The sequence below is a fragment of the Ovis aries genome, chromosome 12 (genome assembly GCF_016772045.2).
Source record: "Ovis aries strain OAR_USU_Benz2616 breed Rambouillet chromosome 12, ARS-UI_Ramb_v3.0, whole genome shotgun sequence".
In the NCBI taxonomy this organism is placed as follows: Eukaryota; Metazoa; Chordata; class Mammalia; order Artiodactyla; family Bovidae; genus Ovis; species Ovis aries.
The window spans coordinates 2,670,474-2,773,003 of NC_056065.1; the positions used below are offsets into that span (position 1 = coordinate 2,670,474).

The 102,530-nt window shown below is 48.6% G+C and overlaps 3 protein-coding genes across 12 annotated transcripts; 1 reads left to right on the forward strand and 2 right to left on the reverse strand.

The window, feature by feature from the left end:
• The first annotated feature begins 2,805 nt into the window (after positions 1-2,805).
• On the forward strand, positions 2,806-37,046 carry CNTN2 (contactin 2). The gene is made up of 23 exons (XM_042256963.2): positions 2,806-2,960; positions 11,636-11,786; positions 17,162-17,306; positions 17,387-17,562; positions 17,718-17,813; positions 18,189-18,398; positions 18,677-18,776; positions 20,274-20,449; positions 20,722-20,858; positions 21,314-21,443; positions 22,817-22,967; positions 23,093-23,220; positions 23,683-23,858; positions 24,365-24,485; positions 26,404-26,562; positions 27,248-27,397; positions 29,506-29,576; positions 29,830-30,064; positions 30,414-30,526; positions 31,501-31,687; positions 31,964-32,076; positions 32,536-32,704; positions 33,056-37,046. The coding sequence occupies exons 2-23, from the start codon at positions 11,717-11,719 to the stop codon at positions 33,163-33,165; spliced, it is 3,123 nt and encodes a 1,040-aa protein (XP_042112897.1). The 5' UTR covers positions 2,806-2,960; positions 11,636-11,716; the 3' UTR covers positions 33,166-37,046.
• Positions 37,047-40,616: 3,570 nt separating this feature from the next.
• TMEM81 (transmembrane protein 81) lies at positions 40,617-41,823 on the reverse strand. Its single transcript, XM_004003964.6, has one exon. It carries the CDS (start codon positions 41,821-41,823, stop codon positions 40,993-40,995), a length of 831 nt encoding a protein of 276 aa, XP_004004013.3. The 3' UTR covers positions 40,617-40,992.
• Positions 41,824-43,305: 1,482 nt separating this feature from the next.
• Positions 43,306-85,453, reverse strand: RBBP5 (RB binding protein 5, histone lysine methyltransferase complex subunit). 10 transcript variants are annotated; one of them, XM_042256964.1, is made up of 15 exons: positions 85,307-85,453; positions 84,850-84,913; positions 67,685-67,710; positions 66,696-66,868; positions 60,746-60,886; positions 59,484-59,646; positions 58,237-58,346; positions 57,027-57,146; positions 56,786-56,939; positions 56,617-56,688; positions 55,566-55,683; positions 54,307-54,376; positions 53,707-53,936; positions 52,092-52,283; positions 43,306-45,357 (listed from the first exon to the last, which is right to left on the reverse strand). In XM_042256964.1, exons 4-15 carry the CDS (start codon positions 66,836-66,838, stop codon positions 45,329-45,331), a joined length of 1,542 nt encoding a protein of 513 aa, XP_042112898.1. In that variant the 5' UTR covers positions 66,839-66,868; positions 67,685-67,710; positions 84,850-84,913; positions 85,307-85,453; the 3' UTR covers positions 43,306-45,328. The 10 variants fall into 10 exon arrangements, with proteins under 10 accessions (XP_042112898.1, XP_060252255.1, XP_027832006.1 ...); XM_060396272.1 differs by lacking the exon at positions 84,850-84,913 and having other exon boundaries at positions 85,328-85,453; XM_027976205.2 differs by lacking the exon at positions 84,850-84,913 and having other exon boundaries at positions 43,306-45,354; positions 52,206-52,283.
• Between the last annotated feature and the right edge of the window lie 17,077 nt (positions 85,454-102,530).

Consider the following 102,530-nt stretch of genomic DNA (forward strand, 5'->3'; position numbering starts at 1 on the left):
GGGAGGAGAGCCACACCATCAGAGGCCTGTGTCCTGGCAGAGAGCTCCTCCCCACTGGTCCCCTGGGGCTGACCCGAGGCCCCTCCTTGACCACAGGAGATCCCCTGGTGGGCCTCCGGAGTGGGGAGCAGGTGGCCAGAGCAGGGTTGAGTGGCCCTCAAGATGCCTCCTGGAAGCCCCCACTCGGGGTCACCACATTGCCAGGCAAACAGTGGCCATTTGATTAGCTGCCTGATCGTCTTCAGGTGACCTTCTCTGCCCGTCTGGAAGTCTGTGGACCCAACTTGGGGATGAGGTGTCCAGCTCTAGACAACAGGAAGACACACTGATTAGCCCCGGAAAGAAGAGGTGCCCCTTGTAATCAACTATGCTGAGGATTCTGGGATCTGACAGGCACTAAAAAAAAGTATACCGCCCTGTCCCCTGTTCTGCCCACCGCAGAGGGGCCTGCAATGAGGGCTGGAGTACATGGATACTGCAGTCAGACCAGCATTCTCCACTTCTCCTCTTGTTTACTCTGAGCAGGTTCTTCAGTCTCTCTGAGCCTCATCTGTAGAGGGAGCATAATAATAATAACACACACCCCCTTGGGTGGACAATTCAGATAAAGCACTTAGTACAGTTCCTGGCTCGTTGGAGACACTCAAGTTGTTGTTAATAATTTATACAATAATTAATAATAATATTATAAAATGCTGTTGCCATTATCAATCTAATGGACCCACAAGCAAAACTCAGCCTAGACCCCCAAAGGCTCAGCCCACTCTTTTGTCAGAAACAGAAGCACCTGAGAGGCAGTGAGGAGCCCCTAAGCCCGCTAAATCCACCTGAGATGAAACTTTGGGAGATATTGCCCTGAATCCAGTCCTGGGCTCAGTTAGCACTCTTGTTTGCACTTACTGTGGCTTCTGGAGCCCACGGGCAGGGCAGGCAGGTTGCAGAGGGGTCTGAGAACATCTTAGAGACCCCAGTCACCTGTATCATTGGGATGGGAACCGTGGCCTCCCCAAGGAACCACCCCCCGCCACAAGGGCGGCAGCTGTCCTAAACCAGTCATAAAGACAGCAGTGTCAATCTACAGCAATCCTCCCTGCAAACATTTCCAGACTATTGGCCCCTGAGTCAGCCAATACCTGTTCCGCCTCTCCCAGGGCAGCAGCTGAGCCAACCCCTCTTGGCAGCCGTTTCTGTTTGGAGAGAACTCAGGGCACTCTCCTTGGAGCCTTGGTTGACGTGAGTGGGGTCAGAGGGCAGAGCTCACCTCAGAAGCTTGAGGCCAACTGCCAGCCTCAGGAAGACAGAGAGACAAGGACAACGTGGGCAGAGGCAGAAGAAGGAAGGACATCCCGGAAGGGACTTGCTCAGCAGCAGTCCAAGGAGGACTCACAGAGCCTCCATCAGGAGCGAGGAAGACTGTCCCTGAGCTGGGAAAGCTCCATGCAGGGGCAGGCCCGGGCCGGGGGGAAGTGGATGGGACCCGGGCAGGCATTCCAGCCTTGGAGGCTGAGCTACAGACCCTCCCTCCGTCCACACCTCCTTCTCCCTTTCCAGGCCCCTTCTCTGTCGACCCAGCCCCGTCCCAAGCCTCTGTGTCCCTCTCCACTCAAAGATACATGGAGCCACACTCCAGGCTTGACAGCTATGTCCCCTGAAAGCTCTGATGGCCACGCTCCAGGCTTGACAGGTATGCCCCCTGAAAGCTCTGACGTTGGCGTGGCCCCACCAGCTGCTTCAGCATCTGGACCGCTCACTGGTCTCATCTGTGTGAGCTAGACAGCAGGTGGACCGGGATGGGGACACAGTGACAGCCTGCCGGGCCGCGGCTGCCACAGACGGCTCGTCCCTCCTCCTCCAGGCCCCAGCCTCCCGGGGCACGCCTGCCACACGACAGGAGCAGAGAGCGGGAGACGCGCTGCTCACCAGTGAGCACCTAGAGTCTCAGAGCCGGCAGGGACCCTGGCCACCGTTAGCCCCTTCAGGTTATCAGTGAGGCTCAGGAAGATGACACACTCAGCCTAGAACACTCAGTTGAGCTAGTCGCAGGGCCCAGACTGCCTTGCAGAGACCCAGACTCAACCTAGTGGTCTTTTCATGACAACACACTGCGGGCTGGTTGAAAGTGTGAAAAGCGGCTCAAGGTCTACTATATAATTTTAAAATATTTTGTCAATCAATGATATATGAGGTGATCCATCTGCATAAAATAATACTAATAATCCATGTAATTATTTACAGGAAAATAATAAACCCGGAGGCATGTAATTTAAATCTGTTAAGGTACATTCACTATCTATGTTAAAATTTCCTCTACTGTTCGGTTATCTTGACCAAGAGCCCACCTTACTCTCATAAACGGGAAACAATAAAGACGATCGGAGGCAGCCCTCCACCCCACTCGGCCCGCACCTCATTTCTAATTTGCAGCCCTTCCTCTAAGAGTCGATTCCATGGAGTTTGCTGCCATGGATCTCGGGTTTGAGGACTAAGCTGCTCTCTAGTACTTCCTCAGCGCACCCTCTGCAGCCCTTCAGCTCGGCGCTGGGCAGGGAGGGCGGGGGCAGAGGCCAGGCGGCGCGGGGGCTGAGCCGCCCGAGCCCCACGGAAGACGCGCCCGGCCCTTAAACACGGGAAGCAAATGAGGTGAAGCAGGGCGGCTGGGGAAGGGAGGGGCCGGGGCGCGTCTCCAGGCTGAGCCCGCGCCAGCCAGTGAGCGGCGCCGGCGAGAGGGAGGAGCGCATCTCGGTGCAGAGATGCTGCAGTGAACCGGCGGCACACAGGCGCACACAGGCGCACACGCGCACACGCGCGCCCTCGCCCGCCGCTGCACCAGGTCGGCAGCGAGCGCTGGGGCTGAGGGAGCGGAGCGGAGGAGGGCGGCTCGGGCCGGCAGCCCGGCTGGCTCGGCTCCCCGGCGTGAGCGGCGTCCCCCTTCCCCGGCCAACACCCTCCTTGCATCCCAGGTAGGTGCCAGCCGCTTTTGTCTCCTCCAGCCCAGGGGCTTCCCGGGGCACCGCTGTGGGCAGGGGCTGGGCGCTCAGTTCCTTTGCGGGGAGCAGGGCACAGGGCCAGAGCAGAAACCCCAGCTGGCTGGCAGGGGCTGTCTGACTTCTCACCCCAGCCCCCCAGGGGCCGCGGAGACCGAGACCCCCTCCGCCCTGTCGACGTAGGTGGCACCCTGCAGGGCCCTGGCAGGCCAGGCCTGGCCGGCAAGCTGAACCCCAAGAGTGTGTCCAGGAGCTCAAGCCACAGGCTGGCAGCAGTGACTGCCCCCAGAGTGGGCAGAGGCCACAGCCCTGCCCTGTGCCCCTAGCCCAGGGCTTGACTGTCTGTGAGTGAGGCCAGGCCCCCGTGCCCTGGCCTGCCCTGTCCCTGGATGGGAGCAAACCTGACTGGCCGGACGTGAGGCCGCGCTGGCCTGCCTGTGCAGGGTGACCTCTTTATAAAGTCCTGCTTCTGTTAGACTGAGGGGGAGGCTGCAGGAGGTGAGGGGAGACTGGAGCGCAAGTTTAGGCAAAGGCCTGTCCAGGAGCCCGGACTTAGGGAGGAGAACCTGGGTCAAGTCACATCCCTTCTGCCCTGCCCACCCTCCTCGTCTCCTCGGGCCACCCCATCCTCGCCGGTGGCGGTGAAGGAGGTGCAGAAGTTTGACTTCCCAGCAGGGGAGGGGATGGGCCGGAAGGGAGAGAGCTGCCAAGTCGGGGGTCTTGAAAGAGAAGGCAGTCCTATGGGCCAGAGGCAGAGGGGGTTGCGCAGCCATCTCCTCCTCCAGGAGGGGTCCCCACGTCTGGGGAGTGGAAGGGGGTGAGCTGAGACAGCGCCTGTGGAAGGAGAGTGTTCGCGCCGCGCAGGGACAAAGCCACAGACGGGTGGGGGCTGAGCCTGAGTCCTAGGGGAGAAGCTGTCGGTCCAGGCTGTTTAGAGGTTGGGGAGCTGTGAGTGCCCATGACCCCTGCCCCGGAGAATCTGGGCTTGCTTGCCCCCAGGTTTCCTGCTCCTAACTTCCCCCTGCTTCACATCCAGCCTGCAGTGGGTCAGACTCCTCTCACCCTTGCCTTCCGGCCTGACCCCCAAAGCCCCAGCCTCCCTCCCCAGCCCAGCTGGCATCCTGTCCTTCTGCCTGGAGGGAGGCGAGAGGAGGAAGACTCCACGTTAGCCAGGGTGTCGCTGGTCTGATCACATTCCCGGCGGCCGTCTGGGACTCCTCTCCCAGCCTCCCGGCCAGAGAGCCCACCCGATGGGACCGAGGGCAGAGGGGGTGGGCCGGAGGTGGGGCAGAGACGTGCCCGACCCTGGCCTTGGGAGCAGGGAGGTCCATGCCCCACCCGGGGCCCACCACCTAACCCTCTCCAGCCAGGCTGCAGGTCCCCTCGAGGATGGCTTTCACCTGAGGTCAGAGTTCTCTCTCCTTCCTCATGAGATCTACCAGGAGCTCCCAGCCATCAGGAGGGGGCTGAGGTGAGACAGACATGGAGGGGCCGCTGTGCCCACGGCAGCAAAGTCCCCGATGCCCCCTCTCCTTCTGGGGCCCCCCTGAGTGGCGGGGGACGCAGAAGCACACTGCCCGAGCAGAGGGGCCCTGCTTATTCCCCTCTTACTCCCCACCCAGTGTCTACACCGGCAAGCTCTCTCCGCACGGTCCCTGCCGGTCAAATGCACGCCCCCACCCCACACCATCCCCCCCAGCCCCGGATTTCACTCCCTTATGCAACTCCGTTCCAACACCTTCTCTGCCAGAGCAGTTTAAATAGACGCGTGTGGGAAGGGCCTCTGAGGCAGTGCGCTCAGCAGGGTGGTCTCTGACTGGCTGACCAGACTCGCTCCTCAGGAGCAGTACTAAGAAGGAGGTGCCCGCAAAGTGTCTTCTTTGACTTGAAGACCATTGGGGAAGCCACGCCCTTTGAGAAGGCACAGTGCCCCCACCCTCAGAGATGTCCTCGGCCAAATGTTTGTGAGAAAGCTTGTCTCAGAAGCCTAAGGTCAGAACCACAGGGTTGATTCACAGGAAAAGAACTAGAGCAACAGATACGCCAATGAAGCAAGAGAGACTGAAGCTAGACTGCAGGAGCGACTTCCTCACCAGGACGATGAGCCATGAAGAGTTGGGGCAGCCTTCTTTCCCATGACTGTGTGAGGGGCGGGGACGTGGGGTCCGGGCCAAGCTGAGAGGCACTTCTGCCTGGAGTAGAAGTTGGGCTGGATGACCCTGTAAATTTCTCCCAGCCTCAGGTCATCCTGCAATAAATACAGGCAGGAGTGACTCAGGAATCCATGGGCAGACAGGCATCCTTTTCTCTCCCTCTTCCATGCTGCCCACCTCTCACCCTTCTGGACCTCCCCAGTCTAGACCAAACCCCCTGGGGCTTTGCTAACTTGGAATATTCATGGAAATTTTTGTGGGTTCTGTGCCCTGATGGTAACCATCCTGGAGTGAAGAAGTCCTTCCATGGGTTTAATGAGTTATCTTGCTATAAACTGAGCCCATGTTTCCTTGTTTACCCAAAGAGGGTGCAAATCACAGCTAAGGTGTGTGATGGTCTCACCCAAAACCGAGCACACTCCATCGCAGGACTTGGGCCGACCCAACGGCACTCCGCTTCTTTATCTGATGACTCCCACCCCACACTCAGGGCACCCCCCGGATGACACCAGCTGGTCTCCTCCAGCCTGCATCCTCTCCATGTCTGCCCGCCTGATAGACCAAAGGCTTCTCCACCCTGGGTCTGGCGGAAGGGTGGCCCTCCTGCAGCATAGCCCCACAGGTGCCATTAACCGGGGCCCTGGCGTGGACACTGGCCGAAGGGGAGGAGCAAGTTCAAACCCAGCCCGACCAGGTTTGGTTCCGAACCAGCCTGTCCAGAAACGGGGGAATCTCTCAGCAGAGAAGAGGGGACATGCAAAATTGCTCTACTGATTTATTCCTGATTTGGATTTTCCAAACCAAGTTGGAACAATTGCTCCCGCTCCTGATATCGCAGAAAGGGACTCTCCTCCAAAGCCCTCTCTCCTTCTGCCCCCAGACCCCTCGCTTAGCAGGCAGGCAGGCAGACAGGAACCCTGGAGTCTGGGTGCTGCGAGCCCCACCTCCAGGTCACCTCAGAAGCCCGCAGAGCTCGCCCCTTCTGTCCACTCCCAACTTTGCGGGGTCTCTTCGGTGGAGAGAATGGGCACAGGAGGGAAAGACTCCAGGCCGCAGATCAAGGGCTGACCCTCCCAGACCAGGGCCCAACGCTTAGGCAGATCCGCAAGCCTGGGAGTCCCAGCTCTCCCCGGAGGGCACGATCATGCCGGGGCAGGGCCTCAGGGTGTCAGCTGCAAATACAAAGAGGCTGCAGAGACCAGCAGGGCCCAGGAGGGAGGCAGCATAAGGAGCAGGCAGGGGCGGGACCGCGGCCAGGCTGCCCTGTCCCCAAGCAGTCCCTGTTCCCACGCGGACTGAGGGGTTCCCCTCCCGCCCAACACACCCGGGGACCTGCTCCAGCTCAGGACACCAGCCGCCCGCCACCGAGGCCTCAAAGGCACCGTCCTCTTCCCACCAGCTCCTGCCCCACCGGGCACGGAGCCCCACGAGGCCTGTGCAGACCCCGTCCTCCCAGGGGCATGGAGATGGTTTAGACCTTTCTGGAAGACAGTGGTCATGTCCCAGGACCCTTTCACAGGCAATTCCTTTTGTAGCCAGAGTCCCCCTCCCATCTTAGACCCCACAGGCAGGAGGTGGGGCGGCTGATGAGAAGTACCTGCTCAGGGGAGCCCACATGTGTGTCTGAGCCAGGCGCCCTCCTGCACGCACAGAGCCTGGGTGTGACAGTGTGCCCCTGTGTCCTCGTCTGCAACGGCATGCCTGTGGGTGCTTGCCCAGGCCCCCCACACCCGTGGGGGTGAAGGGGGAAGGCGCCCGTCCAGGGAGACAGGAGAGGGGAGTGTTCTCCGTGCATGTAAGTGTGGCCCAGATGTTGTGGCCGTGTGGAACCTCGGCTCACAGCCAGGCGCGGTGTCTGTGGGCCCACTTGTGTGTCCCTCGGTGTGCCGGTGCCTGCGCTTGAGACTGGTGAGGGTTCTCAGTGACAAGCTCTGATGTTCCTCAAGCACTTGCTGTGGGCCAGGAATGGTGCTGACCTCACAGGAGTCCCGGGAGGTGGGTACTTCCCTTCTCATTCCCATTCTGCAGACCGAGACTGAGGCTCAGAGTTCAGGAACATACAGTCACTGGGGTTATACCGGTTAGTTATCCTAAGGTTACACTGGCTAGTAAGCATGAGGCCTGTCAACACCGGACCCCACCCCCGCCTTTAAGCAGCATGCCGGGGGCGGGGAACCCAGGGTGCCCCTGTAAGCCCTGGTGGCTTATAAGAAGTCACTGAGTCTCTGGCCTCAACTGGGCTCCTAACTCCTTTTCCTACCCCCATTCATCCCAGACCTGCTCAGATCTCCGTTGTCAGGGGAAAGGAGAGACGGGTTCCAGGGCCGGGAACTCAGTACCCTAGTAGAGGGCGTCTTTCATTTGCTGACTGGCCCTGAGCAGGGGTCCTCAGCCCGCAGACCCTGGTGGAGTCCAGCTCCCAGCCTCCCAATCCCCAGTTGTCTTCCAGATCCTTTGTCTCCAGGGCCCAGCAACTCAGCCAGCTCCCCTGAACCTCGAGCAGCTATGAACTCCCGCGTTCTCTCAGGACGGGTCCCAAATAGTGGCAGCCTGTGCCCGCCTGTGCCAGCCTGCGCCTGCCCCCCTGCACCAGGGCAGCTGCCTGGGGCCAGCTCTGGCCTGGCATAGCTCCACTCCAGCCCGAGCTCCATCCTGGGCATTCTAGAGTGTGTCACAGGGCTGGTGTGGAAGACGACTGGCCCCTGAGGCTCTCGAGCACATCCCCCGGTTGCATTCAGCTGGGCAGGGGCTCTGCAAGGGTGGTGGTGTTGTTCCTGCCCACCCCTCACGCTTAGCACAGTGCCTGGCACACAGCGTTAAATATACAACGGAGACAGACGCAGGACGAGGCCGGATGCCAGTGCCTCGTATCAGGGAGGCAGTGAGGTCCCATCTCTGCCCCAGGCTCTGTGGTGGGAGTGTGAGGCGGTGGGGGGTTGGGGGGGGTGTTCACACAGGCCTTGGCTCAGTGCACATCTGGTGGAGTTGATCAGTCTCCAGTGCTCCCAGAGGACAGCCCTAGGCGCGCCCAGTCCCAGCCCCTCTGCATCCACGTCTCCTCTGGGGCCACAGGTCTCAGTCCCCAGGGACGCCCAGGGCGCTTGAACCCAGAGGTGACTGATTGAAGCCTGGATTAAACTGAAGGATGAGTAGAGGAATCGTGTTATTCATGATGAGTTATAATTACTTATAGTAAGAGAGAGAACCTGGTGACTCAACGATAAAGAATCCGCCTGCCAATGCAAGAGATGCAGGTTCAGTCCCTGGGTGGGGAGGATCTCCTGGAGAAGCAAATGGCAACCCACTGCAGTATTCTTGCCTGGAAAGTCCCATGGACAGAGGAGTTTGGCGGGCTACAATCCTTGGGGTCTCAAAGAGTCAGACATGACTTAGCAACAAAAGCAAACAAAAGAGATGGCAGCTGCTTCTGAGCACTGCCGTGCGGGGGCGAATGATCCAGCGTGTAGGTCTCAGAGAAGCAAGGCAGGGCTGGGTCCTCGCACCCTGTGCCGGGTGGAGACGCAAGACACACACGCACTCACACACACACAGAGGCATATGCACAAAGAACAGATACTGCCCCCACACACAGACACAGGTACATGCATACACACAGAGACAGAAGGCCAGACCACACACATACAGAGGGACGCACAGACATCACACACGTGTGGACACACGCACACCCACCCACTCTCTCCAGCACTGCTGCTGGGCACAGCAGACCCCTGCCCAAGTCTGCAGGCCAGCCTCCGGTCCCTGTCCGTCCGTCTCTGCGCCGCTCGGGCAGCTCAGGATAAGGGCACGTCTCCCCCAGCCTGCACCCTCCCCATGTGAGCTCGCAGGACTGGCAGACAGACAAAGGGCAGGCAGCGAAGGATGACTGAGCACCTTCTCTGGGCCAGACTCTAGACGGGGCACACTGCCAAAGAGACGTTTTCAAACCATTCGGAACCGCGGATCCCTTTGTGTAGAGGGAACCTGGGAGGGAAGCCCAGCGGATACAGCAAGTGTGAGGGGAGCTGCTCTGGCTGGAGCGGGGAGGGGTCTGTAGTGGATCCAGCAAGGGTGAGGGGAGCTGCTCTGGCTGAAGTGGGGAGGGTCCGCTGCCCCATCCTCTGTCCATGCCCCCGGCCCCACCGTCAGCCAGGGCAAGTCCAAACAGCCCGAGGACTGCCCCTGCGGGGTGCTCCACACCTCACTGACCGCTCAGAACCACTCTGGGAAGGAAGTGTTATGGTCTCCACTTGGCAGATGAGAACACTGAGGTCCACCAGGGGAGAAGACTCGTCCAAGTTCACAACACTGTTAGGAGACAAAGCCAAGGTCACCGACTCCTGTTGTGATTCCAAAGCCTGCGGTGGTTTCCAGTGCCCAGTGGCTCCCTGTCATGAGGACAGCTTTCTGCATTTGTGACCCTCCAGGGTCCTGCTTCTAGATTCTTCCATGACTGAGCACCCTGCTGACCCTGTGTGAGAGTGTGTGTGTGTGAGGGAGTGTGTGTGAGAGTAGGAGGGTGCGCGTGTATGTCTGTCTGCCCTGGGTTAACCCTTAAGCAGGACTGAAGCCTGGTCAACCCACCATGTGAGTGTGAGTGTGAGTGTGAGCGTCTGACACGACAGCTGTTCTCAGGCAGGTGAGCATGACACACACGTGGTGCCCGTTCTGCACCGAGCGCCCTGGGGGAGTGTCCGGCTGGCTGAAAGTGCTGAAACCTTGCGTCGAGGTCTGGAGCGGAAAGGGACAAGGATGGGGATGGGCAAGTCCGGGCCGCCTGACATGGGGAGGGGCACGATGCTGGAGCTGGGGCAGGGGAGGGGGTGCAACAGTTTAAGCTCACCCCCCACAGAACACCCAGCTCCTCAGCCCACATCTTGCCTGAGCCCTGCGGCCGCTTCTCCCCACAACCTTCCCAGCTGAGGCTGCTGGGGAGGCAGGAAAAGGGCGGTGCCAGCCCATGCTGAGGCTGAAAGAGGTTTGGGAGCCCTTCTTTGTGGGGAGTGGAGCCCACAGTGAGGCAGAGAGATCCTGAGCTTGCCTGGTCTGCAGGCCCTGCACGGGCCCCAGGCCTCCACTGCCCACCCCCATCCAGGCCAGCCTTCCCAGGCCCTCGGTAGCACTGCTGTCTCACAGCTGCAGGAGACACTGGAGCACCCGCCTGCCACAGGAGGACGCTGAAGCACAGGAGCACGTGGGTTTCGGAGCAAGCTAGCAGCGGAGTCCCCAGCCAGGCTGTCTCCCTCAACCTTAGACCTTCTGCTCTTAGCTTCCTGCAAAGCAGGTGGTGGGGCTGAGAGGTGGGCCCTGCAGTGGTGTGACCTCTCCTTGCAGCCTGGGGGCCCCGCAACCCAGGCTCACTCTGACGACCGGAAGGAGGCCCCTGGACTCCACACTCCCCCAAACTGTGCGGGTTTGCCTGGAGATGGGGGTAGGTGGCCCCACTCCTGCTCCAGGATGAGGCCCCCACCTCTCAGACTGATGGAGAGAGGCTCTGATTGCTATTGGTGCCCCCAGGGAGCATGTTTTCCAGGTCTTCAGGATTTAACCACACCTCTGCCCATCCTGACTTCCCTGGTAGCTCAGGCGGTAAAGAATCTGCCTGTAAGGCAGGAGAACCATGTTCGATCCCTGGGCTGATCAAACCCGGTTCAACTGATCCCAGGTTGGATACCTGGATCTATCAATCCCTGGGCTGATCGAACCCGGTTCAACTGATCCCAGATTGGATCCCGGGGTCAATCCCTGGTTGATCCCTGGGTTAATCGAACCTGGTTTGATTGATCCCAGGTTGGGTCCCTGGGTCAAGAGGATCCCCTGGAGAAGGGCAGCTCGTCTCAGCAGGCAGGAGGTTCGTCTAGGAGCTGCGTTATCTCTTGCCCAGAGGTCTGTCGGGACCACTAGTCCACCTGGAGGGGAGCCTTGCTAAGGGGGCCACAGTTACGGCTCCATCATGCACTGCACATAAGGGCGAAAGGGGCGGGATGCATCAGTGAAACTCCTTCCCACTGCTAGAAAATAAGGCTGGTTCCTAGAGGCTAGAGGCAGCTCACAGAGACCCTCATTACCCTCCAACCCAGCCACTGTGGGAGCGCGACCAGGGAGAGTGGGCCTGAGAAGATGGAGCCAGTTCCCCACACCCGGGCTCAGGCCCCGGCCTGAGCTCTCCAGCCCTCCAGGAGAGCTGTTCCCGGTGAACAGGCAGCGGCTTCTTGCCTCCCGATTAGTCACTGCCTTCACTTCCCGAGCAGCACCACTCAGTGGGCGGCAGGAGGAGGGGAGGGGCCCAGGGCAGAGCCAGACCCCCAGGGGGCCAGCAGGAGGCACTCAGCCCGGGAAGAGCTACTGGGCAATAGCCAGGCCCTTCCCCAGGGCCCTGAAGAGGGTGGGAGCGACTCCAGCCTTTCCTCGGGCTGAGGCAGAAGCGTTGCCGGCCCGTGCGCCCAGAGCCGGGAGTGCACTGCTCAGCTCCGAGGCCTCCCCATCCCTCTGCCCCACCAGGTCCCTCTCGGCCTCCAGCCGGACACTCCCTGTGCTGGGCTGAGGCTCATCTCCGCTGCCGGCCCCAGCCTGGAGCCCACCATGGGGACGCCCCTCGAGAGGAGAGCATGCCTGCTGATGCTGGTAGCCGCGGCCCTAGTCTCCACGCCAGGTAAGAGGGCTTGTCGGGAGCCAGCAGCGATGGGTCGGGTGTTCTGTCATTGTTAGGGATGACTACAGAGATAACTGACTCTGCACTTCAGCGTGAGGCCATGTCCTCGTGGAATTTTCATGTCTGCGGATTTTACTTTTCCTGAGATTAGGAGAAGAGGGGACGAGTCTTTGTCTCATTGTAGATGAACGAAACATGATCCAGAGAGGGTGAGTGGCTTGCCCTGGGTCACACAGCAAGACTACGGCCCAGCCAGAGCTCCACATTAGCGCAGAGTTGTAGCCCTTAAGTCTGCCAAGATGAAATTTAAAATTAGCTGCTTAATTGTCCTAGCCGCACTTCAAGGCCTCATGGCCGCATGGGACGGCACAGATTATAGAATATTACCATCCTCACATACTGCTCTGTTGGATAGGACCGCTCTAAGGTCCCCTGACCACAAAACCCTGGGAGGGCGGGCTCCTCAGGGCAACACTGAGGCCTGGCAAGTAGACGAGATATGGAACAGGGTCTGCGCAGAGATGAGGCAGAGCAGAGGGTGCCCAGGAAGCAGGCAGGAGAGGCCCAAGGAAAGGTTCTCGAGCCAGGGATCCCGGGGTGGGGGGCTGGCAGGAGGGGAGGGGGCAGGGCGGAGCAAGCTGCAGGCCCCCAGGCTGGGCTGGCAGAGCCGGAGCGTCTCCAGCAGCCTCTGCAGCTCAAGCACCTGCTGGGACCGCTGCTCCGTCTCTCCACCCTGACCCCCAGCCTAGACCCACAGACGTGTCCTTTCCCCTTCAAGATCGCCACGGGAGAAAGTGTGCCCATCGTCTGATGGCCTTCTGGAGCCCTAACCGCTTCAGACTCCACCTCCCCACCCCGCGGTCCCCTGCAGGGCTGCATATCTTAAATTCTTCGTCATGGCTGGGAGGGACCCCACTGGTATACTGTCAAATGTCCTCATTATGTTCTGACCACCTCCCAGCCCTGCACCCAGATCATTGAGGCTGCTAGGAAGTAAGGGAGCCTCCTGGGCGCCCAGCCCAGGCCTAGCTCCTGGTGCCAGGGCTTCTAGGCCTGGAGGTGCTGCTGGGGTAGGGAGCCCAGGCTTCAGGAGCAGGAGACATCTAGCCCAGAGAAAGCAGAGGAGGGGGGTGCCTGGGCTCCGCCACATTCCTGACCCTCAGGGGCAGCTCAGTCCTGGGGCTCCAGCCCCCAAGGCAGACAGCGGAGTCCTCAGACCCTGAGAGGCAGGAAGACCCAGGGAGGTGGGACCTGGCCGGCCCCCTGGAGAGCGGCAGAGGGAGGAGTGGAGTGTCCTACAGCTGTTCGTCCTGGGAGGGGCCTCGGCTCTTAGCTGTCTCTGTGCACCCACCCTGAGGACACAGCTTTGGACTCCTACGCCCCAGTGCAAAGCAGCGCTGTGCGGCTTCCCCCGCAGGCTCCCAGCTCCCTCTCTGCTTCCTCTGCGAGGCCCCGATGCCTGTGCACTGAGGAGCAGGGTTGTCTGGACAGGGAATCAGGAGAAAATCAGAGAGGCTGTCAAACAAGGAGAGCATGGAGGGGGTGGGTTTGCCTGGGAGTCTGTGTGTGTGTGTGTGCGTGTGGATGTGGGTGGATGTGTGTGTAGCTTCACAGGGAGGCCTGGGGTGAGTGAGTGTGTGCCTGTGGAGGTCTGGGAGGGTAGAGATGTGAGCGAGTTATTGCATGGAGGACCTGCTGCATTTTGGGGGAGACAAACGTGAACAGACGTCCTTACACGCGGTGCAGTGGCTCGCAGCTCTAACTGCCCTTCAGAACGTCCACGCAGCCCCTTTAAAATCTAGATTCTTTGGCCTCCCTCCTAGAGATGCTGATTCGGTACCTTCAGGATGGACCAGCACCTCTGACGCTTCTGCTGGGAGCCCTGAGCCCGGTGGCTGAGGACGTGGCTCTCGGGGAGGCTGGCCAGGGTCCACACCCCAGATCTGCTCCTTCTCACTGTGTGATTTGGGGCCAGTTTTTTAACCTCTAAGTCTCAGTTTTCAGATTAGCCAAACAATAAAATGGCGGTACCTATCTTGTAAAGAGGTTACAAAAAAGAAATGTAGAACATGATATTGATAAAGAGTAAGCCCTCAAGAGATAGAATCTATGTTGTGGTTATTAACGCCTGGATGTCATGAACGCCCGTTTTGTATATGTATACACATAGGCAAGTATATGTGGACATTTGTAGCCGTCTGTGCCTGGAAACCGATGTGTGTATCAACGTATGTATCTGACTCCTGGAGTAGCTTAGAGAGTCATGTATGTATATATGTGTGATGTCTGTGTGCACGTGAGGAAGTGGGCGTACATGGCAGGCGTGGAAAGTGTGCCTGTGTGGATGTCGGGGTGAGGGTGTGTATATGGCCAAGTGCAGGGGGTCAAGCTTGGGATCAAGTGCAGAAGGAAGCCAGTCTTAAAGCATCAGCGTGCCCCAGGCCCACTCAGCCCCCCACCCCCACCATGAAGACAGACTTCCTGGAAGCTGCGATTATGCAGGGCTGTTCCCAGCAGCCTGGCTGCCTCCCCCGCCCCTCCGCACAGTCCCAGCTGGGGCAGGGGTCCCTCCCCTCCACCACCGTCATTAACTCAGGATTAAGCTGGGCCATCTCTGAGGCCCGGGGCAGCCATGAGGGAGAGAGACGGCTGAGGGGGCAGGAGGCAGGGTGCCGTTTCAGGAAGCCCTGCCTCCTCCTCCATTCTGAGAGCTGCTTAGCAGCTGCCGTCATTCCCAGGGGTCTGGAACCAAGCCTCAGCTGTGGCATGGGGTCCATCCCCGCCCCTGGACTAAGGCTGACAGCTGGATGAACCAGGAGAGTAGGCAGTAGTTAATGGGACCCCACCCCACGACCGACCAAGGAAGCTAAAATCAGCTTCACTAAGGGACAGGAGCCAGCTAGGGGTGGCTGGCTCCCGCCTGACGCCACGAAGGCAAGGCATGCCCAGCTGCCTGGCCAGCACATTGAGGCGGGTGTGGGACCCTGCCCTTTGCCTCGCATCCCCTGCCCAGGGAGCCTGGACCCGCGCCGGGAAGAGCAAGGCATCTGCTCTGGGAGGGGCCAGGCAGAGAAACGCCGCCGTTTGCATGCGGGATGCCCATCCGCTCAGCAAACCCAGGAGCCCAGGGTCCAGACCTCTGTGTGCCCCAGGCTTGCCCTGTGACGATGGGCAAGTTGTTCCCCTTTCTGGGCCTCTCTTTCTTGAACTGACACATGGAAATTTTATACAATGCCCTAAAGCCACCTGCACAGCATCCACCCGCCCCTGAGCCTGCCTGCCCCTGGTCCCCGCCCCACGCCTCACCTGGGTCCAGGAGCAGCACTGAGCACACCACCTGTGCCAGGCTGGCCCTGCTCTGGGCCTCGAGGGGCGGTCACCTTTCCACCTCCCAGGTGAGGAAGCTGAGGCCGAGGGTCCTGTGACAGCCCACAGAGGCCCAAGCCCCAGCACATTCCCTGGGGACGCCCCCCAGAAGGAGCACAGGCCCAGGGCCACGCGTCCTCTCCCTGCCGCTTGGCCTGTGGCTTCCAGGAGTCTCTCCAGGCCCCTCTCACACCCCACAGGCCAGGTTTCCCGTGAGTCCTCTGGCCTCTTCCACTCCAAGGGTCCCTGCGCGTGAGCCTAAGCCACTGTCACGGTCCTTGCCTCCTTGCACTGTCAGCTTTCTGCCTTCCTTCCTGGGCCTCCGGCTCCATGTGATGGAAGGAGTCGCTAAGTGCTAAGTATACAGCAGGTGCTCAGTACCTGCGAGGGAGGGGTGGCTGACTGAACTAACTTGACGAGACGGAATCTGCCTTGTTGTTTTGTCATTAAGTCATGTCCAGCTCTTTGCAACTCCATGAACTGCGGCTCACCAGGCTTCCCTGTCCTCACCATCTCCTGGCGTTTGCTCAAACTCATGTCCATTGAGTTGGTGATGCCATCTCACCATCTCAGCCTCTACTGCCTCCTTCTCTTGCCTTCAATCTTTCCCAGCATCAGGCTCTTTTCCAAAAAGTTGGCTCTTTGCATCAGATGGTCAAGTATTGGAGCTTCCAATGAATGTTCAGGGGTGATTTCCTTTAGGATAGACTGGTTTGATCTTGCCGTCCAAAGGACTCTCAAGAGTCTTCTCCAGCTTCACAGTTTGAAAGCATCAATTCTTCAGCACTCAGCCATCTTTACAGTCCAACTCTCATATCTGTACTTGACTACTGGAAAAACCATAGCTTTGACTACATGGACCTTTGCCAGCAAAGTGATGCCTCTGCTTTTTAATACGCTGTCTAGGTTTGTCATGACTTGTCTTCCAAGGAGCAAGCATCTTTTAATTTCATGGCTGCAGTCCCTGTCCACAGTGGTTTTGGAGCCAAAGAAAATAAAGTCTGTCACTGTTTCCATTGTTTTCCCATCCATTTGCCATGAAGTGATGGGACCGGATGCCATGATCTTAGTTTTTTGAAAGTTGAGTTTTTTAAGCCAGCTTTTTCACTCTCCTCTTTCACTCTCATCAAGAGGCTCTTTAGTTTCTCTTCACTTTCTGCCCTAAGGGTGGTATCATCTGAATATCTGAAGTTGTTGATATTTGTTTCTCCCGCCAGTCTTTATCTCAGCTTGTGACTCATCCAGCCTGGCGTTTCGCATGATGTACTCTGCATATGAGTTAAATAAGCAGGGTGACGATATACAGCCTTGACGTGCTCCTTTCCCGATTTTGAACCAGCCCATTGTTCCATGTCCTGTTCTAACCGTTGCTTCTTGACCTGTATACACGTTTCTCAGGAGGCAGGAAAGGTGATCTGATATTCCCATCTCTTTAAGAATTTTCCAGTTTATTGTGATTCACGCAGTCAAAGGCTTTCTCATAGTCAATGAGGGAGATGTTTTTGGAATTCTCTTGCTTTTTCTGTGATTCAACAGATGTTGGCAATTTGATCTCTGGTTCCTCTGCCTTTTCTAAATCCAGCTTTTACATTTGGAAGTTCTCAGTTCATGTACTGTTGAAGCCTAGCTTGAAGAATTTTGAGCATTATCTTGCTAGCATGTGAAATGAGTGTAACTGTATAGTAAGCTGAACATTCTTTGGCACTGTCTTTCTTTGGGATGTGAATGAAAAGTGACCTTTTCCAGTCTTGTGGCCACTGCTGAGTTTTCCAAATGTGTGGTCTGCCTAACCTATTGAAATTGAATTTTTAATTAATTATAATCAAACAAAAATAAAAATCTGGTTACTCGGCTGCACCAGCCATATTTCAGAGGTACAGTGGCCAGTGGCTACTGTACTGGACAGTTCAGAAAATGGAAGCTTCCCATCACTGCAGGAAGTTCTATTGGAGATCAGGCTCCAGCTGGCCCCAAGGCCCTGAGACGTCTGGTGATGTCCCCCATTGCAGCTTGGAGCTCGGCCTGGGGATCCCCAGCTACCTTTGGGCCTGTCTTTGAAGAGCAGCCCCTTGGCCTGCTATTCCCAGAGGAGTCCACAGAGGAGAAGGTGACGCTGGCCTGCCGTGCGCGGGCCAGCCCTCCAGCCACCTATAGGTGAGGCCCCGCGGCGGTGAAGGGAGGCCCTGGGCGGCGGCAGGCTGTCCTCACATCAGCCCCTGCCACCCCCACTGCAGGTGGAAGATGAATGGCACCGACATGAAGCTGGAGCCAGGCTCCCGCCAGCAGCTGGTTGGGGGCAACCTGGTCATCATGAACCCCAGCAAGGCCCAGGATGCTGGTGTCTACCAGTGCCTGGCCTCCAACCCTGTGGGCACTGTCGTCAGCAGAGAGGCTGTCCTCCGCTTCGGCTGTGAGCCCCACGGGGGGCTGAGATGCTGTGGGGGTGGCAAAGAGGGTGCTGGGAGGTGTCCAGAAAGGGCGAGTGACTGCTGCCCCATGGAGGCTGATGGGGCAGGGACCGCAGGCTTGAAGGCCAGCGCCTGAGGGCCTGGTTTCCACCTCCAGTTCTGCAGGAATTCTCCAAGGAGGAGCGAGACCCAGTGAAGACCCACGAAGGCTGGGGGGTGATGCTACCCTGCAACCCACCCGCCCACTACCCAGGTGAGCCAGGCCCTGGGTGATGCCGATGCGAGAGGGTACAGGAGGCGTCCGGCCACTTATGGAAGAGGGATAGAGTAAGCGGTGGTGAGGGGCCCTGGAATGCTGATCCCTGGGTCCCCAGCTCCAGATGATTCTGTGCCCCCCAGCACGCCAGACTGGGAGTGTCCCCCAACCACTGCGAGCTGTCTCCCCAGCAGACCGCACTCCCTGAGAGTGGGGCTAAAGACGCGACTTCCCTCTGGGTCTCCCCCCAGCCCCAGTTCAGGGCCCCACGCCTCTCAGGACCAGGTCTACGGGTCCCCAGTGTACTGTGGGGTCCCAGCAGAGCTGCTCCACTGACCAGCGGCCCAGGCCCCTCACACGCCCCCTTCGCAGGCTTGTCCTACCGCTGGCTCCTCAATGAGTTCCCCAACTTCATCCCAACGGACGGGCGGCACTTCGTGTCCCAGACCACAGGGAACCTGTACATCGCCCGGACCAATGCCTCGGACCTGGGCAACTACTCCTGCCTGGCCACCAGCCACATGGACTTCTCCACCAAGAGCGTCTTCAGCAAGTTTGCTCAGCTCAACCTGGCCGCAGAAGGTCAGGGTCGGTGTGCAGGGCCGGGGGCAGGGGGCTGAAGGCTCAAGGGCGTTGGGAACGCGGGTTTTCCGTCTGAAGCTGTAAAGAGCAGCTCGGAGGGCACAGGGTCTGTGCCTGGACCCCGGGGCCCTCCTGCGGCCCAGTCTCAGGGCCTTGCTCCAGCCACCAACGGGAAAGGAAATCAAGAAACGCAGGCTCTGAGCCGCGCTGAGGTCACAGGCACAGGAGCCCTGACCTGGAGTGTTTGTGTCTGATGCGCACACTCCCCCTCTCCGCAGACACCAGGCTCTTTGCTCCCAGCATCAAGGCCCGGTTCCCAGCAGAGACCTACGCACTGGTGGGACAGCAGGTCACCCTGGAGTGCTTCGCCTTTGGGAAGTGAGTGGTGGGAAGGGAGGGCCAGCCCCTCCGAGCCCCCAGGGAGAGGGCAGGGCCAGCTCTCAGTCATCTTGGTGTCCCTGCGCAGGGTCTAGCAGAATGCTGGGCCCTCAGTGGACACTGAGTCTGTAGGTGAGGCATCGCACACTCCAGGGCCCTGACACATGTCGGCTCACTTGGTCTTCCCAGCCCATGACCGGTTCAGGCAGCTTATGTAGCACCACAGGCTGGAGGCAGGTAACGTGGTGCGTGGACCCAAGCTGGCCTGCCTTATTCAAACCCCAGCTCTGTCACTTGCTGACATGGAGACCTTGGGTAAACCACTTAACCTCTCTAAGCCTCAGTTTCCCTATTTGCTCAGTTCAGTTGCTCAGTCATGTCCGACTCTTTGCGTCCCCATGAACCGCAGCACACCAGTCCTCCTTGTCCATCACGAACTCCTGGAGTCTACCCACACCCATGTCCATTGAGTCAGTGATGCCATCCAGCCATCTCATCCTCTGTCGTCCCCTTCTCCTCCTGCCCTCAATCTTTCCCAGCATCAGAGTCATCCCTTCGCATCAGGTGGCCAAAGTATTGGAATTTCAGCTTTACCATCAGTCCTTCCAATGAACACCCAGGACTGATCTGCTTTAGGATGGACTGGTTGGATCTCCTTGCAGTCCAAGGGACTCTCAAGAGTCTTCTCCAGCATCACAGTTCAAAAGCATCAATTCTTCAGCACTCCGCTTTCTTTATAGTCCAGCTCTCACATTCCCTACTTGTACCTAGCGTTAATAATAGTACCTACCTCCTGGGGCTATTATGAGGTTTGCATGAACTAATATACATACAGTGCTTAGAACAGTATCTGGCATTGAGTAAGTGTTCTATGGATGCTAACAGTTACCTTTTAAGATAGAAAGTTTGTAACAGAAATCTTCCCCGCTTGGGAGAAGAACTCACTGGACCAGTGCTAAGCTGCTAGCAGGTGCTGGATAAATGTCCCTATAATGAATGAAAGAATGTAACTTGACCATTGGTCCTCTCCTCCCTCCTATATCTCCTGGGTTACCCAGGATGCCCCCTGCTTTGTAGAGACTGATTGGGCTTCCAGAAAGCCCATCTTGAAAGCACATAAGAGTCATTGAGTCTTCAGTCAATTTAGTACACAGATTACTAACAGCTAAATCCCCTTTGAAAAGTAGAGGCCAGGCCCCGCTGAGGAGAAAGGAGAGGGACCCGTAGAGACCTCGGTCTCAGGCCGCTGCTGGGAAGGCAGGGCCCAGGAGAGGCCACTGAGGGGCTGGGGGGAGGGCAAGCCAGCTTCGGGGTGCAGGCCCCGGGCGCGCTGAGCCCCCGGGAGCAGCTTCTCCCTGCCCCCCTCCCCGTCTTTCCTGGACCCCTCTCCCTTCCCCACCTGCCCAGCGTCCCAGGAGGGCCTGGTGGGCGTGAGGGGCGGGAGGCACGGGGCGCCTGCCCAGCCCCGCCCAGCCCCCTGGCTCTGTCTCCCCGCAGCCCCGTGCCCAGGATCAAATGGCGCAAAGTGGACGGCTCCCTGTCCCCGCAGTGGGCCACGGCCGAGCCCACCCTGCAGATCCCCAGCGTGGGCTTCGAGGACGAGGGCACCTACGAGTGTGAGGCGGAGAACGCCAAGGGCCGCGACACCGTCCAGGGCCGCATCATCGTGCAGGGTAGGCCGGCCGGCGCCCGCGGCCCCGCCGTCCCGGTCCCGAGAGGCGGCCCCTGAGCTGCAGAGCGCACGGGACGCGCTACAGAGGTTTAAGTCGCTCAAAGCTACTGGCAGAGGCGCCAAATGCCGGTTTTCGTGAACCTGCTTCTCCCCACCGCCCACCACCCCCGCCCCGGTCCCGGACCCTCCGCCCTCTGCTGTCCGACTGTCCCGGAGACTTAGCCCCGAGGCCCTGCCCGGCTCCGCGGCAGACGCTCCCTTTGGTCTCCACAGCTCAGCCCGAGTGGCTCCGGGTCATCTCAGATAGGGAGGCTGACATCGGTTCCGATCTCCACTGGGCCTGCGCCGCCGCCGGCAAGCCCCGGCCGGCAGTGCGCTGGCTGCGGAACGGGGAGCCTCTGACCTCCCAGGTAGGAGACCTGGGGCGTCCGCCCCCCCCCCACCCCCAGCTCAGTGCGCTCTGCTCCCTGGTCCCCTCCCCCCCACACCCCCGGGGGCCCTCTGGGCCAGTAAGGGTGCCGGAGGGTAGTTCTAGGTGCTTCTGTACATCCGAGTCACGTTCTCCCGGTCAGCTGGAGAGAATCCTGACTGGAGGGTCCTGGGACTTGAGTCCAGGCACACCTCAGCCACAAACGCACCGGTGGTCCTGAGTGGGTCGGTCCCTCAGCCCCCTGGCTTCCACGTGCCGACATGGAAGGGCTGGGGAACCTCTGAAGCCTGGGATCCAGGCGGCCCTGGAGAGGACCGCACAGGGGGGCTTTCTCCAGGCAGCCCGGTCTCCACTGCGCGCCTCTGTGAGCGCCCACGCGGGCGCTCCAGGGGTCCTGATGCCCCTGCCCTGCCTGGGGCGGGCGTTTCTGCACAGGCCCGGGTAGAAGTGCTGGCTGGGGACTTGCGGTTCTCCAAGCTGAGCCTGGAGGACTCGGGCATGTACCAGTGCGTGGCGGAGAACAAGCACGGTACCATCTACGCCAGCGCGGAGCTGGCGGTGCAAGGTAAAGGGCCCAGGGAGAGAGGATGTCCCCAGGGACACGCTGGGGGGGGGGGGGCGGGGGGGGGGGGTCAGGAATTCTGAGCAGCGGCATGTCTACATTCGCACACTCACCTGGCAGTTTTCCAACAGCTTCTAAGTAGCACTCAGGGATTGAAGACAGGAGCTGAGGCACTAGACAGAGCGCTCCCAGAGGACAGGGTCTCCGGCTTGACCCACATCTGAAAGTAAATGCCTACTGCTGTAAAAAAAAAAAAGTGGCAAAAGTCACTGGAAACCAAATCAGCTAGATTTGGGTTTAATGCAGCCCCTTTGCTTATGTGGCCTTTGGCAAGTTATTAACCTCTTTGTGGCTCAGTTTCTTGATTAATAAAATCAAGAAATCATCGTCCAGCCCTCACACAGGCTGTGAGGTTACAGGAGATGATAGAGCTAAAGCATAGAGAACCTGCCCATCACGTAACAGGTGCCTACAAGCGTCAGCTGGCCCAGCAGCCTTAGCTGTGTGACTTGAGCTTGCAGCCTGTGTCCTGATCTGGAAAATGGACAGAATGGTGCCTATCTCATCGAGTTGCAGTGAGGCTTACCTAAGACTCACTCATGCATTCAACTAGCATTTCTTCAGCACCTCCTAAGAAGTCAGGATGAAAGATAAGGTCTCTGCCTTCAAGTATCTTACAATTCAGTGGAGAGGGGCAAACAAACAGAAAATCAAATAATTTAAAAGGATGATTTCAGATAGTCATAAAAAATACAGTATAAAGAAAATCCCTCAGAGTGGTGGGGGTAAGGTGGGTCAGTTAGAGCGAAGGGTCAAGGAAGACCTCTCTGGGGAAAGTCACATTTGGGACGTGAATCAATCATGTGAGATCTGGGCATTCGGAAGCAAAATCGATGGTAAGCGCAAAGGTCCTGAGGCAGGAAAACCCATGGCATCTTCACGGGACAGAAGAGAAAAAGGAAAAATGGCCCAGGTGATTGGAGCACAGTGGGTGCGGGAAGCAGCGAACTGCAGTCAGAGCGGAGACGGCTGTGTGAGCCCTTGGGAGGTGTTGGCTTCATTCTGAGTGTCTGACTTGCGTGACTTTAAAAAGATGTTCCTGGCGGCTGTGTGGAGAAGACTGTAGAAAGAAAATGCAAAAACAGGAAGACCAAATAAGGGGCTCTCAGTAGTTCAGCGGAGATTTGGTGGTAGTTGAGGTTGCGGGGGGTGAGGAGAAGGGGCTGCAGCCTGGCTGTTTTACAAGTGGTGCTGCTGGGAGTCACCCATAGAGAGCCCATCAGATGTTTAGCGTGTAGCCAGGTGGCGTCTTAATCAAGCAAAAGGGGCACTCTTTGGATTCCCTGGGTGACTGCAGGGCTCTCCCCTTCTTCCAGCGCTTGCCCCCGACTTCAGGCTGAACCCCGTAAGGCGTCTCATCCCTGCAGCCCGAGGAGGAGAGGTTGTGATCCCCTGTCAGCCCCGGGCCGCTCCCAAGGCCGTGGTGCTCTGGAGCAAAGGCACTGAGATTTTGGTCAACAGCAGCAGGTACGAGCCCAGCCCCCTCTGCCCCCAGCGATTCCAGCTCCACTCCCTCTCCTTGGCTTCCCACCCCCGTCGCAGGACCACAGGGTGTTCCTGGGTCAGCCAGGTGCGCTCCGTCCTTGCTGCAGAGTGACCGTGACTCCGGATGGCACCTTGATCATCAGAAACATCAGTCGGTCCGATGAAGGCAAATACACCTGCTTTGCTGAGAACTTCATGGGGAAAGCCAACAGCACAGGCACCCTGTCCGTGCGAGGTGAGGGCTGCGGTTCGGCTGTGGTCAGCCGCTCGGGCTCTGCAGGGCGCCCTCCCTCCCCACCACCCGGCTCTTGTGTTCCTCTGTTCCTCTCAGTTCCGTGGTTTTTTTAAATTAACTTATTTTAATTGGAGGCTAATTACTTTACAATATTATAGTAGCTTTCGAATCAGCCTCGGGTGATGGAATGGGGAGGGAGGTGGGAGGAGTTCAGGATGGGGGACACGTGTTCACCAGTTCCGTTTCGAGGCTACCCTGGGGTTTGGTCTCAATGGGGACCACCATCCAGGATATGCGCCTCCATCCCTCCCACACATTCAGGGGGCTGCTGGCAGGTCAGGGTACTGTTGCCACGCAGCCTGTTCTCTTCTTCCTGGGGTTCAAGGCAAACCCACTCACCCTGGCCTGCTGCCCCGCCGTGGCCTGCCTCCTGCTCCACTCAGGGGCCCGTTGTCTTGGCAGATGCAACCAAAATCACGCTAGCCCCCTCGAGCGCCGACATCAACCTAGGTGACAACCTGACCCTGCAATGCCACGCCTCCCACGACCCCACCATGGACCTCACCTTCGTCTGGACCCTGGACGACTTCCCCATCGACTCTGACAAGCCTGGGGGTCATTACCAAAGGGCCAGCATGGTAAGGCCTGAGGCCAGAGAGCTCAGGGCTCCTCCTTCCTTGGTGACAGGGGACCCAAGATGTCCTTAATCATCACCACCCCAAAGCCTTTCCCCTTCCCGCAGGAATGCTGGCAAGCCCATCCCTGGGTCCATAAACACCCTCCCTTAGACAGGCAGCTCCCTGGTTCCACTCAAAGTTTGTGCACGCAGGAGAAGGTTAGGGGCAAGCCTGGATTCCCAGCATCCAGCAAGATTAATTCCCCACTATCCTGCTGCCCCGCCCCACAAGGCAGATGATATTATTAACCGGAACCAACATTGACTGTCCTCTCTGAAAACAACAACAAAACTGCTGTTTAACCCCCGGTGGTACCAAGTGGAAAGTAGCTGACTCCTCCCACGAAGCGAGGTGAAGAGGTCTGAGGGCATATCGGAGCGGGGGACAGTGAGCCGCACCTCCTGTCCCCTGACTCACTGCAGGGGAGGGTCCTCTGACCTACCCCGCGCCCTGTCCCCCGTGTGCAGAAGGAGACGGTCGGGGATCTGACCATCCTGAGTGCCCAGCTGCGCCACGGCGGGAAGTACACGTGCACAGCCCAGACAGTGGTGGACAGCGCGTCTAGGGAGGCCACCGTCCTGGTCCGAGGTAAGGCCAGGCGGTGGTGGACGGTGCGTCTAGGGAGGCCACGGCGGGAAGTACACGTGCACAGCCCAGACAGTGGTGGACAGCGCGTCTAGGAGGCCACCGTCCTGGTCCGAGGTAAGGCCAGGCGGTGGTGGACGGTGCGTCTAGGGAGGCCACGGCGGGAAGTACACGTGCACAGCCCAGACAGTGGTGGACAGCGCGTCTAGGGAGGCCACCGTCCTGGTCCGAGGTAAGGCCAGGCGGTGGTGGACGGTGCGTCTAGGGAGGCCACGGCGGGAAGTACACGTGCACAGCCCAGACAGTGGTGGACAGCGCGTCTAGGGAGGCCACCGTCCTGGTCCGAGGTAAGGCCAGGCGGTGGTGGACGGTGCGTCTAGGGAGGCCACCGTCCTGGTCCGAGGTAAGGCCAGGCGGTGGTGGACGGTGCGTCTAGGGAGGCCACGGCGGGAAGTACACGTGCACAGCCCAGACAGTGGTGGACAGCGCGTCTAGGGAGGCCACCGTCCTGGTCCGAGGTAAGGCCAGGCGGTGGTGGACGGTGCGTCTAGGGAGGCCACCGTCCTGGTCCGAGGTAAGGCCAGGCGGTGGTGGACGGTGCGTCTAGGGAGGCCACCGTCCTGGTCCGAGGTAAGGCCAGGCGGTGGTGGACGGTGCGTCTAGGGAGGCCACGGCGGGAAGTACACGTGCACAGCCCAGACAGTGGTGGACAGCGCGTCTAGGGAGGCCACGGTCCTGGTCCGAGGTAAGGCCAGGCGGTGGTGGACGGTGCGTCTAGGGAGGCCACGGCGGGAAGTACACGTGCACAGCCCAGACAGTGGTGGACAGCGCGTCTAGGAGGCCACCGTCCTGGTCCGAGGTAAGGCCAGGCGGTGGTGGACGGTGCGTCTAGGGAGGCCACGGTGGGAAGTACACGTGCACAGCCCAGACAGTGGTGGACAGCGCGTCTAGGGAGGCCACCGTCCTGGTCCGAGGTAAGGCCAGGCGGTGGTGGACGGTGCGTCTAGGGAGGCCACCGTCCTGGTCCGAGGTAAGGCCAGGCGGTGGTGGACGGTGCGTCTAGGGAGGCCACGGTGGGAAGTACACGTGCACAGCCCAGACAGTGGTGGACAGCGCGTCTAGGGAGGCCACCGTCCTGGTCCGAGGTAAGGCCAGGCGGTGGTGGACGGTGCGTCTAAGGAGGCCACGGTCCTGGTCCGGGGTAAGGCCAGGCGGTGGTGGACGGTGCGTCTAGGGAGGCCACGGTCCTGGTCCGGGGTAAGGCCAGGCAGTGGTGGACGGTGCGTCTAGGGAGGCCACGGTCCTGGTCCGAGGTAAGGCCAGGCGGTGGTGGACGGTGCGTCTAGGGAGGCCACGGTCCTGGTCCGAGGTACAGGGTTCCCACCCCACCCCCACTGTGATGGACGTCTTAACAAGTCTGTTGAGCTGAACTCATGCCGAGGGCCTTTGCAGGTACTGAATGAATAGAATACCCTTTCTCCAAAGCCAAAATTATAAAAATCTACTTCTAAACACATTCCAAGCCTGGAGAAATTTCTTGAGGCTGGAGAAGGGGATGGCAATCCATTCCAGTATCCTTACCTGGGAAATTCCCTGGACAGAGGAGCCTGGCGGGCGCATAAAGAGGCCATAAGTTCGCAGAGTCGGACACGACTGAGTGACTAACACTTTCACTGGAGTATCAGAGGCTCATGCTGCGAAGTCCGTTCAGGCCTCTGTGACTCCTCCAGCCCGGGACACGTCCTTCCTCCGGGCAAGCAGCTCACTCCGCCCGATCCTTGCCCTCCCACCGAGCGTGTGTTTGCTGCGCCCTCTGCTGCTCCCCCTTGGTACTGCAGCGGCCCACGCAGGCCTGAAGGAGATTGGCTCCCATTGGAAGCTTTGCAATTCTGACCCACTTTCCTCTGACGTCTTGGCGTAGGTCCGCCAGGTGCCCCAGGAGGCGTGGTGGTGAGAGACATCAGCGACACCTCTGTCCAGCTCAGCTGGAGCCGTGGCTTTGACAACCACAGCCCCATTGCCAAGTACACCCTGCAAGCTCGCACTCTGCCTTCAGGGAAATGGAAGCAGGTTCGGACTAGTAAGTGTGAGGTCCTACCTAGGTCGGCACTGGTTAGCCTGGTGGCTCAGATGGTGAAGAATCCACCTGCAATGCGGGACACCTGGGTTCGATCCTGGGTTGGGAAGATCCCCTGGAGGAAGACATGACAACCCACCCACTCCGGTACTCTTGCCTAGAGAATCTCACGGACAGAGTAGCCTGCTGGGCTGTGGTCCACGGGGTCGCAAAGAGTTGAACATGACTGAGCAACCAGCACGTATGCAGGAGTGCTGGAGGGGGTGGGGTTTGGGGGCCAAGGCTGAGCCTGGAGCTTCCAAGGGGGACAGGTGTAGGCCTCTCTGCCTGGAGGAGCTCCCAGGCCATTAGGGAAAAGGGCCACACAGGGAGCAGGAGAACGGGGCAAGAGTTGGAGGAGGAGGCTCAGTCTGCACCCTTAAAGCCCTGGCAGGACCGTTGCTGGTGCGATGAAAGCATTCCTGGGGTACAGAGTGCTCACAACATCTTACAGGGTGCTCACAACATCTTACAAAGGCTCCAAGGTGGGGAGGTCTGCCTCCTAGTTCCCCGTCACTGATAGAAGAGGCACTGACTTTTAGTAAATAGCAGGCACCAGTGTGAGAGCTGGATATAAGCACGTGATGCGCACCCAGTCCCTGCCCTTTGCATCCAGACCGGTGAGACACTGACTCCCTGTGCCTTGCAGATCCCGCCAACATCGAGGGAAACGCTGAAACTGCCCAGGTGCTTGGCCTTACGCCCTGGATGGACTACGAGTTCCGGGTCTTAGCCAGCAACATCCTAGGCACTGGGGAGCCCAGTGGACCCTCCAGCAAAATCCAGACCAAGGAAGCAGGTCAGAGCCCTGGGTGAGAAGTAGTGTCAGGGCACAGACACCAGCTCTCCTTAAAGGATGCTCCAAGCCAACAGCAGTTACATGGAGCTCCAACCCTGCTCACCAGACTTCGGACTCTAACAGAACAAATGCGGAAGGAACCTATGTCAGGGCAAGGCGGCTACACTGCACGACGCACTGTGCCTTGGTCCCCAGGCGGTCAGGGCTGGAAGCCCTCCAGTCCAAACTGTTCACCCAAAGAAACAGGCCTGCCTTACCATTGCATGTGAATCTACAATTATCTAAAAGTTTAAATTTTATTTTTTAAAAATATTTATTTGGCTGCACAGGGTCTTGGTTGTGGGATATGGGATCTACTTTCCCAACCAGGGATCAAACCCAGGACCCCAGCATTGAGAGATCAAGAGTCACAGCCACTGGACCACCAAGGGAGCCCCTAAAAGTTTAATTTTTTTTAAAAAATGGAAAAACCAGAGCTTGAAGGAAGGAAGGGTCACACTGTCAGAGCAGGGACTCGACCCGAGGAGCATGGGGTAAGGGGCAGCTCTCTTCCTTGGACAGACACGAGCTGCAGGAATCAGGTAGTGATGTGTGTTGTGCAGGGCACTAGGTGAGCTGCCAGCTTCTCTAAGTCCTTCTTTAGATGGTTTCTTTGGCAGCAGAAGGGATGGACAACCTGCCCACACCCCTCCCTTAAAGGCAGGTGGGGAAGGAAGAGGTGAAGGTGAAGCCCAGGACCATAGCCCTGGGCTCCCACGGCCAGCAGCGTGGAGTCAGGACCTGCCTCCCCTTCCCCACCCACCCAGGCCCGCCCCACCAGCTGTGGGACAAGGGTCTGCCTTTTTGTGTCCCTGAAACAGCTTCCTATGTGCCCCAGGCCGACTCTCCAGGCTCCCTATGGAATCAGTCAACATTTTTAACTGGTACCTCTCCTGAGTAAGAATTCCAGAAGGAGCATTTTCTTTGACTGAACTTGGAGAGTCAAAGGTTGAGAAGTGGTCTCCTCCACCGTAGTATTCAGGAGTTGAGTACAAAGCCATGATGCAGAAGAAAGATGGTGAGCTTTTCAATCAGAAGACCTGAGTTCAAATTCAAACTGTGACATTTATTAGCTGTGTGACTTTAAGCAAGTCACTTAACTGCTCTGGGCCTCAACCTTTCCACTCTGAAAAGGGTAATAGGTGTTTAAGTACCCTTTGCAAATGAGAAGGCCCTCAACTCTCATCAGAACCAAGTGATAAGTCTCCATTCGCTGTGTCAGCTGCAGAAATATTTTGACCTTCAGCCAAGTTACTCCCTGCCAAGCTTCACAGTCTAATTAAATACATTGTTTTAATAGCAGCCTTTTTGACTACTAGAGACAATTAGGAAATTAAATCTGCCACACACACCAAAAAACACCATGTAACCCAAAAGAAATGTTTTTTGGATTAACTGCGCTTCTGGATTATTTATTCCCCTTAAAGAAAAGTGGAGTTGGTCTGTTGTTATTGCATTTACACCAACTAGAGGGATGAGGCTAGCGCTCATTTCTAGAGTGTGCGTTCTATGTATAAGCCAGCCACTGTCTCGTTTAATTCTGTTTGTCTTACAGCCTTTGAGAGAAACATTATTATCCTTATCTTATGGAGAAGGGAATCAGAGGCTCGGAGAGGTTAAATAACTTGTCCAGAGAAACACAGCTAGTAAGTGGCAGGGGTGTAATTTGATCTCAGATCCACCTGACTCTTGAGCCCACATCCAAAGGGACCCAGTGGACAAAAGCAGGGCTCATTGGAATCGTTTCAGAAGAACAGATGTAAACTCTAATTGTTTGGTAGAATTTACCTGGGAAGCCATCTGATCCTGGACGTCTGTTTCTTGGGAGTTTCAAATTACTGATTCCATGTCAGTACTGGTAATTGGTCTGTTCCTATTTCCCATGTCTTCCTGGTTCTGCTTTGGTCTCGGGAGACTGCACATTTCTAAGAGTTTGTCCATTCCTTCCAGGTGGTCCATTCTGTGGGCGTGTAGCCAGGGCCCACTGGAAGGGAGTCCTGACCCTGCGGTGCTTCTCAGAGCAGCCGCAGGCCCGTCTCCACTAACTGTCTGTCCCTTGGCCCCGACAGCGCCCTCGGTAGCCCCGTCGGGTCTCAGCGGAGGCGGTGGAGCGCCGGGAGAGCTCACTGTGACCTGGACGGTAAGCAGCGAGGACAGAGGCAGGAACAGGCCTGCGGTGCTCTGGGAGGGCGGTTCTCCCCACCTGCGGCCCGCCCCGCCCCTGGGACTCACATCCGGAGGGGCGCGGCGTGCAGAGAGGGCCCTGACTCCGGCGCGAACCTGGGCCCCGTGCCCCCGCTGCAGGCGGCAGCCGCAGTCCCGGGACGCCGGGGGCGGGGGCCGGGCGGGGCAGGCGGCCGCCGCCCCTCGCCCACGCGCTCTCTCGCCCCCAGCCCATGTCCCGGGAGTACCAGCACGGAGGCGGCTTCGGCTACCTGGTGTCCTTCCGCAGGCAGGGCAGCACCAGCTGGCAGACCGCGAGGGTGCCCGGCGCCGACGCCCAGTACTTCGTCTACAGCAACGACAGCGTCCGGCCCTACACGCCCTTTGAGGTCAAGATCCGCAGCTACAACCGCCGCGGGGAGGGGCCCGAGAGCCTCGTGGCCGTCGTGTACTCGGCCGAGGAAGGTGGGCCACCGGGGCCACCAGGCGCCGCCACCCCTGCGGCCTGTCTGCCGGGTGTAGGGTGGGGGAAGGACCCCTCACCCCGACTGGGCTCCACAGGCGGGGCAGGGGAGACCCCTGGCTGCCTTCCCAGCCCTGGCAGCCTCCGCCCGGCTCAGGCCTGAAGGGGGAAGGCCGTCTGCGAGAGAAGTGGGCCCCCGGGGGTGGGGGGTGCTCTGGGAACCCCTACCAGGCCCCTACCCTGCACCTCGGGCATTTTAAAATCCTGCGCAAGAGCAGTTCCAGTTGGCGGCCGCTCTGCAGGACACAGGGAGGCCCCGGGAATCCACACCCATTCCGTGTTGGTCTCTAGAGCCCAGGGTGGCCCCTCCCAAGGTCTGGGCCAAAGGGGTCTCATCCTCGGAGATGAACGTGAGCTGGGAGCCCGTGCAGCAGGACATGAACGGTATCCTCCTGGGGTACGAGGTGAGCGCTGGCAGGGACTGGGAGGGGAGGAGGGCTTGGGGTCGGGCGCAGGGCCGCCTCGCAGCTCCGCGGCCTTCCTCCCAGAAGCTCCGCTGCACTCAATGGGCACGCCACATGCAGCCTCTGCAGCTCAGCCCTGTGGCCGGTGCCTGTGGACAGCCTTGACGTTACTGCCTGGTGGGAGCCTGGAGGAGGAGATCCAGGAGGGGCATGGCCCGCCCCTTTCGTGCCAGAGCCCAGCTCTCCTGGCATGCTCAGGGCGGCAGAGAACAGCACAGCCCCCTCATCATCCTGTCCCCGAGGAACTCTGGCCTAGCGGTTTCTGACCCGAGCCTTGAGCCCACTAGGGTGCATGTGGGGGTACATGGAGAGTGAGACGGAGCAAGAGGAAGGGAAAGAAGGACCAGCAGAAAATGTCGTTGTCTGAGGGGGAACCCTAGTGATGCTGTACATCCTAGCCCCGTAGTCAGCTCTGGGCTTCAGCAAATACGCCAGGTGAGCCCGCTGGAGAGAGAGCGTCAAACCCTGCCCTGACTCAGAAGAGTATCTAGAAGGCCTTGGTGCCACGAGGACTGTGCCAGTGGGCTTGCATTTACTGGGCAGCCATCATGAGCTTGCTGGCAGCGGGGCTGGGGCACTGCTTTCAACTATGCATTCCGTGGCCTTGGAGAGTCCCCACAGGACTCCTGAGTTCATTGAGTGGGGCTGGGTTTCGGCAGGCCACCTCTCGGTGGAGTCTGTACCCAGCCACCTGCTCCTGCATCCAGCACAGGTACTAGCTCTCTCCTTGGACTGGGCCCTCCACTGGGCATCAAGAAGGGAGCAGCAAATCACACTGGCTTGTCTCTTTCATGGGCCTCATGGTCAAGTGTCTAGGCTCCGAGCCCGAGACAGGGGCCAGGCAGGGCCGGGACAGTGCAGCGCCGAGACCCTGGGCGTGACCGCTGACCCCTGGCGACGCCTGCTCCCTTCAGATCCGCTACTGGAAGGCCGGCGCCAAAGCGGCAGCCGCTGAACGAGTGAGGACTGCAGGGCTGGACACCAGCGCCCTGGTCACGGGCCTGCACGCCAGCACCAAGTACCACGTGACCGTGCGGGCCTACAACCGGGCCGGCACCGGGCCCGCCAGCCCCTCTGCCAACGCCACAACCATGAAGCCGCGTGAGTCTGGCAGCTTGGGTGCAGGAGGGGTGGGGGGCTCTCGGATCACTTTCCAAGGCCGCTCAGCTAATGGTGAGAAGGGAGTGGGGCTCACGGCCTCTGGGGCACCTCTCTTCTGCAGCCTCTGTTGGAGTCTGTTTCTCAGGCAGTGGTAACAACGTTCCGGGCACAGCTGTGATGGGCAGATTGTCTAGAAAGTGGCCGGCTGAAAGCAGGGGGGCGCGTGGTGGGGAAACACTGGGAAGACTCCTCCTGACTCTCTCCCCACTCTGGCAGCTCCACGGCGACCCCCTGGCAACATCTCCTGGACTTTCTCGAGCTCCAGCCTGAGTATCAAGTGGGACCCTGTAGTCCCGCTGGGTAATGAGTCTGCAGTCACCGGCTACAAGGTAAGGGGCGAGCAGGCACTGAACGCTGAGGGACAGCACGTTTGTGTGCCCCGTAAACAAAAGGAGCTTCAGCTAGCAGCTTGTGTCTGAGTCAGATGTAAGCAGAGAGTCTGGGACCGTGAGAGGCGACTGTGTGAGTGAGTCTCTGGGGAGCATGCAGTGGAGACTGCACGGAGGAAAGAGGGGTGACTGCGGAAAAGCAGGGTTCACGAGGGCGGTGACAGACTGGTGACGTTTGGGGCCCTTCTGGTCTGAGGAGCCTACAAAATCAGTTCAGCTGCTGGGAACAGGAAACTGGCTCCAGGGAAGAGCATATTCAAGAGCCTGGTCCTGGTCAACGGGCAACAGGAGGGGGCAGGACCTCAAGGTCAGAGAGCCACGTGGGCTCCTCCCGTTCTGGGGCCAGGGAAGGATCAGCCCCGCTGTCAGGAAACCTGGCTGGCTAACCCCTTCCCACAGATGCTGTACCAGAACGACCTACACCCGACTCCCACGCTTCACCTCACCAGCAAGAACTGGATAGAAATCACAGTTCCCGAGGACATCGGCCACGCACTGGTGCAGATTCGGACCACAGGGCCAGGAGGCGACGGGGTCCCGGCAGAGGTTCACATCGTGCGCAACGGAGGTGCTGTATCGCCCATCTCCCCCAGAAAGATCAGGGTCCATCCAGATACAGGGATCATCCCAGCCCAAGCCAGTCCCCAGGGAGACAAAAGGCGGTGTCAGGGACCTCCTGCAGAGTAGCCCTGTACCCGCCCTTGCCGCCTCCCTCCTCCCCAGACATCCCTGAGGGCTGGGTGCGCTCCTTGCTCGGGAATAAGAGCAAAAGTCCTACAAAGCCCTGCCCAAGAAGGGCTGAGAGCACCTCCCAGTCCTGAAAGCAGACTCTGTGAGTCTCCCTAGGGAAGGTCTGGACTCTGTCCTGGGGGCGGGGCAGGGATGAGCCCCTTCAGCCCATCCCGCCTGTTGGTTTCAGGCACCAGCATGATGGTGGAGAACTCCGCGGTCTGTCCAGCCCCACATCCAGACACCGCCCTCACCCACTCCGTGGCAGCTCTGGTCCTCTTACGCTACCTGCAGCTCTGATCTCGGCGCCCTGCCTCCCCACCACAGCTGGGCACCCGCCCCAGCCCCTTCCCGATGCCAAGGTGGCCCAGCGCTGTGCCTGAGAACTGCTGGTTTCAAACACTGACTGTATTTACAGAGCCCTTTTTGTAGGAGGTAGGATATGTCATATTCTGCCACAGGATAGAACCCATGCAAGGATTTTTTGTTTTAATCGAGAGGCACCAGGCAGTAACTTCCATGATGATACTGAACCCTAGGCCTGGGCCCTCTAGGGTGCCTGCATGGAAGGCAGGAAGAAGGGAGTTAGATGTGTATCTGTGTATCAGCGGAGATGGCACTCTGGGACCGCATGTGGACTCTGGCCCAGACGGCAGAGTCCCAAGCCCGGGAACACTGGACAGGAACGGGCTGAAGTGGGACAGAGCAGCAGCAGCAGCGTCGCTCAGTCTAAGGAGCGGGCCCGACCTGAAGACCGGGACTCTTCTTTCCCCTCTGACAGGGCAGCACGGCTGGACCCTGACACTGTCCCCGAGGACTCCCTGGAGGCCCCCCTACCTGCCCAGACGGCTGAGAACCAGTGTCCTGGTGTCAGGCCGGCAGCCCGAGCCCCGCAGCTCTGGGTGGCCGTGCTCCCACTGCTGAGTGGGAGCTCCGAAGGGCTGAGAGGCTGGGCCTCCTGCTGGAAAGCTGCACCAGACCTGGCCTGAGGCGCAGTCACCCTCTTAGCCAACACTGCCAACCCGACCCTGTCACCCCGAGTGACGGAAGCCACGACAGGGGGCTGGTGACTAAAGGGCTCGTCTTGGGGAGGCCCCCTACCACACCAAGACCCATCTGCGCGGTCCCTCCAGGGTCTGGGCAGGAGGTGGGACAGCTGTCATGACCCACCGGCTTCGTCCCACAGAACGTGAGCAGTCGTTCTGAGTCTGCAGTCAGGCACCTTCCAAGAAGCCCAGAGGATAAACGCAGCCCTGCCCGCTCCCAGGAACACCCCGGGCCGTTGGGCGAGCCGACCCCCATGCGGCCTCGGGTGCTGTTCTGCATTTCCCCTGAAGACGAGGGGGAGAGTAAATGGGGCCCCCTGGCCTGCTCTTGGGGTGTGATGCCAGTCCTGGCACATCAGAGCTGGAAGAGGCTTAGACCTCAGTGTGCCCAGGCCCCTGCTCTACCGGGAGGAAGCGGAGGTTGGGAGGAGCAGGGCCTGCCTCCGGTCACACAGCCCACCAGGGATGGGGCGGAAATGGCCCTCTTCTCCCACCAGTCCCAGGCCCATTGTCTGCCGAGGAAGGGGGCCATGCTGAATAGCCATGACCTGGTTAAGAAGGTGGTCAAGAAGGGCAGAGGGGGCTGTGAAGACCCTGCTCAGGAGGCTCCGGTGGGTGACGGTGGGGTATTCGGCAGGGCTGGCTTCAGCCCACACGTGTGCAGAGCGCTAGAGGTCCCGTCTTCCTTTGCCTCCTGAGCTGGCTTCTGCTGGGCCCTCAGCATGCAGTGCTGGCTTGGAACCCGCTGTGCCTCTTACCCTTGCTTCAAGAGAGGCCGAGGCAAGGACAGGGACCCCAAATCCAGGCAGCAGCGGAGGCTTAACCAGGAGGTTCCAAAGTCTACGTTGTGACAGGTGACCCTTCGCGCACGGGAGCAGCAGGACAGGCATCTTGCAGGGGACAGGCCCCCTGAGCCTGGTTTCTGTAGTTTACAGTCAGAGCTCTATTTTGTTATGGTTTTTAAAATTTTTAAGTCCTGCTCTATTTTACTGGGCAGGTTTATGTTGATGTTTACCCACTACAGTTTTTTAACAATGTAAGCTCACCATGCCTTCTCTGTGCCACCACAGTACTCACCGCCCTGCCCCTGGCCCACGGGATTGCCCCCCTGGGCCATCCGATCAAACCCTCCTCACCTGACCCCGTCCTTCACCCCCATGCGGTGCTGGGGGCTCAGCTCCGTGACTGCTCTGCCACTGCAGAGACCCAAACCCGCCCAGCGCCCAGCCTGGTCCTGCAAGGCTGTGAGGTGGCCTGTACCCCGCTCTTGGAAAGGGGAATCTGAAAGGAGGAAGCCTCCTTCCAAGGTCGCGTTGATTCTTTCTTCGTTGCCTTAGCTGCGGCAGAAGCAGGACAGGTGTCCAGATGCCGGCCGAGAGGGCTGAGCTGCTTTGGCGCAGAACTTGTGTGGCTGCAGCTGCGGCCCTAGGCTTGCTTGAAGCCAGAGACACAACCAAGAGTCTTAGTTCTGGGGGGGCAGACCGACCCTCTTGGAAACCCAGGAAGAATTTTTTATTAGTAACTAGGAAAACTCACCCTCAGCCACACCTGAGGCCTGTGTAGGGAGGACTTGTTTGGAGGGACTCAGAACTAGACAAAAACAGATGCTCCTGCAGGCCGAGACTTCAGGCTGCGAGCTGATTCAGACCGAATGAGACAGGTGACCTCTTGGGGTGGTGGCTGCACAGGAGCTTGCGTGGAGGCAGAAGGTGAGATGAGGCAACTTCTGAGTCCCTCCCTGCCCGAGGCCGGCCTGCCACCACCTCTGCTTGGATGGGCTGCGGCTCCCTCCTACCGCGGTCATGCCGAGCCCCGGCATCGGGCTGGCAGCCAAGGGGAACAGCCACAAGCGAGTGCCTCCCTCTGCAGCTCGGTGGCCAGTGAGTGCCTGAGGACTGGGGGCAGAGCGTGCCTCAGGGACTGGGAGAACCTCTGCGCCGCACACGCCGGGCTCGGCCTGCCCCGGTCTGGGCTCCACCGTGCTGTTTGCCCCACAGCCCCGATGTGTGCCTCAGCCCGGAGCTCTCTCCAGACGCAGCCTCAGGGCCCAGCGGTGTCAGTGCCCCCGCTGGGCCTCAGATGGCACAGGCGGTGCCAGAGAACAGGAGGGCTGTTGACCAGGGGATAAAGCAACAGCAGAGACGCCAGAGAGATGTCTGCGAGACCTTTCCTAGGGGGCTCTGAGGAATTCTGACGGCTGTGTCTTGGAGTCTAGGTCAGGTGATGACGGGAGAGGATGCTCCAAGTGTCCCTCGGGACTGACATTCTTGGAATCAAAATGTGCTCAGCGCGGGAAGTCTTGGCGCTCCTCCCTGTGGGGGGCCCCCGCACTGCTAGGGAGTGACTGCAGTCTCCGTCATTTGCGGGGGGTGGGGGGTGGGGGTGGTTGCAGGTGCGGTGCACCCCAGGCATTCTCTGCCCAGCACACGCTACTGCCCCTTGGCCGTCCCGGGAGTGGTCTGGTCTCCTCTGGGCAAGAGCCTGCGCTGACTCCAGAGTGCCTCACGCCCTGGTGTCTTCCCCGCTGGAGGACTGTGCTAGTCCTAGTCTCAGAGTGTGACGCCTGCTGGCTCCTCTCTATGGAGAGGCAGCAGGGTGCTCACGCCTGGGTCTGCAGCACAGGGGTGGCGCCCTCTTTCCCTGGCTCAGGTCAGACCAGGCTTCATCCTGGAGACGAGCGAGGCGGCCGGAGAGGCCCCTGGAGCAGCACAGGGGGTCAGGTGGGCACTTAAGGAGCTTCACGGAGAGCTCCACGGAAAGAGGTTCCTGGGAGCCAGCTGTATGTATAGGCTTTGGGAAGGCAGGACAATAAAAGGAAAATGAAGAGGGAAAAAGATGGGTCAGATAGCTTCCCCCAGTCCTAGGAAGCCTCATGCCCTCCGATGGGGTCCACCCTGCTCTGACTCCCCAGACTCCAACCGACACACCCCCTCCAGGGTCTGCACAGCTTAGAAAAGCTTGCAAGGGCAAGGGTTGGGGCTTCATCGGACCACTGTCAACTCGGCTTTTGTTAAAATGGACCCGCTCCCACTGATCTGTTATTACCTGCCTCTCTCACACTTCTTGTAATGGTAGTTATTTATTGACTCTGGTAGCGGGCAGTTCTTAAATAAAGATGATTTCTCAACCTGGCGAGGCAGCTGCCACCAGCCGTGGGTGTTTTTATCCTCAGACTGAAGAGTGTCTCCTTGTTGTGTTCTCTAGGCCTCTATCCAATACCTCCAAGCTTCCGCACAGCCAGCTCCAAGGAAGTCACAGCACGTGGGGCGTACGCTGCACCCAGTGCTGCGAGGGGAGAAAAGTTAGGCTGAGCGGCCTTAAGGCAGGCTCTGCAGAGCAGGGCAGAGCTCCCTGCCTGGCTGGCTCTCCCTGACAGGCGGGCAGTAAACCGCGTTCGTGTGATGATGCTGTTCTCCGCTCCCCTGCTTTTTAAGGCATTTGAGGTACAGGTTCTCTTGCAGCTCAAACGTCAAGTGTTCCTATGAACTCTTAAGCTGAAATGGTGTAAAGCAAAGAAGCAGTTACTCTTTTTTTTTTAAAGGGAAAATCCTCTTCAGATGTCTTTCAGTTAGTGAGAACAGGTACTAATGTAGGATTCTCATAACTCCAAAGTGGTGGAAAGTGACCTTTCAAAAAGCAGGAGATACCTGTATTGACTCAACAGTACCAAAGGGCAGTCGTCTCCCTGCAGAGACAGAGTGACCCCCTTCTGGGAAGTGGGTGCCTCCAGCCTTGGCTCACAGCAGCCTAGTTTTTGAATTTCTAGTCAACATTTTCCAACTACAACACTATTCTGCATTCAACATTTACCACAGCATCTATTACACCCGAGATGCAGGACACACATAGGCAGCTGTTAAGTGTTCAGTTCTCTCAACGTGAAGCAGGTAGGGCCCTGTGCTGGTTGCGCGGGAGACAAGGTGAGCAGTGGCCTGCCCCCGGCCTGCCAGGCACAGGGAAGCCGAGGCTGACAGTGAGCCCTGAGAGGGCACGCAGCTTCATTCCCGCTACCTTGCACCCAGAGGGATGCTGGAAGCATTGGCCATTCTGGAGCCCAAATTGAGGCAGCATCTCCTTGACGCTTTAGAGACAGGCCCCACGCATAGAAACAAAGAACTAAGTTGGGTTTGAGGCTGCATTTAATTGGGTTTTGTTCTCTTCCCAATTCAGTACCCTCACATCCTCAAACTAATGCAGAATGCTCTAAACCTAGAGCTGTAAGATATCCCATCTGATGTTTGACTACTGGCTTACAATAGAATGCTGGAGAAGTTATTTAGCTCTTCTTAGGTCTTTCCATCTGTATAATGGGAACACACTGCACCCCTCAACCATCCTCATCAATGTAGTATTAATGTTTTTCGGTCCTCTTTCAAAGCAGAGCAAGCTCTCTCCTGAATGCTTCAGCCAAGTGTCCAGGTCTGAAGTGACAGTCCCCAGCTCTGTACATGTCTGAACTGCACAGCTTAGAGCAGTCTGACTCACAGGCTATCATCTGATCCTCACAGTCATGCGCTTCAAAGGTGAGGACTGCGAAGGGTCAGTTAGCTTGCTCCGTTACACAGAAAGAGGACCAACCCAGGTCTTCTGAGTAACATCCCATCTGAGGTAGAGATTGGGAGAAAGGGTGTGTGGAGATTTTAAGGTCTTTTCAAAATAAGAGCAATAGTTAAAGACTCCCTATGCATGACTGTAGGCCAGTGGTTGAGAACAACCTTTGCTATATACCAGAATTATCTAGAAAACTTCCGAAAAACAAAGATGCTTTTGAACACATGATTTATATGGACATAGGACACACAAATGGCCTAGAAGCAGTGACCTTCCAGTGGCAATAAGCACATCCAGCACCGACGCCGTGGTTTCTAAATACTACTTCCCACACTAAAAGGAACCAGAGCCCCTTGGAGATTCCGGTTTGGAGTGCATCTGATGCATCCTGCTGTCAACGTTTGACTTTGACATGCTCAAAGGGAACCACACCGAAAGGACAAAAGAGCTGGCTTGAAGGGACTCCTGGCCCAAAGTGGGAATAACTTGAACATCAAAAATATGACAACAGTAATGGGTTGTATGCAATACACTGAATAAAAAGGAGAACCCATTGAAATCTCAAAAGAATAAAAACAACAGCGCTGAAGAGAAAAACGCAGTGCGATACAAAAATGAATTTAAAACTCCATCATTTTGCAATCCCTAACGTGTAATAAGGCAAAGATCATGGATTCCAAAACACCTGTGAGTATTTTTTAGAAACCAGATAATCACAAGGCACCACCCCACAGACTACAAAGGAACACGTATACAGGTACACCACTGCAGAGATCCGGCAATCACCACCTTAACCGAATGATCGCACTCAGCCAACGGCGGGTCACCCTGACACTGGGCCTCCCGAGGTCATGCAGTAAGTACATGCCATTTGTGTTGGGCTCGTCAGAAATGTTTGAGATTCATTCCTCAGGAATCAAATCACGAGGAAATAATTGTGGGACATGTATGCAAGAGGTTCAAAATACCTCTTCAATATGAATGTCATGGAAAAAAATGTAGGGATCTGTTGTAAAATAAGACTTCAGAGAAATAATCAAATATAATACCTGAACCTTCACTTGACCCTGGATCAAACTTTAAAAGTTCCAAGATTTTAGAAGTTGGGAGGAATGATGTATCCACTATACATAAGATTAGGGAATTGTTAAGTGTGATAGTCACTGTAGTTACGCAGATGAATGTCCTTACTGAGAGATACATAAATGATTAAAGGGTAAAAGGTCACTCTGTCCATGACTCACTTTCGAGTCTTTCATGTAAAATCAGTATGTATTTAGAGAGGAAGAGAATTGGAGCAAAATGTTTGCAGTCGGTGAATCCAGTTAAAGGGTCTATGGGTGCCATCAAAACTTTCAACTTTTTTATGGGCTTGAGTTTTTTACTTAAAATAGAAGAAATAACAGAGATCCATTGGTCATAATTTAAACTGAGTTAGCATCCTCAGAATGGGACTCAGGAATCTTATTTTTCAAAAGCTTATCTGAGTGACTCAGACGTATGGCCAGAGACGATAACCACTGGTCCCAGTCTTACTGCGGCTACTTCATCTGTACTGACAGCAAAATGAAGAGAAGAAATGCTAATTCTCTCAAACAGAATCAGCTCAGCTGGTGACCCAAGAGCCATTTCCCTGAGGGTTCCACAAGCCAAGCCAACTATCTCAGACACAGTCTGACTGACCTCTTAAGACTGGATGTCCTGTTGAGGGAGGGAGGTACTAGCCCTCCCTCAGGGTCCCTGATTGCTCTAAGAAACCAACCTGACCTCTCCAGCAACATAAACTTCAGGGCACTGAAGTTGCTAGAAGGATAGGATCAGGAAGCAAGCCAAGAAACCGTTCAGGGGAAATCTACCAGCAGAAAAATCCAACATTCCGCCAGGAATTCAATTTAGCCCTGAGCACGGAGGCTTCACCTGGGAGGTGTAAGGGCGTCAAATTAACATTCAGCGACTGTCTCTTACACACTCGAGGCTGCAGTCGTCATCACCCTCAGCTCTGCCACAAATGGGCATATGCTGCGAACAAAGCAGTTTGTTCAATGTCTGTTCTAAAAACTCTGGTGTGAGTTTAACCCAAAACCAGACTGACTATGGTCGGACAACAACTGACAAGAAATTTTACACTAAAGAGCAGAAAAGGTTAGGTCTCCGTATAGTTATTGTGAATTATTTTATTGAAGAGGAAAAAGCTGCTTTCACTAGACAAGCTCTCATACCCTTCTATACATGATTATACTGCTCAGAAGGGGGATCACGGTAGGAGGCACCCAAGCTGTAAAGGGCAGAAAATTAACGCACATGTGGAAGACACCACTCGTCCCAGGAGCAGGGAGATGCCTGCAGGCAGGCTTACCGGCTACCTGGTGGGCAGGGCAGGGCTGGAAGAGGTCCACCCAGGACACAGTTAGAGACTGGCCCACAGCCACCTTCATGTTGCCTGTCCCACACGCTCCGCTCAGCTCTTTGATAACGGAAGCTCCCTCTTAGCCAGCCCATAGGCTGGCAGCCAGAACACGGCCCTGAAAGCCTACTCTGGCTTCCTGAGCACCCCGCCCTTTGGCAGCAAGGCTTGTAACGTCTCGAGGCTGGCACTGCCGTGGATCACCCTCAGCCTGCCGCACAGCGCGATGCTCACCAACACACCGCCAGTCACGCCACTGGCAACTCCTATTCCCACAGCTATGGCCACCTTCTTTTTCCACGGTGGGTGCTGAGGCCTGGAGTAGTTGCCCAGACTCACTTCCAGGCCCTCGTCCACTAACTTCTGATCCTCAGTAAGGGACTGATAGAAATCCAGGTTCACCAGATTAGGAGGAAGGACCCTCAGCCCAAAATAGAGCCTCTTGACAAGTCTCAAGTTTTTTAACAGCTGCACATCGCAGCGGTAGGTCCCAGAGTCATACTCTTGAATGGACTGAAACTTTATGAAGTAGGAACTGGCTCGGAAGGGTCTGAAGACTTCATCATCAGTTGAGATGATTCCCCGAGCAAGTCTCCAGGTGAATCGGAAAGCTTCCTGCCCGATCTCCAGGATGTCTGGACTCAGACAGCTCAGCTTAAATTCCTTCCCTATGAGAAGGGTGAAATGGAGCATTCCACAGAGCCAGTTGGTCAGACATTCCAGGCGCTGAGACTTACACTTCCTTCTCACTCCATCAGGGCCCACCTCACAGACAGTCTCTTCCTTAAAGCCGAGGCCACAGGTGACAGTACAGGTCGTGGCATTGACAATAACTTTCCCCACAGCTTCTTGCAGTTTCTCAGGGATGGCCAGCGTTTTAGGTGAAGTCACCAGCAAAGGTAGACAGAAGGCCAACACCAGGCTCCCAAGGATGAAACTAGTGGCCAAAGTCTTCATGTCTTAGCAGGCATTTCACTACCCTCAGCCAACACCTGAGGTTTCCAGCTAAATCCACCACCACGTCATAACTCAATTCCTTTGACATAACATAGCCTTCAAAGTCAAAAGATATGACGCATGCATTGTCAATAAAAACATTACAATTAAAGTCCAGTCCTTATTAACAGGTGAGGTCACGGGCAGACAAAAGGCACAATACTGCTGCTTTACTGTTTGCACCTTCCCAAAGTCTTCACTCTTTCCACATCTTTTTAATGAATTTAAATCCCCCTCTTGGGAAGACAGATGAAAAGGCTTCAGAGGCTGAAGTGAATTTCCAAATAACCTCAATGCCCACTGAGGCTATACTGTTCCTCACCCTTCCCAAATTGTGGGATCTGAATTCAAATGTTCCAAAATCCCCGTTAAATCTGACCAAATAAGAAATCAAATACTAACTCTAAAAAAGAGAGGATTAATTTGAATTAAGCTATCATCACTTTTAAATGCTCCTAAACCTTCTATTTAAAGGATTAAGGACTCTGGACTAAGATGCAAGTGACTTCCTCTTCCTGAATTTGTTTCCTCCTTTGTAAATTAAGAACTCCTTGCCTATTTCAGGAAGGTCACTTTGAGCATCATATGATAAACTGTACCTGAAAACACTCTGTAAAGTGTGAAACACTCATGTGTAAGGAATTTTAAAGAGAAATGAAAATTCATGAAGGCAAGGGCCACGAGGTCTTCTAGAATCAATGCTTAGCAAGATAGGCAATATTAAATGCAGTTTCTCACTTGTAGGTACTCTTCCTTCCCAAGGTAACGAAAGATATATTTTGGGGGAGAGGATATCTAAATCTCCCTGCCTCTCAGTCTAGTCCGTCCACCTCACAAAACACGGAAGGAGTTCATAATTCACTTGGGTCAAGGTTGCTAGGAAACAGCTGTGATGTCAAAAAGATTCTCAGTCACCTAACAAGGAAGATTCGTAAATAGACACTCAGATTTAGAGACGATTAAAATCAAAGACTTAAATATTCTTATTCTTTAGGAGACAGTTAAGTATTCAGTGGATTTCAAAGCTATTTAATTTAGGCAGAAAAAGTGCTCATGAAGAGGAATTTATCTGTAGTTACACTTTAAGAAGATCCCTGGGAGGCAGGAGGCACCTCACAAGTGTTCCTGTAAGCTCTGGGACGCCTCCCAGCACTGCAGCCTCTGCAGTGTAGTCACACGCTCACTGAGCAAAAGAATCTGAAGAGAGGTCACTCCTAAATAATCTAACACTAATTTGCTTTGTTTATTTAATATAATATTGTCCAGAGGCAGATATCTAGACTACCAGGCCACCTCTCAGCCCTTCCAGCTCTGTATTTCCATACAGAAAAGATCAATTAATAACATTAACCAAGTAAGCTGTATTTTCTGTTGCACAGAGTGAAGAGGCTGGTGTCTTTCAGAAGTGATTGGTTGTCTACAAGCAAACACCTACACCTGTTCTTTAATAAACATCCAATTTTATTTACAAAGCATTAAAGCTTCAGCAAGAAGTACCCGAGGCTAAGTCTCCTCTCATACAAAACTACAGGACATTAAAAAACACTGAGAAGATGGGCGTGGGGGTGGGGGTGACAGAAGGGAAAAAAGAATATGGATATATTGTACAAACCTAGAGAATCAAACTGAAATGGACACAAGGTTTCAGGAGCTGAAAACAATTCCAGAGGCATAAATAATTATTAGGAGTTGCTACCAGACACTCTGGCAGGGCTGACGTTGATTTCCTCAGGAGCCAGTTTAGGAGGCGGACAGAGCCTGAACATCCAAACGCTCAGGCAGAGGACACCCAGCTACTTTGCAGAAATAAGGCAAAGGGCGCCTGTATCACACAGTTTGCATACTACTACAGTGTACAGTAGAGACAGAAATGAAATGGAAATAATGTCCGCAAAACAAACGCATGCCTAGCGACCCCCCTGCCAGTCTCAACCACTGGTCTGATATGAAGTAGGAAATGGAATTCACAAAAGGAGCATCTGAGGAAAAGGCAGTGGCATCTAAAAATATAGACATCTGGCCACTGGTTCAGGGAGAGCTCTTCAACTACTAACATTTTGGTTCTAGAGACGGAATGGAAGAGACTCTTGCTGATGTGTTCTACTTTGATTTCTATGCTAAAATCCAAAAAGCAATCAACTTGTTTGGCTACCTATTGAAGCAACCACCAACCGACAGAGATTTCCCAATAAGCACAGAGTTTAACTCTCCTTTGAAAATACCGTGAAAATGATGATCCAAACTGAGCACTTCCACTCAGCTCAAGCTCTGCTCAGAGGGGCTAGAGCGCCTTCTGCACACCTGCTTTCTTCACTCTGGATTTTCGGAGAATTTCAAACACCTGGGGGACACAGCCATTCAATCTGCTACTTTTTATACAAAGAACAGCAAAAGCAAAAATTAAAAAATTTTAAAAACTGAGCAACCTTTCACAGAAAGGAAATGACTGGAAACACATAGGAAGGAAAAGGAGCATGGATATAAAGAGGGGAAATGCAATGACTGATGGGAAGGGCAGATGTCCACAAGCAATGATAAAAAAAAAGATTCCTTGATTTTTTTATTTGAATTGTGCTGTTGCTGCCTTGATTATGGACGGTTTTATTTTAGTCCTTGCATAGATTCCCCCACCCCAGTATAAAATAAGCTTGTTTAGAGACACCCCAGTTTGTTTTTGTCTCTGGAAGCCAATACAGGTAAAGCAATATAAACTACTAATGATTCTTTGCTGGAGACAAATGAAACTAGCTATCTTCATAAACCATGATTGAATGAACCAATACTGGAGAGAAACATGCAATGAAAAGAAAACCAAGAAAAATCCTGACCCTCTTACAGCCCAGCTTCTTGAGCAAAATGTTACAGAATGTTCAAAAGAGGGGGCCTTTCTTATCTCTCTCTCAGAAAATCTGAACTCTTTCAAGCACTTTCTTTTCTGCCCATCCTTTGTAACAGATCATGGAAACATAGGAGGCATCTGGTGAGTAGGTAACTTTAAAAATGGAGGGAAGAATGTGCAAACCAAAGTTTTTTCTAGGATACAGGCAGCAAAATTTCAGGTAAAAATAAGTCCCTCAAGGACATGCACTGAGGAGTGAAGGCCAGTAGGAGATAGGAAGTGAGGAGCCGAAACGGTGCTGGGCACAGGGGAGGCAGGCGAGCAGACCAGCAGTCTCCTCCAGCAACACAACGAGCATTTAAATGCAAAGAGTCAAAACTCCTGTTTGATGTCTTCACAAATCCTCATTCCTGAGAGTCTATTTGGACTTATGCTTGAAAGGGAAGGGACATATACTCTTCTTCCATAATTCACTTCTTCATTCAAACATAAAATTCACTCCTTCCACCTCCTGGGTGGAAGACAGAGGCCTTTGTTTTAAATTAAAGCCAATCTCAGATGACTGACCACAGTGTCCAGAGGCCACATGATGGCAAAGTAGGGAAGAATGAAGAACTTCAAGGGTCTTCATAACAGTTCTGAGATTGCTCCTCCTGCTAAAGAGATTAGAAATAAAAAGATTTCTTTAGTATCAACTTAGACCAGTTACTTTCAAGAACAGAAATACTGATGGATGCTAAAAGATGCATTCCAAGCAAACATAAGCTAAGAACATCCCACCCCTCCACTTTACCTTGAAACCAACTCCAACTCCCAATTACCCCTTACCGAAGCAACAAATGATTCAAATCCCAAACCATGCCCCTAGGACTTTTCTCAGTGTTGACCCCAAAGGGAGAAAAAGGGCAAAATGATCAGACTTCTACACATTTCAAGCTGCTAACCATTCTCCAAGGTGTTAATAATGCTTCATATTTCAAAAAGAGAAGTAAGCAAAGGATAGGAAATTCTAGGCTAATGCATCTTTTAATCTTTCATACATTAGACTAATTCACCACTAAATGATTAACGATGAGCAAAACACCCTTTTTCAAACACCCCTGTTCCTTAAGTGATACCCTCAACTCCTCAGAATGCAGAATGTGGTGAAATGTTAATGAAAACCACTGCTGGCATTGCTGTGCACCAACAACGGATTAATGAATAAAACCCTGAATAGTGAAATGAACACTTCCCTGGCCACTCCACAGAAGCTGTTCGATCTCTGAAGGACATCCTGAAATGGGCTGCTGTGAAACACTAACCAAGAGGTGGAAAGAGAGAACAAGGTGAAGCAAAGTCCTCCCAGTGCTGTCTGGAGTGGGTAAGAACGTGCTACTTGAAGGGAAAATGGTTTAAAATAATTGCCCAAGCTGTTAAAAAAAAAAAAAAAAGAGTACCCACTTATAATTTGCTTTTAACCTGATTTTTAAAGTGCAGCACAGATGAAAACTGGCAATAAAAATAAATTCCCATTTGCCTGAGAACAGACTGAAGCTCTCCTGAGTACTACATGTTAAGAATATTTCCAGGCAGGAATACTGGAGTAGGTCGCCATTTCCTTCTCCAAGGGGTCTTTCCACATCTGGGACTGAACCCATGTCTTCTGCAGTGGCAAGCTGATGGTTAGCACTGAGCCACCTGGGAAGCCCTAGAGGTATATTTAAGCTTTTCAGATCTTTCAACATAAAATGTAATGATTAACCTCTTGATTTTTAAGATAATCTGAGCTAAAAGAGTCCACTCCACAGGACTTTGAATACTTTAAGGCTGCTTTTATGATCATCCCCACAGGTACTCTGACCAATCTAATTTCAAGTTTAAAAACAAGACACAACATTGACATTTTAAGCCTGAATCATAAGAGGAGAAAGTGGTGTGTATTTTATAATGGGCACTCAAGACGATCAATAAGCTACATTATACTGCTTATCTGAGGTCAGTTAGTGTTTTTTTCTTATTGCCCTCTTTCCTGTGAACAGACCAAAAACAAAGTTTGTTGAGGCGTCAGGCAACAAACCAAAACCAGAGCAGCACATGTCAGAGGAAGACAAGACACACAGAACAGCAACAAAGCAGGTCTCCAGGTGAATTAAAATTCGCTCCATGTTATTTAGCTACAACATAACAGAAACCTCCAGTGATAAAAAATTAAGAAAAATTCAGCTCATAGTGAACAACTGCTATTGTTACCTCCCCAAAACAGCTAAGCCAGAAAACACCGGATATTAATTTTCAAGCGTTACCTTAGTCAGATAATAAGACCACAAAGAATAACAATACCCAACTAGCCATCTAAAAATCTGATCTTAGCAGGAATTCATAGACTAGTCTTTGAGAGAATGATCATGTTTTTAAAGGAAAGCGGCTGGAGGAAAGACCCTACCAATCACTTAAAATCATCAGACTCACTAAATGAACAGGATATGGTTCAGAGGCCCAGGGCGTGGGGCCAGAACCAGGAGCGCGGCAGCGCACCACAAGCAGGGGAGTCTGAGGGGGCCTGTGGGCCTCAGAGGTGACAGCGCCACTCAGCCTGGCCTCTGCCGCCCTCGAGAGAGAGCACCATCCCGCGCCCTTCAGGCCCGCGGTCCCACAAGGCCTTTAGACCCCATACGTGACAAACCACAGCTTCGTCACCCTTACTACTGATGGTGCTCACTGCCAAGGAGCCCTACTTCTCGGGCAACCCTTGAGTGGTCACGGGCAACAGGGACTCTGGTGGTTCTGCTCTCACCTCAAGTTTTGATCCTGAAGACTGTCCTCTGGAGAGTGTAAGGTAACTAGGGGGAATCTGGCAGATGGAGCAGTGCTGATACAGACTTTCTGAGAAGTCCCCAGTTCAGTTTCCCTCAGGCTTCACTGACAGGCCCTACCACAAAAAGTGTGTCGTCATGGATGTGGGTCCACTGGCCGCATCCAATACTGATGAGCTGTTTGACAGGGAACAGTTTTCGAGCCCCAGATTCCAGACGGCTAAAGTGCTTCTATTGGTGCTCTATTAGTCTTCCGAGTGTCCCCTGAAATGCAGTCTCCTGCTGCAACATGGAACAGACTACAGCAGCTTTGTCAGGACTAATCGGCGCTCACTGAACAGTTTCTTCAGTTAACTGATCAATTATTCATAGTAATAAACAGCTGGCATTTATCCAACTTGAGCAGTAGCCTATACCTATAATCCTGCCTTCAAACAATTTGGCTCTAATGCAAAACTAGGACATTTGTGGGGAAGCAAAGTCCACAAAGCACTGAATATACAAATACTGTACACCCATCAGACTGAACTGATCTTTGAGGATGGTTCAGCCTCAGCCACTATTCATTTCTTAATATCTGGTGGAAAATCCACAATGACAGCATGCTGCTGCTTCACTGAAAACCTCCACGATGTGGAAGAATGTGAGACGTGAGTTTTTATTACCTCAAAGGCCCTGGGGAGCCACGCGAAAATCAGCAGCATGTGTTAGCCAGCCTCTGGGCCCTCCAAAATGGTACGGGATGAAGCCCCACCCAAAGAAATCCACACAAAAGATGATAGGTTGTCTTGAAACGGACACCTCTGACGGCCCACTATGATACTCAGTGTCAGCACTCTCCCCCAGAGTCACAGTTTTCACAAAGACCCACACGGCAGCTAGTGGCTAAGGCCCTCTAAGGAAGGGCTGGCAATAAACCACAAAGCCCCTATGGGGCTTTTTAACGATCCTGCTCAGCATACTCTGGGGTTTCATCTGGCCATTTCGGAGATTTCCATGTAGGAAAAGGCCAAGGAACCAAGGCAAGAGAAGATGGGAAGAAGGAAGTGCAGACCACACAGGCAAGCATGCAATGCACACAATCCTGCCGTCCTCCGGTTGCGCAGTCCTGTGCGACTCTTTACCCCCCATGGGCTGCAGCACGCCACGCTTCCTTGTCCTTCTCTATCTCCCAGAGTTTGTTCTTGTCCATTGAGTCAATGATGCCATCCGACCATCGCATCCTGTCGTCCCCTTTTTCTCTCGCCCTCAATTGTTCCCACATCAGGTTCTTTTCGAATGAGTCGGCTCTTCACACCAGGTGGCAAAAGTATTGGAGCTTCAGCATCAGTCCTTCCAAAGAATATTCAGGACTGATTTCCTTTAGCACTGACTGGTTTGATCTCCTTGCCATCCAAGGGACTCTCAAGAGTCTTCTCCAGCACCACAGTTTGAAAGCATCGATTCTTTGGCGCTCAGCCTTCTTCATGGTTCAAATCTATAGATGCCTACTGGAAAAACCATAGCTTTGACTAGACAGACCTTTGTCTGCAAAGTGATGTCTCTGCTTTTTAATACACTGCCTAGGTTTGTCACAGTTTTTCTTCCAAGGACCAAGTGTCTTTTAATTTCATGGCTGCAGTCACTGTCTGCAGTGATTCTGGAGCCCAAAAAATAGTCTGTCACTGTTCCCATTGTTTTCCATCTGTTTGCCATGAAGTGATGGCACCAGATGCCATGCTCTCAGTTTTTTGAATGTTGAGCTTTAAAAGCCAGTTTTTTCACTCTCAAGTGCCCACCAGAGCAAGAAGCAGCTTCCCCCCAAGTCAGTCCCTCCCATCAGGAATCCTGCACAAGTCTCTTATCCTCATTCATCAGAGGGCAGACAGAAGAAATAAGAACTTTAACACATGGCCCACAGAATGAGAACCACCATCACAGGAAACTAGCCGAAATGATCACATGGACCACAGCCTTGTGTAACTCAGTGAAGCTGTGTGCCACGCCGTGCAGGGCCACCCAAGACAGGTGGGTCAGGGTGCAGAGCTCTGACCAAAACTGGCCCACTGGAGAAGGGAATGGCAAACCACTTCGGCATTCTTCCCGTGAGAACCCCAGACAGTATGATCATGAAAAGCTGGTAAAATGCTTGCAGTAATTTGGGCAGTTCTTCTGTCTGTGTTCTAGGAAAGCACATCCTCACTCTGGCCTTGTTATGTACAAGTCTCCCCTAGCCCTTTTAAAGGATGAAGTCATTAAAATAGCTGCCTCTATTTAAGGTTGACCAACTGAAGTGCCTAACAACAATAATGTAGAAAAGAAAAATCCAGTCTGAAGCACCCTGCTATTTCAAGACACAAGTTTTAGCCTTTAAGGAGGTTTTAACCCTCTTTTAACCTTGTCAGCTAAATGAGTGGGAATAAACTCCTATAGGCCCTTGATGATGATAACCACTCTTGCTAAAAGGAGCTCTGAAATGCTGACATGTACAAACACTATGTATTTTACACCTACCTCAAAATTTCAATGCAGTATTTTGAGAACTTACGGGAATAAAAGAACCCGTTCATTTAGGGCTAACTTAACTTTGCAACATTCTGATTTTTAGTGTTATTTAGATGTTTTTGAAGCATAGTTGAAAAACACCACTGCTCTTATACGCTGAGCCATAAAACACAGAGTACTTCATTGGACCTCTGACAAAAGCCCAATGTGGAAAATGCCAAAAATATTTAGTTACTATTAATGGCCATAAGAAAAATCTGGTTTTTAAAAACTTTAAATGGTTTATTTACCATATACTTAGTATTAAAAGAGCAATGGTTAATTACATACAGATTCTGAAGATGCTGGGAAACTATGTCAGAGTATTTAAATTAATTCAACATGTTTGCCAATATTTTAAATCATCCTGAAGCAATTTAGCTTTTGGGGCCAGGGAAATTGATTTAAACTTTAAACAGTTTCTTCTGTAGTAGCATCAGCTTATGCAAGAAATGGGTTATGGAAGGATCACTTTTATTTACATTAGTCAATTACTGACCTGAAGTCTTTGTTAGCAATACCCATATAACTTGTTCTAGGGTATTTTTTAAAATATATAGACAAGGCCCTAAATGAACTGAATGGGGAGGTGATAAATCAGCGGAGTACCATAAATACTGTTACTGGGGAAAAAATGCTAGTGCTCTAGGGGTACGGTGTAGGACTGTGAAACTCTAGTGAATTTGAGGGGGAATACTCAAAATGATGAGTCACTGAGTCTGTTCCAGCTTCTCTGTAGAAGAGAATTCATGTTCACAATGATAAACTGGCTTAAGGAATTCTGGTTTGCATTCTAGCGCATATCATCACATTTGGATTAACCCAATTAAAATTTTTAATATGGTGGGAAAACCCCCTCAAATACAACCACTGACACAGTTAGTCCTGCCTCTGAACTTATAGTCGTAGCCACAGAAAACTGAGACTGCCGTGTTAACTAAAGCAGCGCCTAAAAAAGTTTCCAAACCCACGTTTGAGCAGAATTAAATCCTAGATTGATCACTACTTTCCAAACAAAAGACCCTTCAGCCTAGATTCACAAGTATTTGATAGGAAACTGAAACTGTTCTCCCTCCTCCAATAAAAATCCCTCAAACCTAGAAAAGTGAGAAAAACTCCGTAAGTATCAAGAAGCTTAGGTATTAAGAAGCTACAAAGTTTGTCTTTTGGATAATCTCGTTTTGTTTTTGTTTTTTTTTTTTTTAGATAAAACCTCATCTTCTTCCTTAATATGACAGTACTACTAACAATTCCATCATTCTTTCTAGAATACTGAAAGAGAGAAAAACACCACCTCTGGGATTTGAACAATTTGAAGAGAGAGAAAAAAGATGGTACAGTTAAACAGTCAGGGGCTGTATAAAGAAGCTCATATTTCTGGTTACCTGCCTGGATCTTTGAGACAAAACAAAACAAAAAACATAGGAGCAAATACAGATGAAAATATTAAATAAATGAGGGGTTCTTACCCTTTTTGGGGTCATGGATTCCTAAAGGAATCCTGTGAAATGTATAAGCATCTTCCCCACAAAAATATTCACACAATATTTTGCACATAAGATAAAGGGAATGGAGAGCCCCTGAAATACAGTTGCAGACCCAAGGTTAAGAGCCACTGATTTAAGCCAAATCTGATTTAGCCTGCCCTTGGCACCAGCTTAAAAGTCAAAGATCTTCTGCCACTGGGGAAAAGGAGGGAAGATGTTTGGGAAGTAAGTTAGGCACAGTAGGACTTTGGAATATTAAGAGAGAGCTAGACCAGGCATCAACATTTAGAAACTATTCAAGTGTAGCAGGTAGTTAATGCTGTTAAAAAGAATTTTTGAGGGATTAAAAAAAAGATCAAGGGAATGCAGATCCCTGAAACCAAGTTATGGACCCAAGGTTAACAGCCACTGAATGAAGCCAAATCTGGTTGAGCTGCCCTTGGCAGCAGCTTAAAACTTGGAGAATTATCTGCCACTGGGGAAAAGGAGGGAAAGAAGGAAAAAATGTTGCAGTTAAACGGAGTCAGAGGCTGTACAAAGCAAGGCCACGAAGAAAGCCAGACAGTGCTCCCAATGTGTCCTTACCTGTCAAGGGCTGGCTGAGCTCCGCCTGCACTTTACCCTTCGCTGATCCTTCCAGAGGTAAACCTCTGTCCCCTTTGTAGAGTTTCGGTTTAAATGGAGAATCTTTCTCTTTACCTTTTGATCCTTTAGGCCGGCCTGCTTGCTTCTTCTTGGATTTGCCATCCCCCTTCACACCCAGTAGTGGATGGACTTCTGTAAAAGGACACATAGGCATGGAAAGGAATCCACACGTCACCTCAACCAAGCACAGGCATGCTGCCTACCCATGAGCAAAGAGTTTTGCTCTTGTGTCCCAAGTCCACTAACACAAGAAGAAAAGTTTGTTTTGTTTTTTAATTATAATACTACAAAACAGCCATAACATGAGAAACAGTTGCTTGGCCAAAAGGCACACATAGCCTATATGGTTCACACCAAACTACAGCAGCTCTCTTAAAGCTCAACATGCAGAAAACTAAGATCATGGCATCTGGTCCCATCACTTCATGGGAAATAGATGGGGAAACAGTGGAAACAGGGTCAGACTTTATTTTGGGGGGCTCCAAAATCACTGCAGATGGTGATTGCAGCCATGAAATTAAAAGACGCTTACTCCTTGGAAGAAAAGTTATGACCAACCTAGGTGGCATATTAAAAAGCAGAGATATTCCTTTGCCAACAAAGGTCCGTCTAGTCAAGGCTACGTTTTTTCCACTGGTCATGGGGATGTGAGAGTTGGACTGTGAAGAAAGCTGAGTGCCGAAGAATTGATGCTTTTGAACTATGGTGTTAGAGAAGACTCTTGAGAGTCCCCTGGACTGCAAGGAGATCCCACCAGTCCATCGTAAAGGAGACCAGTTCTGGGGGTTCATTGGAAGGACTGATGCTGAGGCTGAAACTCCAATACTTTGGCCACCTGACTCGAAGAGCTGACTCACTGGAAAAGACCCTGATGCTGGGGGGGATTGGGGGCAGGAGAAGGGGACGACACAGAATGAGATGGCTGGATGGCATCACCGACTCGATGCACATAAGTCTGGGTGAACTCTGGGAGTTGGTGATGGACAGGGAGGCCTGGCATGCTGCGATTCACAGGGTCGCAAAGAGTCGGACACGACTGAGCGACTGAACTGACTGGCAGCAGCTCTAAATAGCAAAGGGAGATCAAAGACCCCCTGATACTTTATCACACAAGTCAGAACAGGAATGCACATGTACACGCTGGCACATGAAAGCAGAAAGTGAACAGGCTTTGGAACTCAGGAGACCAGGGCAAGAATCCACACTCTACTATGTGATGAAATAGGCTTCTAGAATTAAGACTGTCCAGGTCTGACCAGTATTGATACTTTACCACTTAATGAGTATTTGGAAGGAGAGGCAGAGGAAGCCTGATATTTAAACAAACCGATCCAGATGTCAGAAGACTTAAAGCGTGTTATCTTAGTAAAAGTACTGAGGGCAGAATCTCCCCATTTTAAAAGAGAAGTGAAAGCAGATAAAATTGTAACAAAGCTGTAAAACACTACAAAAAAGGCTCACGGAAAAATTCCTTTACGGGAGTATCACCCAGAAAGGAAATTACAGGTTGTGCTGGAGAGTGGGTCTATCGTATGAGAGGAAGTGAGGCCCTTACCATCATTTGGTACTCCTTGCAGTTCAATATTGGTTGTTTTGGGTTTCTTCTTGGGTGGCTGGGACCCATCTGCTGAAGACTGCCTCTTCTTCTCTGAACTAGCCCCTTCGTCCATCAAGGAGGTTTGGACTGCATCCGGTGGGGGGCCGTAAGGATTTTCTTCTGGGTCTTCTACCTCAGGGGCAATGGGTAAATATAATAGAGCCTTTGAATCTTCCAGTTCTTCATCACTATTTGGAACAGGATCAGAAAAGGGATAGGGAAAAAGAGGAGAAAGTTGCTTAAACCATGAACCCTTCCTCTAGGGCAGAATCATCTAACCATAAGCAACAGGTACGGACCTAAAATTTCACGAAAGCCAAGGTGGATAAAAGAAAATCAGACACTATGATAAAATCAGTAGTAAAAATAAATGGCATAAAATTAATCACTTCACTTCCTTAAGACTTTCTATCAAGGGAGAATGGAAGGGACCTCCTGCACATCACAGGAGTTAACTCTTTGAGCCTGAAGGCAGACGGGACTGAGGAACAGGGGGACTGAGCAGCACCCCCAGAGACTGAAGAGGTGGCGCACCCTGAGGCCTGGCCTCCGGCTCACCTGCTGCAGAAGGCTGCGATAGGGTCCACGCTGGTGACGTCCACTTCCTCGTCCTCTGCAGCGTCAGCCCCTGCAGGGCAGGAACACAGTAGAGCTGGGAGAAGAAGTGCAAGACTGCTGCCTACGTGCAGCTTACGATTTTCATAAACTGAAGTCCAGGAGAAACAGGAGGAAAATCAGGCATTCCATCTAACTTTGCCGCCTGGCAAATACGTGCTGAACTTCCGCCATATGCTAGGCCCTGGGAATACAGCACTGCTCCAGAAAGCTGGGAACAGTTTTTTTGTGAAAGCCCCAGCAGTCTAACTGGGGAGACAGAGAGAAACGGATAATTTCAGTTCCACAACATGAGTGCTACAATAAAGGCATGTGCAATGTGCTAAGGAGATGGGAAGAAGAAACAACTTATGCAGAAGTTTGCGAAGCTTTCCATGCAACACAATCCGATAACACCAATACAATCCAAAATATCCTATAGTCCTGACAGTCTTCCTAAGACTCCTGAGGCATACAAGTTAAGTGAGGACCGGCACCTTCAGGCTGGAGAGAACTAACTTCAACGCCAATTCCTTGATTCCTGACACCATCAAGAAGCCCAGCAGTCAGTGACAGTGCCAACAGGGCCCATTACGCATCCATACACACAAAGCCCGCCAGATGCAAAGCCCTGTGCTGTACACTGCTGCTGCTGCTGCTAAGTGAGATATTTATTCTCAAGGTGTTTCCTATTTAGAAGCTCAGAAGCCAAGAGATGAAAATAACAACAATCACGATCCATTCGAAGAGAACATCTGAATGCTCACTATGATCCAGCTCACTATCGTGAGCCCTCTACACAAACTGTTTATTTCCCACAACCGTAAAAGGCAGTTTTTACAGATAAGGAAGCTCAAGTTTAAAGAATAAGTACTCTGCCCAAGGCAGTCTGACTCAAGTCCATGCTCTTTACCTTTGTGCTACTGACAAAGGAATGGCAATACCCAACAGCAGCTCAGCACCTAGCCTGTGTGGGTGGCTTTGCTAGGTGCTGTATGCAAATCCTCATTCGAGAGCTGCTCAAGCCCTAGTAATGCCCATATAAGCTCTGAGTCAATGCCTTACAAATAAAGATTCTAAAAGCACTATTAAAAGCGCAAGCTTAGAAAAAAAAATTAGACTTAAGTGCTGAAATGAATTTTCAGCACAAATTAAGAATGAGTACTGAGTTAAAACAATCATTTTTCCTTTGGGAAATACTATCTGCAATTGAGAAATATTACCTGTCTGTTCAGGCTCACTCTTATCTTCATCTTCAATATCAAACTCTGATTCCCTTTCTTCATATTCTACATTTTCATCCAATTCTTTGAAGTCTGGCGCAAATGCACTCCAGTTTTCCTATGCCACAAACAAAATACACTACTTAACCATAGGAGAAAGCAAGTCTGTAATCTAGACATTAATGACATAAATGAAAGGCTTGGGCATAAGAGACTCAAAATTCTGAGATCAAATTTGGCAGGTAATAAAAATTAGGTATCTATAGGTTTTACTGTCATAAGGCATTTCCTATCTTAAACATGCCATATTATTAACTGCAATTCTTTCATGAACAACTGTCTCCTTTAACACATTTTTAAGGATTTTAAAGATGATTTCACTTCTTCATCTGGCTGTGCGGACCCTCACTGCGGCACCTGGGCTTTCTCTAGTTGTGGCAAGTGGGGGCCCCTCTTCACTGCTGTGCGTGGCCTCCGCAGCGTGCTGGCTTCCCCTGCTGCGGAGCACTGGCTCTAGAGCTCGGGCTCAGCGTTGTGGCACAGCGGCTTAGCTGTCCCACAGCATGGGGGATCTTCCCGGACCAGGGATCGAATCGGTGGCCCCTGCATTAGCAGGCGGATTCTTAATCACTGGACCACCAGGGACGTCCTTAATCTTTCAAAGATGGAATTCTGAGGTAAAATGTTAAGTTTTCTTATGACTACACGGATTAAAAATATAATTAAAGTTTTCAAAATAAAACCAAATGCAAAACAGAATCTAACTGAGCTGAAAATAGAAGGCACAAGAAAGCTCTATCTCAGATAAGCAACAGAAAAATATACCAGGAAGTACCCTAGACTTTCTCCCTGAAAACAGAGCTAGTAAACTGGCTTTGGACCGAGACCCTCCTAGCAAAGTAAAACTAGATGCACAGAACCATTTAATCAGGTTAGAAGAATCATGTGGAAAAGAAAGTCCATTAAGTAACTTTTGTCTTACTATTTGCAAGGGTCATTGATAAAGAACGAGTATCTAGTTTCAAAGCAGTTAAACCAGAAACATACTTACTACTTGATTTTGTGCCCAGATAGATACCACTCCACTAGAAATGGACGCTATGATGGGTCGAACAGGATGCCACTAAATTTTAATGAAGCAAAGAAAAGTCAGTTCTGAGGATGAATCCAAGATTTTCCGTGCTCTGTAAGTAACAGCAGCAGCCTCTCGCCCTACTTACAGCTACATCCAGGAGGAGCTCGCCTCTGGTCCCATGGAGGATCTTCACCAGGTTGCCAATGCTCTTCTCCCAGATGTACAGGGCATGCTGCCGGGCTGACCCTGCCACTATGTACTCCCCATCCCCAGAGAAACAACATTTCTTCCATGGGGTCCTACAGACAAAGAAAGTGCCCAAGGAGAACCAGAACCGGATGCCAGGTAATGAATGAGCTCATATGCATCCAGGTTATGGCACGTACCTATTCACCAAGTCCTGCAATTTCTGCATGGGTTCAGGCTCTCCATCTCTTCCACAGGTTAAGATTTCTCTACCGTCATAAACTCTGATTATTCGATCTGCTGTGTTAATTAAAAAGCAACTACAGAAACGATAAAAATATCAACACCGGAGGTCAGAAATCCGTTCCCGTTAACATTTTCCATGACTACCAGTTACTAAGAAGAATACCACAAGACAGCTAACAAATAAGGAAGAGAATGAGTGAAAATCTAAGTAATGGACTAGCCTACTTATGTATCTACTTGTCACCTTTCAAGCTAAAATATAATCTGAAGTGAGAAAATGCTTTATATCAGTACTTCCTGTGTAATCACTGAACTCTATATGTACCAGTATTTGACTAAAATCCAAAACCTATACATTGAAACCAGTTTCCCAAATTTACAAGCTTACAGTTAAATATATATAAATACTTCATTTCTCTGGCTTGTTTTAGTTAAGGTACAATATATTCTTCTTAATGAGTTAATAAATATATCATTTGGATTGCCCAAATTGTTAACATTAGAAGTGTTGGAAATCTGTCTAAAATACAACTTATTTTACCACTTTCTTCCAGACCTCACGAACTTTTTATGAATTCAAGAGAAATTGAACATGAATGTCTTCTAAGTGTGAACAGTGATTTCTATACAAACTAAAGTGACCATCACTTCTCTTACTGACAAATTCTCTTATTGACAACCTATTTTCTTCTTGTTTCTGTTGATATCTACTTCTAGTTAGGTAACCAAACTTATTAGAAAAACATCTGAAAGTAAGAGGATAAATAAGTTTCACGTAAGTAAACTGCATATGCAATTATTATGTGAATTCTGTGGTATCAATTCTGATTACAACATAATAAATAGTTCATCTCTGCCCAGTGCTTACCATGCGCCAGGCATTTTGGTTCTATGCACAGACCACTCAGACGTCTTTTCTGTAAAGGATGTGAACCTTTTCTGTAAAGGATGTTTACCTGTGAACCTCCGGTAAGATGTGACTGTTGGCTCAATGCAGTAAATTTTATAAACTTAAGAACCAGACAATAACAGTTTCTATAAATATTTTTTTAAATAAACTCTAAAAAAATTTAAGTATAATATACACAAAAACTATGACTCTCAACGTATTTTTGCGCTTTGCGCACTTTTGACACTGTCTCTAAAGAGGCAGGCCCCACTCACCTCCCCTTCCGGGCAAACTCTATTGACTTAATGGCTGTGGTATTGCTTGTTCCAGTTGTTACTCTGAAGGAAGCAACAAGATCCTGAGAATCGGTTTTTAGGACCAAAATCTAAAGTTTAACGGAGAAAAAAGGTAAGTAAGTATTCTGATAATTTACAGTAATTAGATATGGCTTCTGTTTTTACAACTGGGCAAAAGACTGGGTGAAAACCTATGTATCTCTATTCAACTTGCCTTTACCCCTTCAATTGAAGACAATGTCTTAACCTATGTTTAAAAGATGGTGTTTAACATTATCCACAAGAGACAGAAAGTGGAAGCAACCCAAGCATCCATCAACAGATAAACAGAACGTGACATATACATACAACGGAACATTACTTGGATTTGAAAAGGAAAGAAATTTTGACGACATGTGCTACGACACGAACGAATCTTCAAGGACACTATGCCAAGTGAAATAAGCAGTCACACACAAAAGATACTGGATGAGTTCCAAATTCACAGAAGTAGAGAGCAGAAAGACGGTTTCCAGGGGCTGAAAGGGAGTAAGGAGTAGCAAGCCATTTAATGAGCACAAGGTGAGTGCGAGGCGAGAGGAGCTCTGGAGCTAAATGATGGTGGTGGCTGCACAATGTCCATGCCCTTTATACTCCTGAGCTGCACGCTGAAGAGCGGTGAAGACAGTCAACTCTAAGTGCGTTTTACCACAAAAATACCCAAAACACTGCCACTCTCTTAAGCAGCCATACTAACCCATACGACCCAGTCAAAAAGGAAAAAAAAATAAAAATAAAAATGCAGTGGAACTCAAACTCCAAAAAGTTTGAAAAGGATCCCAAAACTTACTTAACCTTTTTTTTAACCCAACTTCTTACTACACAAAACAGATTAAAGTGGCCTAAATTATACAGTATTTTCAGACCAAGACATCAGACATCTTGTTAGCAATGTTCCAGTGATGATTTTTAAATTTTGTAATTTAGTAATGGCCCTTTATTACTAGCACCCACAAAAGGCCCTCCATCCTCTTCTAGATCAAATACTCTCTGACCACTCTAATTCCAAAGAACAGAAATTATTAAGGCATGTGAGAACAGGCTGTATTTGCCACAGGCAGGAAGCACACTCAGTCCAGGGAAAAAAGAAATTTCAAAGAAAAGAGAACAAGTAAACACGAAACGAGCCAACACACAGGATGACGGATGCTTACTTATTTCACCAGCTCCTAAGCTTCCAGGCTTACCTTGCCTTTTGCATTTCCTGTATAGATATATTCTCCTCGCCTATCAAAAGATGCAACCACGTTCAGATCGGAGTCATCGTCTACAGGCAGAACGACATGTTTGGAATCTGAAAGGGTCAACATGACAGGAGCAGATTTCATGGGACACACGAGAACCTTGTTCCTGTTTAAAAACATGAATAGCACATTGGCAGTTGCTATGGTATCAGAAAGCTGACTCTCTGCCCTTTTCCCCTAATTCCTATCCACTACCCTCATCAACCTATCCAGCCCAAGGATATTTAAAATAGTTGAAGAAGACTAAACTCTTAAATTTCTAATAATAGGGAAATGACTGAGTAAAGTTATGGGATCCTACCTTGACAAAACAAAATGTAATCATTAAAAATAAATATGAAGATGTACCAAACTGGTAAAATACGTATGAAAGTGAAAAAGCAAAACATCAATTAAAACTATGCAAAAATACATATCTGTGTACACCTAACATAGACAAATGCTTTGTGAGCTAGTAAGTGCTTTGTGAACTATGAAGCACTTATAATAAGCTTTAAACTTAATGAGAACTTAACTAAAAGAGAACCTAGAGAAATGAAAAATAGCTGTATCTCAGTAACTGAATGGTGGGTAACTACATAAACAGGAGAAGGCAATGGCAACCCACTCCAGTACTCTTGCCTGGAAAATCCCATGGACGGAGGGCCCTGGTAGGCTGCAGTCCATGGGGTCGCGAAGAGTCGGACACGACTGAAGCGACTTAGCAGCAGCAGCAGCAGCTAAATAAATATAGTTTTTAAAAATATTTTATTTATTTGGCTGTGCTGGGTCTTAGCTGCTGCATATGGGATCCAGCTCCCCAAACCCAGGACCCCTGGCATTGGGAGGGCACAGTACTCGCCACTGGATTTCCAGGGAAGTTTCTTAAATGTAGCTTTCATAATGAACTGTTTCTGGTACTAAAGAAACTCAAATAATTGGGAGAAAACCCTAGGTCAAGAACAGTTATTATTATACTTAGTTCTGTCTTTGCCCATTTCAAAGCTTTAATTACTACAGGCCAGGTTTTAATTGTAAACTACTACAACAGTATCTTTAAAATCTATTCAGAACCAACCGAGACAGAAAAATTCATTCGTGTAGAAGAGGTTTGGAGACGCATGCTTTTGCCTCCTGAAACCTTAAACTGAAATCACCATGAGCTTGGAGATAATTTAGACAGAATCAGACCCACCCCAGGAAAGAATAGCTCAGATTAAACATACTGATCTCGTGGATGATACTGGACTTTTAAGATGGGTGAAGGGAATCGGAACCTCTGGTCGCAGTCGCCTGAAAGGACATCCCACTGTGACACTATGTTATCAGTGGAAGCACTCACGAGCTTATGACCATCTCGACTCCAGCTGAGAAGGGAAAAAGGGTAACTTAGCACATATTCTAACTTAAAAATACCATATCACCCTTACAGATAAAAATGCACGAGTCACACTTATTGCCCTAACTGTATGGGTCACCAATGTTTCTTCTTCATATTTTAAACATATACTCAAATCTGTTTAAGCTTTCCTAACACTAAGCAATAAATAAGAATGTTTTCATGACATCTTCGTATCTAGCAACAGAAGCTCTCAAGATAGCAATTCAAGTGGCTCAGTGAAAAAACAGACTCAAACATTTTAGAAGAGTGTAAAAATCAGCAGGCCCTGAAGTGTTGATTTAACAAAAACAGGTTTTCTTCCCCTTGAAGGCAGAAGAAGGAGCAGTTGAATTTTCTGAATTTGGCCCTGCAGTAGCACCATCACAGTATAAACTAAACCATACAGATAGGTATCTGTTATTTATAAGAATTAAGAAAGAAATCAATTCCTCCTAAGTATAGTTAAACATCCTGGACATTATACAGAAAGCTAAAAGGTAAAGAAGCGCCAGACTGGCTAGGTACTGTAGGATCTGAGGAACAACACAGCAGTGAGATCCTCAGGTTTTCTTTTTGCCTCATATATCCTGGACCAGGTGATGGAGATGTCAACAACCAAGCAGCGTCAATGGGCACCCACAGTGGGCATACACCCTCCCAGAGAGTCAAAGGACAAGCAACAGACACTACCATAGCGCTAACACAGGTATTAGAGCCTAACAAACATTTCAACGCAGCCATCATTAAAATGCTTCATCAAGCAATTACAAACATGCTTGGGACAAATGGGGGAAAGAGAAATCTCAGCAAAGAAACAGAAGATGACCAAATGGGAATCTCAGAACTGAAAAATATAAAAACTGAAATTAAAAAAAAAAAGAAACCTCAAAAGATGGGTTCAGCAGCCAGTGGAAAAGAGGAAAGAATCAGTAAACTGGAAGACAGAATATATTGGGGAATCTGAACAAAACGGGAAAAAAATGCCATGAAAAAAATGAACAGAGCCTCTGGGACCTGTGGGACCATAACAAAAGATCTAATATCTAATATCCATGGCGTCAGAGTTCTGGAGGGAGAAAATAGAGTAAGGCTTAAAAGTATCTGAAGAAATAATGACTGAAACTTTTTCAAATTTGACAAAAGATATAAAATATACAGATTCAAGAAGCTAAGCAAACCTCAAAGAAGATGAATTCAAAGAAATCCAGAAATATTTCTGGATCAAGAAATATTTCTTGAGAAAAGAAATATCTTTTCTCAAGGTCTGATGTTTGAAACAAAAATCCTAACAGTATCTTAGGTAGGTATCAATATACATAGAGGAAATGTTTAAGACAATTATATCATAAACAAGGAAGGGAAAGAGAGGTAAAGGGAAAGTTTCCATATTTCAACTAGTGAAACATCAACGTGAGTAGAAGGCGATTAGTTATGTATATATATAGCAATATCTAGCAACCATTAAAAAGCTATACAAGCTATACAAAGAAATAAACTCAGAAATAATACAGATAAGTCAAGATGAAATTCTAAAAATAGTTCAGTAACCTACAGAAAGCCAAAAAAAAAGAAAGAAAGAAAACAGAGAAACAAAAAACAGAACAAACAAACAGAAAAAGAAACCCTAAATGAGTCTTTATTCAAATTTTGCAATGAATAGGATTTGCTACTTATAGGAGGCAACACAGTTCCATGGTTAAGAACATAGGCTCAAGTCAGATTTATACTCAAGCCTAGACATTATGACCTTCTAGCTGGGCAAGTTATATAATCTTTCTGACTTTCTCATTTATAACATGGAAATAATAACAGTATCTGCAGATGAGAGAATTAAAATTAATGCACATAAAACTGTGAGTCCAGAACAGTAAGTGCTCAAAAACCACTACTTACATCAGAGACAAGATAAATGTATTCCCAGACTTGATGCTCAATGCAGAGAAAGGCAGGAGGAAGCTGAGGAAGTGCGCGTGGCGGGACTGAGCTCAAGTCTGCACACAAAGGACTCAGGCGCCTCTCCCACCACCTCTACAACACTCCCAGTCAACGCGAGGACCTTTCTGGGGAACGCGAACCTAAAAAGGAAGGTGCCTACAAACGCTATAACTTGAGGGTTGATAACAAAAAGGCCGGGTGAAGAGAGGGTAAGAGGGTGAGCCAAGACTCACATACACTGTAGTAAGAAGTCATGAGTAAGTTCTCGAAATTAAACCAAGAATATGCATAAGTACTTTAGAAATATTAAGACAAATATCAAGAGAAACAAACCGGAAGAATGGAAGTACACGGGGAATAGGAGAAAGCTGGAAAACTGGGAAAGGGAAGAAACAAGGACCCGCCTCTGCAGCGCTTCCAGCACCTCACCACACAACAGACAATCTCACCACACAACAGAATGCTAGGATGACTCCACTTTGCCTTTAGACCCTCCGCAGTGTAGTAACTTTCTGTTTTACAGCAGGCTTGTATTTCTGTTATAATAGAGGGAATTAACAATACATTCTTCAGTTCCAAATTCCGTAAGTTCAAGAACGAGGGATTCTCATACATTCTCACATCTGACAATACTGTTTCTTTCCAAAAGACAGATAGGTCTTAGACTCTTAAATATCATTTTTTCTACCTATCCAGTGCTTGAAAGTCTTCTGCAGCGACTGTACGAAGAGACAGCAAGCCCAAGGAGGGCCAGTCCCACTGGTAAGTTCTTCCCTGGGCAGCCCACCCCATCCACAGGCACTCTGCTTTGGAGCTCTTCTCTATTCTAAGCTAACATTTGTTTCCCCATAAATTCCATTCGCTATCTACAAGTCCTGCTGCTTGCTCTTAGGTCAATTTTTCTGTGTTGCATACGTCAGTTCTTTAATAGTTGAAGACAGCTATTATACCTATCCAAAACTCCTCTTGGTGAAATTTCCTTAGTCCTTAATATGTTCAAATATTATACAACAATTAATACATAAAGCATATTCTAAATGAGACTGGATCAAAGAAAAATGCAAAATATGTACAATTACTGACCTTAACTCTCATCTATCAATATATTTAACAAAAACCAGGGAACAGTTACGATGCACACATACCAAGTAACACTATACATATGTACACACGCACACATATATATCAGCACAGAAAATCATCTACCATACAGTAAGCGGAAGAGGAAGCTATAAAACAATGTTTCCATTAAAAAATACACATTTACTTGTGTGTGTATATTTTTATATATGTGAGAGATACAGACAGATCTTACAGCTAAAAGATACATTTCTTTCTCTAATTTGGGCTTCCCTGGGGGCTCAGATGGTAAAGAATCTGCCTGCAGTGCGGGACACCTGGGTTCGATTCCTGGGCTGGAACAACGCCCTGGAGGACAGCGTGGCAACCCACTCCAGTATTCTTGCCTGTGGAAACCTCAAGGAGTAGACAAGGGGCTTTCATTTTTCACTCTATATACTCATATATTGTTTGAATGGTTTAAAGTTCTTAATAATCAAGTTTTGTGACAAAGAATCTTCACTAAGATATCCCACTCACCAAACAAGTACCCATGCGTCTACTGTATGCCAGGCATAAAGCTAGAAGCTGGGAATACAGCAGGACATGGCAGACAAGGAGCACGTATCCACACCCCTTACCACATTCCAGGGCAGACACTCATGAAATAACCATGTGCAGTACAGTGCAACAGGAGACACAGAACTCTGGCTCACTGCGTCTGCCTCAAATCCTACACTAACGCCTCCATCCCAGCAGCAAACCTAAGGGTCATCAGCTTACCTTCTCTCCTTCACTCACACCCCTCCTCTCATCAACGCCTATGCCCTCTAATTTCTACCATCTCTCACATCTGTGCCGTTCAGCTGTATTCCTGGTGCATCCATCCTCGTCCTCTCTAACCTAGACCACGGCACTCCTCTTTTCGTTTGCCATCCTCTTTGCCACATGCTGCTCTAGAGATCCTTCTAAAATGAAAAGCTCTTCGTGTCACCTTTCCTCCTACAGAGCTTTAATGGCTGCACAGTACCACCAGGATAAGACCTACGTGCTCCTCGGAGCGCAGCTCACCTTGGCAGCTGCCCTACCACATCGTCCGCAGCACAATCCAGCGATCTGAGCCACTGCGGTTCCTCCTGTTACCATGCTCGTACCGAGTGACGTGCTTTTGTCTGTGCAGAGCTGTCTGCCTGGAATACAACTGGGAAACACCCACTCATCTGACAAGTCTGAGGTTGGACATCACCTTATCTTTGAAGCCTTTTCTGACCACTATTCTTCCCCAATACAACTGATTATTTCCTCCTTTGCACTTTTGCCTCCACTAAATTTCAAACGTAGTTCTTATGTAGGACCTACAAACCTTTAGTACTTGTTTTTGTCTCCCCCAAACCCTAACTTTTACCCTAAATGCTTAAAACAATATCTGGCACATAATTCACGTTCAATGTTTGCGGAAGAAATGATTGTATGAGAGAAAAACTTCTATGTGCAAAGACACTGACTAAATACTACATAGCAGAGAAACAAAAAATGATTAAGCAAATCATGGTTTATCTACCAGAAGATACATAGCCATTAAAAAAAGTTTTTAAAGGCTACACAAGCAGGAAAACGTCTGGTGTTAACGAGGAAAAAAGCAAAATGTAAAACATGGTACACAAACTTTGCTTTTAAAAAATATATAGTAACAAATCAAAATATTTATAGTAGTTATATCTGGGTGGTAAGACTATGGAAGATAAGTCTTTCTCCTTTGTACTGCATTTGTATTTTCTTTAATTTTCTAATTATTATTTTATAATAAAAATATGAATAATTTAAGTGGCAGCACTTTTAAAATTAGATTGTGATGATAGCTGCACAACTCTGAAAATATGAAAAAATGAAATGTACATTTTAGTTGGATGGATGTTACAGCATGTGAATTATACATATCTTAATAAAGCTGGTAAAAATGTGCGTATCTACTTAAATCTTTATTGCAAAAACACAATAATAAAAAAGAAATAAAATGCAAAAGAACTAGAAAGGGCTTAAGAAATTATACAGGCCAGTTCTCTCATTCTACATTTTAGAGAAAAGTTCTGGCCAAAGCTGCTAGTTCATTAGTGGCCAATCCTAGACTGGGATTCATGTCTCCTCCCAAACCAGCGCTTTACAATACCACTGCTGCTTATATTTAGGCCAAAGGAAGTATGTTAGCTTCATAACTCTAGACCAGATAAGGTGTTTTTGATCCCAAGCTCATTTAAAAGAAGTGCTGCCCCAAAATAAAATTTTCGGAAAGAAACAGTCCCTGAGAATAAGAATAAAATCAAAGGGAATTTATTTAATACCAGATTTCAGCTCAATATTTTTGATAGAAAGCCTTAATAACTACAATTCAATGAAGGAACAGGCATGTTTGTGATCACTACAACTGCTGTAATTCAAGGACAGGACAAGCTGGACACCTGAACTTTCAAGCTTCCCTCCTAACCAAGATTTTCCTATTCTAAATGAAAAGGTCCGTATCACAAATAAGACCACAGCTGCAATCTGCAAATGTCTCACTTCAGTGCTGCAGTATTCTCAGACAGAGCCTGGCGCTGATCCACATTGCAATGGATTTCTCCCCACAGAAGTGCTCAACATCAGCATGAGTTCAACCTTTCTACAAGCTATGAGAAATTATGTTACTAATGGCCAAATACTCGGAACTTTAAATATTAAAATTCATCTAATGAGACTGGCAATTACACAGTTACAATTCACCCCAATTCAATCCATATTTAATACTCAAACTTTAAACTCCTTACCATAAAGAGCAGACTGGGTGAATGTGTGCGCTGATTATCTTAGCAATGCCTCTCGTCAGGAAATCCCAGATGACGATTCGACCGTCATTACAGCCAACTGCGAGCAGGGTGCCCCACCTGTTAAAGGTGCAAGTCAGGGCCATGCTGATACAATCCAAAGTCCCATCAGCCTCCTAAAAATTAAAGCGAAGGCAAGAAACAGACAGTGATTCCCAGATATCCAAACCATTTCTTAAAAGCTTCTCCAACATCTATAATACTTCTTTTGAATTTAAACCAAAAATTTGATATATACCAAAATAATCTATGTGTGTTCTTTTATTTATTAAACTAACCAAAATGGAGAAATACTTATAAAAACTAAAAGAGAACTGTTAGAAACAGATGTGACCAATCCTTTATATTACTACTATGACTTTATACAAATTCTCCAGGAGGCAATTAGGCAAAATAAACCAGGATTCACTAAGAGTCATCTTACTGATCAAGCAATCAGAGTTCTTGAAATTTATCCCAAGAAAGATAATCTATTAATAAAACAAAACCCCTAGGAAAATCAAATAAATTTATAGTATCAAGCCATTTAAAAAATCCAAGTATTACAAAATATTTTTACATTTTAAAAAGTAAAGCACACTTACAGTATACATATTAATATGTAAAAACACTGATCAAAACTATAAAAACACACAAAAAACACATTTTCATACAGGTGACAGGTTTGTGAAAAATGCTTTAATCAAAGTCTTTTTGAAATTTAAAGGGAAATGAACTATAAGATTTACAACATTGAGATTTCCAACCAATATGGACTGTCCACTTTCCACCCTATTCAAAATTAAACTTTAGTTATTTTTTTAGCAAAAGATCATCACACTTAATGCTTCTATTATCAAAGAAAAAGAAGATGAAAATGTAGTCTTCACTCTACTTAAACATAAAAGCTAGCAAGTTACCATGTTTCTAAAATCACAAGATTATGCTCTTACCTCTGGATAATTCTGCCCAAAGGACTCTGCAACAAAAGAAAGAAAGAGCTGATGGAACATGTGCAACGTACCAGGAACCCTACAGCTCCCCGTGTACAGAGCGGCCTGCAGAGCGCGGGTGGGGACCTGGGGCTTGTGCAGGGGCTCCCTGAGGTCACACTGATTTTCATTATCATACCAGCATGGCAATTGCCTTTTTACTCTCATTATCTCATAAGTTTACAGATAAGTTCTACTGATGCTATTCAAGCTGTGAAACACTGTGAATACAGAATCCAGACAACTTCTATCCAGGCAAACATTAAACAGGATTGTAAGAATGCAAAACAATACCTCTCTTCTCACTGAATATTTTTTGTTTGAAAATAGTTATTTTTCATTAAAATGTTTTTAATGTAAACATTTAATGGTGTGTTTTACAGTTACTTTTATATAACAAACTTTAAAAGCTCAAATCAGTCAAGTTATCTTAAATCTCAACTACTCCCTTAAACCCTTCACTAACAGCAGTCAACCAACAGGATTCATCTCCAGTCCAAACAATAGCACTTGGGCTATAACATAATTTGGTAGTTGGTTAAACACAAAATTCTCTATATTGATTTCTTCAGCAAATAACATTTTGATACACACATCTCTGAATGTCTTTCCTATATTAAATTTGGCATTTACACATTAGTGTATTTTTTCTAAAAACTGTTTATTACTCATGTGTAAATGGCAAAATTACATTTGCTGTGGTTTTTCCAGTAGTCATGAATGGATGTGAGAGCTGCATTAAAAAGACAGGTGAGTGTCCAAGAACTGATGCTTTTGAACTGTGGTGCTGGAGAAGACCCTTGAGAGTCCCCTGGACTGAAACGAGATCTAACTAGTCAGTCCTAAAGGAAATCAACCCTGAATATTCACTGGAAGGACTGATGCTGAAGCTGAAACTCCAATACTTTGGACACCTGATGCGAAGAGCTGACTCATCTGAAAAGACCCTGATGCTGGGAAAGATTGAAGGTGGGAAGAGAAGGGGACGACAGAGGATGGTTGGATGGCATCACAGACTCAATGGACATAAGTCTGAGTAAACTCTGGGAGTTGGTGATGGACAGGGAGGCGTGATGTGCTGCAGTCCATGGGGTCGCAAAGAGCGGGACGCAACTGAGCGACTGAACTGAACTGAATAAACTCAACTGAATAACATTTTGAGCTACAGTACGATGATACTGCTTGTCAGAAGTTTGTTTAATGCAGCAACATCTTTATCAATATTTACTTATGTTATTACCTAAATATTTTATTACAGTGATATTTAAACTATACTCTTAGAACTATAGCTCCAAGAAAGCAGTTTACATTTAGGATATCCAAGTAAGATTCCATTAAAAAAAAAAAAAAGACTACTATTTTTAGTTTTTGACCATATGATCCAGCAATTTCACTCCTGAGTATATATTTGAAGAAAATGAAAACACTAACTCAAAAAGATTCATGCAACCTAATGTTCATAGCAGCATTATTTATAATAGTCAAGATAACAGAAGCAACCTATCTGCCCATCAACAGATGAACGTGTAAAGCAGCTACGGCAAGTGTGCATATATATGGATGTGTGTGTATGTATATACATATATATTTACATAACTGATAATATACTTCTCAGGCATAAAAAAGAATGAGATGCTGCCATTTGTTACCAGTGGAGACAGAGAGGGACAGAGGACAGGGAGAGAGGTACAGACTATTATGCATAAAATAAACAAACTCTAAGGATATATTGTACAGCATGGGGAATATAACCAACACTTTATAATAACTTTAAATGGAGTATAATCTATAAAAACATTGAATCACTATGTCGTATACCTGAAACTAACTCATGTTTTAAATCAACTGTACTTCAATTTTTTTAAAAAGACGTCTGATTTTTAAATATCTGAAAATAAATTTTATTACATTTTATCCTTTATAAAAATTAATAGAAATCCAAACAATAAAAACATTAAAACTAGTCAAAAGAAATCAGGCCTTAAAATTAAGAAAACTAAAAGACGAGTATGAAGCTGAACAACTGCCCCCCGCCAAGAAAGGCGATCATTTTATCTAATACTTTAGTGTGATTTCATTCAAATATTAAAGACAACAATGAAATGAAAAGCTGAAACCAGATCAAGATAGGCTTTTTTTGAAAAAATCTTTTTAAAATTACTGAAGTAATACATGTAAGTAATACAAATATGTGTAATTAAAAAATGATGGTTTCCTCCTTGCAACCCCCCAATTCAATTCCTGGGTCAGGGAGATCTGCTGGAGAAGGGATAGGCTACCCACTCCAGTATTCCTGGGCTTCCCTTGTGGCTCAGCTGGCAAAGAATCCGCCTGCAATGCAGGAGACCTGGGTTTGATCTCTGGGTTGGGAAGATCCCCGGGAGAAGGGAATGGGTACCACTCCAGTATTCTGGCCTGGAGAATTCCATGGAGTCACAAAGAGTCGGACACGACTGAGCGACTTTCACTCCCACTCACCAAGGTAAAAGCTTCCATATATTTCTGTATGCTTATAGAAATATTAACATATTTAAGGTTTCCTAAATAAAATACTATTAGGTTGGTGCAAAAGTAACTGCAGTTTAGAACTGCTGAACCTTGCATTTGGTACTGGAATACATTCTTAAATATGGTTATGTTATACATCATTTTAATGCACACTTCTTGTTTTGTTTGTTGCTAATGACTTATCACTTGCTGCTTATTTTATATTTATTTTAAACTTGGGAAATGATGCTAGACAAAAAGTAAATTCTAGCAATTTTCTCATTCAAGTTCATAAAGCAGCAAAGACAGCTCACAACATCAACAGTCCATTTGGCCCAGGAACTACTGGAGGACATACAATGCCAGCGGTGCTTTAAGAAGTTCTGCAAAGGAAGATGAGAGCCTTGAAGATGAGGAGCACAGTGGCGGGCCACTGGAAGCTGACAAGCACCGATTCAGAGGATCATCGAAGCTGAAGTTGCCAAAGAGCTTGACAATGAGTCGTCCAGCATTTGAAGTGAATAGGAAAGATAAAACAGCTTGACAAGATTCTTGCAGCCTCATAAGAGGACTGCAAATAAAATACAACCACTTTGCTGTCTTGTCTTACTCTACACAACAACAAACCATTTCTCGAACTGTGATGTGCAATAAAAAGTGGATTTCATAGGACAACGGGCAACGGTCAGGCTGGACTGAGAAGCAGCTCCAAAGCACTTCCCAAGGCCAACCTGCACCCAAAGAGGTCATGGCCGCTGTCTGGTTGTCTCCTGCCCCTCTGATCCACTGCAGCTTTCTGAATCCTGGGGAAGCCATCACATCTGAGAAGTGTGCTCAGCAAATCCACGAGACGTACCAGACACTCCAAGCTGGAAGCTGGCACTGGTCAACAGAAAGGACCCAATTCTTCTCTATGACAAGGCTTGATCGCACATCACACAACCAACGCTTCAAAAGCTGAATGAATTGGGCTACAAAGCTTTGCCTCATCAGTCACATTCACCAACTTCCCACCAACCCACTACCACTTCTGCAGTATCTGAACAACTTTCTGCAGGGAAAACACTTCCACAACCAGCAGGAGGCAGAAAAAGCTTTCCAAGAGTCCATCAAATACCAAAGCATGGATTTTTACGCCACAGGAATAAACAATCTTATTTCTCATTGGCAAAACTGTGATTGTAATGGTTCCTATTTTGATTAATAAAGATGTATTTGAGCCTAGTTATAATGATTTAAACTTCACGGTCTGAAATTGCAATTACATTTGTACCAACCTAATACACATAATATATGTATTATATTAATATGCATTATGAACAAGAGAAGACTTTACACATGGACATCACCAGATGGCCAACACCGAAATCAGATTAATTATATTCTTTGCAGCCAAAGATGGAGAAGCTCTATACATTCAGTAAAAATAAGACCAGGAACTAACTGTGTCTCAGATCATGAACTCCTTATTGCCAAATTCAGCCTTAAACTGGAGAAAGTGGGGCAAACCACTACACCATTCAGGTTTGACCTAAATCAAATCCCTTATGATTATACAATGGAAGTGAGAAATAGATTTAAGGGACTAGATCTGATAGACAGAGTGCCTGATGAACTATGGACAGAGGTTCGTGACACTGTACAGGAGACAGGGATCAAGACCATCCCCATGGAAAAGAAATGCAAAAAAGCAAAATGGCTGTCTGAGGAGGGCTTACAAATAGCTGTGAAAAGAAGAGAAGCAAAAAAACAAAGGAGAAAAGGCAACATATACCAATTTGAATGCACAGTTCCAAAGAATAGCAAGGAGAGATAAGAAAGCCTTCCTCAGCGATCAATGCAAAGAAATAGAGGAAAACAGTAGAATGGGAAAGACTAGAGATCTCTTCAAGAAAATCAGAGCTACCAAGGGAACATTTCATGCACAGATGGGCTCAATAAAGGACAGAAATGGTCTGGACCTAACAGAAGCAGAAGATATTAAGAAGAGGTGGCAAGAATACACAGAAGAACTGTACAAAAAAGATCTTCACGACTCAGATAATCACGATGGTGTCATCACTACCTAGAGCCAGACATCCTGGAATGTGAAGTCAAGTGGGCCTTACAAAGCATCACTGCGAACAAAGCTAGTGGAGGTGATGGAATTCCAGTTGAGCTATTTCAAATCCTGGAAGATGATGCTGTGAAAGTGCTGCACTCAATAGGCCAGCAACTTTGGAAAACTCAGCAGTGGCCACAGGACTGGAAAAGGTCAGGTTTCATTCCAATCCCAAAGAAAGGCAATGCCAAAGAATGCTCAAACTACCACACAATTGCACTCATCTCACATGCTAGTAAAGTAATGCTCAAAATTCTCCAAGCCAGGCTTCAGCAATACATGAACTGTGAACGTCTTGATGTTCAAGCTGGTTTTAGAAAAGGCAGACGAACCAGAGATCAAATTGCCAACATCTGCTGGATCATGGAAAAAGCAAGAGAGTTCCAGAAAACATCTATTTCTGCTTTATTGACTATGCCAAAGCCTTTGACTGTGTGGATCACAATAAACTGTGGAAAATTCTGAAAGAGATGGGAATATCAGACCACCTGACCTGCCTCCTGAAAAACCTGTATGCAGGTCAGGTAGCAACAGTTAGAACTGGACACGGAACAACAGACTGGTTCCAAATAGGAAAAGGAGTCCGTCAAGGCTGTATATTGTCACCCTGCTTATTTAACTTCTATGCAGGGTACATCATGAGAAACGCTGGGCTGGAAGAAGCACAAGCTGGAATCAAGATTGCCGGGAGAAATATCAATAACCTCAGATATGCAGATAACACCACCCTTATGGCAGAAAGTGAAGAGGAACTCAAAAGCCTCTTGATGAAAGCGAAACAGAAAGTGAAAAAGTGGGCTTAAAGCTCAACATTCAGAAAACGAAGATCATGGCATCTGGTCCCATCACTTCATGGGAAATAGATGGGGAAACAGTGGGAACAGTGTCAGACTTTATTTTGGGGGGCTCCAAAATCACTGCAGATGGTGATTGCAGCCATGAAATTAAAAGAACCTGACTCCTTGGAAGAAAAGTTATGACCAACCTAGATAGCATATTGAAAAGCAGAGACCTTACTTTGCCAACAAAGGTCCATCTAGTCAAGGCTATGGTTTTCCAGTGGTCATGTATGGATGTGAGTTGGACTGTGAAGAAAGCTGAGCGCCGAAGAATTGATGCTTTTGAACTGTGGTGTTGGACAGGACTCTTGAGAGTCCCTTGGACTGTAAGGAGATCCAACCAGACCATCCTAAAGGTAATCAGTCCTGGGTGTTCATTGGAAGGTCTAATGTTGAAGCTGAAACTCCAATACTTTGCCCACCTCACGCGAAGAGTTGACTCACTGGAAAAGACCCTGATGCTGGGAAAGATTGAGGGCAGGAGGAGAAGGGGATGACAGAAGATAAGATGGTTGGATGGCAAAACTGACTTGATGGAAATGAGTCTGAACAAGCTCTAGGAGTTGGTGATGGACAGGGAGGCCTGGCGTGCTGCAGCTCATGGAGTTGCAAAGAATCCAACAAGACTGAGCGACTGAACTGAACCGATGAACAAAATATCCTATATATCTTTCCAAAGCAATAATAGAGATCTATATTTACATGATTAAGAGAAAAAAGGAATAGTCATTTAAAAATTAAAAACAACACAGAAAACCACAATCTTCAAATATGAAGCCCTCAGGAAGGAGCAGAGCACAACTGGCTGTGTTCAGAGAAAGGAAAGCCATATTCAAGATTCTGAAAGGACTTCCCTTGGGGTCCCGTGATGCTGACTCAGCGCTTCCACTGCAGGGGGCATAGGTCCCTCCCCTGGTCCTGGAACTGACATCCTGAAAGCCATGCAGCGTGGTCAGAAACAACAACAAAAAAGACTCCGAGAGAATCCAGAACCCTCGGGCCATCTTAACGTATGATCATGCTTCAGATGACTCCTGATTTCCTACTTCTGTTTTATGCACCGGATGGCTTTCCCCCCCTTTTAGAAGGTCTGTGCGCTAAGTCACTTCAGTCATATCCAACTCTTTGCGACTCTATGGACCGCAGCCCGTGATGCTCCTCTCATCCATGGGATTCTCCAGGCAAGAAGACTGGATCCATCTCCAGGGGATCTTCCCAGCCCAGGGATACACTGCACTGGCAGGCAGGCTCTTCACTACTAGCGCTACCTGGGAAGCCTTTTTGAGGGTCATCCTAGTTAACAGGATGATAACAAGGCATCTAAAGGAACACAAAGAGAAAGTGACATATAAAAACACTAAGTTCATCTGGGCCATTCTGGGTGAGGAGCCTGAGCAAGAATTTGTCAAGCAGCGTTATGGCAGCACAAAGCCACTTCCCCAGAGGTTTAAGGCCATTTTTACATTCTCCATCTCCCACCATCTAACATTTAACATTCTGTTCTGATTAGATTCTTGGGCTTGGTTTTAAAAACTATGGAGCGCAGGAAAAAAGATGCCCAAATATAGCTGCCAAGGAGAAATAAACCCTAGTCGGATTTAACTTCATAATATACTTGATAATTCAAAAAACATGAATGGCTCTTACAACAAAAGACATATTTCCAAAACTGATTACAGAAGAAAAATTCTTGACTGGATCAATGAGGAAAGAACACACCTAAATGTTGTTAAAGACCTGTCATTAAAATAAAAAGTTTTTCAATGTTTGATATTAAGAAAAGGACAGCAGGCCCATATGTTTAGGAGCCATATGGGTTTTTTTAATGGTTTATTCCTCCTAAATCTCAAGGCACAAATAATTATAATGTTATTCAAGCTATTTCTAAGCAGAAAAAATACAGAGTAGTGTCTTACAAAACCAACACAACTAATAACAAAATCTGATACAGACGGGTGGAAAAGAAAACAAGTTGCCGGGGGCCAGCGTGAGGAGCTCCGCCCATGGCAAAGGTCATGAGGAAGGAGGCTTGGCATACTCAAAGGCGTGATCAAGCCTCAGGAAACCCCCTGTTCCTGAGCATCTAACCCCAAAGCCAGAGTCTGTTTTACGCTCTCACCTACACCTCTGACTTTACGGGGGCTCTCCCCCATAACCGTTTCTCTCGGAGAAGGAGTAGACGTGCAGCTCCAAGGCAATAAAAATTCTTGGGCGTGACAAGAGTGTTTCAGCTTACGGACTCCTCTGAAGGTTATCTAGCCCACTTGTATAGGTTTGTCCGGCCACATGTGATTGTTTACAGCCTCCAAATCTGAGAGGCATGAGATGTTTTAGACTTATTAAAGGCGAATTCTTTTGGGGAGTTAGAAATTATTAGTATAATGGGTTGGTTAGGAATTATTTGGTGAAGGGTTCTTCATTTGTTGTGTCAATAATTGCTGCTAATTCCCTGCTCTGGGTGGGACAAGGATGTCTCAGGTCAAACCTCTCTGCTGACAGACTAGCTTGTGTGACAGGATTATCCATACTGCTGCCACTAGGCACAGGATTGTTTACTACCTCTCAACTGTAAACAGCACAGAGAGTTTTGGAGTATTTTGAGAGTCTTAATTAGCATAGGACTTTTTCTTCTTGTTGAGTCAATGATCGCCGCCAGGCCTCCATATCCTTAGGCACCTGGGAATATATTAATCAATGTATTTGGAATATAGCAAACGAAATATAGTAGTTTTTGATGTTAGCAATACTAGACTTTTTGAGTTAATGGATTTTCTCTTTTGTAATAGATCACTGTACTTTGTTATATATCACTGTGTCCTTGCTATGTAAGAATGTAACTTTATCATATCTTAAGACTAAATAGATCTTAAGAGGAGCATTGGTGAAAGGATTTTCATTTGTTGGGCTGATGTTTGCTGCTAAATCTCCATGTTCCCTACCCTTATAATGAATATAACTAGCATATAGGAAGAAATAAGTATTAACCTTTAAGCATATAGGAGAAATAAGTATTAACCTTTAAGACTAATCATGTTAACCTTGGGTTAAATAAATTCCTTTCTTGATTGTAACTCACTACAACCTCACCCTATAGGAATGTAACTTTATTTGGAGGGTGGTGCCTGGTTTAAGAACAAACACCCTTGGAAGAAATAAGTTTTTTGGTTATCAGAAAGAAAGGATCATAAAATGTCAGCAGGTCTCACTCATGGCCAGAAGATGATGTAATATCCCTAAGACCTTTTTTATACATTTATGTGAAGCACCTGATTTTGATAAAGGTCAGGACTACTGACCCCCACGTGACTCTGTATTCATCCCTATGTGTAACAAAAGGTATATAAGCAAACCCAAAAATAAAGACATCGGATCAGTTTCCGGAAAGACTGATTCCCCCATGCCGCTTCTTTCTTGCTCCCGTTTTTCTGGCTGAATTCCCATCTGGAGCATGGATGCTATTCCACGTAATCCAAGTTATTCAGCCTCCTTTTCTCCACTAATCTTCCTACTACACTATCCATTTCTAATCTCTCTATATCTGTGATTAAATATGTATTTTTCCAAAGACGCCGACTCCTTCCCCCCACCTTCGAATCACCCTGGATCCACCGGGGCTGGACCCCGGCAACAAGTCTCTTTCACTTAAGAACATAAACGGTACAAGGTTTATGAATCACCTATAAATTCTACAGAAAAGTAATTTCTAGCAACGTAAATAACTATAATCAAATTCTAAACACAAAAAATCTGGAGTTTATTATTCTACCATATAGGAAGGCATAATGGTACACAGCAAGGGGAGCGGGGCCGGGGAGGAACAGGCCTATCAAACTCACTCCAAAGGAACAGCAGCAGCACAACGTGGTCGAATGTATGTCCCTGGTCAAGAATGTCTAAGTCATACAGTCCTATGAGTAGATACTGAAAAACAAATTTGCTAAAACTCAGTAGCTCATTCTAATAATAGCCAATGGAATAAAAAAATGAAACAATTGGTTTAAACATTAATATAGGAAATAACACTATTTCTCTTTTCTGGCATCACTATCTAAAAAACAGAAGAAATGTTAATTTAAAAAACCACCACCAAATTAGTAAGAAAATAAGGCAAAGTGGTTTTATATCAGGAAAACATTCAAACGTTAATAGCTTTTCTCTACATTGGCAATTAATATCCAGAAATGAAAATGAAGGGGAAAATTCCATTCACAGTGGTTAGAAACATAAATATTTAAGGGAAAATGTAATAAGACATACCACGTATAAAGAAGAAAACTATAAAATCTTGGTTAAGACTGTGAAATATGAATGAGTGAAAAGGCAATCTACAATGCATTCTGGGATAGAAAAGCTTCGGCTTTCTCCAAAAACTAATAAATTTTATGCAATTCCAGACGGATTAACGACAAATGTAGAAGCAATTCTAAATGAACTGCAAGGCTGCTGGTATACGATAAAAATGACATTTCAATTTAGTGGAGAATTTATTTTATATGGATGGACAACTAACTATCCATCTGAGAGAAAAACGGCTCCGATTCCTCTCTCATATCACATATAAAAATAAATTTCAGAAATTAAAATCAGAAATCTTAGAAAAAAATTTGAGAGATTCCATGTATAATATAGGGTGGGGAAGACCTTAACAAAATTAGAAAACCAAAAGAAAGAGAGAAATACATCTGATTATATAAAAACTGGAACATTTTACATGGCACAAGTTTCCATAAACAAAAGATTTACAAAAACTGGCAATGTAGATGACGGACAAGAGTTGGTATCTATACTATAAAGCAAGTCTATACAACAATAAGGAAAAACAATCAGAAAAAAGGCTAAAGGATATGAATAAACAAGAAGAAATAAGAGGGCCTCTAAACAAAGGAAAACATCAAGTTCAGAGAAGTGTAAATCAAGTGAAAAATGAGGTGCCACTTTCATCCATCAGACGGGAAAATTTAGAGACAGAGCACTTGCTGGGGGCGGAAATGTGAATAAAGGAATACTTTCAGTCACCATCTATATAAAAATGGGAATTGTAACAGCCATTTGGAAAAGGAATCTGACAGCATCTATTAAAAGCAAAAATATCCCTCATCTCAATAATCCTACAACTGGAAACCAAAATAAACAATGGTACATAAGGACAAGGGTTTTTAAAGTATTGCTCTTGATTGCAAAAAAAAAAAAAAACAACCCAAAACCAACTCCTGCCCGCCAACTGGGAACAAGGTAAACGCCTGTTATCATTAGTGGAATGAATGAGCTGCTGTACTCAAAGACGGACTGCTGTCGCGCTGTCACTAAGTCGTGTCCAACTCTTTTGTGACCCGCCAGGCTCCTCGGTCCATGGGACTTCCCAGGGAAATATGGATAAATTACACTAATTCTCTTGAAAACTTTGATTTGTGCTACTGAAGGGAAAAAAGACACAAAGTATATATAATTCAATCTCATTTTCCTGGTAACGTGTATATACACACATACGCAACAGGCAGAGAGAAAAATATGGAAGGAGATACATGGGATTATCAACAAAGGAAGGAGGAGGCAGGGGGAAAAAAGACCACCTATAAAAAAATAAACATTTATCGTGCATTCTCTGGTGGCTCAGCAGTTAGGACTCCACACCTCACGCTGAGGACATAAACTTGATCCCTGGCCGGGAATGAAGATCCCACATGCCACGGCAAATAAAGACATGAGCAAATAAATAAGCACTTACAGTTAAAATTCTGTACCATGAGCATGTATCTAACACGAATGCATTAAAAATCATTAGCTCTGTCATCTCCTAACGTGTAGGAACAGGCTTCCCCGGGTCAGTGTTAAAGAGTCTGCCTGCAAATGCAGGGGACGTGCGTTTGATCGCTGGGTTGGAAAGATCCCCCAGAGAAGGAAATGGCAACCCCTTCCAGTATCCTGGCCTGGAGAATTCCATGGACGGAGGAGCCTGGTGGGCTACAGTCGATGGGGTCGCAGAGGCAGAAATGATTTAGCGACTAAATACTACAACTGTTTGCACTGCTGTGATAAATAATTACCGTATATGTTAATTTGAAAAGCATAAAGAAATTTAATGAGTTTTCTAGACGTGAACTCATGCTGGCTTATCATTTCTTTCAAGTGCTCAAACTTGCATTTATCATTAGCAGCTACCCTTACTAAATGCTTGTGTTTGTCAAACTCTACTAAGATTTTCTGTATGCTGTCTCATTCAATCCTCTCCATTCACTGTTAAGTGAGTACTATCATAATCCATTTCACAGCTAAATTAAAACTGGCAAAACTGGAACCTGGCCAAGAAACCTGGTGCACTATAATCTAGAAACTTGCCCAAATCTGACCTCAGGGTTACTAGTCTATGATTCAGAAACCTCACCTGTCCTTTATTACAAAGTCAGAATTTTGCCCATCTCCTTTATTTCTGCATGTCTTTTCTCTCCCCAAGACACAAAGATCCTCAACATTATTTCACATGCAAGTTCCTTCAAGGCCAAGGAATGTAATTCAACCAAGAGAAGTGAGCTGAGTGGCCTACCGAAATCTCTCCCTGTGAAGGGCTTTCCTTTGCAACGTCCAGTAATCACTTCACTTGCCCTGCTGCCCGCATTCTCCTTGCCTTCACACTCCACATAATGAAGCCGCCTCATCTGGACAGCACTGGCCTTTGATCACATTAGCCTTCCTGAAACTTTTTTTTTAATTATTATCTACAATTCTTCTTTTTTTGATGTGGACCATTGTTTCTGTTTGGTTTTTCGGGTCAGAGGCATGTGGACTCTCAGCTCCCTGACCAGGGATTGAACCTGTATCCCCTGCACTGGAAGGGGAAGTCTTAACCACCGGATCACCAAGGAAGTCCCTCCTGGCTCGAGTCTTAAAAGCTGGTGCCAAGCAACTGTATGCCAGTAATTAAAACTAACGCTGGTGTCACCCTCACACACTCACTTTCAGCAACACACCCTTCTCTTTTTGAGAATCTGAGTTTAGACTGCTTGCAGTGTGAGCACACCAGTTCCCCCAGGGGCCTCCTCTTTTTTCCTAGTTACAATCCTTTCTCCAAACTGCCTTTTTGCTTTCTAGGTCTTTAGAGACTTCTTTCTCCCAGTCTGATGACACGGAATAATACCTACTCCCTAAACAGCTGAACATCTTCCTCTTTAGAAAATCTGGTAGCAGGAACTCTAAAATTTCATGGTCCTTTTGCCCCACTGGAAGTATTTTTGACTTGCCACCTAATTCTTTCCTACTCTAAGTTAGGTCCAGAGTAGCAGTTTCCATTCCACTTCCTCAATCTAACAGGTGATGACAAGAGTCAGCACCATTTCTTTCTAGAGAAATGCAACTTGCAGGTGGCTAAATAACTGATACCGCGAGCTAATCTGGCGCCACGGCTGCTGTAATTACATTTCCCTGGCTCCAGTCTGGCCTCCATTATCAATCCTTAACACAGCTGCTACAGGCAGCCTGTTTTCTAAGCCCCAAATCTCACCACATCACTTACCTGCTCAAAAATCTCCCCTGCTAAAATAAACAATATACTAAAATCCTAAGCACAATTTTAGAAGGCAATAATCTGGCCCCTACCAGTATTTACCATTTTATCTGTGACTAACTCCCCATTAGCACCTGGGCAGAATCTTACATAATCCACCCTAAGCACCAGCTGTAAGCTACCAGCACATGAGTATTCACCACATGTCCATGCCTCAAGCTTGCCCCCACTGTTCTCTGCACCGGTCATCACCTTCATCATCTTTTCCCTTTGGAAAAATCCTAGTCCATCCTTACTGTGACTTAAATAACGCTTCTGCTATAAAATCATCCCAAAATTCCACTGCCGCCCCAACAACGCAGAATTAACTGCTCTTTCAGCTGGTTTCCATAATGGATTCCTACCTTTAACTGTGGTTCCTTATCATGCTGCTAACTGCTAAGTCACTTCAGTCGTGTCCGACTCTGTGTGACCCCATAGACGGCAGCCCACCAGGCTCCCCCGTCCCTGGGTTTCTCCAGGCAAGAACACTGGAGTGGGTTGCCATTTCCCTCTCCAATGCATGAAAGTGAAAAGTGAAAGTGAAGTTGCTCAGTCGTGTCTGACTCTTAGCGACCCCATGGACTATAGCCCACCGGGCTCCTCCGCCCATGGGATTTTCCAGGCAAGAGCACCGGAGTGGGGGGCCACTGCCTTCTCCTTCCTTATCACGGTCATTTGTTTACATCCCTCTCCTCCTGCGTCTGCCTTAGTCGCTCAGTCATGTCCAGCTGTTTGCGATCCTATGGCCTGCAGCCCGCCAGGCTTCTCTGTCCATGGACTTCTCCAGGCAAGAACACTGAAGTGGAGTGCCGTTCCCGTCTCCACAGAATCTCCCTAACCCAGGGACTGAACCCTGGTCTCCTGCATCACAGGCTGACTCTATACCGTGAGCTACAAGGAAGTCCTCTCCTCCCAGTTCTACGTACCTATCCAGGGCAGAAACTGTACCTTACTTCAGGGTTTATCAAACATTAGGACCCAATCCACCACAAATGGATAAATTACTCAGTGAGCCACACAAGTTCTTTAATAGATTAGAACAGAAGATACCAGAGGCCACTGAGCAAAACAACCATCAGCATCATTTTGAGAAACTTAGTTACATGTATATATAATGGGTTATGACAAAATATATTTCTTACTGTGAGTTGACTTAAGTTTGAAAAACTCTTACTTAAATTTTATCTCCAGCGCATACTGCCTAATACACTGTAAGGCCTCAATGGCTAAGACTCAGTGCACCCAATGCAGGGGGGCTGGGTCTGAACCCTGCCCAGGAAACTAGATCCCACACGCTGCCACTAAGACCCAGCAGAGCCCAATAAATAAATAAATTCTTTTTAAAGAAAGAAAGTGGTTGCAGAGGTGAGAGTGTTTGAGCGTCCATATTAAGAACACACTATCATCCCCTTCCTTTACCTGGCCGGACATGCTCTAGTGTGCTCCCTCAGTCACATCACTGCTGTTCCTTTCTCCTTTTTATCTGCAATAATTAACTTTCTCACTGTAAACAATTCAGTCATTCCCATAGAGAATTATATCTTTTGAGTCCAGTCAGTCTTTTAAACTAACTTTCCAATGCTAACGTTCCTTGCTAAGTTTTACCTGCATGAAACTTCTGTACCATACATGAAAACTCCGTCCTATGACTCTGCTCTCTTTCAAGGTATGCGCCTATTACTTCTCCTCCATCCCCAAGTTTTTAAAAATAAGAATCAACTCTGCCTCCAGTCCATCTCCCACATCTTCCTAAATTGTAATTAGTTTCTGTTCAAGTTGCTAAGGAGTCCCAAGTTGCCCAAAAAGTGAGTAGCCCTTTCTCAGCTCTGAGCCTCAATTGCTCCACAATTGCTTCTGTGGAAGATGCCACACTAACCCATATTCTTTTACCTCTAATGAATACATTTATGAAAAGCACTTGAAATGAGGCTGAGCTCACAGTAAGCAGTATGTATGTAACTGTTAGCTGATACATTATCATTTATTCCTCCTCCTATCCTTGAGATATTGATTACCATCCAAGAACCTGTCCTCCGCAGTTTCCTTTTCTTCCTCTCCCACTTTCTCCCTGGGTCTTATCATCTACCCACAAGGTTTTGATTGGCTTATCTGTAGGAGTATTGACACCACCCTTATGGCACAAAGTGAAGAGGAACTAAAAAGGCTCTTGATGAAAGTGGAGGAGAGTGAAAAAGTTGGCTTAAAGCTCAACATTCAGAAAACGAAGATCATGGCATCTGGTCCCATCACTTCATGGGAAATAGATGGGAAACCGTGGAAACAGTGCCAGACTTTATTTTGGGGGGCTCCAAAATCACTGCGGATGGTGACTGCAGCCATGAAATTAAAAAATGCTTACTCCTTGGAAGGAAAGTTATGACCAACTTAGATAGCATATTTAAAAACAGAGACATTACTGTGCCAACAAAGGTCCGTCTAGTCAAGGCTATGGTTTTTCCTGTGCTCATGTATGGATGTACAAGTTGGACTGTGAAGAAAGCTGAGCGCCAAAGAATTGATGCTTTTGAACTGTGGTGTTGGAGAAGACTCTTGAGAGTCCCTTGGACTGCAAGGAGATCCAACCAGTCCATTCTAAAGGAGATCAGCCCTGGATGTTCTTTGGAAGGACTGATGCTAAAGCTGAAACTCCAATACTTTGGCCACCTCATGCGAAGAGTTGACTCATTGGAAAAGACTGATGCTGGGGGGGATTGGGGGCAGGAGGAGAAGGGGACGACCGAGAATGAGATGGCTGGATGGCATCACTGACTCGACGGACATGAGTTTGGGTGAACTCTCGGAGTTGGTGATGGACAGGGAAGCCTGGCGTGCTGCAATTCATGGAGTCGCAAAGAGTTGGACACGACTGAGCGACTGAACTGAACTGAACTGAGGAGTATTATAAATCTGTCTCATAAATACAAACCTCTCTCCTAAATCCCAGGTCAACACTTGACATACCCAATGTTAACTGTCTTTTCCAGATATTCTTAAATGTTTATGAATAGCACCACTATCAATTCCCATTAGTTTTCACTTCACTTTTTCTCACCACCAGCACCAGCACCACCACCACCATGATATGCAATCAATTTTCAAGCTGTCAACTCTACATTCTCTAAGTCTTTTCTTCCCATTTTCTAGTTCAGATCTTCTATATCCCTGATCTACTCTAGCCCTCCAAGCTGGTTTCACAACTTCCAAGACTTCCACCCTATACTGTTGTCAGATAAATCCTTTAAAAAAAAAAAAAAAATCACAGGTCTGACTAAGTTACTTAGCAGGTCAAAACCTTTTAATGCATCTGCTCTACTTTCCTTGAAAAGCAACACTTCTCAGCTGGGCATTCAAAAGCCTCCAAAGACCAGCAACAACCCTGTCTCTTCACCTTTTCACGTTATTCACAGTCCCCACAACCTGGCCAAGCAGGAAAATACCTTTAGGATTCATTTCACGACACCTTAGCTCAAACATATTCCTAAGAAGCATTCCTCCCAATATTTTCAACATTTTGCCACTCTTAAATACACACTCAAAACTCCAAATCCTCCACAGGTTTTGTTTTCCTTTCTGGATTACCTTTCTTGCTCTGCCCCAAAGATACTCACTCCCCTCTTTTAGATGTTCTTAGCCCTTTGCTGCTGTTGTTTAGTGGCCAGTTGTGTCTGACTCTTTCATGATCCCATGGATTGGCATTTCCCAGGCAAGAATACTGAAGTGAGTTGTCATTTCCTTCTCCAGGGGATCTGCCCTACCCAGGGATCGAACCTAAGTCTTCTGCACTGCAGGCGGATTCTTTACCACTCAGCCACCAGGGAAGCCCTTAAAAGCAAAAACCATTCCTTAAAAAGTTTTACAGTCCTTAGGACTGTCAGTGTACCTTCTGGATTTAATTTTTTAAAAAACAGAAACAGACATAGCAAGTCACTTAGAAGTTCCTAAAACCTGACATCCTTAGGCTATGATGCTAAACGTTACCTGATGAAAACCCAGAAAGACCTACAGTTTATGAACAGATTGAGGGAAGAAATGAATCAGAGAGTGTGACAAAAGAAAACCGACTTCCAGCTCACTGCTCAGTGTTTTACACAGCGTCCCTGGTAAGTAACATAACAGAAAGTCAAGACAGCTGGACTTCAGTGCCAACTGTGCGACTTACTTGCTTAGCGCCTTCAGGTCAGCAGCCTCTGAGAGTTTTTCATTTACTCAACGAGGCACTGCTACTGGAAGACACACAAGTTCCCCTCCTTAAGCACCCATGTTTCAGCAAACCCTGGAAAGTGCTCAGAGCCTCACCTCCCTTCCCAGGTTCCCGCCCCAACGTACTCTGGTCCTGCTCTGGGCTCCTGCAGCACCTGGGATCCCTGTATTCGAAAGTAACTCGCAAACTACCTGTCCCTGTCGCTCCACCACTGAACTGCAAAGCGCGCTCGAGGAGAGCGACGCACTCCGCTCGGGCAGAAGCCCGGCTTCCCGCTCCAGTCGCCGGTCCAGACCGAGGCGCCCACAGGTCCGTCCAGAGCCGGGTCCCTGAGGCTGCAGGCGCGGCCCCTCCGCCTGGGCCCCTCCTTTCCAGGACCGAAGCTTCCCCAGGACCCAGCCACAGCCCTCCTCACCCAGCAACTCGAGGTTCATGCCTGAGGACTCCGGCCGCCCGGCCTCGGCTCAGCGACGACACCCACGCCCACGCCCGCCCGCGAAGCCCGCGTCCGAGTGGGGGGCGCCGCAGAGCGCCGGCGCAGGCCCCGGAGACTCCCTGCCTCAGAAGACCCCGCGGCTTCCGCCGCTTGCCCTCGCTTCCGCCTTTGTTTCCGGCGGGCTGTCCACGAATATGCCTAACCAAAAAGAAGACGGACCGCCCTCGGAACCACTTGACTGTGGTATTTTTTAAGGAACGAAAATGTTGTCGTCACTCGGTTTTTCCCACGTGCCAGACTTTGGGGCTGTCCCCCCGAGGCTCGAGGTAAGTGAGTTAGAGGGTTCAGGCACTGACTTAGACGACTCACCCGCCCTTGCTGTGTGCTCCGCGCGCCGTCCCGGCGGGGTGCCTCGGCCGCGGCTGAAAGGTTCCGGCTGGGCGCCGCTGAAGTAAAGGAGCCCTCGGGACAGGTCGGTCCCAGAGCTTGCTGTGGGTCTCTCGGCGGTCAGGGCGGTACTCAGTCCTTGCGCGCGCTGCTTGTCGGGTACCTGTCTCAGTCTGGGAAAGTTATTTTACGCTTGTAAAGGTATGTCGTCGATCCCACGGAAACGTCCAATGGCATTTATCCAAGGATCTACAGTGTACCCAGCGTTCTCCAGGTCGCCGAAAGTGAGTGGGAATGAGAGGTGACTGCGTTCTCTGGAGCTCAACCGGGCAAGGCTGTGATGAGATACCCGAAGCAACGACAGAACCGTTGCTGTAACTAGCGAAGGGGCCAATTCTATATAAACGAACTTTGACTGTGGGTGCTGTGGGCAATCATAAAAAAAAAAAAAAAGCAAAGATGGGCATAAGTTGGCAGCAAAAAAAAAAAAAAAGGACTGAAGCTAGATTTAAAACCAGTCATCCCAGCTCCACTCTTAGTACTAACTTCACCCTGTGGGCAGTATTTTGCCCTCTGTGCATCAGTCTTGTTATATGTAAAATGGGGATGGTGCTTACAGGGTTATTGTGAAGATTAAATGAGTTAACACATATGAAATACTTAGAACAGCAAATGCTTCCTAATGTTAACTATTACTACTTTCCCCTAAATTATCTTACTTCCTTGAGACCGTTAAGGTAGCTAGTAGTCCGATTTAACCAAGTGCAGTAATTGAGGCCGAGAAATTAGGCATGTTAAAGCAAAAACCATGAACCCTAAACGGCATCACTAGAGCCGCAGATAACCAAATCTAGATCTAATACCTAACCTAAGAGCTGGCTCAGCCTTCCCCAGAAAGTCTTGATCGGCTTATCTGAAGTTTTCTGGTTAGCACCAACGAGGTTATTCTCTCCTGGGCCCTCTCCACTCCGGTCTCCACCCCAAACTCCCCTTGAAGGAGCAATCTGCATGATAAAACCCCTGCCACTTCCTTCCTCCCGGAAAGAAGGTTTCTTGGCCTAAAAATAATCCTTTCTTTTCTTCTGCTAATACCTCCCTCACCCCACCCTTCTTCCTATAAGAAGCTTCTGAAATGGCCACCCACTCCAGTACTCTTGTCTGGAAAATCCCATTGGTGGAGGAGCCTGATGGGCTACAGTCCATGGGGTTGCAAAGAGTAGGACACGACTGAGCGACCTCCCTTTCTTTCTGTTCTGTACCTTCTTCCAGAGTGCCCTTCTGTTTACTAGAGGGGATGGTAACCATCTAGTTTAATAATGCCAATTAGATCTTCACATTTAGTGGGGTGGATTTTGGTTTTTAACAGGCAGATTGCATTCCTTCACATATCCAAAACATTGCCAAAATGTCATCCAAAATGCTTTACTATTAACGATGACTGTAGCAGTATTTCTGCACACCCTTGTAATCATTTGTTATTAATCAATCCTCTGAAACTCTGCCAACTGGGGATAGGTGAAAAAATGTCTTGGTTACATTCATATCTTAATGAGGATGATCTTCAGTTTTTCACATGTACAAATGTGTGTTTTCCTCTTCTGTGAGGTGACCTGTGCATATCCCTCACCCATTTTTTGGATGGAGTATTCATTTTGTAGGATTTTTAGGCAAGGGATAATCTGATCAGGTTGATGTTTAAGAAAGAAACTAAGGACAGCGTGGAGTAGGGATTGATTAGAGGGGTGGAGAGTAGTCAGGAGATTACTGTAGTAATTTTGCAGAAATGAGGAAGGCTTAAACTCAGAGTCACAGTGGAGGAGAGAGAAGGCAATGCATTCAAGAGCGAGGTACCAGACAGAACAGCCAGTGAAGGTGTAGCCAAGTGGCCCGATCCATCAGTTACCTACAGTGCTGTAATTATGTAACTTAGGGATTTTCAGTGGGGATCCAAATGGAATCATCCCAGTGACTTATAATCCCTGCTGTTCTTAAAAGACCGCAGATACTGAGAACACATCGACAATCATTGTTCTGTTCAGCCCTTTCACCCTATATGTACGTTTCTAGGATCTGTCTTAAGAAATTAATGAGGATTGGTAACAAAAATACATGGGCAAAGATATTCAGTGCAGTCATACAGCTGTGTTTTGAAAATATTAAAAACAAAACCTGAGTGATTGGTAGAAAAATAGATTTCCTGATGGAATATTATATACATATTTTAAAATTATGATTTAAAATATCTTTAATAAGAAAGAAAATGCTTATTATTAAGCAAAAAAAAAAAGCCCCAGAAGTACAAAATTTATGTACAGTGGGGTCTCAACTATGGTTTAAAAAAAATGTACACAAAGTCCTGGGTAGTGTTAAGAGAGTGGTTTTTCCCAGGGTGGTGGGCTGGTGAATAATTATACAATTATATTCTTAACACTTTTCTTTTCCTGCAGTAGGTACTGACATACAATAGTAATTACTAATTTCTTTCAAACCTCCTCACCCCCCTTCACCTTTTTTTGTTTGTTTTATTGAAGGGAGGGAGAGTGTTGTTTTTGGTGTGTGGTAATGCTAAGTTTGGAGAAGGCAATGGCACCCCACTCCAGTACTCTTGCCTGGAAAATCCCATGGACAGAGGAGCCTGGTGGGCTGCAGTCCATGGGGTAGCCAAGAGTCGTACACGACTGAGCAACTTCACTTTCACTTTTCACCTTCATACATTGGAGAAGGAAATGGCAACCCACTCCAGTGTTTTTGCCTGGAGAATCCCAGGGACGGGGGAGCCTGGTGGGCTGCCGTCTATGGGGTCGCACAGAGTCGGACACGACTGAAGCGACTTAGCAGCAGCGGGCTGGTGTTGCTGTAGGAGATATATGGGTTCCAGGTTAGGCATTTACAACTGGCCTCCTGCTTACATTTCATGGGGCATGAAGAAGTGGGCTCCAGGCTGGATACTTAAAACTGTTAGCATTTCTTGAGCTGAAAGATAGGCGGGCTCCAGTTAAGGCATTTACAGTCAGCTTCCTGTTTGCCCTCCGAAATGGAAGCAACAACAGAAACAAGGTAAATAGCCAGTGTTTGTCTCTTGTAAACACCTCAAGGTAATAGTCACGGTAAGGACCCAGAGGGGCGAAACCCTGTTAGAGTAAAGAATTAAGGGATCTCCACTCCCCGCTCTTTTTGGACAAGGGTCCAAAGTCAAGAGATACTGCCAGGCCATAATGAACCTTGCTCCTCTCAGAAGCCTGCACTTGGAGACCCACATTGGCTGAGGGGTGCGTGTGTACCCAGGGGAGGGTCCCGGGTAGGTCAGGGTGGGAAGAGGAACCAGATGATTGCCCAGAAGAAAGAAAAAGACCTGACAGAACTGCCCTGTGTAGACTTAACTGCCTCTACCGTGCCCCTCCTCACCAGGGGAGACGCCCACACCCTTTCTCTCTGGGTGTGCCTCTCTGCCTTGCTTCTGTCTTAACTGTCGTGGGCTGGGCTTGGGTAGGAAGAGAATTTCCAGACATGAGACAGAAGGAGAGGGAAAGTTTATCAGAGTGGGAGACGCTGTTAGAACAGCGGGCCAGCTCCAGGGAGAACCGGTGTTGAGCGGGATCCTTAGTTGAGTAGGGTCCTCAGTCCACTTTTGCAGCCAACGTGCAGCGAGTGGGACAGGGATCTTGTGGGGCATTTGCTGATTGGATGAGGCTTGTATACTGAGTGGGGGTCAAGTAGGGCAGATGCCTCCTCCCTGTGGGGTTGGGGGGAGACAGGTTATATTGCTCAGGAGGACCTGAAATCCATTAATAGTCACAGCATGGGGGAGGGAAAGAGATAAGGGTCTGGTTTTTCCGTTCCTGCATTCCAAGCCCCTCCTCGGTCTCATCTGCTCCTTCGTCCTTGGGCCACCACGTTAAAACATCTCTCTGCGTGCTGTCCCACCTGTGCTATGTCTCCAATGACAAATTTGTACCTGCATTTGTACCTTACAGTTTCGGCCTCCATAATAAATGCATTTTTCACTGGTGGCTAGAATTCCTGAGCTAGCTTCACGGCCCCGCTCGCCGCTGCCTTGCCAAGATCAGTATGACTGACATGTTTCTGATTTGGCGGTTCGCTTTGCCAAAATAGAGAATGTAGGGAAAGGAATAGCTTTGGTAACGTAGGTGAAGGGTACACCAATGTGGCCTGTTAGGCTTGAGGAGCCTGTGAAAAATTCAGATGATCCTATAGGCGTGAAGTTCAGAGAAGTCTAAGCTAAAGGTCTGTATTTCATGAATTCTAATGTGTATGCTTTCCCACATTTATATATCTCTGAAATAGAGAGATTTCTTACATTTGATTGCATCTCATCCCTGGTGGCTCAGACGGTAAAGCGTCTGTCTACAATGCGGGAGACCTGGGTTTGATCCCTGGGTCGGGAAGATTCCCTGGAGAAGGAAATGGCAACCCACTCCAGTACTCTTGCCTAGAAAATCCCATGGACAGAGGAGCCTGGTGCAGGCTACTGTCCGTGGGGTCGCAAAGAGCTGGAGAGGACTGAGCGACTTCACTTTCACTTTAATAACTATTCAGCAGTGGGTTTGTTTCTTGACACTAAGAATAACTAAGATAGGATAATCAGGTGTATTATACTTGCAGTATCCTTGATTTGATGGAAAAGTGTTATGGATAGACTTTTGCTTTACAAAATCTTTTTTTTTTTTCCCCAGACAAGTTGTGTAGCATGTGAAATCCTCATTCCCCGACCAGGAACCACACCTCTGCCTCCCTGCAGTGCAAGTGCAGAGCCCCGACCACTAGACTGCCAGGAAAGTCCCCACAAAGTCTTACTAACACTACCAACTGCAAAGGAAGGGACCAGATTTGTGTGTTGAAGGAGAGAAAGGGAAATTCAACATTCTTCCTTCTCACCCTGAAGCAGCTGGTACCAGTCATTCAGACTGTATGTAAGAAAGAACTTTTTTTTTAGCTAGGCCCGCATTAAAGGCTTTGACAGATCCTCTTGAAATTAAGCCAGCAGGTATTTACCTCTTTTCCAGGTAAAAATTGGGAATTCTCTTGAGTGGAGCACCTCCTGATCATTCTGCAGCTGGCGCAAATCACAGGGAGAACGGTGAGGGTCAGGAGAGTGTTGTAACACTTCAAGGATATAACCAGTGGTTCTCAACTTCAGCCACACACTGGAATTTCTTGTGCACTTCAAAATAATGTAGGTGCCTGAGTCCCACTCCAGAGATCTTGCATTCATTACAGAATCTACCTAGAGCATTCCTAGGCATGTTGTATTAAAAAACTCCTGCTGCTGCTGCTATTGCTGCTGCTAAGTTGCTGCAGTCGTGTCCGACTCTGTGCAACCCCAGAGACAGCAACCCACCAGGCTCCCCCATCCCTGGGATTCTCCAGGCAAGAACACTGGAGTGGGTTGCTATTTCTTTCTCTAATGCATGAAAGTGAAAGTGAAGTTGCTCAGTCATATCCGACTCCTAGCGACCCCACGGACTGCAGCCTACCAAGCTCCTCCGTCCATGGGATTTTCCAGGCAAGAGTACTGGAGTGGGGTGCCATTGCCTTCTCCAGGGATTTTAATGTTCAGACAAAGTTGAGAACCACTACTGTAGAACAAGGCTGGGGGTGCCACCCAAATTATTGACTGAGACAAAGAGTGAAGACTTTCTCAGAAAGTCTCAGAAAATACCCCTGATCACAATCTATACTTATTGTCAGAGATTACAGACTTAAAAGGGAGAGCTAAGAAAGAAGACATTTTATGGACAGCAACATCAGCACAGCTCCCAATTCCTAAAGAAAGGGAGGGTTGGAAGAGGAGAATGATCTGTGACAATCGCTTGAGTATATACCTCTGACAATGGAAAAATACACATACACATACTATGTGTAATTGCAAAATATTGGAAACCACCTAAGTCTTCATGGGCTTCCCTGATAACTCAGATGGCAAAGAATCCACCTGCAGTACAGGAGACCTGGGTTTGATCCCTGGGTCGAGAAGATCTCCTTGGAGAAGGAAATGGCAACCCACTCCGGGATATTCTTGCCTGGAGAATCCCATGGACAGAGGAGCCTGGTGGGCTACAGTCCATGAGTTGCAAAGAAGTGGACACGATGGAGTCACTAAGCACATAAGTGCTCATACGTTTGTGGCATACGGTGCAGTGACATACTCAGCGGCTGCTGCTAAGTCGCTTCAGTCGTGTCTGACTCTGTGTGACCCTATAGACGGCAGCCCACCAGGCTCCCCTGTCCCTGGCATACTCCAGGCAAGAACACTGGAGTGGGATACTCAGCAGCTGCTTCTAAAAATGAGGAGGGGACTTCCTGGCGGTCCAATGGCTAAGACTCTGCACTTCCGGGGGGCACAGTTTCAATCCTTGGTTGGGGAACTAAGATTCTACATACTTGACGGTGTGGATAAAATTTTAAAAAACGAGGCTTCCCTGGTGACTCGGTGAAGAATCCACCTGCCAATACAGGAGACACGGGTCCCATCCCTGATCCAGGAAGATCCCGCATGCCGTGGAGCAGCTGAGCCTGTGCACCGCAGCTACTGAGCCCACATGCAGCGCTGAGGCCCCAGCGCCCTGGAGAGGGCACGGGGAAGCCCCCAATTGCCACACCCAGGGGAAAGCCCACACAGTCGTGAAGACCCAGCAGAGACAAAAACAAGTAAATATCACACTTTAATTTAAAAAATGAGAACTCTGTGAATCGATATTAAAATAGCTGCCAAAATGGGCTAACCTGGTAGCTCAGCTGGTAAAGAATTTGCCTGCTATGCAGGAAACCTGGGTTGGGAAGATCCCTTGGAGGAGGGCATGGCAGCCCACTCCAGTATTCTTGCCTGGAGAATCCCCATGGACAGAGCAGCCTGGCGAGCTACAGTCCATGGGATCTCAAAGAGTCAGACACGACTGAGCAACTAACACGCACACATACACGACACAGTTGCCAGAACATACTGCTAAAGGAAAAGCACAAAGCACGAGAGATTTACCTTCAGGATGCTGCCCTAAGAAAGAAAGGAATTCAGGAGAACATACTGCTAAAAGAAAAGCACAAAGCACGAGAGACTTACCTTCAGGATGCTGCCCTAAGAAAGAAAGGAATTCGGGAGAACATACTGCATCTGCCCATTTGTGTAAAAGAAATACAGAAAAGAGAAACCAGAATCTAAAGAGACTGGTTACCTACAGGGAGCAGGTGTGAAGAGAATGGAAGACGTTGGGGGGAGGTAAACGTGGATGGAGTAAGGGATGTGAGGAAGTAGTGATAGTGTACTTTTTGAATGACTCCAACCCTTAGAACCACAGTGGTACATCACATGCCCCCAAAATAAACAAACTGAAACCAACTAGGAGGTGGAGAGAACCCAAGTGGAATAGAAGTACTAACAATGGCCCTATCATAAAGCAGTAACATAGCCACATTAAAAAGGATGGGAAGAAAAGAACTAACGTGAATTCTGGGAAACAGCATCTTGACTGGATACCATAAGCCTGGAGACAAAAAGAACCATAGAACTTCCCTGGTGATCCAGTGGTGAAGAATCCACCTGCCAATGCGGGGGACATGGGTTCGATCCCTGGTCCTGGCCTGGGAAGGTCCCACGTGCCTGGGGGCAACTCGGCACAGGTACCGTAACTACTGAGCGCCGGCTCCTCAACGAGAGAAGCTGCCTAAATAAGAGGCCCGAGCACCACAGCTGGAGCGAGGCCCCTGCTCGCCACACCTAGGGAAAGCCCACGAAGCAGCAGAGACCCAGTGCAGCCAATAAATAAATACAGTTTTAAAAAGAACTAAAGAAACTATCACCATTAGGTAGGCAGTGGTAGTTGGTGCAAACAAGTTCCTTTAATGAGTGATATGGGCAGAAGTTTAAGAAGAAACAGCATTTGCATACTCTCAAAAAGTCTACCAAAAGATAACTTTAACAATGAAGGAGTAATTTTACAGTGAGAAGCTCAGTAGAAATCACCTTAAGTGATAAATGTCCACATCACCAGTAATAAGCCACATAACATCAGGAGCCTGGGATATAATTCACTGAGGGTGCACATCGTACCTGTAATATTCAGTCTGCTTATGCTAAAACATCAAACTCAAATTGAGGAGCCTTTGACAAAAGAACTAACTAGTATTCTTCGAAAAAGTCAATCACGAGAAATCAGGAAAGACTAAGGAGCTTTTCCAGACTGCACAAGACTGCACAGGGAGAAAGAACCAAGTGCAGTGTGGGGTCCTGGACAGGATCCTAAAATAAGAAAAAGGCATTAGGGACGGCGTGTCATACTGAGTGAAGTGAGTCATGACGTACTTTAATATGCGGAACCTAAAAAGAAATGATACAAATGGACCTTCTTACAAAACAGAAACATGCTCACAGACTTAGAAAACAAACTCATGGTTGCAGGGTGTGTGTGGGGGTAGGGATAGTTAAGGATTGGGGGAAGGTCATGTACACACTGCTATATTTAAAGTGGATAACCTACAAAAATCTATTATATAGCACAGGGAACTCTGCTCAAAGTTAGGTTCCAGCCTGGATGGGAGGCAGGGGTTTGGGGGAGAATGGATACATGTATATGTTTGGCTGAGTCCCTTCACTGTTCATTCCCTGTTAGGTCTTTAGTTGTAGTATTGCAACAATGTTAATTTTGGGGGTTCTGATACTTGTACTGGAGTTATGGTACAGATGGTAACATTAGGGGGAAATGGAGGAGGGATACATGGAAACTGGTGGCATCCGGTCCCATCACTTCATGGCAAATAGATGGGGAAACAGTGGAAACAGTGTCAGACTTTATTTTGGGGGGCTCAAAAATCACTGCAGATGGTGATTGCAGCCATGAAATTAAAAGACACTTACTTCTTGGAAGCAAAGTTATAACCAACCTGCTGCTGCTGCTGCTAAGTCGCTTCAGTCGTGTCCGACCCCATAGACGGCAGCCCACCAGTCTCCCCCATCCTTGAGATTCTCCAGGCAAGAACACTGGAGTGAATTGCCATTTCCTTCTCCAATGCGTGAAAGTGAAGTCGCTCAGTCGTGTCCGACTCTTAGCGACCCCATGGACTGTAACCTGCCAGGCTCCTCTGCCCATGAGATTTTCCAGGCAAGAGTACTGGAGTGGGTTGCCATTGCCTTAAGCAGAGACATTACTTTGCCGACTAAGGTCCATCTAGTCAAGGCTATGGTTTTTCCAGTGGTCATATATGGATATGAGAGTTTGACTGTGAAGAAAGCTGAGTGCCGAAGAATTGATGCTTTTGAACTGTGGTGTTGGAGAAGACTCTTGAGAGTCCCTTGGACTGCAAGGAGGTCCAACCAGTCCATCCTAAAGGAAATCAGTCCTGGGTGTTCTTTGGAAGGAATGATGCTGAAGCTCAAACTCCAGTCCTTTGGCCACCTCATGCAAAGAGTTGACTCACTGGAAAAGACTCTGATGCTGGGAGGGATTGGGGGTAGGAGGAGAAGGGGACGACCGAGAATGAGATGGCTGGATGGCATCACTGACTTGATGGATGTGAGTCTGAGTGAACTCCGGGAGTTGGTGATGGACAGGGAGGCCTGGCGTGCTGCGATTCACGGGGTCGCAAAGAGTCAGACATGACTGAGCGACTGAACTGAACTGAACTGAAGTCTATCTTTGCAACTTTTCTGTAAGTCTAAAATTAATTCAAATTAAAAAGAAAAAGGACAGGGGCTTCCCTAGTGGTTCAGTGACCGTCGTTTGTGAACAGTGATAGTTTCATATCACAACATTGTTGACTGGCTATACATCAGTACAGAGTGGGCTTCCCTGATGGCTCAGATCTGCCTACAGTGCAGGAGATCCGGGTTCAACACCTGAGTTGGGAAGATCCCCTGCAGAAGGGAATGGTGACCCACTCCAGTATTCTTGCCCAAGGACAGAGGAGCCTGGCAGGTTACAGTCCATGGGGTTGCATAGAGTCGGACACAATTCAGCAGGCATATTGTGCTTGTGTGTGCAATACAAAATGTTTTAGCTGTTAAAAGAATTCTTAAATGAAAAAGATATTAGTAGAAAAAACTGGTGAAATTCACATTTAGTTAGTAGTATTGCAACAATTTTGGGGGTCCTGATAATTGTACTGGAGTTATGGTACAGATGGTAACAATAGGGGAAAATGGAAGAGAGATATATGGAAACTGGTAAGCCTACCTACCTTTGCAACTTTTCTCTTAGTCTAAAATTAATCCAAGTTAAAAAGGAAAAGGACAGGGGCTCCCCTGGTGGTTCAGTGATCAAGAATCAGCCTTCCAGGGCAGGGGAGATGGGTTCCATCCCTGGTCCAGGAACTAAGATCCCACATGCCGTGGGGCAACTAAACCCAAGCACCACAACCGAAGAGAAGCCCATGCGCCTTAAAGAAGGTCTCATGTGCCAAAGCTAAAAACTGATGCAGCCAAGAATAAACACTCCATGCTTCTACCGCAGGGGACATGGGTTCAATCCCTGGTGGGGAAACTAAGGTCCTGCATGGGGCTCGGTGCCACCAAAAAAGAAAAAGACATTATCTTCAGCTCTTCTCATGAGAGTGGTTCATACAAATCGGTTGTGCCTAACAATAAAATGAAGGCACAAAAACTTTTAAAAATAAATGGGTGGTCCAGTGATAATTAATGTAAATAATTCAAGTAATTCCACATAAATTACTGGATCTGATAAGAAAGTCCATTAATGGTGGAAAACATGTCAATGTGAAGTTATAAATTCAAAAAGAACAGGAAACACTGGTTCCAATTCCGACACACAGAGTCTAGAAACTCCTTTTGGAGGTTCTTCATCCAGGTCCACAGAGTGAAGCAGCTTCAGGGCGTGAGACCTGTGTAGTCACATGAGACCCCACACTAAGAAGGGCCACATGTTTGGTTTAATGTTCTGCTGTTGCCATCTTGAAAGTCTTAATTTTTGAACAAGGAAGCCCTGCATTTTCATTTTGCACAGTCAGTCAGTTCAGTCGCTCAGTCGTGTCCAACTCTTTGTGACCCCATGAATCTCAGCACACCAGGCCTCCCTGTCCATCACCAACTCCGAGAGTTCACCCAAACCCAAGTCCATTGAGTCAGTGATGCCATCCAGCCATCTCATCCTCTGTCGTCCCCTTCTCCTCCCGCCTTCAATCTTTCCCAGCATCAGAGTCTTTTCCAATGAGTCAACTCTTCGCAAGAGGTGGCTGAAGTATTGGAGTTTCAGCTTTAGCATCAGTCCTTCCCAAGAACACCCAGGACTGATCTTTAGAATGGACTGGTTGGATCTCCTTGCAGTCCAAGAGTCTTCTCCAACACCAGAGTTCAAAAGCATCAGTTCTTTGGCGCTCAGCTTTCTTCACAGTCCAACTCTCACATCCATACATGACTACTGGAAAAACCATAGCCTTGACTAGACGGACCTTTGTTGGCAAAGTAACGTCTCTGCTTTTCAATATGCTATCTAGGTTGGTCATAACTTTCCTTCCAAGGAGCAAGTGTCTTTTAATTTCATGGCTGCAATCACCATCTGCAGTGATTTTGGAGCCCAAAAAATAAAGTCTGACACTGTTTCCACATCTATTTCCCATGAAGTGACGGGACCGGATGCCATGATCTTCGTTTTCTGAGTGTTGAGCTTTAAGCCAACTTTTTCACTCTCCTCTTTCACTTTCATCAAGAGGCTTTTTAGTTCCTCTTCACTTTCTGCCATAAGGGTGGTGTCATCTGCACATCTGAGGTTACTGATATTTCTCCCGGCAGTCTTGATTCCAGCTTGTGCTTCTTCCAGCCCAGCGTTTCTCATGATGTACTCTGCATAGAAGTTAAATAAGCAGGGTGACAATATACAGCCTTGACATACTCCTTTTCCTATTTGGAACCAGTCTGTTGTTCCATGTCCGGTTCTAACTGTTGCTTCCTGACCTGCCTATAGGTTTCTCAAGAGGCAGGTCAGGTGGTCTAGTATTCCCATCTCTTTCAGAATTTTGCACAGGGCCCCACAAATCACATAGCTTGTCCAGTCTGTCTCCACGTGTCGACCACAAGTGTGCAGAAAGAGGGCCTTGAGCACATGGTGCATAGTATCCCCTGCCACAGTTGATTGCTCTGTGGGTTAAGACCCTAGTTCAAGCTGTACTCGAGGAGACTTCTTACCCAAGAATTTGAAGTAGGAACTAATTGGCCTCCGGGCTTCCCTGGTGGCTCAGTGGGTTCGTCTGCCTGCCACATGGGAGACCTGGGTTTGATCCCCAGGTCGGGAAGTTCCCCTGGAGAAGGAAATGGCAACCCACTCCAGGACTCTTGCCTGGAAAATTTCATGGATGGAGGAGGCTGGTAAGCTACAGTCTATGGGATTGCAGAGTCGCACACAACTGAGCAACTTCACTTCTCACTTCTACATGTGTATATTTTTAATTCTACTTTTAGTGAAGTCGCTTAGTCGTGTCCGACTCTTTGCGACCCATAGACTATAGCCTTCAAGGCTCCTCCCTCCATGGGATTCTCCAGGCAAGAGTACTGGAGTGGGTTGCCATTTCCTTCTCCAACACTTCTCACTTCTAATTGGCCTCCATAGTCTGACACATCTAGTGAAGAGAATAGCTGTATTAGAGGGCCATTTGCTCCTAAACCATGATAGTCGGCCACAGATTGAATAATAAAGAGCTTCAGAAACAAGTCACAGATGGTACTTTCTGCCCCCAATTTGTTTCCAAGAAGATACTGTTAATTTCCTCTCATTCTGGTAGATATCCTTGGACCTTTGTAAAAGATAACCTTTTGGTGTTTTTTTGAGGGGGTGAGGGGCAGGCGCACTGCATGGCATTCAGGATCTTATTTTCCCAACCAGGCCCCCTGCATTGGAAGGTATGAGTCTTAACCATTAAACTATCAGAGAAGCCCCAAAGACAGCCTTTTGGTTTGTGCTACCCCAAAACATTTTTATTGATTACAAGAGTCCTAACTAATTCCACTCCTCAGCAATGAAGAGTGTTCAAACCCCATGTTGTGTTGGAAAGCTTTTAAGGAAGGATCATTTCAAACTGCAGAGACTTACAAAACTGTTTCCAAAACCAAACCCAGACATTCAAAATCACTTTACTAGAGAAAATCCACAGTTGCTCCTCTTCAAAGACAGGAAAACATTGCATAAAGGAAAAAGCAACACATGAAACCTTGGTTGGTTTCCCCTCAGCTCTCTGACTCCCCAGTTCACTGTGATTATTTCCGTCATCTTTTGTGGACTGGATGCTAGTATACTTGAAGTTCAAATTAAAGCCCTTCAAGAACATTAGACAAAACCTGATGGGATTTTTAATTTTTCCCCCATTTTGGGGGGAAAATTTGAGGGAAATTTTTCCCTCAATTTTGCAGATTTTCCCCCATTTACCTTTGTACCCCTTAGTCTAATAGGGCCTTTTTTTTTTTTCAAGGAAAGTTATATAACTTGTTATAGAAATCAGAGTTCAAGCTATGGGTGCTCCAAAAAAATAGAAAAAATTGCTCTGTTTGGCAATAAATCTTTATAGAAGGAAAAAGAAACTTATTTTCCAGTATCTTCGCCCTCTTTTCTCTGTAAATGGAATCTGAAGTCCACCTCATGCCAGAACCTAGTCTCTTTTTAAGTTAGAAGTGAATATCTTTATTAATTTTTAATACACTTTTTAAAAAGCAGTTTTACGTTCACAGCAATACTGAACAAAAGGTTCAGCAACTTCCCATATACCTCTTGCCCCCAAGTATACATCGCCTCCCCCATTATCAGCATCCCTACCAGAGTGATAATTTTTTTACAAGTGGTAGACATACAATGATACATCATTATCACTCAAAGTCTGTAGTTTACCTAGGGTTTACTCCTAGATTATATATCCTGTGGGTTTTGACAAATCTATAATGTCATATACCCGTCATTATAATATCGGAGTAGTTTCATTGCTTTAAAAATCCTCTGTGCGCCTTTCATCTTGCCTTCCCCTCAGCTCCTGGCAAACACTGATCTTTGAACTGTCTCTATAGCTGTGCCTTTTCCAGAATGTCATAGAGTTGAAATTGTACAGTGCTTTTCACACTGGCTTCTTTTATTTAGAGGTATGTGTTTAGGTTCCTTCCATGTCTTTTTATGGCTTGACAGCTGATTTCATTTTAGCACTGAATAGTGTTCCATTGTCTGAATGTAGCAGACAGCGTTTATTTGTCCACTTACCTGCTGAAGGACCTCTTGGTTGCTTTCGAGTTTTGGCAGTTATCAGTGAGTCATCTATAAAATCTGTGTGCAGGTTTCTGTGTGAACATAAGTTCTCAGTTCCTTTGGATAAAAACTAAGGGCATGTTACTGGTCTGTATGTAAGAATATGTTTAGTTTTGTAAGAAACCGCCAGACTGCTTTCCCAAGTGACTGTACCGTCTTTCATTCCCACAAGCAATGAATAAGAGTTCTTGTTGCTCCATAGCCTCATCAGCATTTAGCATCGTCAGTCTCCTGGTGTGCAGTGGAATCTCATTGTTCTAATTTGCACTTCCCTGATGACATGTGATGTGGTGCGTCATTTCATACGCTTATTTGCTATCTGTATATCTTCGTCGGTGAGGTCTGTTCAGAACTTTGCCCATTTTTAAAGCAGATTGAGTTTTAAGAGTTCTTTTCCGTTTTTCTTTTGGTATTATATCTAAAAGCCGTCACCATACACAAAGTCATCTAAATTTTTCGCTGCCGTTATTTAGTCACTAAGTCGTGTCTGACTGTTTGTGACCCCATGGACTGAAGCACTCCAGGCTCCCCTGTCCTTCACTATCTCCCGGAGTTTGCTCAGATACATGTCCATTGAGTCAGTGATGCTATCCAACCATCTCATCCTCTGTCACCCCCTCCTCCTTTGGCCTTCAGTCTTTCCCAGCATCAAGGTCTTTTCCAACGAGTTGGCTCTTCACATCATATGGCCAAAGTACTGGGGTTGCAGCTTCAGTATCAGTCCTTCCAATGAATTTTCAGAACAGATTTCCTTTAGGATGGACTGGTTGGGTCTCCTGGGTTGATGATTTCCTTTAGGATTGACTGGTTTGATCTCCTTGCTGTCCAAGGAACTCTCAAGAGTGATCTCCAGCACCACAATTCAAAAACATCAATTCTTCAGTCCCAGCCTTCTTTATGGTCCAACTCTCACATCCATACATGACTACTGGAAAAAACATAGCTTTGACTATAACCTTTGTTGGCAAAGTGATGTCTTTGCTTTTTAATATGCTGTCTAGGTTTGTCACAGCTTTCCTTCCAAGTAGCAAGCGTCTTTTAATTTCATGGCTGCAGTCACCGTCCACAGTGATTTTGGAGCCCAAGGAAATAAAATCTGTCACTGCTTCTACTTTTCCCCTTTTTATTTGCCATGAAGTGATGGGATTGGAAGCCGTGATCTTAGGTTTTTGAATGTTGAGTTTTAAGCCAGCTTTTTCTCCTAGGGAATTGTTATATTCCAGGAATTTTATAATTTTGCATTTTACAGTTTAGTTCTGTGATCCATTTTGAGTTAAATGTTATGAAGGTATAATGTCCGAATCTAAGTTGATTTCTTTGCATGTGGATATCTAGCTGTTCCAGTACCATTTGTTGAAAAGACTATCTTTTCTCCATTGCATTGCCTTTACTCCGTTTCAAAGATCAGGTGACTGTATTCATATGGTTCTATTTATCTATTCTTTCACTAATATTGAAACGGAGCAGGATCCTATGGTCCTTGCCCTGCTGTGTCTGTGGAAAACCGTTAGCCAAAGAATAAATTTAATCAGAGAAGTGAGCAAATGCAGAAACAAAGGAGAAGTCAAGTGAGACCAAGTGATGATAATGTACACATTAAGCGTAGTCAGGAGCCTTTAGTTCCTTCTCAAGGGTTATAGATAATATTCTGAGCCATGTCCTGTGAGTTGTCTCAGAGATACTGAAACGCCCACCAGGTAGAAGTTAACTACCGATGACTAGACTGTACCCATGACTTAAGCTGCCACAATTCCGAGAATTGGCCTCAAAGCAATGGAAACAAACTGCCCCTGGAACTGAAGAGTAACTGTATTTAAAGTAACCAAGATGACGCTGGTCAGACCCCTGATGCCCAATCTGAGGATGACTGTCAGAGCTGACTATATTATTTCTGCATGTAGCCCTCTCCCCTCGTCTATAAAAGCTCTTATCCCCTGATTGTCAGCAGGGGGAGTCAGCCTTTGACAGACGTCCACTTCTATCCGTCTCCCTTGCCGACCCCCACCCCAACCCCTAGCATTGCTGGCATCCAAAATAATGCAGACTTACTTTCCTTTCCATCAACCTGGACTCTTTAATGACTTTGAGCAACGAGCAGCTGGACCCCACTTTGGGTAACAGTATCACACTGTCTTGATTAGTCTACCCTTACAGTATGTCTTGAAATCAGTTAGTGTCAGTCCTCTGACTTGGTTCTTTTCCTTCAGTATTGTGTTGGCTGTTATGGGCATTTGCTTCTCCATATAAACTTTAGAATCAGTTGGTCCATATCCACAAAATACGTTGCTGGGATTTTAACTGGACATGCACTGACTTTGTAGAATTATGTTGGGAAGAGCTGACATCTTGATAGTATTGAGTCTTCCTACTGGGCTTCCCTGCTGGCTCAGATGGTAAAGAATCCGCCTGCAAAGCAGGAGACCTGGGTCCGATCCCTGGGTCGGGAAGATCCCCTGGAGGAGGGCATGGCAACCCACTCCAGTGTTCTTGCCTGGAGAATCCTCATAGACAGAGGGGCCTGGCGGGCTACAGTCCATGGGGTCGCAGAGAGTCTGACATGACTGAGCGGCTAA

Bases quoted from the DNA above. Each gene is read 5' to 3' on its own strand.
- RBBP5 (XM_004013554.5), bottom strand. The intron at 58,347-59,483 runs GTAAGCCTGGAA...GTTAAACTTTAG, and splicing joins CAGGAAATGCAAAAGGCAAG to ATTTTGGTCCTAAAAACCGA. The intron at 57,147-58,236 runs GTGAGTGGGGCC...TCGTTTCTGTAG, and splicing joins GAGTTTGCCCGGAAGGGGAG to TTGCTTTTTAATTAACACAG.
- CNTN2 (XM_042256963.2), top strand. From the start codon at position 11,717: ATGGGGACGCCCCTCGAGAGGAGAGCATGCCTGCTGATGCTGGTAGCC. The intron at 18,777-20,273 runs GTGAGTGGTGGG...GTCTCCCCGCAG, and splicing joins GAGTGCTTCGCCTTTGGGAA to CCCCGTGCCCAGGATCAAAT. The intron at 26,563-27,247 runs GTAAGTGTGAGG...TGTGCCTTGCAG, and splicing joins ATGGAAGCAGGTTCGGACTA to ATCCCGCCAACATCGAGGGA.
- TMEM81 (XM_004003964.6), bottom strand. From the start codon at position 41,823: ATGAAGACTTTGGCCACTAGTTTCATCCTTGGGAGCCTGGTGTTGGCC.